The sequence below is a fragment of the Strix uralensis genome, chromosome 4 (assembly GCF_047716275.1).
Source record: "Strix uralensis isolate ZFMK-TIS-50842 chromosome 4, bStrUra1, whole genome shotgun sequence".
NCBI classification, from domain to species: domain Eukaryota; kingdom Metazoa; phylum Chordata; class Aves; order Strigiformes; family Strigidae; genus Strix; species Strix uralensis.
Window position 1 is genome coordinate 35,569,421 of NC_133975.1, and position 144,179 is coordinate 35,713,599.

General features: G+C 38.0%; 1 protein-coding gene across 10 annotated transcripts; it reads left to right on the plus strand.

Moving 5' to 3' along the window:
• Positions 1-2,208: 2,208 nt before the first annotated feature.
• FAT1 (FAT atypical cadherin 1) lies at positions 2,209-117,281 on the plus strand. Of its 10 annotated transcripts, XR_012628685.1 has the most exons (31): positions 2,209-2,794; positions 11,967-15,255; positions 40,904-41,218; positions 61,955-62,016; positions 66,905-67,234; positions 67,768-67,978; positions 70,139-70,207; positions 72,164-72,303; positions 81,031-81,306; positions 81,520-81,730; positions 84,266-88,333; positions 88,983-89,179; positions 90,580-90,733; positions 92,181-92,414; positions 93,723-94,112; positions 95,449-95,663; positions 96,055-96,192; positions 96,496-96,639; positions 98,816-99,013; positions 103,231-104,032; positions 104,932-105,063; positions 105,171-105,334; positions 105,923-106,385; positions 106,893-107,046; positions 107,302-107,412; positions 107,623-108,254; positions 108,506-108,643; positions 109,129-109,182; positions 110,691-110,750; positions 114,646-114,681; positions 115,594-115,779. XR_012628685.1 is itself a non-coding variant. In XM_074866337.1 (30 exons), the coding sequence occupies exons 2-30, from the start codon at positions 11,988-11,990 to the stop codon at positions 116,217-116,219; spliced, it is 13,938 nt and encodes a 4,645-aa protein (XP_074722438.1). In that variant the 5' UTR covers positions 2,211-2,794; positions 11,967-11,987; the 3' UTR covers positions 116,220-117,281. The 10 variants fall into 10 exon arrangements, 9 of the variants coding, with proteins under 9 accessions (XP_074722445.1, XP_074722438.1, XP_074722442.1 ...); XM_074866337.1 differs by lacking the exon at positions 109,129-109,182 and having other exon boundaries at positions 2,211-2,794; positions 115,594-117,281; XM_074866339.1 differs by lacking the exons at positions 2,209-2,794; positions 109,129-109,182 and adding an exon at positions 4,561-4,697 and having other exon boundaries at positions 115,594-117,281.
• The last annotated feature ends 26,898 nt before the right edge of the window (positions 117,282-144,179 follow it).

The following is a 144,179-nucleotide window of genomic DNA, read 5'->3' on the forward strand; positions in this document are numbered from 1 at the left end:
GCTAGTTTCATAAGAACAAGGATATGTTAATAGATGACAGGTAGTACTGATTGTATTTTGCTACAATGGTTATAAGAATTGAAGTTTTTCAGAGCAGTGCATGGTGCCGTAGACACTGAGGTGTGATTTCAAGTATTCTCTTTTGCACGTTTCCTGTAGGTTAGCAAAATGCAACAGAATATATTAATTTTCTTTAGGGTAACATATCAAAAGGATACCCTGGGAAGATTAATCTTTAAATGTGTCAGTCAACAATGATTATAGCAGCTTTATTGACAGTATTTCCAAGAACAAAAATCAAAGAGCAGAGAAAACATGAAGTAAAAATGGAATATTCAGTAACTATCAGAATGACTTTGTCAATATTATTCATGATGTTGGAAACCTGGTTTAGGAGGTAAAACAATATATATCAAGAAGACTTATGAATACACTTGCCTGGACATCTTGGCTCCAACACTTTATCTGAAGTGCTAAGCACCATTACCCACCATTGGAGAGTGACAGCATATCCCTTTATTCTTCATCTAAAGTACTAACCGTCAGCATAGCATGTATATAGCAGGAAATCCAAATCAGAAGCCCCTGTTTTTTGTTATCTTCACCAGATACTTTTGAGAGATGCTCCTGTCACTCTTATAGGAGGTTAGTGCAATTAACCACCACCGCACATCTCCAGGCATTGAGAATTAAAGTTTAGACAAAAGTTTAAACAGTCTGTTGCTCTGGCCTTTGATTACTTAACACAGCAATCATGGCCATAAATCTGAAAGACAGCAAATTTTGTACTCCAAAATGATGAAATATTTGCAACTGTATGGAGTAGAAGTATGGTTTACGTTTGTTTCTAACCCTTAACTATAATGCCTTTAAAGTACTCCCCTTTTAGCTCTCCTCTGGAATGCTACTTTCAGTGCAGCTTATTTTATGAAGATCACTTTGAAGCGGTTTTCACAGAAGGAAAGATCATTTGGCCCAGTGGCACTTGGATAAGGACTTGGTATAATTCCATTTAGGGCCTTCAAAAAGTAACTCTGAGATGCTAAGTAAATCAATCAGCTGCGTCTGTTGTGGAAATCTACAAGGCCAGAGAATTTTGACATTAAACTTTCCAGACAGGTTCATTCAAAGTGATCATTCCCAGGTTGCACTGGCCTGTATTTATACACTGTAGTTTGTATCAGTTCTTCCTGACACAGAATGTACTGCATGCTCACTTGGCTGATAGGTTTTAGTGGTATATCTTATAGGAAATAATGACCCAATGTCTTCAGAAGTCAATTTGACTTCTGGAGGAAGGCCATGACTTTAAGGTCCTTTGGGATAAATGGTGTCATAAAAGAATATTTTACGTTCTGACAATCTCAGAGTGCTTTACAAATTTAATGTTACACTACCTCTCTCAGGTAAATAACTTTTAAAGCAGTTTCTGTAGTTTTCCCAAAATTTTATAAACCCCACCATTCAGGAACTACTCAGGTCTCTGCTTTCAGCTGATCCCTGCCACTTAGCAGTGCCACCTCACCTGGGCTTTGTCAAGGAAGGGTAATTGTTTGGGTGTTACTTTGAATGAGGGAGAACCACGGTATAAAGATGCCTTGCTTGGTTATACTTTACTATTTTTGAGAAGGAGCTGTCATTTTGCTTTTATGGGGGGAATGGGAGGCAGAAAAATTTGCTATACCTTGAAAAATACAGCTTCCCTGAAGAAAAGAAAAAGGGAAGAAAGAAAAAGGAGGAAGAAGAAAAAAAAAAAAAAAAGGAAAAAGATAAAAGATTAAAAAAAAAAAAGAAAGAAAAAAAAGAGAGGAGATGAGAACTATTCTAGTCGTAACGTGGCAGGGGGAAGAGTGGGAGATCCCCGTGCTTAGCCCCCTTGGAGCCACCCGGTTATTACAGCGACTGTCCCCGCTGAGGAGGAGGCGTTCGGCGCTGCCGCGGAGCGCCCGCAGCTGCGCGGGGGGGAAGCGGCGTCCCGCCGAGCCGAGGGCGCTGCGGCGGCGGAGCTAGCGTGGCCCCAAAGCGGCGGCGGCTGCGGAAGGGGGCCGGGGGCGGCGGGGGGGCGCAGGACACAGCGCCGCGCCTAACCTCACCTGCGGGCGGGCGGGCGGGCGAGGCTCCGCGCGGAGCCGCGGCGGCGCTGAGAGGTGCGCGCTGCTGCTGCCGCCGCGCTCCGCTGCAGCGGTGAGGAGAGGGAGGGGTGGTGCTGCCGGGAGCAGGGTCCGGGAGGGACGGACGGAGTGCGAAAGAAGGCAGAGGGAGAGGGAGGGAGGGAAGAAGGGAGGGAGGGAGGGAGGGAGGCGGGGGAAGGAAGGAGGGGGGAAGGAGGGAGGGAGGGAATCGGCGATCCGGCGCAGCTTCCCCACTCTCACTCTCTCCGCTGCTGCAACTCCTCAACTCTGCCCGTTCTTTGCCTGGACATGTCTTAAGAAAGTTGGATCTCTCCCTCCCTTTCGCCTTATTTTTTTTTTCTTTTTTCCTTTTTTTTTTTTTTTTTCCTTCTCCCCCTCCCCGTCTATTTTTCCTTCCCACCCTCGTTCAAGTTTAGAGCAGCGGATGGGTCAGAGCCGACATGCCGCACTGTGGCGATGGGGCCGGGCGCCGCGCTGGCTGCGCGCCGGGGCCGCGCTAAGCGCCGGGGCCGCGGCGGAGTTCCCGCTCTAGAGGTGCGTGGGCACCGGGGCATCGCTCGCTTCTTCTCAAAAGGACAAAAAAGAAAAGGGTGAGGAAGCGTGCGGAGATGAACTGAGCTGGAGCGGACTTTGGGAGAAGAGCGCCGAGTCCAGCTGGTCTGGTGAGTTCTTTGTTTCATGAGTTTATTCGCAGGGTGCTCAGAGGGGTGATTCCCATGAGAGTTGTGGTGCTCTTGTTTGCTGCATTGTTGGAAATACTCAGGTTTTCGCTTCAACACGTAGTTTATAACTAGGTAGTATAGGTATGTTTCTGTATATATATGCGCACACCGGCTTTACCCGAAGCTGTGCGTACCCGGGGCTGAGGCCCCCCCCCGCTATACCGCCACCTTCACGGAGAGCGCGGCACGCAGGTTTCCCGACGCAGCCCCCGCCGCCGGAGCCGGGCTGGGCGCCGCGTGCTGCCGCCTCCGCTCCGCTCCGCGCTGCTCGGCCGAGCCCGCTCGGGCCGCCGTCCCCGCCGCCGCCCGTGCGCTGTGGCGCGGCGCCCCCTGCCCGGCCGTCGCGGAACTGCGCCCCCGCCCCCCCCAGTCCCCGTCCCCGCCGGTGCCCGGGCCGGGGGCTGCCGGGGCGGCCCCGGGAGGGGGCGGGGGCGCGGCGGAGCCTCCCGGCTGCGGGCTGGTGAACCTGGAAGACGGCGCTTTCTGAAGGGGTCGGTTTCTTCTGATCTGCAGCCCCGGGCGCGCCAGGCTTTGGTTACAGAAGGGCCCCCTGCGCAGCTGGCTTTATTTATTTATGTGGCTAATAAAAGACGTGGCGAGGCTAACGCGCGGTAAACGCGCCCCCGCCGGCTTCTGCCGCCCGCGGCCCAGCTCCGCCGTGAGCCCGCTGGGTCGGGATTCCCCAGGCAAACGCTTGATCGTTATTAAGCGTGATCACTTATTAATGAGCGGGGAATCCTCCGAGGACCGTTTGCGACTATTAATCTTTAACGCAGGGCAGGCCGAACAGGCATCCCTTCGGCATGACTCCTGCAGGGCGCTCCCCCGCCTGAGGTAGCCCGTACCCCCTCCCCGAGCCGGGGGACGGCCGTCGCCGCCGTGCTGTCCTCGGCCCCACACACGTTCCCCCCGCCGCTGCTTTCCCCGGCGCCGGGGCACGGCGCTGCTCCTTAAAACCGTGGCGGGGAGCCGCGGCAGCCGTCAGTCGGTTCTGGCCTCCGCTGACAGACCTCCCTCCGCACGGCCGGTGAGCGGCGGATGCCCAGCCCAGCCCAGGGCCCGAGGCTGGGGGCCGTGAGGCCAAGCCCGCCGGAGCGGCCTAGGGGCGGCCGCCCGTCCGCGCCCCCTCCCGCTCGCCGCACGGGGGAACGGGGAGCGGCCGCCGAGGCGCTGCGGTCGCCGCAGGGCGGTCCTCGCTGCCACCGGCGCGAGTGGGGACCGCGGGGCTTGTCCCGGGTACCGGCTGCTCTTCGGACGGCAGAGCGCCCCCATCGAAGACCGCCTGTTCCCGTTGTCTCTGACGGTCCCCTCGCCGTCTCCGTAAAATACTGCTTGGCAGCAGCTTTCTGAAGTTTGAGTAGCCTCTCCGAGGAAGGACTTCGCCACACGCGAAGCCCCCCACGTCCCCGGACCGGCACCCCCCTCCCTGCCGCCCCTCTCCGGCTGGAGCAGGGCGAGCGCCGCGGAGGCGAGGGGTACCCCCCATCCCGGCACCGCTGGCGTCCCCGCGAGCGTCGGGCCACCAGGAGGAACAGCTTGAGCTGTGTTTCGCCCTCCCCGCAGCTCCCCCTCTCCGCGGTTCGTCCTGCCCCGGCGGAGGCGGGCCGGGCCGCGGGGGCCGCTCCCGCGCCCGCGGAGCGCCGCAGAAACGAGTTCCGGAGGGGCGGCCGTCCAGCGCCGCGGAGGAATACGGCGGCGGGGGGCGCCGCGGCCCGAACGGGGCGGAGGGGCACTGGCGAGGCGCGCCGGTAGCCGGAGAAGAAAGGGGGAGCGGCGCGGCGGGCACCATGCGGGGCTGGCCCCGGCCCGTGCCCCCGGCCCATAGGCAGTGAGCCGCGGAGAGGTGAGGAGGGGAGCAACGGGGCCCGGCTGGGATAGCCAGGAGAGTTGGGAGAAGTTTTGGTGGCGGGGAGGGGGCGGTGCGGAACCCCTCGGGAAGTCGTGGCTGTGAGGCGAGGCCGGGAGCGCGCCGAGGCCGCCCGGAGGCGCTGGGCGAGTGGCCGCCTCGTGCTGCGGGGGCCGGTGGGAAGGGGCTGCGGAGCGGCGCCGACCCCCTTTCCCCCGCCCGTCCGCGGCGCCGGGCTCTGGCGCCCCGCTGCACCCCCCTCCCCCCCCCCTTCCATCCCGCGGCGGAGCTCGGAAAGCCGGCAAGGCTTGAGCAGACAGGTCGCTTTTAAGTTGCGTCGAGGTAGAGGGGTGGCGGTGAGCCTTTCCCCTGGAGGCAAGGTGTCTTCGGGAGCGTCTGATGGGCCACTGCGAACTTAATTCTCCGGTAAGCCGGCAGGGGCGGTTCGCGGCGAGCCAAGTACCTTGGGGTGACTTTCTTCCTTTGTTTGCACTTGAACTTCGCGTTCCTCGTTGCGTTCCTCGCCGGATTCCTCCGAAAGATAAAGGGCAGCGCCCGCAAGGACGCGGCGTTCGGCAGCGGCGCTCTGGGAGATCCCGGCAGAACGCGTCAGCCGGCCGCGGCTCCTTTCCTCCCTCTTTACGGCAGTTGAAACAAAACAAAGCTTTGTTTGAAAGGTGTGCTTTTTAATGTCTTGGTGCCAGTAAGTGACGGTGTGTCTTACTGATGATAACATCCCCCCGTGGTAAACTTTTTTTTTTTCGGAAACGCATTAATAAATTAAAAATGCTGCCTTATAACAACAGGTTTTCATACGGTTTAAACTACTTGCATGCAAGTTGTTTCTAGGCAGTTGCATGGGAAATGTTACCTGTATTCTTCTACCACCTATGCTGTCTTTCTGTAAAAGGAAAGAATGCTGTGTGATAGACGTGTATTTCCTATTTACTTGTCTAGCCATGTGGAAATACTCCGCTATTTAGTAAGTAAAATACCTTACTTCAACGCTGAAGACTATTTCATTTTTAAGTTTTTGTTCTCTGAGAAATCCTAAAATCTCACTTCTAAGAGACTGGAAGGCGAGCTTTAGTAGTATTCCCAGTAGTAGGATAGTCTCCTGCTTTTTATAACATAGCACGTGAAAGATCTTTCTGTGGACGAATTATCACTGCTGTCAGTGCAAGTAAGCACTTTAAATGCTCAAAGATTTACATCTTCTATTTTTTTTAAAGTTTAAAACTGAGTTCAAGCTCGGTAAAACTATTTTTGTCCTCACAAGCTTTAAGGTGCCATGTTAAATTTTGATCAACCACTCATTCACAGAGATCGGAGATCTACTTTTCCTTGCACAACTGGTGAGTTCAGTATTAGATACACTAATAAGTAACTGCTATACAGATAAATAGTAAAAATTCTCTGTGTGAAACTTTCTTTCATTCCGGATTCAGAATCTGCGTGCTGTTCGAATACAGCTGCTGCATTTTCCTTTTAACAGCAACGATCTCAAAAGCATAAATCAAAGTATCTCATGAGATTAACTCATGATGTGGAGAATACAAGTATAAAATTTACTGGACTTTAGTCACAAGTTGAAACTGTTATGTTAATCTCTGCGACAATGTACATTTTTTGAATAACTTACCAGCTTTACTAAGTAACATTACCATAGACTTTCATCATGTGTTAATTTTCTGAATACCAAAACAGACAGACACCCTCCCTCCCAGAAAAACAAAAGACATTGTTAAGTTTTTGGTTGGAAACTTAAGCATACTGGAAGAGGTAAATTTTGATTTTTTTTTTTTCCAATCACGCTACATATATATTTGCATTTAAACAATTGAAAGAGTAGGTGTAACTACAATTAGTACAGCCCACAAAGCCACACAGTCTTTCATAGAATTCTGCAATAGGAACCCTGTCATGACAGTTTAGTTACTGCAGTGATAACTTTTTACAGTGCATTTGTGTCAAAAGGCATCAGTTGTGTATGATCAAAATTGACCTTTAAGGTAAATAGGTGATGTTTTGATTGGTGGAGACATTTTAATGTTAATAATGTTACAAATGAAGGAAGCTGGTGCACATATGGGGGGAAGCCCCCACTACATCTGTGATTTCAGTAGACAAACATTGTAGAAACAGCACTAAAGAACCTCTTTTAGTCCTCAGAATGCTCTTTGTGTCCCTAGAGTGGTGTAACAGGCCATACTCACAGAGTCTCTAATAGAGTTCTGCTAATGTAAATGATGTAACTTAGTCTTACAGTAGGTCCTTCTGGGCTGAACTGGCAGATCTTGTATGTAGAAAAAGGATAGCAATACGACTGAGACTCATCGCAGCTTGGGCTGTGTGGTCTGATTTAGGTTATTTTTCTGTGACACTTACTGCTGGGGGAGTAAATCTCGCAGTATGTGCTCCCCGTTGTTACACTATGTAGAAGATAAGCTTGTCTTGTCTGGTTTTTTTGTTGGCTTGCTTGGCATTGAGATTGCCATTTACCAAATTCTGTATTTTTTGCCTAAAACCTTAAAATCTCAAACTATAAACTTTGAAGTCTAGATGCTCTAAACATACTGCTAAGAGAAACAGTCTTTAATATGATGGCTATCTTATTCAAATCATCTTCATTTCTAAGTTACCAATTTGAGGTCCATTGGCTCAAACATTTTAACTGAAGATAGTTCATATTTCAAAGTTGCGTTAGTATTTTTTCCCATATACAAATTATCTTAACAGTATCGATGTGTTAATTATTTTGTTAATGTTGTAACTAAGTAGTAAAACTGTCCTATGTATCCCAGCGCTGGATATGCATCTAAATAAAAATGACTTGGATATGCCTATAAATAAATATTATCCCAATAGTAATTCCAAATAGGAAATCAAAGTTTGTTTGAAAGTAGCTTTTCAGAATGAATACGGTGTGTACTTCTTAAACCTAGGGCTATGATGTTTTGTTAAGCAAACAGTTGCCTTATGTGTTGAAAATGGATGCAGAAAATCCTAAACTGGTCATATTCCAAAAATAATAAAAATTTTAGGAGTTCAAAGTGTAGCCTTTGGCTAAAAATGTTTCTGAAATTCAGTCATTCTGGCTCACTGTAACAAGCCATCAGAGTTTATACCTAACACATTATCACTTTATCTTAACACTTTCATACTTGCCCTTAGTAGTTAACTGTCTTTACAACTGGCATTGTTTAATACTTTAGATATTTATCAAAATTATGTTGATTTTTGGATAATCCTGGATCAACATTTTTTTAGTTTCCGGTATCTCTGTAAATTTACAGAATCACAGAATCATCTAGGTTGGAAAAGACCTAGAAGATCATCCAGTCCAACCATTGACCTAGCACTGACAATTCCCAACTACACCATATCCCCAAGTGCTGTGTCAGCCCGACTCTTAAACACCTCCAGGGATGGGGACTCCACCACCTCCCTGGGCAGCCCATTCCAATGCCTAACAACCCGTTCTGTAAAGAAATGCTTCCTAATATCTAGTCTAAACTTTCCCTGGTGCAACTTGAGGCCATTACCTCTTGTCCTGTCACTTGTTCCTTGGTTAAAGGGACTCATCCCCAGTTCTCTGCAACCTCCTTTCAGGTAGTTGTAGAGGGCGATGAGGTCTCCCCTCAGCCTCCTCTTCTCCAGACTAAACAACCCCAGTTCCCTCAGCCGCTCCTCATACGACATGTGCTCCAGACCCTTCACCAGCTTCGTTGCCCTTCTCTGGACAACAATGTCCTTTTTGTCATGAGGGGCCCAAAACTGAACACAGTAGTTGAGGTGCAGCCTCACCAGTGCCAAGTACAGGGGTAAGATCACTTCCCTGTCCCTGCTGGCCGCGCTATTTCTGATACAAGCCAGGATACCATTGGCCTTCTTGGCCACCTGGGCACACTGCTGGCTCATGTTCAGCCGGCTGTCAGTCAACACCCCCAGGTCCCTCTCTGACTGGCAGCTCTCCAGCCACTCCTCCCCAAGCCTGTAGCGCTGCTGGGGGTGGTTGTGGTTGAAGTGCAGAACCCGGCATTTGGCCTTATTGAAACTCCTACAGTTGGCCTTAGCCCATCGCTCCAGCCTGTCCAGATCTCTCTGCAGAGCCTCCCTACCCTGGAGCAGATCAACACTCTCACCCAGCTGGGTGTCATCTGCAGACTTACTGAGGGTGCACTCGATCTCCTCATCTAGATCATCAATAAAGATGTTAAACAGGAATGGCCCCAAAACCAATCCCTGGGGGACACCACTCGTGACCAGCCGCCAACTGGATTTAACTCTGTTCACCACAACTCTTTGGACCCGGCCATTCAGCCAGTTTTTTACCCAGCAAATCATGTGCTCATCCAAGCCGCGAGCAGCCAATTTTGCTGGGAGAATGCTGTGGGAAATTATGACAAGATGGAAAAAATGTTATGTAGCAAAAATGACCAACTTGTTTTTATCTGACATGGTTAACTGTTCTGTTGAGAGATGCTCTTAAGCTCTTGATTGTGACTCAGCAAACCTTAGATGTTCCTGCTGGGGAATGGCTTCTCTTCCGCATAGTTGGATCATCATGTGTCATAGGCTGCCTGTTGCCAGTTCTCAGTGGACTCCACTTGAAGTTATTACAGAAAAGCAGGAAAAAGTGCTTAAGGTATTATGGCACAGAAAAATATTTACGGTAATAGTAAAACCTACACGTGTATTCACCTTGAATTTTAATGAGGAGTTTGGATATCTTAATACCATCTCATGTAGTGTGCTACACGTTGTGTCTAATGTGCCTGAGATGTGAGGAGCAAATGATAAAAGATACAGGCAGGTACAATGTTTTACTGAATAAATACACCACTTCAGACAGCTTGTTGCCAAGCATACTTATAGGCAGTGAGTTACAGGATGCCATAGCATCAGAGGTGAAGCTGGGTTTTGGATGTCAGAAGAAATTAAAAAAAAAATTAAAAAATCCTAGTGTAACTGAAGAAGAAAAGAGAGAAGGATCTGATCATTAGATAGTTTTTGATAATAGACAGCTTCCAAAATTCCAGCAAGATGAAATAAAAGAACCTGTTTCTGTTGATATCTTAAAAATTATGTAATGATTTCTTAACGTGTCTTGTAGAACAGTCTGATGGCCTTTTAAATTGCTCAGAAATATTGATATCAGTTATTTATTGCAGGGTTTTGGTGGGTGGGTGGTTGTTTTTTTTATAGAAATGTTCATTTACTTGGCAGTGTGTTAGGGAGATGAAGCCTTGGAGACCCAAGTGTCTGTTTATTTCCAGAACAAATCATAGCCTGGAAAGTAGACAGGGGAGGAATTATATTGTTAACCCATTGAAATGGTGGCTGTTCCAACCTCATGCTCATTTGCCCTCTCAACCTTTCCTTCATCTAGTGTTAAGACCTTGTAAGTAGTGGTTTCAGCTAGTGACTTACTTTTAAAAGCTCACACAATTTTTATTTGCTCATTCACTTTTTAGTGTTTGCTGTGGTTATAGCTTTAATCATGTAACTTAATTGCTAGATTCAGAAGACAGATGCACTTTTTTTTTTCTTCCAAAAGGATTCTAGCTAAGTTTTCATTACTCCTCTTCAGTATTCCCTACAGTTTATGTGGATCTGAGTCTTAAATTCTTCTCAAAAATCATTGATTTACTAATGACTGTGACTGAATTAGCTGCTTCTGAGGTTTTGGAGTGAACTGTTGACACAAGCAGATTAATTTGCTCTAATGCTTTCTAGTGGGCAGAGGCAGTCCATGAAATTTCAGCCAGTGCGATCTCACATGTATCAACCTGAGCAGGTTGGAATTAGGGGAGAGAGACATAACTGTAAGAGGAAGATGTGAGTGGAGAAAGGAGACAACATAATGTGATACCTTTTGAGCTGAGATGAACTAGTGTGAGTGTAAGCACTGAGGAGAGGCTGGCAGCCAAAGATAGAGTGAGGACAAACTAAGGCTAAAATGTGGGAGAAAAGGTCAGGAGGAAAGAAGGGTACAGGCAGGAATTGGTATGATTAGGAATTAGTATGAGTTGTATAACAGACTGACCAGGAAAGAAAATGCTGAATGGGAGGTAAGGAAAAAAATATTTAGAATAAGTAGGGAAAGGTAAAAGAAAAGATTGTGTACTACTTAATGAAAGTAATCAAGTCAAAGGTAGATTACTTTCTACTTGCTGGAAATAAATTTTTCCCCCAAGATTTTGTTAAAAGCTTGGGCTTGTTGAGGAAGCAATTCTGAAGCTTTGATTTGTTATCCTGTGAGACTTTGGGGAAGTAAACCCAGATGAAGGTGGTTCCAAAAGTGTTATTCCTGAGGTTTCTGACTTTCTTCCTACTGCAGTCTTGCCTGGATTTAGGCATTGGAAATGATACACTGACTTCTTCAAAAGGGAAGGCCGCTGAGGGTGTGTCTCCATGTCTGTCTTGCTGTTCCAGGCTCTTTACCTGTCATTTCTGGAGTGAAATTTGAGAAACATGTCTTAATAGTTCCTCCAGTTATTTTGATAGATTCCTGTTCTCATAGCTCTTGATGCTAATTTGTTTCAGATCTGTTCTAAGAGGGAAATAAAGCAATATGTCTCATTTTTCATTGGTTTTACAACTTAGTGATGCTTGATAAAAATTATTTTTATGATACGCACTGCTATCCACTACTCTTATGAGGGTACTTAGAGCTGGAGAGAATACACTATATACAGAATTATTCTCTTTATAATTTTTATAATTCTTAAAACAGGTGCTCATAGGATACTTTGAAGGATTCATGGTAATTTCAAGCCAACTCTTGCCGTTTACTTCCACATCACTGTACATCAGCCATTTTACAATCTAAGTGAAATGAGGGAGAAGAATTTTCTATCAGAAGATAATGTCGTATATGAAGTAGAGGACTGGAGTGAATGTTCACTATTCTGGATTAGTTCAGATCTAGTTTGCTTGCTTATAGCAGGCAGCACTGATGTATTTTTTTCTAACATGTTGTTTCATGAAGTTGTTCATTTGAAGTTAGTTCTGTGTCTTCCCCTTGTGTCATGGTAGTAATTCCTACACTTTTGGTCTTGCGGATTCTTGGCATTTTTTAGGCGTTGTAATTTATCTGCTTTTCTACTGCTGTAAATCAGGTTGGAATTTTCTGCAAAAAAGGGTGTAACATAGATGTGTAGCTTCTAGTTTTCTTTCAAGTGTGAATTCTAAACTAAATATCAAGGTAGTTTGAATTATTATATATATGGACAGTTTTAACACATCTCTCTCTTGTTTCAGGGTTTCTTTGTAATTGCTGCCATGGGAAGATACTTGACTATGCTGTTGCTGCTGATGCTGCTGGTGCAGCATTTTGGAAACTGTGAAGGAAATCAAAGGCCACATCATGCTCCACCAATGCAATTTACACAAGTACAGTATAATGCCACTGTGTATGAGAATTCTGCAGCCAAGACTTATGTTGGGCATCCAGTGAAAATGGGCATTTACGTTACAAATCCATTATGGGACCTAAGATACAAAATTATTTCTGGTGACAGTGAGAACTTGTTCAAAGCTGAAGAATATGTTCTTGGAAACTTTTGCTTTCTGAGAATACGGACCAAGGGAGGAAACACAGCTATCCTTAACAGAGAGGTGAAAGACCATTATATGCTGACTGTTAAAGCAGTTGAAAAAAATTCAAACGCTGAAACACGCACGAAGGTGAGGATACAGGTACTGGATACAAATGACTTGCGGCCTTTGTTTTCTCCAACATCTTACAGTGTTTCTTTGCCTGAAAACACAGCAATAAGGACCAGCATTGCAAGGGTTAGTGCAACAGATGCAGATATAGGAACAAATGGAGAGTTCTACTATAGCTTTAAAGAAAGAACGGATGTGTTTGCTATACATCCAACTAGTGGAGTGGTAGTTCTAACTGGTAGACTTGACTACTCAGACACTAAGCGTTATGAGATGGAAATTCTTGCAGTGGACCGTGGGCTGAAGCTGTATGGTAGCAGTGGCATAAGCAGTATGGCAAAACTAACTGTTCATGTAGAGCAAGCAAACGAATATGCCCCTGTTATTACAGCTGTTACATTGACTCCATCAGAATCAGACAAAGATCCAACTTATGCAATTGTAACTGTAGAGGACAGTGATCAGAGTTCAAATGGGGAAATAGCATCATTGAATATTGTTGCAGGTGATCCACTTCAGCAGTTCAAAACAGTGAGGTCTGTTCCAGGAGGTAAAGAATACAAAATAAAAGCCATTGGTCACATCGACTGGGAGAGCCACCCTTTTGGATACAACCTTACCCTTCAAGCTAAAGATAAAGGAAATCCCCCACAGTTTTCTTCTGTAAAAGTTGTTCATGTGACATCACCACAATTTAAGTCTGGCCCTGTCAGATTCGAAAAAGAGATATATAGAGCTGAAATAAGTGAGTTTGCCCCTCCAAACACACCTGTGATAATGGTGAAGGCTCTGCCTAGTTACCCACATTTAAAATACGTATTTAAAAATACACCGGGCAAAGTAAAATTCAATTTAAACACTCACACTGGTCTTATTACCACTTTAGAACCCATAAAAGCACAATATGCATCCCATTTTGAACTTGAAGTTGTGACAAGTGACAGAAGAGCTTCTGCAAAAGTATTAATTAAGGTACTAGGCATGAACAGCAATCCTCCCGAATTTACTCAGACATCCTATAAAGCGTCCTTTGATGAGAATGTGCCAGTAGGTACTAGTATCATGAGAGTAAGTGCAAAAGACCCTGATGAAGGGGAGAATGGTTATGTGACCTATAGCATTGCAAACCTAAATCCTTTGCCATTTGTGATTAACCATTTCACTGGGATTATTAGTACCTCAGAAGACTTGGATTATGAATTGATGCCAAGAGTTTACAATTTAAGGATTCGAGCATCTGATTGGGGTATACCATATCGTCGAGAAGTTGAAGTTCCTGTTACTATTATTTTAAATAACCTGAATGACAATATACCTCTGTTTGAGAAAATCAATTGTGAGGGAACAATTCCCAGAGATCTTGGAGTTGGAGAACAAATAACAACTGTATCTGCTATTGATGCTGATGAGCTCCAGTTGGTGAGATACCAAATTGAATCTGGAAATGAACTGGATTTATTTAGCCTAAATCCAAACTCTGGAGTACTTTCACTCAAACAGTCACTAATAGATGGCCTAGGTGCTAAAATGTCTTTTCACAGTTTGAAAATTACAGCTACAGATGGAGAAAACTTTGCAAAACCATTGTATATCAACATAACTGTAGCTACTAGTCGCAAACCGGTCAACTTGCAATGTGAAGAAACTGGTGTTGCCAAAATGCTCGCAGAGAAACTCTTACAAGCAAACAAATTGCACAGTCGTGCAGAAGTTGAGGATGTTTTCTTTGACACTCATTCTGTGAATCTGCATACACCTCAATTTAGAAGTACTCTCCCCAGTAGCATTGAGATAAGAGAAGACCAACCTGTGGGCTCCAGTGTAATACTTATGAATGCTACTGATCTTGATACTGGCTTCAATGGAAAGTTAGTGTATGTTATTTCCGGAGGTAATGAAGATAGTAGTTTCATTGTTGATATGGAAAGAGGAGTGTTGAAAATTTTATCTCCCCTTGACCGAGAAGTAAAAGATAAATATACTCTAAATATTACTGTCTATGATCTTGGAATACCACAGAAGTCTGCCTGGCACCTTTTAGATATAACAATTCTGGATGCTAATGACAACCCACCAGAGTTCCTGCAAGACAGCTATTTTGTTGAAGTGAGTGAAAACAAAGAGCCAAACAGTGAAATAATTCAGATTGAAGCTACTGATAATGATTTGGGGGCTAATGGAGAAGTGAAATATTCTCTTCTTACAGATACAGACAAGTTCACTATTAATGCTGTGACAGGAGTTGTGAAAGTTGTAGGGGTTCTGGATCGTGAAGAACAGCATGTCTATTTCTTGAAAATAGAGGCTAGGGACCAACCTACTGAAGAACCTCAACTATTTTCAACAGTTATTTTGAAAGTGTCTGTAGAAGATGTTAATGACAATCCTCCTAAGTTTATTCCTTCAAATTATCATGTGAAAATTCGAGAAGATCTTCCTGAGGGAACTATTATTACATGGCTAGAAGCCTACGATCCTGATTTAGGCCAGTCAAGTCAAGTACGATACAGTCTTTTGGACAGTGGAGATGGCACCTTTGATGTTGACAAACTAAGTGGAGCAATACGTATTGTACAAAGACTGGATTATGAAAAGAAACAACTTTATAACTTGACTGTGCGGGCCAAGGACAAAGGAAAGCCCATTTCATTGTCCTCTACGTGTTACGTTGAGGTTGAGATAGTTGATGTGAATGAAAACTTGCACCCTCCACGGTTCTCTATATTTGCAGATAAAGGGTTTATAAAAGAAGATGCCCCTGTTGGCTCCTCAGTAATGACCGTATCTGCTTATGATGAAGATGCAGGACGAGATGGGGAGATTAGATATTCCATCAGAGATGGATCTGGTATAGGAGTTTTTCGAATAGATGAAGAAAAAGGTAAGGTGGCTTTCTGTTATTTTTATATTCTAAATAAAATAATATGCCAGCAAAGAGATAAGAGAAGCAACATTGTCACAGCTGACATAGACATTCTTGTTAGGACAAAAAGACGTGACCAATAACGTGAATAGTTCTGTCTACCACTTCAGTGAAATTACATGTACGCATTTGATAAGTAATCTTCCTCTATTGTCCTCATTTCTATCCAGCCTACCTAAAGCCATTCTTAGATCTTAAAATCTACGCCACCTGGCAAAAATAAGAATGCTATTGATATAAAATGAAGGTCTGCTTCATGTGAACACTGATCTTGTGGACAGTAGGACTGTGAAGCTAAGGCAGCAAACTGCTTTCTGCAGGGATTTTCATGCTTTATAATCTTAAATGACATCTCTGTTGCTTCATTCACTAGAGCTTTGCATGGGTTTGATATTGCTGTACATGCTGGTTTTGGTCTTTCAAACTCGTTATAGGTGCCCATCTATTAGCAAGCAGTGCCTTCTTCATGAAAAGGCTTCTGTCAAAGAAAGCATAGGTGCAGCCTTTAAAAAACCTTGTATGAATGAAGCAAACTGAACTATTGACTTTTTTCATTAATAATGCATAAATTAACGAGCAACTGTGAGAATTATTCCAGTGTCATGTATTCAGAAGAAACATAATTATGGTTTCAGTAAAATTCTGGTGCTGACTTCTGACGTTTTGGTTGGACATCTGTGTAGCTGCCCATCCGTTTATGTCTCTGATGAAGATCGAGCATTGATATTGTGCTGCTGTCTAAGCACCTTAAAATAAATCGGGGAGGAATCTTGTGCAAATTTTGCCAATGGGTTACATGTAGGTAAATTATGACAAATGTGATTGATGTCGTACAGAAAAAAAAACTTATAACTGAGAATAAAAATGGCCATCATATCTGGTTCATCCAGTAGCCATTCTGTGTGTTCTATATGTTTTCCACAATTGGGAATGTGGGTAATATGGATTCACAAAGTCACTTTATTCTTCAAGGTTTAGGTGAACAAACTGTTACTCGCGATATTTTTTCTTCTATAGAAAGTAGATTATTAAATTATGTAGTTTGTGGATAAAAAACCAATACTAGAGCTTGAAATGTAACAGTGCTTCTCTTAGCTTTGCTTTTGACAAATCACGTAGTTAAGATTGTGGAACAGATTTTTCTAAAAATGGAAAAATGAGTACTTCCCATGATGTAGTAGTTTCACTTTTAAGTATGTGTAAGACTCTTCGTGTATCATTATGCCTTTCTTTTAAGATAAGTACATATAAGTTTACTCTGTGTTACAGTACCTTAGAGAAGTGTCTGATTGTCCTACAGAATGATTCTGAGTTTTGCAATTTATTGTCCAAGTGATAGATAGCAGTAATGAGCATGAAAGAGTGACGAAATATTTTTTTGATACCAATATATACACGTGTAGATATTTATTGTATGTGGAAAAGTACGTGTACTTTTCTGACACTACTACTGTGGCAGAGTTAGTTGTCTGCATGTGTTGCCTCCTTACTCTTTTAGCACAAGGCTAGTTTGCTTTACTGAAGAATGGGTGTGAGTTTTGAGTATGTTCCCTTTTATCTGCCAGATTTACCAAGTTGACAGAACTTGTGACACAGCCAGCTTCTATTTAATAATCTTGTCCAGGACAGTGGCTCTGTATTTTCAAGGGTGGGGGAGAGGCAATGTCTATATTCATATCTGATATCTAGTGTTTGCAGTTCTTCAGGGGTGAAAGTAGAGGGATTTGGTGGGGAGGGGGTGATGGTGAAGAGGGCTTGCTAGCTTTTAATCTTAGTGAACAAATTCCATTTAAGACTCTGGTGTAGGGAAGAATGTGTGTATTTGTGTTTGGTAGGTGAGTTTTTTCTGTCAAATGTTGATCTAAAGGAACCAAGGAAAGAACACGGAGTATCTACAATGGAGTATCTTGACAATGTAGTTTAAATTTTGTCTTCACACTTCCCCACCCCAAGAAGCCATTGGAATTGTTACAGAAGGCACTCCTTATACTGCGGTGCCTGAATAATTGTCATATTTTTCAAAATGGACTGACCTTGATACAGGGAGCAAACTGATAATTAGCCAAGAAAGTGTATTAAAGAAATTGTGAAAAAGGATATCTGGCAAGCAACTCAGTAACTTTTTCAGTTTGATAAAGGATTCTTCCGACTTTATCCTTGAGCTACATTTCTCTTTCTGCTGTCTTACAAGTACCATACTACACTTTCAGCTCAAAGATGTATAAAACTGGATTTAGGAAGTTGCTTGGAGTCAATGCTTAACTATTTGGTGTCTAAGAGGAATCAAGGACAACAATCACATTTGCAGAAAGACTAGGTGATTGATGGTGATGGAAGTATCAAATAGCTAGTTCCATACATGGAATTTTTGCTAGCTTATCTTTTCCATGTTAATGGGGTTTTTAATTTTACATTTCAAAAGGTAGGAGATTGTATTAGTGTTTGATATTTGTACCTGTAATTCTGGAATTTTCACAAGAGAGTTTAATATGTCTTTGCCACTAACTCTTGAGTACTTTTTTCTAAGACTTACCGTTGGTTAAGGTCAGCTGGTTTTCATAGGTTCTGTTTTCTGCAGTCCTGTCCAAACCGTTAGAAGTAAATCTCTTTAACAGGAAGCCCTAGTACACCCATACTCCCAAACTCAGGAGTTGCTTTGATTACTTTGTTGCCTAATTGCTTTGATGCTTTTCAAAAAGACACAGAAGAAAGTACATGAGGGGTGAATTTGGTAGTTAGTCATATTTTAGCTTTCGTGTAAGTATTCTTTACCCTGAAAGGGCAATAATGGTCAGGAAAGGAGGAGAGCAAGATAATAGAAGTCTATAAAATTGCAGTAGTTTCTGTACCACCTTCTTCATATCACTGTTTGTTTTTTGCAATGCAAGAAATAGGGCACACACAGTTAACAGCCTAGAAGGAAGTATTTTTCACATGAAGTATAATAAATTCATGAAACTCATTTCCCCAGGAAGTTAGAGATCAAAAGTATGACCCCCCAAAAATAAATGATACTAATGAGATTATTTTGAGGTTCGGCCTCATCCTATCTCCAGCTCATAAATTGTGAACCGGAAGCCAAGTGGGTAAGGAGGGAGATCAGAGATCATCACTCAGGATATAACGATTCAGATCTATAACAGTGCGTTGTGACTGTTACTGTACAGAGATACTAAAATTACATAACAAATGGAGATTCTGGGTGTATTATAACAGTATGAGGGGGAAAAATGTTAAACCAAGATTTCTGTGCAGTGAATTTATACAGCAAAGCAATTTGTTCTTTAGGTATGTGTGTTCAGGAGAAGTTGGAATTTAAGATAGCTTTTTATGCGTGAGCTAGACTGAAGTCTGCAAATGGATATGATCAACTGGCTATATAAATTGCCTACTAAAGCAGCTGTAAAATATTTTCCCAAAGAATTTGATAAGGACTTGAGCAGATTGGGATGTATTAATAATAGAGTGCATTGTGTTGATACAGATCCCAGTGTGCCACAAAAAAACCCCACATACACCATCTAAATCCCATTAACACTGAGCAATAAAAGTGAGATAAATCATGTCAGTACTATGCTGCTACTGTCATTTAGAAAAGCTCTAAGGAATGATAGAAGCAATTGCTGGAGGAGAACCTAATGCAGGAGCTATGTGGGACGAAGGCAATACTGAAACCTCTTCCTTCCTTGTCCCAGTTCTCATCCCAGCAGGCAAGCAGGGAAAAGAAGGTCTTCCTGTTTACTTTTCAGTTGTCAAATATAAGGATAGAGCATTTCCATTAAGTATTTACACTCCTCAAAGTTGAAATGAAAGATGAAAGCTCTAGTATGTAAAAGTGATATTAGAAAGAACTCCCAGTACTTCTTCCAGTTGTATAGGTGAACAGGGCCATTTAGTGTCGCCCACTGGGCTGGATGTGACACTGTCATGGGAGCTCCAGCACATAGTGAGCAACTTTCCGCACTGATTTTCAGCTGTAAAAATTAGAACTGTTACTAGTTTTGCACAGTATCTGGCCTTCTTCAAAGAACTTTTGCCAATCAGACTGTTCCTTTCCTTGAAATATCAGGGCTTCTAGCTTATTACCGAGAGCTGTTTATTATCTTGTTCCAAGGTTGTCATCTTCTGGTTTTGGTTTTCTTTTTAGTGCTCAAAATTCGGATAGCTTAGGGGGAGCCAGTAGACTTTGTGAATGTAGATGCCCTGGGTCATTTAGCCTAAAAAAGGTCTCGTTGCAGTGTTTATAAAAGATGGGAGCCCATCCTGGAAGCTGATATTCAGAAAAGGAAGTTTCAAGAGTCATGAATTCTGTGGTGTGCAGTTGTGTCTAACCAGTTGTGTACTAGAGCGGTTGGATTTGCAGCCCTTGTGCACCCAGATGCAGGGTGTTACACATAGGCTTCATGCAGTAAGATTCCCCTGATGACAGTTTGTTTGAACTATTTTAATAAACCATAGTGAATTTTGCAAACTCACTGTTAGCAGAAACCTTTCAGTTAGTTCAACTTGCAAGGCTACCAGCAGGTGTTTTCTAAACTTCTGCAACTGAGGATATTTCCCAGCACATAACCTAGTTCCAGAATGGTGTTAAGGGTGATGTGGCAGTCTAAACTTCATGCATGATAACCTTATTACTTGTGTTTAATCCAGTAATACAGTTATTTGTTACCAGGAATCTTCCTGTTCTTTCAGTAACCTGAATTTAAGTTACTAGGCCAGGAGTGTTACAGAATAACAGTAATTCTGTTCTAACAATAACAGCAAAGTTTAAGGTGATTAAACTAATTTGCTGACTTAAAAAGAAGTATGACTGTGCTTTATTAGAACAAAGGTCTGTCTAGCCTGATATGCTGTCTCCAGTAGCGTAAGAAAGAATAAGAGCAGGGCAGACACATGATACTTCCTTCTAATACTTTTCCAGTCTCTGATTATTTTCTATCTGGGGAGTTTTTGAGTCAGATGCGGATTTATCTTTCTTGTGTAGTTTTCCCTTGGAACCATGTAATTTTCAAGTGTAACCTTGATACCATGATAAGGAAAGATTATTGGTTTTGGTAAAGAATGGTAAAGGAGCAAGTAAAAAAAAAATTAACAGGGGCATGTGGAAGAAAATTAATTTTATTGCACTATCTCTGTGTGCATAAAATGCCATCAATAAAGCTTAATGGCTATGAGACACTATTTTTAATATTACCAGAACCATTTCTAGCTGGGAAGACAGTAATTCATTAAGGAGGATGAATTGGATTTTAACTACATAAAGCAAAGTACTGAATTATACTCTTAAAAGGTATAGAGCATTGCTAATATGTAATAAGGATGTTAACATTTCTTTGTAGTGTTCTCGTAATTGCATGAATCAAAATGCAGACATGATTAACATTTCTACATAAGGGGTAGTGTCAGGTTCAGTTTCTTCAGTGATTGGTTCAGTTTCTTCAGTGATCTTTGGCTTTTGAGCTTTTTACATCATTCCTTTACTCACTGTTGTTGAGTTTTAATATGAAGACAGGCATTAGCAAAGATTAAATACTATGATCATCAGTGGAGCAGAACGCTTAAGTACATACTGGATAGCTATTAAACTAGCAATGTTGCCTGAAACAGAAGCCAACTGGCCTGCGTCTATCCTAACAACTCTCGTACCTTTAGGCAGGGTGGCTGCACCCGATTGTCTGTTGGGAATGGGATCTGCTGCATTTTTACTCCAAACTGTGCCCCTGTGCTCTTTGGAAGAGTGATAGCTGGCACAGGCTAAAAGCTGTTTAGCAATGTAGAGAATCAAGTTCCAATGCCTGGGAATGTTTTCTGTCTGCTGTTTGTACTGATACAACCATAAACCACTTGAAGGTAGGGGAGGCATTTTTAATGGTAACCGATTAGCATGATTTGGTTTTAAGTTAACTGTAGTTAAGCAGCCTTACAGATATGAGACTTTCTTCACAGCCTTTCAGTCAGTGATTCATGTTGAAGTTGCACCTTCCGTATACTTCAGTTTGTTACCCCTTTTGTATAATTCATGAATATAAACACCAGGCTGTACAAGAACTTAGTTTCCTTCAGTCTGAATTTAAAAAAAAAAAAAAAACAAAAAACAAACAAGAAACAAAAAAACTCCTACTAATTTTCATTTTTCTACTGTATGTATTCCAGACATGCTGCTGTCAAAGCCATATGGTGACTGCTATGTTTATTCCAAGTCCTTGAAGATGTCAGATCACTGAAAACCGTTAACAGAAAAACTGTTGAGCAGATCTTTTTGAAAGAAAGCTGTTAAACACCAAGTTAAAAACTGTAATCAATTAGGTGATGTTGATAGTCGGGAAAGAATATTCCTGGTGGGTTTGATATGATAGGTTATGAGAAGGAGATGCTCTAAGATTTAGTCAGTTTGTTTGCAGAAGTTGTGACAATCATATTTACTGCTTAGCTTCTGTCCACAGATGCAGTCTCATTGGCACATAGGTTCTGGCATTATAATTGCTTATTGTGAATATTTTGATGAGTTAAAAATGAGTAGTACATGGGAAGAAGACCCTCTCCTATGAGGGTCTTCTCATAATGTTTTCTTCTTGAAAAGCACAGTAGTTCTTCCCACTACTTCTGAAGAGAGAGCTGGATTAGGAGATGCTCTATTTCTGTAGAATACTAAGGGGTTACAGCTTTTTGCGCAAGAAATTTTTACCATAGCTAGTTTGGGTACAGACATGAGTGAAACTCAGAGCACAGACTAATCTCCCAGGTATCTTATTCATTAGCTTTTCAGACAAGTTGTTTTCATCCTGCACTGAATTCTGTACTGCCACATTACATTGTACTGAAGTTAATGATTTGCCCATATACCTATAGCAGCTAACTTTCTTCAGTGGCTGAAGTATAAATGTGCTAGAGTAAGGATTTCCAAGGTTTTCTTGATGTGGTTTGTGAAAACAAACAAAAAAATCCCATGCCCTTACTAGGTTCTATAAACTCCAAGTTAGAGTTAAATTCTTAAGCCTGTGAATGTTAATTTAGAAGGTTAATCTTTTAAATGAGGGGCTGCCTCAGCACTTCAGTTAGCAGTTGAGAGCTAAAACCTGATTCTAATATGTATGCTGGAGATTTGAATGAAATCCTAGTCAGCAGAGAGGAGTTTTTTCTTAATCAAAGGATTTATGCAGATTATTCTTGGATTCTGGAATTGACCGGTCAGATGCCACACTGACATCAAGCATAAACTGTTAAACTCATTATTTCTTTGGAATATAATACAAGGGCAAACATCTTCTATTTGTTTGACTAGCATATAATTACAGCTTGTAAAGGAGTTCAAGTGATGCTTTCTGAGTTTGAGGGGCATTTTTTTTGTGTGTGTCAGGATAAAACTATTTTGGTGTTTTGGGGGTTTTTTTGAGAAATGTTGGGAACATATCTGTTCAAGAAATATTAGTTTATCTCTGCTAAATAATAATAAATACAGCTGTTCTTATTCTGGAAACAGGAAGTAGTTTAGGTCAGAGATGCAGAAATAGTCATTCCCTTAGCTTTCTCTGTGAGGAGAGTTTAGTAAAAGTAATGCAGTATTAAAAAAAAAAAAGAGGAGGCAAGTGGAGATTAATTTGATAGTTAACTGCTCTGAAAAGATATTTTAATGCTGATACATGTTCAGTGTTTTTTCTAGTGGCATATTTACTTTGTGCTCTGCCTGGGCGTTCCTTCCCTTTGGTATATAAAAAAAGAAAGACAAGCAGCATAAGAACAACTTGAATTGATGTGACTGGGAGACAAGATCTACCCATTTCAACTCTCCCACCAGCAGTCTTGTGAATCCTCTGCAGAAGAATCCTTACCAAACTTCTCCAGAGCCCACCAGAAGAAAGGTTTTGTTGTGACAATAAATAATGAAGCCACTTACAGTACCATGCCCACCCAAACACAATAACCTGTTTTTTGAAAGCATTTATCCCACATTTTGATGACTTTTCTTCCCTACCAGAATTTTCAGTGATAGTCAAGCATGCAGTATGTGGAACAGAGCTGAAATCCTAGCTTAGTCTACAAGATGGGAGACACAGTTGTGTCTGTGTGGGACACTTAAATTGAGGAGGCATGTTTATGGTTGTTGATTACAGGTATTTTAAAAACGTGTTGTATAGACTGTTTTTAAAATGGGGTATTATCTTATTTCCTGCTTTCTAGTTAATGATACCCGATGGGTTTGAGTGTGTTCAGTATGATGTTGAAAATAAGAGTGAAGTTGACACAGAGGAAGATCTGTGTGGTTTCATTCTGGTTTTATGGCATTTTTCTTTAGTGGCATTAAACCAGACTCAGGCCATTGTGCAAGAAAAAAATAGTTATGTTAAAAAAAATAACTGTGCCTAAATTAGTAATAATTTGAATTTAAAAAACATTTGCTTAAAATTTCATGCAGCTAAGATATATTTTCCACCAATTTGTTACGGTTTTAAAATTAGGCATTTGGCACATAGATTCTCTTTTATGAGACAATACAAAGAGCTGTATGTAACAGCAGCTTACTAAGAATAACTATTGTATCTTTAGATCCCCTTGTAGTAGGAGAAATCTAAAAACTTTTTTTGAAGAAGTATAGACCCAGTTCAGCACAATTTGTGTGTGTTTAAAGAAATAAAGGTAAGAGCCAGAGACCTGCTATCTGTTAGATGGAGTACAAGTCCTAAATTTACTGCTATCCAAAAAAACAATCCAGAAAGCTTTTTCCTAGGAGATAACCAACTTTTGGGGTTGTGTTATTTTGTTTTATTGCCGGTACTGATAGCCTGACTGCCTGACACTTGAATTTAGTCATGTGCATATAAGTACTCAAGTTCAGAAGAGGTTACCTGGTTAACCTGTCAGGGACTATCTGGTCTTGACTACAGTTTGCAGCTTTGCACTCCAGTACTCAGGGTGTGATTATGTTCAGGCTGAGGTCTGGTATGATGGTGCTGCTGGGTTAACCTGTGGGATGATGCTGTTGCAGTCACGGTTCTTTTCAGGTGCATCAAATGTGCTCTAGTTAAGCTGGCATTTAGAGCTAATGTTAAGTTTCAGTTTGGCAGAGGTTAAGGAGGCCTGGGTTTGGACCAAGGTCCTGAGCAGCCTGGAGCTAGCAGATTGCCTTTCTTTCTTAGACTAGAAGGAAACTTTATAATTTGCATTTGTGATGGTAGTAACTGCAAAGTGCTACTAGGTTGTTAATGTAGCTTTTATAATGTGTCTTTGGAAGAAGCTGAATTACTTTTAGACAGACATATTCATCTTGTGTTTTGCTGTTGGCAGGGGGATTCTTCCAAAGTAGTTTGCTAGTTTTCTTAGGTATCCTGCTGAGTAAAACATCACCTTAACTGCCGAATAGAGATCCCATACAAAAACTGGGCTCCCCTCCTCTTCTGCAGGGATGCTGAAAGTAGGGGATTGTTTTGTTTTGAAAGGTGTTGATTGGGTTACAACTTGGTCTGATGAAAACAGAGCTGCCTCAGGGCTGTGTCTCTGTAGGAGATGAACTGAGGCTGATCCACATGCGGTCCCAAAGATTACCTTATAAACAGCAATCAATTCAGGCAGCAGAGTACATATTAATGGCCTATTAACTTGCTTGGGCCTCTCTTTGACTTGAAAAGTACTTGCGAGCAGAGGAATAATAAAAGGGAAGGGTTGCCAAAAGCTATGGAAGGTGCATCTTGCCATATCACTGTTGGTACATCTGTTGAGTTGGGGATTTATTTCCTACAAAGCATCTGCTTAGCTTTTGAAGTACATATTAAGGTCAAAGGAGGGGAGCTTGAAATAATTGCGTAATGTTTATTCTTTTCTTTGAAGATTTTAAACTTTAATCATACAGCGTTTGGACATATTTAACAAAGGACAAACCTACATGAGTATTTGGCAAACTTCCACAACTTATAACATGCAGTAGTTGCAGCTTTAGAACTTGGATTTGAAAGTACTTTGGGCCTTGCTGAAACCTTTGCAGGTCCATTTTGTAATCTGTGTATCATTCTTATTGCATCTGTGACTTGATTACACTGGTCATGAAGGTGATGAAAAATGAATTTTCAGTTCATCAGTCTCCATGTGGCTCAACAAAGGAGAATCTCTAGCATTCCAGTACCATCAAAGAGGGATTTTTGGAAAAACAGAAATGTCCAAAGAATCAAGCAACAGGACTGCAACAGATGATATCTTTATTCAGAAATTAGGTTTCCCCGAACTCCTTGCATCCTTTGCTTCTATTTCATTTTAAATTATCTGTGAACAAGGATAAATCAATACATTCGTGGTTCTTATAAAGAGTTGCATAATTTTGATAGGCATTAGGGTTAAAGAGTAAACTGCTGAGCTAGTGGATATAAATAGTTTTTTCGGCTCAGAGTTCTGTGTCTGTACAGACTTGTCAGTGTGGCATCACCAGTACCAGAACTGTATATCTGCCTGTATGACAGGGAAGGTTACACACAGAAAATTGAGTAGTTGTATTGGTTTATTGCCCAGTCTACTTCTTAGAATAATCCTCACTGACATGGATTGTTTCCAGAATCTGCACATTTCTTACATCAATCATTCTGGGTGCTTATACAAAACGCCATTTTTGTTTTGCTGATGCAAAAAGCCTGAAACCGCCTCTATGCACTAAAAAATGAAAATTCCTGAGTTTGGTTTTGAAGTTGCTGATCATAGTGTGCTTATTCATATTTTGTACAGGATTTAAGGATTAAAAGATTATTATATTAAAAATTCCAAAATGTAAGAAGTATAGTTACAGAACTACACTTCTGATTTTAGTGTTACTGGTAAATGTACATGAGCATTACAGAACTCCAGTCATGGGGGTAAAGAAATGAAGATTCTGATAACATCATGTGACAAAAATTAATACAGAAAGAATGAATAATGCGCTGAAAATGAATACAGACTTCTCATATGTGTTGCCTGTAGTCCCGGTTGTATTTACGCACAGAGGGAGTTTGGTAGTTCAGCTTGAAAGTCTTGCAGTACAAAGAAGCTTATGATGGAATGTATGAATGGAATTATGTATGTGATCTTTAATGCTGGTACCTTGTCTCTTGTATTCCTCCAGAGTTGTGAGGGTGACATGCATAGCTCTTTCATGAGGAGCACATCTCCATTCTACACTTTTTTTTTAATCCCCCCATTCCCCCGCTGAACCTTTGCCTGTAGATTTACCATGACAGGGTATATCCTGTCTCTATGAAAATTAGAGATTGCTGTCTAATGATAAGGGTTTAATCTGCAACGAATCAGACATGTGGAAACTTCTGTCTGTGGAATTTTCTGTTTGATCTGAGAGGAATGCCCTTGCTGTGCCCTTCCTGTAATGAAAGCAAGGTAGAGTGAATCAAAGTGATTCTAGATAAGATTGGAATGTGTGCATTGGTTATGCCTCTATTATATTGGGTGTTGCGATTCTGGTCATATGTATTATTTTACTATCCAAGAGATTAACAGCATAGTTCATGTTTTTAAAAGATACCTCTTTCTTTCTGTTTTAGTTAAAAGTGCTGGGGTTTTTTATTGATTAAATTCCTGAGCTAATTACTTAGGTTTGAACATGGAAAGTCTTGCTCACAAAAACAGATATTGTCAGCAAAATATTGAGCATGCAATGATAATACAACAGGGGGTTTTTGTTACTGTAAATAATTTTATACTATTCACTAAATCTTCTGTCTTAAAGATTTTTTTGCTGTACCATTGTGAGGAATGGCTAACAGTTTCTCTCTGTCTTTATTACACAAACAGTTAATGATTAACAAATGTCCAGTTGCTTGTGCAAGGAATGTTAATTACTTTGTGGAGGGAGGGAAAGATGACTATGCCTTTGCATAAGAAGTTTGGTATCACAGTTCACTTTGAAGGTAGTTTGAATATTACAATACCAATTTTAGCAGATTAATCAAAAAAGGAAAAATTACCTGTGCCTCTGTCTTTGATGTTAGGTTATATGTATGTGCTTCCATACCTGTGCTACTAGCTACTGCAGTAATATTTTGGGTTGCCTGGATTTGTCCAGTCATTTTAGAATAAAAGTGTATGAAGAGATGACAACTTGTGTATTACTTTGTGTATGGATATAGAGAAAATACGGCTTAAAAAAAAAAGTGATAAAATAAAAATCTAAGCAATTCATAGTCCCCACTATTTCACACCATTCCTAATCAGCTTTCTGAACAGGGACTTGTGTGTTAAGTACAGAAGCCCAGAGATCAAGAACTGTGCTTGCAAATATATATTAAAAAAGCTTAGACCTTGCACTTTTCAGCTAGCTTTTTGCTTGCTTAAAAATGTTCATGCTGAATAGTGAAGTTTTATAGTGAAGTTGTGGACTGAGTTGAATCCTTCCAGATGCAGATAAGGTAGGGGAGGAGAGGAGAGTGTGAGAATGTTCAAAAACTGTTAGTGAAAGATGAGTTGTCAAGTTGTCATTGACTCAAGTGACACATCAGTTTTGATGTGCGTTGTTTAATAAGAAGTTAAGGGAGTGATGATTACAGTGAGAACAAGATTACTGCAGATTATGTGGATTAAATTTGGAGTGAATATTGATCCAGCATGTGAAGATAGGAGGAAATGAAGTAAGAAATATATCCATGCTATGTCTGTAATTCCAGGGGTGATCAAAAAATCCTTTGGAAATTGAGCTGTTCAGTCTAGTCAAACACAAGAATGGCCAGCATTTGAGAATATATTGTTGAGAACAGTCATGCACAGATATGGAGATTTGAGAGGGTCACCTGGCACAAACTCCATCTCTAGTCACTGCAGATTCTGTGAATTTCTTAAACAAGATAAAAATCTTCAGTGGTTCAGGACCAAAATGCATTTTGTGCCTAAATGGTCTACTAGTTACCTACAATACTGTAATGTACTTTCATTTACACCGAGTGTGCTAGTGTAGACAGTTGATCACTTTTATCATGGCTCTGTGACAATTAAACTTCTTGTTTGATGCAGTTATTCACATCACTCATTCTCTTTGGTATTGTTACTAAAGGTGCAGTTATTTTCAGCAAAAAATGTTTCTTGGGGAATAATTAAGTATTTCTCATTTACTTTTTTAATTCCAAAGTTCTTTGCCTTCATGACTCTCCTGTCCTGAAGTTTTTACTAAGAAATAAACAAGTTCAGAAACATTTCTTTGTATGGCCTTTTGTTTGTTTTGATGCATATGCAAAGGCAAATAATAATAAAAAAAATAATTGGTATAACAAGTACTGATCAGTGTGGAATCTCCTCTGGATACATGAGTAGAAATAAAGTCTGAATAAATAAATGGATACTTTGTAGGTTAATAAATCTGTCAGAACAAGGATGAAAATGTCTTTTGATGCCACTGGATCCCAGATGTTTTAATCTCATGACTTCGTTGATTGCTTTGTTCTCCTAGCACTCGCATGCCCACAGGTACACCAGCTCTTCTCTGTACACATAAACCTGCTTGGAGCAGTGTTTCTGTTGGCAGTAATTAAGTGCCATGGTATAGTAATGTGAACAGCAGTAATAGCCTGATTTTCAGTATTTCTCAACATGCTACCTGCCTTTTGATAGGTATCAGTATCTCTTCTTGCTCAGATCTGGTCTGGGAACTGTCATTGTTAGCCAGCAGTTTCTGCAACTGAAAATAGTCTGGAGACTGAAAGTTTGAAGCAAAATTGCAGCAGTCCAAAACAAATCAGAATAACGTGCACATGCTAAATGGCAATTTTTTGCATGTGGATGAGTCGTGAGCCAGTGTTGCTATGGAGCACAGCTGTAACTGCTTCTTACTCAAGAGTAGAACTCCTCTGTTGGACTTGTTTGGCCTTCAAAGTTTATTTTTCAGAAGTAATACGAGGTAGGCTGCAATTGTTCAAATTGCAATGAAAAAGGGATTCTGAGAAAAATGCTGTGTATGCAGGAAAAAGATTCTTGGGATACATGGAACAAGTTTATTTAAGATGGTCATTAAACTTGAGATTTACAGACAGAAAGTGAGTATACTTGTTGCAGAACTGTCCAGGTATTTTAATAGTTTGCAGAGGTCTGAACAGCTAGACCCTTCTGGATCAACAAACCAGTTTCTGTACAATTAAATGTGTTTCTCTTGTGCATAATTGGCTTCCCATGCGTCTCATTATTTTCCTTGTAGCCTCTTCTTCTGCCTAAGGGGGACCTAGGTTAATCTGTCAACTCCAGTTAGTTTTGAAATTCCTGGGGCCATTTGCAGAGGAATTTCCCCTTCAGAGGCTCCCCATTTCCCAGTTAAATTATTAGAGTGGTAATATAACCACTCACATTGTCAACAGTTCCTTAGTACTAGGAAGACTGACAGGGATTTTGCAGGGTGAAGCCAGAGTTCTAAAGAGCATTTATTTTTGTGTGTACATAAGAAATTCTTAACAAAGAAGATAGAAATTCATCATTTGCATTTCTTACGCACATGCAAGTACACATACATTCTAAAATTTTGATTAAATACATTTCCTTCTTTGTCTTTGACATTCTAAGTAAACAAACAGTAGACCTGTAGAACCCTTCACTTGTTTCTGAATTACCTACATTTCAGTAGAAATTCTCTGTTGGTCATGAAACTGTAGTATGAGAGCAGGATTTAAAGGTAGCTAAACAGTGTAACAATATTACCCCAAAGTATTTTGCTTAAACATAGTTTTATGATGCTGTGTAATTGTATTTCTTGGGATGTAGAAACGAGTTGTGTCTTTACCTGAAGATGAAAATCTGTCCTGAATAAGGGGATGCATGACTCGGGTAGTAATTGGTGTGAGATCCTGCAAACCTTGCTCACGTAACACAGTAAGAGGAGCTGCTTCTGTGGGTACTGAGAGCTCACATGCTTGGCCCAGAATCTGCTGGCAATTTGTTCTGCTTTCACTAATATTTTATAAATGTGCTGTAATGCTGATATAGTAGTCTGGTCATGTTTTTTCAGCATGCTTTCTCTCAAATCATGAATGACTGCTCATGTTAACAGCAAAGCTTGCTTTACTTGCTCTCTCTTCAAAGAAACTTAGATCGTATGTGGTTGTATTACAATAATTTTTCCTATTGGCGTGGGAGTTAACATTTCATTTCCCTAATGTGTACTCATCAGGGGGTTTTTATGTCTCTCCGTATCGAGCTTTCGCAACATGGTACTGTTCCTCTGTATAGCAATTATATTGCCTGTCCGAAAGCTTGACATACAAGCAGCCTAGCTGACAGAAATAAGCTGGAGCTATTAAAATAACAGTAAATGAGGCTGACAATGGGAGCTGTCTGCCATTGTCCCAAAAGATCTTCTGAACTGGAAGTAATCAGCTGAGTTATAAGGCAGCCCCATCGGGGATCTTCTAATTGCGAAAATTCCCCCTTCCCACCCCCAACTTCCTGAAAGGAAGTTCACAATCTTTGTGGACTTTAGCAGGTTTATTACTTTTAGCGCAGACTAGCTAGTACTGAATCATAATTTCTGGGCATAATCTTTTCTGTGGAAAATTTTAAGAATGTGTTTTCAGTCCTTCTTTTCTTTTATAAATGGTCTAAACACTGTTTTCTCCATTCATTTGATTTGTTTTTGTACAAATGTGCAGAAAGCAGTGTGGCAGGAATTAGAAGTCAAAATGTTACTGAGTCTAATTATTTACTATTCTTCTGCCCTGTGTTTTGTTCTACTTTATGCATTTAACTAAGATGTGCAAAACCTGTTTTCTCAATGTTTTAAAATATAGTTCGTGTTTGATGCAGAGCTTTAACTATGCACATCTTTGTTTCTAGGTCTTCATACTGTCTGTAGATGCTTATTGAAGTAATAGCCACTCTTAACTGTTGAACATTCTGTATTTCTTCAAATCTCTCTGTATCTACCGTGCTTATAACCTGCATGTAGCAGAGATCAATAGTGACCCTTTCTCTCCCTCATCTTGAACACAATTCAAATTACTGCTGTCTGTTCATAGCGCAGAAGTGAAGCATAAACTGTTCTGTGTTTTTAAGTTTTATGTCAAGGTCTGGATTTGACCACATGCTGGGGCTCTCTGGATGCCAAGTTTTGTCCCCAGAGAAGTGTTTTACTATGAATGCATTGGTAATTTCTATGCATTTACAAAAGTGAGTCTGTGAGGTTTGACTGGTCATGATAACGTCTGATTGTTTCACCAACTACTATCTCAGTTGTTCCATTAGTGTCATATGCAGAAATTGTTTAATTTCAAGTACGGTAGGTTATTTAATGGAATTTGGGAGTTTTTGAAAACTTGTATCGGATTTACTTGAGGTATTGGTACAAAATTGGATTTGGCTATATATTTCGTTACATCTAGACAGTTCTGTACAGTTAAATTTGAGATATAAAACAGGTCATCATTTTATTATGATTGAGCTTTTACTTTGTTCAGTTTGGTTCAGTTAAAATCTCAAATCTGTTATGATGACGATGGTTTCTATACTCTGTTGATGGTTCTGTGTGCTCTAGAGACCACATATGCTCTGCAGTAATATCCTTCCCCTTCTACCTCCCAGAACTTGCAATAAGTAGTCCCTGGAAAGAAAGCACGCAGTGGTGGACTTGACGTGTTTGAACATCTTGCAGCTGCACAGTGAAATGGCATTTACCAGTTAAAGAACTTGTGCAAATTCACTAGAGCTCCATCAGCTTGCCGATATTGCTAGTGATAAGTTCCTTGAAACTTTCTAAGCCTTGATTTGTTAAAAAATGAGCAAATTGTCCTTGAAACAGCAACAAGAGTTGCTTTCAATTTAACAATCCCATCTAAGCATTATTTCTTAGCTGGTAGTACACAAGACATAACTTGAAATGTATACAGCTTTCTATTTCAAAGAGCTATAAATAAAATTTCATTCAATTTTCTGAGAATCTCCCTTTATAAATGCTGACAAAGGACTTGTAAATCCAATATGTTTCAGCTTATATGCAGTATTTTTTTCCTAGCTTCTCCTGAGAGAAATTTTTCTGAGTGTTCTCTGAAGCAGAAATTACAGTTTTGAGTTTTTTCATTGCCTTTCTTCAGTATAAGAAGAAATGTTATATATAAAAAAGTGGATTAAGACCACTGTATAGAAACTTACTAAATATCTAAAGAACTAAATATGTAAAATCTGAATGTGACAAGCTATAACTATTGGAAGGAATGTTTATATTGATGACAGATGTTAGATGATATTATCTAAGGACTTTTGGGGTGCCTGTGAAAATCTTAACTCTGTAGCCTGCAAACATAACTTGTTGCAGAATTTTTCAAGGTTGGTTGTGTGTTTGTGGGGTACAGTTAACTAAGATGCATGTAAAAGGTAAAACCACCAAATTATTTTAAAAAATCAGAATGTGTTAATTTAAGATTCAGCTTTATTCAGGCAAAATAGAAGAATTGAGTGGTTGAAAAGAAACAATTAAACTATTTCAAACTAGATTGAATTATTAGTTATGCACATTCATATTCCTCAGACATGTTTGCAAACAAGTAATCTGAATTCTTCACGAGTTATGCAAAATGCAGTACCAATGGTTTGTTGCTAGGTTACGGTCTTTCTAGCTGTGCCTAATTAATGCTTCTGGAGAAGAGGAGAGAGAAGAGCAGCGAACACATCTTGTTCATGAGTGATTCAAAGGCAAGCAATAGTTGCTAAAACTTTCTGCTCTCCTTCAGGGCTGCAACCAAGGATTATTTATATTCTGAAACAGTACAGTTTAGTCTGTGTGAATCTTCAGATGCAAGAAGTCTGATATGTGAGTAGCTTGCGTTGTCAGTGATAAGCTTTAAATTGCTATGGAGTTGAAGAGCAAATCATATTTCTCTGGGTGGCATAAACACGTAATGCTTCCTGTTCAAAGTGCATATGTGATACAAGTAAGGAAGGCCTGCACTTTTCCAGCTCAGTTTATTTATCAAAAATATTATTTCTCTTAAAAGAGAGATTGTATATACTTTTAAAAAGTTCACACTGCCTGCCACAGGTCTTTAGTATTTCAAGAGTTAGAGTGCAGTGCCTCTCTTGGCATTCTGCCCTGTTTATAGAGTGGATGAGCTGACATTTCACTTCTGCAAAAGGAATCTCATTCCATTCCTCTTTAGAAGGAGATTGTTTCAAGGAGTAGCTCACAGGATGGAGATTTTGGTCTTTTCAACTGACATTTTTAAGTGCTGAATAGTTCCTTGTCTCTGTGGTAGGATGTACTCTAAATCCTCAGTGCTTAAAGATAGTTGGTCTGTGTAAAGACTGGTGTGATATTGTGCTGCCTTTGTTTGTTTTGGTTTTACCAAGTGGTTATTACTTGACTGATCAGAAATATTAAATTTTGTTGACATTAACATTGGATGCTATTTTAGAAGAACTGTAGGCTTAAGGCTCAGTTGTCCCTTATACACTGGTGCTTGGTAGAGGTCTGAGTTAGAGTAGCACAGCAGCCTCAGGGAAAGAGAATTTTTTTTCTTGGGAGTTCAACAGGTTTCGTGTTTCAAAACCTTCACTTTATAGAACTCTCTATGGTATGTAGGGTTGTGGCTGTACTTGGCTGCTGCTTCAAGGCATTTCCTAATGTCAGACTACAGTGGTGACCAGAAGTTACAGAAAGAAGTTAACAGAATTGCACATAAATTGGCTAGGTGATTATTATTTTTTAATTGCTCTAAAAGTGAAAAGAATCTGAGCTATGACTCTAGTCCCAATTAGTAACAAAATCACAATTTATACTGAGTACTACAGAGGGGTGTAGTGTTTGTAAATAGGGCACTCCAGTCTGCTGTGGTCTGTTTTATCTTGTACAGGTGGGTGCCATAACTATTAATAAATACGCCTTTTTTTCAAGTCACCTTGCTTTCTCTTACTCTCTGACAGGGAGCATAAAGTGGAGAAAAAAAACCCATGCATAACATACAGGATTGCATTTGCCAACTGTCCTGATTTGACTGTGCCTCTAGAAGTTACTCAAGGAGAAAGGGAGGATGAAAGTGTATGGATGTGTTCCTATCTGAGGCCTCTGGGGACTGCTGAGAAGCAGACAAGCACTGTGTCTTCTCCTATGCCAGATGTTTTTTCCTGTTTTTTTGTGGTTTTTTTTTTTTTTTTGTTGGTTTTGTTTGTTTTTTGTTTTTTGTTTAATCCTGTCAGCTCCACTATAGCCTCTGTGTTTCTACAGCTCGGGAAAATGCTTATCATGTCATGGCAGGTAATAATCTGAGAAAGAGAGGTGTATTGCAGGAAAGGCAAAACCAGAACCTATAACAAGAGACAAATAGGAAGAAGAAGTCTGCCAAGGAAGTCATCTGTGTTCAGTCTGGATAGTGTTGAAGAACTGCACTGTCACTAACTTACACCAAAAAGCAAAGTATGGGTTAGAACAGATGCTATTTTAAATAAGATGACCTGGGCGGAATCAAAAGTTAAATTAAAAGTGGAAAGTACCAGCTTTGTAAAATGTTTGTGTTTTTCTGGCCTATTCTGGCTGTGCAAGTGTGGAGATTTTAGTAACAACCTGAAGAATGTCTGTTCTGAATTGCTCTAACACTAGAAGCCAAAGTATGATGGTATTATACTTAGTAAGATTTTACTTAAAAACCAAAACAACCAAACCACTAATCAACGAGGCTGATGTGACTATTTGTTTTAACAAAAACTAAGCAAAGTTCCACAAAATGTAAAGCAGAATTTTGGTCAGAAAAACTGTAAAATTCTGGGAGTTGGAGTTCTTTGGGTTCTTGTCCACATAAAAAGCTAATTAATAACTTTCTGGAAAATATGTACAGCCTATCTAGAGGTAGCAGAGATTCTAGTAGTAAACTGTAATATGTGCTGAGCATTTCCCCCAATTTTGCTTTTAGTTCAAATGGTTGTGCAGACCTTAGGATAGTTTACACTGCAGTGACTTTTTAGAATTCAAGTTTGTTTGAATTGAATTGAATTCAATTTACTTTGTTTAGAATTCAAGACAAAGTTTCATTCTGTGTTTGGTGTGTTGGCAGACTAGTGCCATTGAGGGACAGCATGCCTCTGTTTTTAACAGGCTTAATCCACTTTTAAAACTTTGATTTGGATTGGTTGTTCACTGAAGGTCATACTTGATCAAAACCTTTGTTCATGCAATTTTTAAAATTGCCTTTTTTTCCCCCAGAGATGGCTTTTAAAGCAGCTGAAGAAGCTTTTTATTTGCTCATCTTATTAGAATTTAGATTAATTAAGTTTGTAATCAGATTTCAAGCATCATGTTCCAGGCCAGAGATTTCTCTTAGTTTGTTTCAAACGTCACTCCCAGGGCAAATTCTGCTAAACTGCATTTTCATGCTTTGCTGAGAAATGATTGCAGGTTTTGATTTCCATTACAGAATCATTAATATTGTTAATGAGAGTTCTTATGGATAATCACGCTTAAGGAGGATCATCCCTGGGAATTGGGAGTATTATAGTTTGAGCATTTGTTAATTAGATAGAATTGGCATTTGTAAGACTGTCAGATTTGAAGTGGATTTATATGTTTATTTTTGTTTTAAAAGTGACTGTGGTTGTAGTGACTTGGGTTGTGGGATTTAAATTTTAATGTTGATTCTTGTCAAGAGTGGGGTTAGCGTTTTGATTTTTCCTCACTTGCTGTATTTATAAGCCAGCCTGTTCCTCCACATTAAATTCTGTCCAAATTCTATTCTGTAGCATTCACTTAAGACTTTTGCCTTCTTTTAAGGAAATTGATAGAGAAGTCCTATTGCATCAAGTGGAAACAATATCTAGTCTAAAATTTCAGACATATGAATACTGTAAAATCAGCTCTGATGTCCTCTTGCAGATGACTGAGAAATGTTTCATCAGAGCCCTTTTGTACTCCCCTCTGGTGGTTAGTGACTGGATATGAATTTCTTTTTATCCTGTCCACCTGAAAGGCTTCAAGATTGCATATCCAGCCAAGTGAAAAATGTTTTTGGAATCCTCACTTCACCGTATTTTTTTGAACAATAATATTTACAAGTCTTTGGAATTACCATACATGCTAAAGATTCTTTAGTGGTGCTCTGTGGAAGATTTCTTCACTTGTCTTGCTACATAAAAAGCAAATGGTTTGTAAAAGTTAAAATTACCAAATTGCCTCAGTGTAGAGAATGGATTGGAAATTTGCTGATTAAAGATTTTCCTGTGAATGGGAGAAGAGTTAGAGCAGAGATGGAGCTTTTACAGCATTGAAGATATAATAGAAGCACTTAAGCTGTATTCCCTAAATGTGCTTTGTACCACTTGAAGAAAAAAAGTGAAAATACTTTCTAGGAGCCAAAATACTCTGTTGAAACTAATGGTACAGATCAACATCTTACTGATGCTTAATGGATCTAGCTGATTGTGAGATTAAAACAAATAAACTCTTACTTAGATTGTTTTATTACTTCTCTTTGATACGTGAGTTACCATCATTTTTCTTCTGCTGTCTTGAGAACCACTAGAACTAGAAGTCAGTGAATTTATGAACTCTGCAAGTGCTGACTTTCAGACAGCATACAGTATTATGCTGCCCTAATATGTAAAATAGGCCACTATAGTCAACGTTTGCAAAAGCAGAAAGTTGGCACAGCAACCAATGACACCTTAAGGACTGGTTCTAGACCTGTGATTTGGTAGGAGACCTATTGTTATCTTTGTTAAAAAAAAAAAAAAAAAAAAAAGTTGTCTTAGTTAAATTTTGCTTTGGGCTTGTGTTTTTTAGTACAATAGACTACTGAAGTTTACATGCATTTGTATTCATTATTGTTGCACAGAAATTGAAGATTAAGCTATTAGTGTTCTCTTAGGCAAAATCAGGAAAGGTTCAGTGTTAAACTTGCAGAAGCAGGAGCAATTTCAGCTAGAGTAATGAAAAAAGGATGGTGTTTTGTAATTACTGATTTAAGGTCAGATTATACACTGATGTTAAAAGCGGGGAAAAAAAACAAGTACTCCATGTAGTTGTGTGCGTTTAGTGTTGATTGTGCTTAGTGACAGAAGTGCTGATCCAAAACCAGAAGAAATTCAGGTTGTGGTAGTCAGAGCTTCATCGAATCAGTATCTGTTCCATCTTATTGTTGGGTAGAAACAACAGGTAGAAAGCTGAGTCATATTAATACACCAGTCATCCCTTCATCCCTTCTCTTGCCATGCCTGCAGCCTTGAGTGATGGTGCCACTCCAGTGTGGTGCCCACTCCTCCACCCCCCTCCGTGTGTGAGGGGGTGAAGGGAAATTTTTGCTCCCTGTCTTCCTGTCCCCTTCTGCATGACTTTTGTACTATAGGAATGTTATTTTGAGTCTTCATTTTTAATATTGTCAAAGTGATCCACTTATGCATGATGACTGTCTTTTCTGTTTTCCAACTTGCTTGTGTACCTGCCTATTCCATCTATTTTAAACTGTAAGAGGGGTACATGGAGGTTATTTTTTAGTACCCTTTATGCCTCTAGGAAATGTTCATTCTAGGAAATGTTCATTCAGGAATTAATCTGTTGATTAGTGTTAGACAATTACATAGACATTTTTGTATATCTCACTGATCATAAAATCGTTTTCCTAGGTGCTTTCTATTTCAGTTTGGAATTATAAATAACATATACAGAAAAAATGTTCACCCAACAATTCAGGATCTGTTGGGTGAGACACATAATAAAAATGGAAAAATAGTGAATGAGATTTCATGTTACTTTGACCAGTGCACGCTTAGAGTGTGACTGACCCTGTAGGAAATCAGAGACATTCTGAAAACCAGAGCTACCCTGTTGGCTAAATGTCTGTGTTACATGACATGTTCAGTGGTCAAATGATCAGACAGATTACAAGCCTTTCATTGAACATTTCTGCAGAAGTCAGTGTTAAGTGTACAGAAATAACATCATATATGCAGATCTAATTTAACATTAACCAAAAAATAAAGTTGCACATGTGTGCTGTGTCGTACTGTTAGTCACTTATCCTTGTAACCTTTTTACATATTTCTTTTTGAGATACTGTTGTTACTGGTTTTTTGGTGTGGTATTATCTTTCCCTTTGTCCCTTGTGAAGTATGTGACTTAAGAGAATGGATACTTTAAGAACTGATAGTCCACAAAAGCAAAATAGGTTCAGTCTTCTTTTTCCTTGAGGTAGGCTTTGATAACTAAGGTGGTAGAATTTGTAAATGCCGGGTGAGCCGATTGTGAGAGGAGAGCTCCATTACCACAAGAGTCTCTTTATGTTTCTTTAAAATCATCCAAGGCTATCTTAAAATTAATCTGCTACTTCTGATGTAGCTACTGTTAAGAAAGCAGGACAGGTGTAAAATGATAATGGTTGCTCAGTTCAGCATGAGCCTGCCCACTGTGTTTTGCACGAATTCCAAGTAACAGAGCGCATTGCTGGAAGCCTTGCTAAAAGGGAATATTAATACAGTCTAGTCTTGTGTTTGGTAGGACATAAAGGCTTTGCAAAATTTTCCAAGGCATACATGGCGTCTACCCAGACTTATGATAAAGTGCTTGCATGCCATATCCATCATTTAGGTTTAGAAGTGAGGCCACAGTAATTAACAAATTTATTTACTCCCAAGCAAGTCTCCTGGCTGAAGTAGGTGCAAAAGGTGTAACATGAGTTACGAAAATAGAATCCAGGTAACTGGTTGCTCATGGCTGTGTATCCATTTTTAAGAGCAATTTTATGTACATTAACAGTCAGAAACTGTGTAGGTAACCACAGCATAAATCCAGTGACTGCCATCAAACAAAATGCTGAGGTGAAGAGACTGGAACTGTCAAATGCCAATATCCTTAAAATTAACATCTTGCGTTAGGTTTTGATGATGTTCCTCTCAAAAAAAAAAGAAAAATTATAAAGCCACCAGTTTGCTTTCAAGAAAACTTTTATAGAATGTATGTAATGCATGTATATTTTCAAATTGCAGTGCTCCTCCTTTTTATCCCAGTTCTGAAGCCTTTGACACTATATAAAACCAGTTTGCACACTGACATCTGGTGGTAGTTCTGAAATGCTGTGTTGCTTGAAATGCTATATATGGGTATTTTGCAGGTCTAAGCATTAGATGCTACCCCCTCCAGCCCTTCTGAAGTGATCTTATTGATATCTTAAAATTTCAAATGACCATCATCAGACCCTTATGCAGCTTCACACAAGGCAAAGAAAGTAATGAATAAATGAGTAATTTCTTAATATTTATCTCACTTTGCTCAGCTGGTATAATGCTTTAAAAAAAGTGTCTGGAGCGTGTGAAGGAAGTGATACTTAAGAGTTAATTCCTTTCCTGAAGAACTCCAGTAAAAGCACAGTGGCATAGTTTTATTGAGGTCTTATCTTACTGATGGTATATAATAGGTTATGTGGAGTAAATGAGCTCAGGAGACGGGCTACATTACGCATAGTCACATCATGTGGCTGTATCCAGAGTCCAAAACTGGCTGTCATGGTGATAGTTTGACTCCTCTCGGCTCCAATCCCGATTAGGACTGGTGTGTGTCACTAGAACAAACAATAAGAGCCATGACAAAGCCCATCAAGATTTCCACAGAAATGTTTTCAAGAGCTTGCTCTGTCCCTCACCCTGACACGTATCAGGTTCATTTTAAGTTCTATTTAGAAAACGTCTCAAATCAGACAACCCGTAAGAGCGATTGGATCAGGAAAATGAAAGTGCAAAGTTTTACTGTACCATGGCTCTGTGAATCCGTTTAATATTCATCCCCCATCATGTAGGTTGCACCACATCACGTACCCTTTTGACACATGCATATTATGACTGTACCTGTAGAGTAAGCTGCTTATAAAAATAGATCTGTATTTCCTTCACAGTGGATAAAAACTTGAGTCCCTCATTCTTTATTTAGTTCTGGCTCAGACAAGCTTCTGTAGACTCAGCAGACAGATTTTGATTAAGTTTGTGAATTGTGTAGCTGTTCCTTAAATGGTAATCCATTTTATGTGTGTAAAATTGAGCTAAGCGCTGCTTTCCACTGCCCGAGTAATGGCAGCTGTGGGTTGGTCTTAATGCTACAAAGGTTAGCCTCAGGTATAACTTTTGTTTTCTTTTCTGTGAAATTTGTGTGTCAACCCAAATAAGCACATTAAGAAAATTCAGTTAAATAATTCATTTGGGCACATAGATAAGAATATTTCACATTTAAGTAGCTGCTCATTAATATGCATAATGGTAAACAGTTCAAGAGTTTGGCATCTAAATCAGATAGTTTAATATGGTATAAAATTCACTATAATCAGTGATGAGTAAAGAGGGTCATTCAAGTCCCCAAAGGCTGTGAATTACTCTTTATATTTAATCTTTTAGGCAAAATAGCTTTTATGAATAGTGCTAATTGAGCTGATAAATCTCAAAGGATGTTGGAAAGGAAAGTAAGTAATATATTGTTTTAATATCTGTAATGCATAATTGCTGAAAACTGTTGCAGTAATATTATTTTTTGTGGCTTTAGGTTAGTCTCAATATGTTTGTCTGGGTATATTAACAGAGACTATAGAGTCAATGTCAGTTATTTCGAACTTTTATTCATTTTTATGTATTTAAGCTTGTTGCTTACTCTATTTTTTCACAGTTCTGCATGTTTATTGAGCATTTTCTATTTATCTTTTTTCCTATTAAATAGGTATTATTGAGACTGCAGATCGACTGGATCGTGAGACTACTTCACATTACTGGTTAACTGTTTACGCAACTGACCAAGGTGTTGTGCCCTTATCATCTTTCATTGAAATCTACATAGAAGTTGGGGATGTTAATGATAATGCTCCTCAGACCACAGAACCGGTTTATTACCCAGAGGTCATGGAAAACTCACCTAAAGATGTATCCGTCATTCAGATTGAGGCATTTGATCCAGATTCTAGCTCAAGTGAAAAATTAACCTACAAGATTACAAGTGGAAATCCACAGGGATTCTTTTCAATAAACCCCAAAACTGGTAAGTACAATACAGTGTTTTATTTTACATATGAGTGAATTGACATATTTGCATAAATACATAAACCAGGCAAAATCAAGATCTTTGGTTTAACATTGTAACCATGTAGTTAGAGTTAAGCTGGTATCTTGGGCTATGTCAATATTAGTAAGTTACACAAACAAGTAGAAGAGGATTTGAGAGTGAAGGAGTTGGTTCAAAGTACTTGACATCCACATCATGCACGTTTTGGGAAGGTTTACTTCAGAGTAACCCCATTCTAGAGTGGTCAATGCCCATTTGCTTTCGTAGTGCAGTAAGTATACAGTAAAAATACATATTTTAGCTTAGTTTAATCCAAGCTGGTTTTAGCAGTCTCAGTCTTCCAATTTTCATGCATAGGTTTTTTTTGTCAGATACTTTTTTTTCTGGGTAGTGTTAGTCTAAGCAGTGCAAGCCATTTTATTAACTGCAAACTTGCTTGTCCTGCAGGAAAAAGGGACTATCTTTGCAAGCAGCTGTTGCTTTTGTAAGAAATACAAAATCTAAAAGATAATTTGCAGGTTATGTGGTTGACATGTAATGAAAAGAAAGAGCCTGAGTTCAGTGGTTGTTTGGAAAGCTTCAGAAAAAGCATACTGAGGTTTTAACAGGAAAATACAAATACAAGAAACAAGTGACCTTTTAGTAACTGTAAATTGCAAATACTGAAATGGGTGTAGGGCAGAGAGATGGGAAACAAATAAAATATTTAAAGCTACACAGTGATTTTGAAAACAATGTGAAGGTTGCCTAACATCCCTTGCTTCTGAATGAATGTAGAGAAAATAGTACATATACTGGATGTTTTTTCCACAGATCTTTCCTAATGATAAAGAAGGGTTTGGTTTTAATTAAATAATACTTTGCTGGGCTGGGCGCAGCTTAGCTTTTCATGTGTTGCATTTAGTTACTATTTCACAGTACAGATTACAGGAGATGCTTCTGATTCACTCAGACATAAATTTCTTCTCATAATCCAGAGATTTTTAGACTAGAGGTGCTGTAGAGGTGTAGAGAGTGACTTTAATCTGTAACAAACCCAGTAAGTAGAAGGGAGTAATAGAAGCTTTATTCATTTAGCTCTTGCTCGTTTGTGGAGGGAATTTCAGGGGATAAAGGAGCAAAAATTGGCTGAAAAGTGTTTTGAAGGCTGGGGTTGACACTATGGCCTTCATTCTGTTTCATAGTTGTTTCAGCTCAGGGTATGAAAGACTTGCATGCTGTTATCAGCTGTAACTGCTGTGTCAGCAAAGCTCTGAGTGCAAACACAGGTATGTTATTTGGGTTATTTCTGACAATAACTTCTTTGTCAGCATGTGCTGCATCTGCTTGTGAAGACATTGCCAAGAGGGACGTATGAAATAGCTGTAGCAACAGAAGATCTTTAGCATAGTTATAGCCTGTATCTAAATACTATATTTACAGAAGCTTTGGTTTTAGAACAAAGGCAACCTAAGAAGTAAAACAAGAATAATTCAACCACAGAGTCTTTTAAAGTGAATGCAGAAACTCTGTGCATGTGTGTGTGCTTTGCTTCTGTTTGTCTTTCTCTGCTTACACATGATGCAAAAGGAAAAATATTCTGCTCTTCTATCTACTTCCTCACCCTTTCTGGTTTTGAAAAGTACTGTTTGCCTGGCACTTTGATATTTCTTGTCATTTCAATCAGTGCTATTGATAAAAATGGGAGTAAAATTGCCTGTGAGTTGGGTAGAAAGAATTGAGTGACTGCAGTGCTCAAATTACAAGTGAATATAAACTCTATGTTCATTTCATCTTTACTGTGTAATTGGCCAACTATTTTTGGTTGCTGTTTCCTTATTTTTTCTGTACCTCATTTTCTCTTTTTTCCGGTCCTTTCCAACTCCTCTCTGCCTTCTGTGTCATTATGCAGCATTTTCTAAACTTTATTTTAAAAAAGACGCTTGCATGCCTCCCTTACCTAAGTTTTGAGATGAAGAAACATCTTTATTTCTATTTAATGGATAGAAAATGTAGGGCAGCAGGAGGTTGTGACTTGTCTTTAGACAGTTTGTAGTTTTCTATGTCAATAGTTTACTGCCGATCTCATTTATGTGAGAAAAGGAGCTTGAGGGAGCTCAACATACTAGATGGTGAAGTGATACGGAACACTTAATAGAAAGCTAATAAAAATTTTCTGTGAAGAGAGTTTCTTACCTGCCTTTATTGTAGCATGCATACTGTAGAAGCAAACAATGAGTCCAGATTCCTCAACTTTGTGTTAAAGGGGGGGAAAAAAAAATGGAAATAATTATATTTCAGAATACAAACACTGAGAAGAAAAGAATTTCCGTCTGATTTACATTCAGCAGCAGAAATATTTTCTAAATATAGTTAAAATCACAGGAATATGTAGACTTACTGATGTCTATTACTGTTAAAATAGTAATGCTAAATAGCCATAATAAACATAGAGAGGAGGGGAGGAGAAGGGGTGGGCAGAGGAGAAGAGAAGGGAAAATTCTTTGACTGGTTTCTGTTGTGTTCCTGGAGTGCCCTCACGTAACTTCAGTGGATATTAAATAGCTAGTTCATGTATATTGTCTTCCTATTATATAGGGCACTGGATTTCATGCAGCCTGATGGGCTGTCTTGTTTCTCCTATACGTGTTCAGTTTGAAACTGTCAGTCTGCAGTAGACACTAAGTTAGTGATCAAGATGAGTTTTGACTGAGGTTACTAGGTTCATGACTTCTAAGTCTCTCTTCTGTCTATTAGAAATCAAATATGTTTAACTTGAATAGATCTTATTTGGGGTGAAAACGCTTTCACTAGGATTGGGATGTTAAGGAGTTGAAAAATCAATTTAAAAGGCACTAGTTATTATTGTAGTTACAACACAGTGTATTTTATCTCCCTCAATTAAAATAGGGCTCAGCTGAAGAGTACATTTGACTAGAATTAGTGAGATCAAATCCTGTCTCGTTTGCTTATGCAGGTATGTTACCCTTGTTGGACCTTGTGAGGCTATCGAACTGTGAGGTATTTGTCAGAGAAACCTTCAGAGGGTCCTAGGTTTACCTTCCAGCCAAAGGGGAGATAGGGCTGAGACATGAATAGGGTTTTTAACTGTATCCCATTGTAACACTGAAAGTGACATAGCAAGAGTTAAGTGTTTGTTACTTTGGGCTGCTGTGCAGCCCCAAAGGCGATTTGAGGACTGTAATGGCATTCAGTCCGAGTTTAGGAAAGGCTAGTGTCGGGATTCTTAAAATATGTGGTGACTTAAAAATACGTTTCAGCTGATAATATGTTATTGTCTTCTCTTAAGGTCAAGGATCCATCTTTTTCTGTCTCTTTATAGATTTTAACACTATGGTTATCATGGTCCATGGCTAGAACTCCCACACATAATAGAAATACCGATTATAAATAGCAATAACCTACATGTAACCTATGTCAAGTAAAGTACTGCTTTCTGTTCTCTGGGAGTAGCTAATTCATTTCTGTAATTTCACAGACTCCAAACTAAGATGTCAGTGTCTTTGTGGAATAATCCTGAATTTTTAGATGGTGAAACCGACTGACATGGACCTATGTAGGATATAATTCATCTCTCACAGAAAGGAGAGATTTTTTTGTGATAAGAACTATTGATTGACTGATCTGTTTCTCAGAAGTGCTACTAGCTGAAGTAGTATCTGTGTGCTTCTTACAGTGATCAGTTTCTGAGTATCCCCTTCATTGACACTTAAAACCATCTTATTTTAAATAATTATAAAATACAGCTTAGTCAGAGAAACATTGCTAAGTTTTTTTTCTTTGCATGCAGAAATGCTTTCAGTTTTTGGAGCAGGATATATAACAGAGTACATCACAGGATATTTTGTAATCTTTTCAGATATACCTGGTCTTTCATTAAAGGAAACGAAATATCATTTTCCTTAGTTTTGAAGTTTCCATGTAATGAAAAACACCTGCTGTACCGTCCAGGTGGGATAAAAATAGTTATCATAGTATTATTTGCAGGAAAGAATTAGAGCAAAGACTAATTATACAACTTTCATGCTCAACCTGAACACAACTGTAAACACATATGTAAGTTATTGTAACTACTTTATATCTGCTTAACTTCTTGAAAATAGCTTGTGATTAAATACAGAAGTAATTGACAAAACAGTAGAGTTCCAAGGCATTTTAATACGTTTAAATGGAAGGAGTGGAGTTGGTAGAATTTGATAGCTATTCAGAACACAGGTCCTGGGTTAATCTCACCATTTAACCCTAGAGCTATTGCACTGAGAATCAGAAAATATTTGCTCTTTTAGCAACGCTCATGTAAAGCAAAGGATTATATAACAGTAAACAAGTTCTGGGTTTTGTGCTTTGGAGCTTGCAATGTACAATGTTTTTTCTCGGATGTATAGTAGAAAGTAGTTTAGTAATATCTCACTATTTCTTGTGGGTGCAGTTTATTTGCTTGTGAGTTATTTGGATATTTTTCTTTTTAGATTTTGTAATTACCTTGTAACAAGGTCAGAGACTTTGAAACTTAATTATCAAAGTACTTGTAGTTGCTAGTTTCCTAGCATTTGGATGCATTTGGATATGTTTTGGCTGCGAAAGCAATGAAATGGACAAAAAATGGATGCTTTAGGGAACAAGTAGTGAGGTGTTTCACTTAAAAGTCAGTAATTCAACTCCAATCTAGTTGTAGGACTGGAAAGTTTTACATATCACTGATGTAAACTCTGTGGTAGTATTTACAAAATACAATCGAATATTTTATTGTTTGAGTTAAATTACTGAATATTTTTATTTTACATGAACACAATCATATTGAGTGGACAAATTTATATTATTTTCCATCTTTGATTCTTTGATATTATAATACCTTAATTAGCTTTATTGCTTTTGAGTAGGAATGTCGGAAGCATGACAATTGATAGTAAGATTACAGTAATTCTTAGAGACAGTGGAACAGGTACTTAGTAAGCCATCTACTAATAATAGCTGATAATACCATTGTATATGTGTACATTTATGAGCTGTTTATGAATTATGATTATATAATTTCTAATCTATATTGGATTAACCATTTAGAAATGGATCTGTTAGTGCCAATTCAAGAGAGAGTTGTGTTCATTTTACTAAGAGCTTTCAATCAAAACAAATAATTTCTTTCTGTCTGAGACAGGAGAGTGGGACATGCATTAAATACAGGGTTTTTGTTGTACCCAGTAAGAATTGTAAGGGTAGTATGCAAACTATCTCCCCAATTTAAAATGTGTACTTACAGCTCCCCAGAGTGACATTGTCAACAAAATTCTTCTTCTATCATTGTTTCCTATGTTTTGTAATTTTTATGTTTTTATTCTTTAAATTATGGGATTGCAAACTTAAAGTGAAATGAAAAGAAAGGTGTTCACCTTTAACTCATCAACAGTAATGGCTCAACAAGTCATATGTAAAATGTGGAAATTTAAGAGCTAAGGAGAACATCCTTAATTGCAGCAGAACTAGAGCCATTAGGCTGTAAACAAAAGGAGCTCACTGAATTCCCCTAGGCTCTGTATCAGTTTCCATGTGGATGGAATAGTTTTGCCATGCCACGATTTTACCATATGGCTGCTATTCAGTGATACAGCCTTTGTATAATTAATATCTCAACGATTGCTGAGTTAATATGCCTGAAAGAAGCTTATACTACCTTGTAAGCAGCAGTATGCACATTAGAATGGCAAAAACTGCATTTGCATAGTGAAATGAGTTCCAGTTCTCCTTAGTATTACTGAGCAAGAAACTGGACTCCTAACCAGGTATCCATATAGGGGGAGGGAAGACCATTGTACTTTTTTTATTACCTTGTGCGTGTTATTCAGGCAAGAAATAATTTTTGATCTTTTTGCCAAATTGCTATGCTTATTTCCACTCCCCCAGGACTTCTGTTACATTTATTGTACTGACTAGATTTGGCTTGGGGAGAGAATTAGGGCTAGGTAGCAAGGAACACTTTCTCCAGAAACCATATCTTACTTAAGAAATTTAAAACAATAATAGCAAATGAGGCAGGGAGTTACTTGACATTGCTCCATATAACAGTTTTGAGTCAGATTTGCAGAAATGCTGATAGCAAAGCTATAGCTTTCTATGCCTTTAATGCAACTTGATATGAAAATGATGCATACTTCCAAAAACTAGACTTGGGTTCATAACCTGGACAGGAGAATGACAAAATTAATTTTGAGTGTTAATTTCCTTGTACTTCAGTTTTGCAGGTGTAAAATAGGAATAATTGCCCAATTTAACTGGGAGTGTTGTGAAGATACATTCATTCATATTTATGAAGCACTTGGGTATTATCATGAGAATGACACAGACATTCCTTTGAGGAAATTAGTAATCCTGTGGTGTAAGAGTTAGGCTGTTTAGATAAGGCCTTTCTTACATACGTAATTCCAGCAGAAGCATTGAGTAATTACCAATTTCAGAACATACTGTATCCTGTGCTCCCCATGAGGCCTGAGTCTGTGCATCTTAATGCACACATGCAAGACAGTCCAGTTAAGATGATGTGTCAGTCTTGAGTCTGGAATTTCCTAGTTTGAGTGACTAAATCTGAAGAAAAGCATTTGTCTAGGATTTAATATTATGTGACGTAACTTTTGCTCTTACTTCCTTTTTTCTGTGCTCTTTTTTACTATCTCAAGTTTTTGAAAGCAGTTACGCTAAATTGATCCTGTGGCAATTTAGGATTGTGGCAGTTTTTGTTTCATAAATTATACCACACCTCAAAAAATGCATTGCAAAGTTAACATCAACCTTCAAATTAAGTGCTGATTTAAAGAGATCTTTATATATGCAATCCCAAAATACAATGCTATTTTATTATAAAAAGTTTGTTCTATCGAACAGCAGGATTTAAATTTTGGTAACACTGAGTCTGCGGCTTTTACTGTCTGTCTGTTAGTCTCTAGTAATCATTAGAGCTTTAAGTTATAAAATGCTAATAGCTCATGGTCAAATCATCTGCTTCACATGATTTTATCATTTTACACTGTTTGTAACCTTTAAAGTAGGGTCTTTGTGTGTGTATGCGTGTCTGATTTGGAGACTGACTGCAGTGAAATAGGAAATGGGTACAACTGCAAACAACTTCCATGGGTTTCCGATAACACTGGAGAATTACTTAGTGAGGAAATGAAGGGCCAGTGACCGCACAGTAGTATTGGCTTCATTGTAACAAAAGAAATCTTTGTTGTTTAACTACTTGTGGGTTTTAATCCCAGTTGACCTAATATTTTAGAACTTGAATAAAACCAGTTATACTACATTGCACACTAATGTGATTTAAAGTCAAATAAAGACCCAAACACTGAAATTGTTCTTGTTACTTCTGTAGCTGGCAAACAATGCCAGGCTCAACTATTCTTCATTCATGTCACACAGCTCCAAGCATATGTAGCAGCCTCCATGTGCCCAACTGTTTACCTGTCACATGCAGAGAAATAAAGTGTTTGATTACACTGTCTCTAGAACAGATTATTTTTTTCTTTGCCTTTAGTGAAAATATGATCAGAATTAGCCCAAATGTTTGTTAAACCCCTGCAATCAGAGAGGGTTACATGAGTAGACAAAACTTTGTATGGACATACGTTTGGAAAGAGAGTTTAGTTCTGCAAAAAGCTACTTTTACTTTCCTTATAAATACTGTTTAAACCACTTGAAGTGCTATTAGACTAGTGGTTTTCAACCTGGTCTTTTCTGGAACCGGGAAAACAAGTTTATATCTGAAATGCCTAATAACATCTTCACTTCCACTCACTCTACATTTAGGGATTTAGCACTTGAAAAGATAAAAAATTTGCTATAATATCGGCAACTATTTAAAAAAATATTTGCAAGCATTTATGTAGAGATCACTTCTTTTAAATTTTAGGTTGTGGTGTTGGGGTCTTTTTTAAAATTTATTTTATTTATTCTCTTACATCTCTTTGGAAAAAGAAAAATGGTAGGAGCTGGGAAAATAAATGGGAAGCACAGCAGTCCGTCCCTTCTCCTGTTTCTGTCCCTGCCACTACATAAAAACTCGAGGTCATACTCTGCGTGATCTATGTTGTAAGGCAGGAGTTTAAAAGAAAGTGAGATTTTCTTTAATTTTGTCCATATTCTGATGCAGAAATGGTGATGAAGACAGACTCCCTCTACATCATATGTTCTTTTGAGCTGGAATATATAATGTGCAAAATTACAGTTCTAGCCAGGGAAGAGATGGTGGTCAGATACTGTTGTGAGCCACTTGCATAATACCACCTTTACACAGGCTTTCAAAGATACCAGTCTTTCCTTGATAGGCTCTCTGAGTAGTGTAACTTAATGGAGTTTGTGTATATAACAACACTATAACATTATTATTGATTATTTTCCTGTTAAGAGAAGATTGCTCAGAATTAGTGCCCTGATTCACATCTAAGTGGGCTTGATTTTTGAGTGATGAAAATAAAAGATCAATCCCAGGAAAAATACAGTTTTACATGAAGTAATACATTTTTTTCTATCTGAAAGGTGGAGTCACAGTCAAAGGCTAACTAGGAGTCAGCTGTAAAATTCTTCTTCAGCTTTTCTGAGAGCTGAGACAAGACCTTTGGCAGCAGATTGTGATCATCTCTGTCATGAGTGTTGCATGGAGTTCTTTACATATGGTTCAGTTACAAAAGCAGTTCCCTTTAAATTGGTAGATAAAAGGCTGCTGTGCATTCCAGACTTGTTCTAGTAGTATTCTGTCTTGTAAATGTAGGAAATAACATGCAATTAAAACAAAAGGAACCAAAAAAAAAAAAAGGCAACATTGTATAAACCTCGAAATTCTTACTTAGAAACTACTATTTTAGGGTTTAGGTGTATAGGGAGTTAGGGGACCTCAAAAGAAAGCTTGTACCGGTGTTGGAAATATCCTGATATTCTTAGTGTCATTTGAACAACTTTCTCTGTACTTTTGTAAACAAATGTTTCATCCATAATCTATTATTAACATAAAAGGATACAAGGTAGTAAGGACAGTTGTATAGAACAGAGTTATACTATTGCCTCAACTTTCCTTTCATATGAAAGATTTAAATGAGTAGCAGAAGAAAATTCCAAAATGGTTATTTGTAAGATTAAGGCTGCCAGAACTCTGAAATGTCTCAAAGTGCTAATCTGTACCTTGTTTATCCATACACAGAGAATACTAGAATAAGACAGTTCTTTAAAAAACAAAAAAATTATTTTTTATTCATAGTGTTATATCATACGATGTTTTTTCTGGCAAGCTGCTCTTCTCCAGGATGAAAACTTTTACATCCCATTTTAGTGCTGTGATGAATGTTGAAAAAACCTCTGCCAAATCACATTTTTAATTTATCTTTTTCTAGTCTTTCAAAAACTTTCTGTATTTCAACAATAGAAATATAGTGCTGTTTGTTGGCTTTTTAAGGAGATGCATTCTTGAACTTGTCTACGTTTTCAGATGTAGAAGACTGTATTTTCAAATTGGATTGCCAGTTCTGAAGTTGACAAAGCAAGACCAACCATCTCTTGCAACTGATGAGCTTTCTCAAGGAAATAAATCCTCATTATTTGAATTAATAAAAAACAAACACTGACAAACCATATAGACACACACACACACACACACACACACAAAACCCAGTGATGAACATTTGGAAGGTGAATTTTCCCCTTCAGTAACCCGTATCTTCAAAATTTGGAGGGAATGGATTTTGTCCGTAATAGTTAGCTAGTTTCATATCCATTCTCTATAAATTAGTTAAGTATTATTTTTCACATTTTTATATTTTAAAATGTAATGTTGGTTAAATAAAACTTTGTAACTTTCTCAGATGAGTTTGTCTTTCATGAATTAATAATTTTATCTAGATTAAAATGAACGTTTTTAATATTAAGCTGTATTTTGTGTGGCTGCTTACTCCCCTGTTTTGAGGTTTTTTTGGTGGCATCAATTACTGGTATGGTGGTGTCATAGAATTATGAGCTACATCTAAGTGTGAAAGACTTCTGTCTTGTGCTGGTGGTATGTTACGACCTGTATACATTTAGGTCCAGTGGGTGGTCTCATTTGTCTTTGTGTAGATGGAGTCTTAGATGTGCTGAGATAACTGGGATCAAAACCCTCCCTTTATGTTTTGTTTCCAAGGTTGTTATAATAAGAGAGAAATTTAAAAGCTAGTACTTCAGTTTTCTGGTGTCCTGTAGAGTTATTTGGAAACTGTTTGCCCAGAAGATACTTCCTTATTATAACACGCTAAATACTAAAAAACTTTAATTAGACATTGTAATTTCTTATTTCACTTAGAACATATAACTGTAATTTATCAAAAACTTTTAAACAGCTGTTCTCATACTTTGCCAAAAAAAAATTCAAGTAGTATCAAACTTTCTACTCTTCCCCCCTAATATGTTTTCCTGTTTGTAGGCTTTTACAAAATGCCAAAATGAGTTCAATAATTTCTCATGTTACTTACAGTCATTCTCAGCCAATGCTGTTATTAGTTATGTACTGTAATTGCAACCAAAACAGTTTTGGGACTAAAGAAGAGTCTTAGTAAAAAGTTGAATTGCATAAGAGCAATTGTGACATCAAGACATTAGCCAACATGGAAACCTGCTCTGATATTTCTCTTTGAAATCATGTATACTTAACTGACTAATAACTTTTTAAATCTCTGTTTTAAAGTTTGGGTTGTTTGTGTAGCAAGGTGTAGTTGCAGTACACACAGACTTTTACTTTATGGTTGTTGCTATTTAACTATAACTACAAATCTGCTTGTTGATGTATACTTTCAGTTAACTCAATGCAAAAAGTTAAAAATTAAATTTTCTTAAGCTACCTTGCATTTCAGAGACAATATTTACCAACCGTAAATAGCTTTACCAGCAGAGTAAATTCCAAAGACTATATATGTTCTTTCTTTGTGAATTTGTCAATCTTCCTTAATCCATGTGTGTGTTGCAACAGTTTTATGGGAGATTGTGAAGTTGTAAAACTTCTGTGTCAGAGGAAGTGACCTCAAAACTAACTTCAGTCTTTTAATAATTGGTCTTAAATAGTTCTCTCAACTGATCATGATTTTTTAAAAACATATTAACAACTCTGTGCTGGCTACTATATTGCCAATATTATCTTTGTTCAGGGGGAAAAAAAACCCCAAACACACACAAGTTTGGAAAGGGGTGTAGGGTTTCTTTCTTTGATCAAACACTATAAATGCAGTAAGATTATGTCTGGTTTGAAAAGATCTTTCAAGATGATGTGAGATTTTATGGCAATAATTCTGTACTTAATTATTAAAGATGGTATGTCTCAAAATGAGATAATAAAGGCGAGTGAAGATCAGGTTACTTAAAGAGTTAATTACTGAAGGCATTTGAGCTTTGAATTGGTGTGGCTTTAGTGTACCAGATGGTGCTGAAGGCAAGAGTATTTTTGCAAGGTAAGCAAAGAGATAACAGAAATTTATAGTGTTCTTTTGATAGTAAGATCAAAGTTCATTCTACATGAAGTTTATCATCACTTACTAGTTTCCTTTCAATAATCATACTTCGGGTTTGTTCTGTTACTTTCCATTCAAAATTATTTTAGCTATTTTTTTATTAAGTATTTTTTTGTGTGTGACTTCATCTTGACTTACAGTTCTGGTTTTTATCTTATGTATGAGAGAAACAAACTACCAAAAGAATGTGATTGACAATGAAACTGGACACATCCTAAATGCTTTCAAGCCCTTAGAATGCAGGATGTTAGACTTGGGTTTATTTTTCTAGTATAGCTGTTTGGGTGTGTGTGATTATATATTTCTTTTCATTATTCCCCCAATAGTTCAACTAGTAAAAGGATTACTGCAGAAGCGGTTATACCACTGTCTCAGTAAATCCAGACTGAAAATAATGTACTCTGTGAGTGACTAATTAGAGTATGCAAAACTACATGGTTTACTTTTGTAGGATACGTTTGAGCAGTTTTCTATAATTATATATTCACTAAACACGGATTTTATACTTAATCTGAAATCTAGTTGAAATTGAAGCACTACAATGCTTATTGAATTGGAAGAGTTAGTTTATGTAAAGTGTTTTTTCCTCCTTATACCATACGTTAATAATCTTTGGTGGATTGCTTGTCTTTGCTCCCTGTTTGCAATCACTAAAATGATTAATGAGTACTCTGATCAGCAAATTCCACATCTTTGTATCTGGATGCTGTTAAAATAGTTCAAGGAAGTGACTCTTAACTTCAGATGTGCACCTTGCACTTATACTTTGTAGTAGTCAGATTGAGTAGTTAAATTGCCTGGTTACTGATTAATGTGGTAACAGCCATAGGACTAACTAACTAACTTTTTGACCCTATATACAAAGCTTACAGTCTGTCTTGGCAACAAGTAACAAACACAAAACCACTGATATTACTGTACTTCAATAAATGTCCAATGTGCTGACGCGAGCACGCCTCTATGGACTAGGCTAGTTATCCCTTATTTGATGCAGTCCTGACTTGGCTAGGCCTGAGATCTCAACTATTACTTTACTTTTGTGGAGTACCATTCAAAGGGCAAGACATTTATTCAGCTGGGATAAACGTGCCAGAAATGTTTTTTGTGGATGAAATTCAACAGCATATTCAGCATCATCTGAAACAGGAATAAGGAAGTGCCTAAATAAAAAGTGATCTGAAGAGCAAACAGAATGTGTAGTTCTATAAAGCATTTTAGACCTTTCAGTCTGGAGTTTACCTAGGTGCCTGTACACTGTGGGAATGTCCTGCTGGCTTTTGCCTGAACTGCTGCAGGTGGGAGTTGAAGGGGAAAGGCTCCAAAGCTGTGAAAGACTGCACTTAGTTGAGTGCAATCATGCCTATACTTAACAGAAAGGGAATACTGATTTCCTACTACAGTAGGTCTCACTTTTAATTTTTCTAAGCCTATTCATAGGGTAATGTAACTCATTTTTTGTAAAATACCCTGATCAGAAAGTTCATACATGAAGTGGAAAACTACTCCCTTTAGCCCCCAAAGTGGATTTAAACTGCTTAGAAAGGTCTGCTAAGCCACAGGCTGTAAGCTGTGCTAGGCAGACGTGATCTTTGTTCAACCTAAACAACTGTATAGCAAAAAAAGGTAAGATTCATGAGGCCAGAGAGAGCAAGCACACAACAACGTAACTGTTATGGATAGAGTACTCAGCTAAGAGAGTGGAAAGAAGAACCTGGGCTCTCGATTTATCTTGGAAAGTGATATCATTTTTACAGTCTTTATTGTAAGAACATAAATGATTGCTTTTGAATGTTTTATTTGAGCAGAAGAAGCATTTGCAGCCATTTAATGGGCTTGTAAATGATAATGCTAGTTTCTTTTGGGACTATATGTTTACAATCATATTTTCAGCACTTGAAAATTACTAGTGCCAATTCTGTTGCTGGTTTTATTAAGAGCTATTAAGGTGCTTGGGACAAGAAAGTTTAGCAATGAAAAGCAAGTTGAATTGCTAAGGAGCTATCTTTAGGACTATGTAAACCAAAGGTGTTCAGTTCCTTTATGATATGCTTTCTCTGGTATGATAGCTGGTTAGGACTATGATCTTGTTTATTTTTTAACTCAGCAGCCTGCCTTCATGGTGATATATTAAAATGGCACACTGTCTAGCTTACAATCATCATCTATACATGACTGGTAAGACATGGAGTTTATATTTTGTCAGCTGCAAAGCTGAAATCTGTTCTTAAATCCCTCTGCTATTACTTTTCATTGACCTGTTTTTAGTAATCTCTTTGTTTACTTTGTTTGTGAAGTCTTGTCTTGGCTTACATAGAAAACAAGATTTGACAACAGTCTTGCCAAAAAGTTTATCTGAACATCTTTAGACAGGAAATGTGGGCCTTTTCTGATGATCACTGATTGTAAAGTTAGGTGTAGATCATAGTTAACTTGAAATCAGTTGAAAGAAAGAAGACTGAAAATTATTGTGTTTATCAGTCATCTTGTCTGTATTTCAGAAAGTGTTGAGATATTGGAAGCAGTTTAAAACGATGACATAAGAGATCTTCCTGATAGTGAGACTTGACGGTCACTGTATTATCAGAGATGTCTAAGACATGACCTGAGCACACTAAGTACTTTCATGAGGAGAAGACTGCTGATTCCAGTGGACTACTTAGTCTGTCAGACAAAAGGAAGATACATTCCTCTGTCTAGAAGGAAGAGCTGTTTTGAATGGGATATAATACACTATTTCGTAAATGAGGGTGATTAGTAGGAAATCCTGCCTTGAGGTGCAACAGCATCTTTATCACTTGAAGAGACATAATTGGTCTTCAACTTACAGAATGTGTGCTGTAATTTGCCCAGTGCTTTAGGGCTGTATTATGCAGTAGTCAAACTAGATTATCATTACAGCCACATGTGAATTTAAAATCCATACTTCCTTCAACTCTTATACTGATTTATATATTAAGACTTTGTAAAGAAAATACCAAGATAATTGTTTTTAGCATTCATTAGTAATTTGTCATTTTTGAGGTCAAAGTGGGGGAGCAAGTGCTTAAATCATAATACATTATAAAGATCTAAAGCTTTAAACTGATTGAGTTGCGCTAATGCAGTCCAGAGAAACCATTTCTACTGACTGCTCATGGTTTGTGTTCAACATGGAAGACAAAAATCTCATCAACAAAATGTGACCTCATAGAATCATCATAGAAATGTAGAATGGATTGGGTTGGAAAGGATCTTAGAGATGATATAGTTTGAACCCCCCTGCCATGGGCAGGGACACCTTCCACTAGTCCAGGTTGCTCAAAGCCCTGTCCAACCTGGCCTTGAACACTTCCAGGGAGGGGGCAGCCACAGCTTCTCTGGGCAACCGGTGCCAGTGCCTCACCACCTTCACAGTAAAGAATTTCTTCTTTATATCTAATCTAAATCTACCCACTTGCAGTTTAAAACAGGTACTCCTTGTCCTATCACTATACTGTCTGATAAGAGTCCCTCCCTGTCTTTCCTGTAGGCCCCCTTTAAGTACTGGAAGGCCGCTCTAAGGTCTCCCCAGAGCCTTCTCTTCTCTGGGCTGAACAACCCCAACTCTCTCAGCCTGTCCTCATAAGGGAGGTGCTCCAGCCCCCTGATCATCTTTGTGGCCCTCTTCTGGACTTGCTTCAGCAGGTCCATGTCCTTCTTATGTTGGGGGTCCCAGAGCTGAACACAGTACTCCAGGTGGGGTCTCACGAGAGTGGAGTAGAGGGGGAGAATCCCCTCCCTTGGCCTGCTGGCCGCACTTCTCTTGATGCAGCCCAGGATACAGTTGGCTTTCTGGGCTGCAAGCGTACATTGCTGGCTCATGTCCAGCTTTTCATCCACTAATACCCCCAAGTCCTTCTCTGCAGGGCTGCTCTCATCGCCCAGTCTCTTTTTGTGCTTGGGATTGCCTCGACTCATGTGCAGGACCTTGCATTTGGCCCTGTTAGACTTTGTGAGGTTCTCACAGGCCCACCTCTCAAGCCTGTCCAGGTCCCTCTGGATGACATCCCTTCCCTCCAGCATGTTGACTGCACCACACAGCTTGGTGTCATCAGCACCCTCAGCAAGTTTGCACTCAATCCCACTGTCCATGTCACCAACAAAGATGTTAAACAGCACCGGTCCCAGCACCAGCCCCCGAGGAACACCACTGGTCACCCTCCTCCACTTGGATTTCGAGCCATTGACTGCGACTTATATTTAATTCCAGTGTCTTGTATCATGTGAAGTTGGTAATAAAAAGTTGTAGCTGCTTTATATATTTCCTTAAACCTTCAGTGTCAATGCATTCAAAGATCAGAGAAACTGTATTTCATTTCATACACTACAATTCAAGTAGTGTTTATACTACATTCAAATCAAGCCTGTCTGTTCAAACTCATTGGAGGCAGCTTAGTAGACTTGGCATCTGCTTTATTCTTCTGGATCGTGGTGGGTTAGTCCTGGCTGACAGCCAAGCTCCCATCCAGTTCCAGAACTTTCATCATCTCAAGCTGAATGTGCAGTTGGAAACTCTGTTGCGAAAGCACATATGCATGTGTTTGTAGGTATGCCTGTAGTAGGGAATTCATGATGTATACACAGCAAGACAGAAATTCTGAGCCTTCCCTCCCCCCTTGGAAAGACCACTTTTTCTGATGCTATTTCGTTCATCATTGAGATCATCCATGCTATAAAGATAGCATGGAATTAATATTAACATTCTTAACGCAGTGCCCACCTAATGTTCTATGTATTTTTAAAGAGATTGCTATTTCAGCATTCAATGACAGTTGTTGTTGAAGTGCTATTTTTCAGATACAGAGGTAACGTGATGTAACTGGGTGCTGAGATGAAAGCTTATATGGGATAAAATAAATACCTGCTAATGGAAGCTTCCTTGTGCTATTTTCTGTTCCAAATCTATCAGGTTTATTTATATTTCTATAATTGAATGCTGTACTTGCATTTTTGTCTGTTTAATACTGTTCAAAATAGAAATATGAAGTAAATTTCATTTGAATACAGTTGTAACTGTTTTGATTTTTCAGTAGACCTCAGATAGACAGCAGATATCCCCAGAATGTAAACTCAAAGGAGGAAGGAAGGGAGAATACAATTGTATTTGTTACCTGGGTTTTTTGTTTTGTTTTTGTTATGGATGTTTACATTTAGTTTCAGTTCATTGTAGTACCTCTCTAGCTAGTGAGGCAGCACAGCTGTGGTTTATCCAAAGTCTCTCTAAATTATTATGCTGCTGTTATGAAAATGTTTCTGATAAGGTGAGATTTGAAACATTACTGAATAGAAGAATTACACCAATTCACTAGAAATACCATTTGCTCATCATTATCTTAGAAATGTTTGTTACAAACTCATGTTTTCCTGAGGATGCTTGACCCATCTTGCCAGTGTGCATTGATTTCCAGGTGGAATAATAGTCAGTGTTGTGAATTACTGAAGCTCACTGTTCCTGTTGGGTTTGTGTATGTGAGGGTGGGGGTGTGATAAGAGGAGGCAGAAGGAAAACAGGAAAATATGACTGCAAAACGATGCTCTGTGAGTAATTTTTGCTTCAAAAATGAATGCTTTGTCACAGTGATGTTTCTCACACATGCTGTCATTTCTCTCATTCAGCAGCGAACAGGTTCTCCCCACCTCATAATAAGGATTTCAAAACTGATTATGTTACAGACATCTTCAGAGATAATTGAAATCATATTTTACTTTGCACTTCTGTGGGAAAGTGGTGCATGCAAAGGTGTGGTTATTCATTTATTTGTGTAGAGGGAGGAGCACAGCAAGGAGATCTCCATACTGTTACAGAAAAGAGAGGAAGCTCAATCTAAAAAGTTTGAAAATTTTTCAGTAGAAGGAGCAGAGTGGGGGCTTTTGTTGCAGGGAGCTAACTTATATTAGGTCCAAAGATTCCCCCCAACCCTCTTCATGGGCATTCCCAAAAGCCACACTGTATAGGAACACTCAACCTTATTATCACGGCCTTAATTCAAAAGAGCTCTCGAACAACAACAGATGAAATCTGTTGCTGGAGCATTAAGCATTTTATAATATAGAAAAACTTTGGGAAAAAAAAAAAAAAAGAAAAACTTAGTGATTGCCATAATCAACTTTTTTTCAGTCTTAAACTGTACTGAAACACTTCACTGAAGCTAAATTTTCACTTAGGAAAGTGGCTAGCAGTAAAGAGTTAAATAAAAAGAATGTCATGCATGTGTATGTGATTCTAAATCCAGAAGTGTTACATTTCCTTTGTTGGCATTCGTTTCTGCTGAATATACAGGATATATATGGTGAAGACTAAACCCTTCTGTTATTGGTCTGAAGTGTTTAAACAGAAGTGTGGCATGCTTGGTTGAAAAGACTGGAAGTTTTAACAGATCAAAGCATATATATTTTGTTCTTACTGGATATTTTTGTACTTACCCATTTGAGTTGTATTGACCAGCTTAATTAACAGAAGTTATATCTGGAATTAGACTTTCTTTAACAAACTGTAGTATGTAGAACAGTTGTACATGTAGAATTCTGTCTGGAGTGCTTGCAGCAAAAGCATTTGTGCTTTTTTCCCCCAAAGTATTAGTTGGCATTTAGTGATGGCTCCAGTCTTAATGGCTCTCGATGAGGGAAAAAGTGGATAGGAAACTGTTGAAAGGTGCCATCTTTCTGCTCTCATGTGTTAGAAATTCTCTACTTGCTGCTGCTGTGAGAGATGGAATCTAATATTGTCAAAGGGTGTAGACTGAATATTGAATACTCAGAGAAATGCAATTTCTTCTGGAATTACTTTATTCTTCCTGTGCTTTTTGAGATACTCTCCATTCTCAACCAATCTATTCAACAGCTGACTCCTTCAGTTACTATGCTGAAATTTACCCTTTTCCCTTGCAACTGTGGTGAGTCTCAGGGGATTAATGCTTCAAGGGAGGGCTTGTGCTGGCTTTCTCCAGAGGTACTCAATAGAAAGAGTTATTTAGGAGAGCTTGTGTTTCATGAAGTCACCTGCAAGTCCCTTTGCTCGAGGGAATCATCGGCTCTGCCATTTGTTCACTTCCAATTAACAGTTCTATGCTGTTCCCCATAGAGCCTGTGAAAAGAAAAGGTGTGGCTTGGCCAGCCTCAGCCAGGAAATTAGGAGAAAGCTTTGTTTAGAGTATGTGACAATAAATATTTTCAGTTGTCATTGTTCACAGCTCTGTAATCTCTATGGGAAGGTACTACCTCAAGGAAGTTAATACAGAGTTGTGACATCTTTTTTTTCCCATCTTCCCCCCCACCCCCCTTCCTAAATTCACAGTATTAATGCAACATTTTTTCCTTTTTTTCTAATTGTCATTCCCATGTTCTTTTTGTAATTAAGGGAAATTACTTCGTAATACCAAAAGACGTAGCCCTGCAATAGCATACATATCTTCTGTGTGCTGTAAAAACATAAAAAGATAAAGTAGAAGATGGTGATAGATCTTTATGACTAGAATAGTAGGTATATAATGGATTTGATACAATGGTAAGCCAGATTGGTGGAAACACAACAGCAGATGTGACCATAGTTGAAACAGCCATTATTCGCACTCTTTGTTTTCTGAAGAATAGTTGTTTGAACATTTGACAGGTGTAATTTTGCCTTATATAGGTTTTGTTCATATTATTTAGTATAGGCTGTCTATTTTGTTGGTATACATAGAGTACAACTGTATTTTGACAGGAGCATTGAGTAGCTATGCACTGGTGGTATACAATTCAATTTCTATTGGCCTTTCTCTTTTAAGTAAAATTGAAATCTTTGTTGGTTTTCTTACTTACATGCTCTGTTTTTTGTCAGCTGTGAGACAAAATTGAAGGCTTTTTTATTGTAGCAGATCAACCTTGAAAACTTTATAAATGGATTTTAATTTTGCTTATGAAGGCTCTTATTAATAAAAAGCTTGCACTATAGTTAGAAAAAGGAATAAGAAGTATGCGGCCTGTGTTTTGATCTTTATTTTGTCCTTAATATGGTAATTGCTTCCCTGTTTTTCAGTATGACAATTAAGGATCAAGGGTGGCAGTGTTTTCCTGTCATTGTAAAAAGCTGGGATAGTTGGGGAAAGGTCTCATGGCATTGCAGCGTCTTCTGTATCTAGCATATGCTGGATTCCTGCTGCAGAGAATATGGGATGCTTTGGCCAATAGTGGTTTAATTTGGGCAAATTTGAATCTTGGTGTTTGCTCTATGAAAAGCCAAGTTGGGTCTAGCAGGATTTACTAACACAGGCTCAATTCCATGTGACAAAGTGATGGTATTTGTGGGGCCAGCTTGTACCTGCAAACAGGTTATTGGCTTATGTGTAGCAAAGAAACTGAGTTATCTTTTGTGTCTACATACATGGCACAGTTAACCCACACCATAGCAAGCCATTCAACTATAATAGAGAGTTGACTGAGTTTGCTTTTCGTGAAACTAAATAGTTAAAATTTTGAACCTACTGTTAGGGAGAATTAATTCAAATAAGATCCTTTCACTGTCTTTTTGTCACCTCTTACTCTTTGACTTTCTTCATTTAAAGTAAAACTCACCGTGTCTTTCTAATCTTGCATTAAAAGATGTATCAAACTCTTACAATAAAATCTAACATCATGCATCAAAAACTTGGACTCATTCTCTGCTATTGCCAACAGTAGCTGTTTGACTCCTTGCCGTTGCCAAATCAAGCTAACACACACAGATTGCTCTGGTTTCTACCATTAATGCATCTCTTCAGGTCATCCTTTTTCTGTTGTTATCATTAAAAATACAAATAAATGTTTCTCCCAAAGAGAATAGTAATTATTCAAATAATGTGTGTAAGCACCCTTTGAATAAGACATATGATGAATACCCTCTGAAAACAAGACTTCATGAGAGAGAATTACTTACATTACTCCTGTCAGAAGCATGACATGCACAGATGTGTTAGAAAATTGCACTGTGTCTGTCGGTAAGGGCTACAACAGCTTAGCTTTCAGATTGCAAAGAATATTTTTGTGGCCCTTAAGGTTTGGAAATCCTTCACCCCTTCCCTTAATGAAAGCATAAATTCTGCAAAAATAGAAGAAACCCCCTAAGAAGAAATTGAGATTATGTTTATCAGTTACTACTGGTTTAACCTAAACTTCATTCAGATTATTTTCTTGAAGGATCTGATTAATTATTCTTTTATGTTTACAGGTCTAATTACAACCACATCTAGAAAACTAGATCGAGAGCAGCAGGGGGAGCACATACTGGAGGTAAATAATTTCTTTAGTTCTCTGAAAACAGTGACTATAAGTTCATTGCTCTTTCACAGAAAGTTAAGTTTACCATACTTGATTACTATATTTAGAATTTACAGAACTGGATTTCAGAAGTAATTTGCTTTCTATGTTCATTACATTGCAACGCAGAAAACCGCTTATCTTATAAAAACAGTGTGTTGAGACTTTTTTGTAAGAAAAGAGTTAAGATACAGATACAAGACAATTTTTTGGTTTTATATCTGTAAACTAAGGTTTTCTTTCAGTACAAAGGCACAGTTGTTAAAAGAAAAAGTGTGGTTCTTCTTTTTATCTTCCTCTGTAATTATTGGAATAGCTATTTCAGCCTGATTTTTGCTGAAAAAGTCGTCCAGAATCTTTTTTTAGCATTGAGAATGCAAACAGATTGTGAGTAGACCTTTTTTCTGCATAACATACTTACCAATCACATAACTAGATGATTTGCAAAATATGCATTGTATAGTGAGAGTCTAAAACCATTAAATTTGTGCTTAATTCTTTTATTTAGCTACATTTAATTGATTGCCTGGAATTTATGTAATAGCTATTCTCATTCTCTGTCAAACAACATGAAAGAAAAACATGTAGACGAATGTGAGTCAGAGTTTCACAATGTTGTTATGCAGTATGACAGCATTGTACATCACCTGCAATGAAGACAATATTCACAGTGATACTTACATACTAAGATTTATCTGGAACCTTTATTGTGCCTTTCCTCCTGAATGATAGATAAAAGACTGCAATGTGAGTTGGCAAAACTAACATTAGAGCTAGAGAAGTAAGCCTGGACTTACTCAAAACTTGTGAAATCTGTAGAAAGGTTTTCTATAGGAATACAAGGACTGCATAGATGTGGAGGTGAATGTATTCCTTGATAGCACAGACTATCCTTTTGCAGAACTCCAGTGTACATGCAGTCTTCCTGGCCCTTTTCTATCCCTTTGGTGCATTACAAGCTGGATCAATGCAGCTGTTGGACCAAATTTTATCATTATTTTCATTTCTGTATCATCTTTGGAAAGACCTCTTTGCACCTGAGTAGCAGAAGGGTGGAATTTCCTCTGCAGCGTGTTTCTAATAGTAGTAGTAGCAAAGTTCTTTAAGTGGCAAATCTGATTTAGTACTAGACATGTTATTCCTGTAAATTATAAAGTCATTATATTATTCTCTTTTTAAATTACATCCTTAAAATCTGCTTGTGTCAATTTCCCAAAGCACTTCATGTCAGTTATTTCTTGACCACTGCTATGTATATTGGTTGTAAAATTGGTATCTCATGACTTTTACTCCTAGTCATATTGTGCTGGCTTTTGTAGTAGATCTGTACAGTAAATCAAATGAACTGTGGATCGTTCTTTGACCCTGAAGCCACCTGGCACAGTATGTCTTTGACTGCTTATACCTTATCCTTGGAAGGGGGTGGCCATGTCCAAGTTGCCTGTTGAGAATGGTGCCTGAGATGTGTGAATTCTCAGGCTGCAGCTAGGCAATGTGTGGGAGTGTGCTGCTTGTTCTGGGCCAAAACTTATGCCAGAGATCCCACTAGCAGTATAATGTTATGGGCAGTTGTCTGCTAGCAATCATGCCTGTTAGTTTAACCTTAAGTTATAACAAGACATCATGTACAGAACTCAGGGGTTTTTTTTAAGGTCACAGTATCACACAATGGTACATAAATTCTCCTGATTTCAGCATTCTCTATAAAGGTAGAAGATTAAGCTGATTGCTCTTTAGTTTGGAATATTGGTTATTGCCTGATGGTATAATTTATAATTATTCAGTCTTCCTTCATTTTGAACTCCAGATGGTTGTTAAAGTTTTAAATAAAAGTCTGTGAAGTATCCAGTGGAAGAACTCTTTAACTACAGTGATACTGACAGACATCATGGCCCAAAGTAGCAGTTTTCCCATTTGTTCGTTTTATGTTTACAACTTGGAAAATAGATTGGAAAGAAACACAGAAATGCACAGAGTGGTGGGCAATATCATGAGCCAAGTGCTGAGCATCTGGCTAATTAATTGCGCATTGAAATGTTGACCAGATGGGTTGGTGGGTTTATTCCTTGTTTGCTGTTAAATTTGATCCTTGACTGCACTCCTGCTTACATAATAGTAATTAGTATGTCCCATTCTTTTATTCCCAACTTGTAACTATTTCCTGAGTGCCAATTGGCACTTTTTTAATGCAATTATTTTAGGTTATCTTCATGTTATTCTCTCATCTCTTAGTATTCTGTTTGTTATGTCAGTAATGCCTTCAAACTAATGTTGCGTTCAAATCAAACTAGATTTTCCTCAAATTTGCCTTTTTTTTTTTCTGCTTGGCTCAGGGCAATGCTAATTTTATGTTAACGGCCAAGTTACTCTGTACCCCTGGGAATTTCCTCTTTTGGGATGTGTTTTGGTTTTGGTTTGTTTTTTTTTTTTTTCAAACTGAGAGACATGGTGGTGTTCCATTACAAGTACTAAAGGGAACAGATATTCATATATGTGAAAATTCTACCATATGTTGGAGATGAACGTGAATATTTGCATTTCATGTTGCATTGCATGTGTTTTGTTGTGGTTAATCACTTTACTCGTACTTTTTCACTTCCTTCATTCTTGCAAGTTATACCACATTTCATTTATATTTCCATATTCTTCTTCCTAAAAAAATATGAGAAAGGGCAAGAAAAAGCATATCTGATCATGTACTCATTCATGTCAATGTAAATTCATTTTTTCATCAGAGATTCAGTTCTAGTCTGCCATTAGTATTCATTTCATTATTTTGTATCCAAGTTATCCTTGAATCCTTAGTTTTTCCATAGTCACATTTTTCAGGGCATCCTAAGAACCAGTGAAGGAATTAACCACCCACGTTCTTGACAAAAAACACTTGTTCTCCCCAAATTGGGGTGGGCTTGTTGAAACTGGAATATCCTATATCAGTGGTGCATAGGGTTTGCTTGGGTTAGGGGGGGGTGGATTTTTTTTTTTAACACCCTCTGCAGCACTGTTCTTGGGATTGTAGAATCATTTAGGTTGGAAAATACCTTTAAGAGTCTAACCGTATATCTCTCCTATAATATTTTGCCAGTGATACTGTAGTGACTGACTTCTATACGGAGCTTCCTCCCAGCAAAGACTTGAATCTTCCTCACAAACTCAAAACCAAAATGAAACTGCACCATGTTACACATTTCCCATAGAATTTGTTGGAAACACTGGGTGTTTTATTTTTTTTTTTTTTTTAACTTTTATTTTATTTTGCATTCCTCTATGGCTTTCACAAGTATCCGGTAGAATTAGATGACCATACCTCAGTTTATCAGTTTCCTCTAGTTACAGCAGAGGTGGCATAGATGACCCTCAGACATTCCTGTGTGTTTCTGTGTAATAAGAAAGGTAAATTAAGTCAAGGAAGATGATTTTAAGGGAGGGAAAAAAAAAAGAGTGGGAAAAAGAAAATGAAGGGGAGACCATAGAAGGGCTGAGGGATAGTGCTGTACCAGGTGATAAAATTGCTCTTAAAATGAGAGACACAAGGATTAAAATTTTACAGCTAAAACCAAAACCAACCCAACAGCAAAGAGAAAGTAAGGAAAACAACATGAGGGATTGACCAAAAAAAAAAAGTCTTTACCCATCATTATTCCTTGTGTCTTTAATCCCAATTTTTTGGAAAATATCCCCTTCAGAAGCTGAGATTTAGCTAAGCTGCTAGAGGTCAGGTAATACTGTTATCAGTGGAGAATTTGTATTTGTTTTAAATGCTACATGTAATAGGAGCTAAACTCTCCCCGGAAAATGCCTGGCATCTATCTGAACCCATTAGCTTTTACATGGATGGCAAAGTGCAGCCTGAAAGTGATTGGTCTGATTCTGTAACTCTTCTACTAACTGAGCTCATGCAGGAAGCAGGAACAGAAACCCCCTATCTTCTTCTTTGAAATAGATGCTAAAGTAATTTCCATATGCTCTTATTTAACCCCTTATTAACCAATAATTAACCAATAAGGGGTTAAATAAGATTTAAGGTAAGATTCCTATAAATGAACTAAGTTTTTTCCATCAGTTTGATCCTTTTCCCATAGACAAAGATTATTTTCTCTGTTTTCTGACTTCAAATTAACATAACTCTTTTCATTATATTTTTGTTCACTACCCATACCAATAACATCAGATCAGTCCTAAAATTAATATTGTAGAAGATTTCATACTCATTTCATGGCTTTTTAGTAGAAATTCTGACTATTGCTGTAAGAGCAGACTTGGTTTCATTTCCCACTTCATTTAGTCCATGGAAATAGATTGTTGTGTGTCTTCCTTAAAAAGCACTTTTTTAAAGTTTCTTTCAAACAAGATAATGATTTTATGTCTTAAAATATAGGGGATTTTTAGTGCATAGGCCTGGCAAATTCTGAAACTTATATTCCTATGAATTGCATCTTTTGAGGTGTAAAATCAAATTATTAAATAGAAAAGTTGCAAGGAAACACTAGGCTGAAAGTATAGTAAGATATTATTAGAGTGAAGCTGTTATCAGAGATAATATACTTGTGTGCTGTTCCAGTAGTGAAGTGAATATTTCAGTTACAATTCTGCAGAATAGTAAAATAGATTTAATATATATCTGTTGACTCCTACATGCCATACATCAAGTGTCAAAATATTAAGATGATAGCTGAATAAACTTTTGTAGTGCCTTTTGTAAATATTCACCAAATAGCTTTACACAATGGTCTTTAACTGAAGTGTAGGGAATTACTTTACAGTTGTAAGGCAGTTGTAGGAAAATCTGATTTAAAAAGTGCGTTGTTGGAAGGACTGTGTTTGAATTGAGTGCTAACCATATCCTTTTTAATAAAAACAGGTAACAGTAACAGACAACGGTATTCCTGCAAAATCAACAATTGCACGAGTGATTGTGAAGGTCTTAGATGAGAATGACAATAAGCCTCAGTTCTTGCAAAAGTTCTACAAAATCCGACTTCCAGAGCGTGGTAAGCCAGAACGAGAGAGAACTGCTAGGAGAGAGCCCATCTATCGAGTTATTGCTGCAGATAAAGATGAAGGCCCCAATGCAGAGATCTCTTACAGCATCGAAGATGGTGATGAACATGGCAAATTCTTTATTGAACCAAAAACTGGAGTGGTTTCATCAAAGAAATTTTCTGCAGCAAGGGACTACGATATCCTTTCAGTGAGTCAAAATCTTGTATGTCATGAATACGTGAAGTGTTCTTTTATCATCACTTCTTATTCAGTAGCTGACAGATGAGTGATTGCGGTATCTGGGAGAAGAAAGCTTCAACAAATCCAGAAGTATTGTTTTGTGGATTTGTTTGGTTTGGGTTGTTTGTTTGGGTTTTTTTCCAGGATGATTTGAAATGTTTGTATTGAGAAAGTGAATCAAAAAGCTGCTGTTCTTTTCCAGAACTTGACAGATAATGAAAATGATAAGGGAACATAAACAATCAGTTTGACTCTCTTTCAGGAAGAAAGCAAAATAAAAGTGAATTTATAGTAACAGTTTGTGCTGCTTTCAGGTGCTGCATACTTTTTCTCCATTTGCTACCCAGATAATGAAGGGCAAGTGGTACTTTGAGAGACACTTAACCTTTTTGGATATATCTCACACAAGCAAACACGCTTGGAGCTTATTACTACTTTTCCATTTATGTGGCATAATGATTTATGTGATCCTGTAGCCTAAAAGATGTGTCTATTTCACAGATTAAAGCTGTAGATAATGGTCGTCCACAAAAATCATCAACTACACGGCTTCACATAGAATGGATTCCAAAGCCTCTCCCATCCACAGAGCCCATTTATTTTGAGGAAGCGTTTTTTTCTTTTACGGTGATGGAAAGTGACCCAGTTGCTCACATGATTGGTGTAATAGCTGTTGAACCTCTTGGAACACCACTTTGGTTTGACATAACGGGTAAGGATGCCTTAAGGGCTTTTATTATTAGAAACAAATGCATGGAGTCTGAGATACTGGAGGGCTCATTGCAGCTAATTGCTCTTCTAAAGAATGCAAGGTTTTGATGTCCTTCGGCTGTAGATGTGTATTTTTTCCCTTTTTTCAATATAAATCAGAATGACATAAATTTTTATCAGTGCCACTATATATCAAAGATTAAAATTACATTGCAAAATATCTGATGTGTTGCAGTTTTGGAAATGACTTGTGAATATTGTGTCAGTAAAATTAAAACTAATCAAATCAATCTCATAGACTGTAGGATAGGGAAAGAAAGAAAATACCAGTTTTCTGCAAATCAGGATAGTACACCCAGATTATACTGTTCACATTGATTTCTGGTTCTCTGGGCTGCTTCTACGTTTGCTGTTCCTTGATTCAATACTAAAAGAAAAGCTTTCAATGTTCCTAACCCCAGTAAACTTCTTCCTGTACATATTCTTACTACTATATCATACCTTAGCCTCTACCATTGAAAGGGGAATTCTAATCAGTAATACTATACATTGATGCTGCAGTGACAAAATGAATAGTACTTTTTAATTTTGCACTTACTCACTAGACCTCTGAGCACCAAGAATACAGAGTGTTCACTGTATAGCCGACTAAGAACAAGTTTTGTCATGTGTTACATGCTTTAGAATCAAGGAGAATAGCACAGCCTGTTTCAGGAGAGGTACCTTGTTAGTGAACTGTTTTCTGGTCTTAAGGATAGCCCTATCAGATCAGGATTTTTCCACCACATTCACAAGACAGAGGATGATCTTTTTCACCTTGATTGCTACTGAAAATTATAGCCATGATTTTGGTGTTGTTAGGGAGAGCATTTTTTGAATTATTTATTTACAAAATAATTATTTTAAGGGTCTGTTTTGCTGGTGTGTATTTCCTAAGGGATGCTGAGAACAGCAACAGTTAAAAACAAAGTTTGTAAAACTGATGCATATAGCAGGAATATATAAATGCCAAATACTTGAGGGTGTTCTCAGAAAACTTCCAAGCACATGAGAATAGACACAACTACTCCCTAAATGCATGCTTCATGCATGAACAACCTGTGGTATTGATAATCATTGCTAATGTATTAAATATTTACATAGAATTTTTCAACAGTTCTTTCTGATGTATTCTGGGAAAAAAAAAAAAATTAGTTCCTGTCCAAATAGATCATAGTTGAATAAAAGGTGTTTGCATTTAGACAAACTGAGGGGTTAGAGATCTGTACAACTGTGTAGAGGGAGTAAAGAGTTGAAGATGCCTTCTTGCTTTCTCATAGTGGCAAAGCTCTCTGCATTAGAGGTATTTTGGAACTGAGGCTGCTCTTCTACTCTTCTCCCAAACATACACACACATAGACATGGGAGTAGAAAAGCAGAAAATATAAAAATAAGTGAGCAGGAGAGAGAAGAAGGTTCCATGTGCTGCAATTCAAACAGGGTTATCTGATCAACAGCAAATAGAAACATCTATAGACCAAAAAGAGTCCGTTAAAGGAAAGGTTAAGAAAGAGATATTGTCAGAAAAAGCTGAGTGGTTCATTGAGGTGAAAGAGAGTAGATAGAAGAGGCTGCAGAGGTCTTGAGCGTTTCCACAGAGTACAGCAGTGGCGTTTCCTGGGGCCTTTTATTAGCAAAATTTGTTAATTAGATTGAGGATGTACTTTTCTATTGTTCTTTTTAGTTTGCTTCAACTGCTGTGCACTCTGAACAGTGTGTTCATCTGAATAGAGTTCTGATGATAGTATTATTTTGATTTGCTCCTTCGAAGCATGCAGCACAGTTTGGGCACTTACAGAATTTTTATTGTGTGCTTAACACAGAAAATAGATGATCTTTTCCTGCTGTTTTTAGAAAAACTTATACAGAAAACTCCAAGGGGAAAGAACAGAACTTGTCCCTGCACTGTAAAATAAATCATTTTATTTTGACTGTTTTCTTAGTAAAAGTGTTTTGGAAAGTTTGATATGTGATTATGTTGTGAAGTTATGGGCTATTCTTACAGGTGGTCACTTTACTGCCCTCTTTTACTGTTTCTAATAGCATGAATTAATTTGATTGACAGCTTTCCTTTGTGTTCTGTGCTTGCTTTCCATGCTTTCTTTCTTTTTGGCTGAGCCAGGAGACAAGCTTGCTAGTGAAGTATTTTACATCTTTCAGATGGCTTGTGACCTGAACTGTACAGCAGAAGGTATCTGCTGAGATCACATAATTTATTACCAGATTATGAGATCTGAAATGAAAGCGTACATTTATAAAATATTTATTTTATTAACCCTTCGGAAATCAAAGTGCTCACAGTTGCATTTGTGACAGGTTCGTTTTTGTTTCGTTTTGTCATCATTACATTTATACAGCATCAATTCAGAGCATCCAGTTTTGACCTTTGCCAAAACTGTTGCTGTTACACTTTCAGTGTACCAGATGCAGATGTTTGGGTTGAGTTCTGCTTCAGCGGATTACCAGATATCACCACTACTACAGAAGTTAGTCAGACCCTTTGTGATTTCCCTGATAAGGAAGAAACAAATTTGCTTAGAGAGCTTGTCCTTGTATCAGGGAAACTTTATGAGCAGATTCATACCCATTCACCCTACTCTTCCCTTAAAATGGAGATGACTTCATTGAGACATCAGAGCCATCTGAGAAAATGCTATCACATGCCAGCTATAAAAGAAAAGCTAGAGACTCACTTTCTGAAGCTGACTTCTTGCACAAAGCCCATTAAAAAGATTTCATGTACCCCTGTAAAAAAAAACCCAAAACTGCTGCCTTTCATGCTGTCCAATTTATATCCATTCCTGTGATTCAGAAACTGCTGCTGGGCCAGCAAGAGGAGTTGGCTTTCAGTTAAAGTAGAAAAATTACATTGTCTTTGTCATTATCAAATATCTTAAATCCAGTGAAGCAGAATCCAGCCCATCTTTCCTAAACTGATATGTCTGTCATGCAGTGGAACCTTCTAAAAGTGAAATCCTTTTTACATGTGAATGGGAGCCCATTTCAGTATTTACTGTTCTTCCTTGCATTAAGTATAAATTTGCAACCTTTGGAACTTCACTCTCTCACTTCTAGACTTGACTTTCATAAAAGGCATTTAGTGACTTACAAAACATAACTAGTAAACACTGTTTAAAAAAAAAAAAAGACACTCAGATGATATCTGAATGCTATCCTTCTAAAATATAATTAGAAAAACACATGCACATAATTAGGCAAAATTGGTTTGCTGTATCTAGCACTGACTTGACCAAAATAAAAATTGATTCCTCCATTTTAGGCAATTTATTGAGAGGTCTAAAGCATTTCTAGTTAAATGGCACTATTTATCATTGCTAACAATATTTGGACTTAATGGACGCTATTCTCATAACAGTCTGCTCAGGGTGGCATGATGATGATCAATTAAATGTTTAAACGATTAAGTGTAGCTATTGATCTACACAGTTATTTAACTATATTGCAAAGGGTAATTTGAAAGTTTCACAAGGGAAGTTAAGATAATTTGCTTCAGAAAAGGAGCTTGGCCATATTTAAACTTTGGGCATTTAAACATTTAGCACTCATCTGAGTCCTGCTTATCTCAGTAGGAGTTGGATAATGAGTTCTTTAGATACTCAGCATTGAGATGACAATCCTTTGGAGGTACTGTAGCTTTTTCAACCTTACCTATCATCATATAAGAGTATAGTAATTTGTACCCTGAGCCAAAGGACACAAATTTGACTGTATGTCTGATTTGGGATTTTCATTTATTTTGAGACAAAGTATGTTTTTCACTAATTAGCCTGACAGTCCACACAAAATAAACTATCACATTTCACCTAGTAATTCTGTTTCCTGCTATTTGGAATCTTTAAATTCTGGTTAAAAAAAAGGTAGAGAATCTTGCTAAGAATCTACCTGCTAACTTTCCATGAGCCAGACAAATCAGCTTTGTCTGAAACTAATCAGTTTTAAATAGCTGTAAGTAGCAGCATATCACATTACCAAAAAAAAAAAGTTTTAAAATAAAGGCATATATAAGTATATGTGTATATAGTTCCACCTTCATTAAGCATCTGATGACAGAACATGATCATACTTGAAAACAATGAAACAGTGCTGTGTTTTATGAACTTCTCCCTCTCGCAATTTCCTGAACAAGGTGGCAACTATGACAGTCGATTTGATGTGGACAAGGGCACTGGAACTATCATTGTCGCTAGACCTCTTGATGCAGAACAGAAATCAAATTACAACTTGACAGTAGAGGCAACAGATGGAACCAGATCTATCAGCACTCAGGTAATGGACTTTCTAATGAAGCGCTTACGGAGAAAGGAATCTGTCGCTGGGGGATGGGAGAGTGTTGCGTTTTCTTCTTACCATTTTTTTTCATCCTGGACAATGAATATGGTTCATATAAGTTAGGGACTCTTGTCTAAGTGGATTCTGATATTTGTAGAGCCATGTTGTGTGGTGGTCCAAGTGGAAGGTTGTGTGTTACTATGTTGTAGTCTGAATCAGCAGCTTTTAAGTTCTGTCATGTTGCTACATTAGCTGAGTAAATGAAAACAGAAACTAAGCCTTTCCATGCATGATTTACTCACAAGAAAAGGATTAATACTTCTTCTCCGAATTACCCCTCTTTATCCAGCTCCCCCCAAATCACCAAATAATATGATTACTTCACTTGAAATTTAATAGATGACCATTGTAAGGTTGATTGGTGCCCCACCCCACCCTTCCCTGCCAAGATCTGTAGATGACAAATTGTACAATGTCCAAGTACCATCTTATGAAACTGAGCTCCTTCTGTGTGGTGTACATATAGAAACAAGGTTTAGATGGTAACATCTCTGTGTATCTTCCTGAATACTTTCTTTTAGCTTCAGTGGAGGTAGAGATTGCCAAGCACGCTCCAAAAAGCAGCAATCTCAGACAAAACAATTTTTTTCAAATTAACTCTCTACTAAGGCTCTATGGTGGTGGCAGTTCTTTGCAGTTGGACTAAGTTCACTTCAAGGCAGAAGCCTTTTGTGACTCTACTGGAAATAACTCATAGTAAAGTAGGTTATGATGTATATCCCTCCTGTTTTTCCCATCTAGTTCCTTTCCCCAGCCCAGAACATGGATATATTTGGAAGTAAGGTTTAGCTGAGGTTGCTGTGAATGAATCCATGAGCATAGAGGAGCTCCACTTTTCTTCCAAATAGAAAGGAAAGGATTTATTTACTGATATAAGACTGTTGAATTGGGACAGTGATGTGTCTGGGTTACCTACCCTTATCATAGACCTACCCTTCAGGAGATCAAAGAACAATAGGTGGGTTGCTGCAGTCTTTTCCGTACATGGAAATCTGCATTATGAACACAATTTCTTGTTCAACTTCTGTGCAGTATATATGTTTTTTTGTTAGCTTTTCTGATGTGATATGTTGTCTTCCTCCTTTTGGCCAGAGGGAAAGATGTTTCTTGTTAATATTTAGGATTTAAAACAGAATCTTTATTAAGCTGACTGCATGTTTGGAGGCTTGATAGGTCAAATAGACTGAATTTGATAGTAGAACATTGCAAGGTTAGCAGTTTCCTTTGAGAGCTGCCTTTGCCTTTAATGGTGACAATTGTGAGTAATATTCTAGACCATGAATCTCCAAACACAACATGTCCCCCAGTCAGAACTTGCTGCTATCATAGTTGTGGTGCCACTGCTTCTGATAATTTATTGCCTAGTTGTAGTAAAACTATTGAGCAGATCAATTTTTACTGATTACAGAATGCTGGATAGAAGGCATAAATTAGTTTGAAAAAAAAAATTAGCAGAAACGAAAATCCAGCTAGAAGAGCATTCCTTTTGCCAGGAAAGTCAGAAAGACAGCAAGAGGTTTTCCACACACCCTTCCCTCCCCACTCCCCAAAATACAGTCAAAAATGCCACCATGCAGAGTGTGTTAGGGTAGCCTGGGGACTAGTAAAGGCTGAATATGTGGTCTTGATGACTGCAGATATTCTATCCAGTGCTGCTCCTTATATAGCTGAACTTATGCAGACATCCTGAGGTGTCACAGTTGAACCATAATCTGCTTTGTCTTCTGGAACAACCAAGAATTGGAAGGTCACAAAAAAGTACTTTAACCCTCACCCCTTCTCTTCCTCTGGGCTATGTGATTCATTTAGTTCTTCTCGGGAGTGCACAGCGTACCTTTTGTCCAATTTCTTTAAATTAATTTGTTGTTTTAGATTTTGTAAAGCTGAGTGAACATTATAAACATTTGCCACAGCAGTCTTCTGCAGAAGAATTGGAGTAGTAGTCTCAAATTTATCATCTCTTATTTCTGTGATTGCTTTTCGTATAGTTTTCTTTCGTGTCTTTCCTTTCTCAGCTAGAGTTGGCAGGGGCAGAAGTTGTGGTTTCTGTTACAAGAGAGTACAAAGACTTCCTTTGCATTGTCTTCCTTTTTCCCCTGCTTGTGGGATAAGCAGAAGTTACGCTGTTGCTGTCTGAGTCTCACATTACTGTGGTATATAGATTGAGGAGCATGGATTAGTTCAAACTCTGCAGCTGTTGGTGCATGAACAGACTCCTGATTTTAACTGATTCTCTTATCTCCCTTCTAACTCCTGGCCCACCCAAACACACTGATGTGTTAAGACAGCCCTCAGGACTATCGCTAAGAAGATGCATTTCAGATGAGGCTTAATTTCAGGGGAATTAAAAATGTTGATATGAAATCAAAGTTGAAGGTGTGATTTATGGCTGCCAGTGTGTAAATTCCATTACTCACTGCTGCAATAATGGTGATTAAAGTTTGAGTGTTTATGTGGTGTCTTCTAAGAGCTGGTAAACAGTTAAAATGGAGTGACAGGTCAAAGAAATTCTGAATACTGAGTGCGTAAATTAGGAACAACAATATGCCATACACAGCTTTTAGCTTACAAAGTAATTGCTGTAAATATTGGACATACAGTAAACAGACCTTGATTTACAGCAGGTTAACTAATTTTACATTTAATTTGAAAGAGGAAAGGACATTTTCAAGACATTGGGGAGGGGGACAAGAAACTAAAATCTTATTGCATAAAAGCAGTGTATTGAATCTCACTTTAAACTAGAAGGCATTTGCTGGCCTCAGGCCATTAACATCTGTAGAGCATTTGACTCTTTCAGGACTTGAATTAAATAGCTTTTTTGAAAAATACAACAGCAGTAGGCGTGGAGGCTATTAGAATTTTGCATGCATCTAAATGCCAAAGGCATGATGCAAAACAAGGACAAACAAATTCCAGGCCTACAGTAGTGGTGTTTGACAGATGATGTTAGAGATGACTAGTGTCACACTGGGAAGAAATACTATTAAAAAAACAAATCAATGTACTTAGATTTTTGCTTTATAATGTTTTGGCCTGAAATAGAAAAGGTTAGTCACAAGCTGTAAGTAGCTATATATGAACTATTGAGTTGCTTTTTGGGGGAAAACAAAAAGAAAAAAAAATCCTGTTTCTAACTATAGTCACTTTGTGTCTATCAGTTTTTTTCACTGGAAGTAATACTTAAGGTGGTTTAAAGCTAATTGCAGCATTTTTCTTATTGCTGTGCTATTGCAGAATATTTAATCTTGCTTTATGCAAAATTTATATGGATATTATGCTTTGGGAATGAAGGACACAATATTCTTCATAAATTAAATGTGCATTTCTCTTGTGATCACCACACTGCTCCACAGAGATGTTTTAGAACTGGAATGCAGTTGTATTATCACTGGATAATGCAACTTTTTGTTTATGAAAATGATTAGAAACATGTCAATGTAACTAGAATGTAATTATGAATGGAGAGAGAAGGAGATTTTAAGCTCCACATAGAATCGGCAAATGAAAAACTAGATTAACAAAATCCAAAAGAACATCATGTTTAAATACTGCGCCACTGAGAAAACATACTCAGTGCATGTATCTCTTCTTTAATTTACTAGTAATCAATGCATTCCTATGCAAATTTAGGTTTCACCTGTCAAATAATTCATAGATTTCAAGTCCTTCCCCTAAATAATCCTGGGCTGCTTTTTTCTCTGTCTGTATAACCAGGTTGCATTGCTCTCAGTGAGATCTGTGAGTAGAGGGCAGCTATGCAACACAGCCCTTGCATAGCCTTGGAAAATGAGTCAAGTTTCTTTAGTTCCAGACCATTTTGTTTCAGAGATCACATTATGGTCTGTTAATGTCAAACTTTTCTATAGTGTGCCTCTTTAATATGTGACTTCCTTCTTAAGAGATAATATTATAAGATTAAAATGAAATACAGTCATTGAGAAATGCTCAACAGCTGTTTTTATTGTATTATGCATGTTACTTTAGAATAACACAAACTCTTAATGTATTTTGTTCTCAGGTGTACAAACATATATTTCTGTGTGGGTCTTTAAAATTGCACTCAAAATTACTACTTTGGGTGCCTTTCATTTAATTTGAAGGCCTTAACACTTTACATGAAAATTTAGTCCTCCTACATTTAAAAGGAAATTACACATCTAGCACCCATCACTTAGCATCAAATCCCTGTCTTGAAAGTAGGGCTTCCTTAATACATTTATTTAATAGTTTAGATTGGAAGGAGCCCCTGCAGTTCACCTAGTTAAAACTCCTGCTTAAAGTAGAGCAAACTGCGAAGTTGGATCAAGTTGTTCAGGGACTTGTCAGGTTCTAAGTGCCTGGGATGACAAGGCATGACACCTCTTCCTTGGACATGCTTTTATGTCAGTGTTTAACAGTGCTCTTTGAAAACAATTTTTTCTTTAGTCTAATTGTAATTTCCCTTATTGGAGCTTGTGAGTGTTGCCTCTTTTCACTGTGCATCTCTGAGAAGAGTCTGCCTGTGTCTTTCCTGCAGCCCTCTGTTGACACAGTGGATTGAGAGTTTTTAGATCCCTGTTGGTTTTAACGGCCCTTCACTGGGTTCGTGTCAGTTTGTAAAGATCCTCTCTTGGACTGCAGGGCCCAAAACTGTAGTGGATCTACAGTCCTACCAGTGAGTGTCAAATGGAGGGGAGTAATTCCTTTCCCACTACCTGCTGCTCCCCTTATTAAAGCAGCCCAGCATGCAGTTAGCCAAGTTGCCAAAAGGGTGCCCACTGATTCACGTTATGCTTGTCCACCAGAATCTGCGGAGGGGCGTAACAACAGCAGTGAATGAGAAATGAATCCTAAAATATGTAGATAAAACACCTTTCACTTGTGTCTAAGATTTTAAGTACATTTAAAATGATTGCACTATTAGATCAAATTGTGTATTTGTAGTTGTGTTTACTGCATGCCTGACCAAGTAATTTGACAAGTAATGGAATACCTGAGCAAGCCGCTTGTAGTGTCATTATGTTTATTCCTTATGCTTAGTTATTATGTTTATTCTTTAGCAATATTAATAATTTATATTTAATAGTGCTGTACATTTTGAGGAGCTGTCTCCTTGCCTACTTAGCCCAACAGTACTTTTTTGGAGGACGTCTCCCTACGTGTTCAGCCGTAAGGTCATTTTAACTGATTCACTAGGTAATACCAGAGGAAGTTGATGCTAAGTCCTTCTGAGGCATGATCAACAGATCACTTCTCAGTTAAGCTGATTCGCTGGCTATGTGGTTAGTCTTACAGGCACCAATGTTGGTTTCACAGTCACTACATTCCGGGCATTTAACTTAGTACTTTGCACATTCTTTTTTTTTTTTTTTGTGGTGCTCCATTCTAGAAATGCTGTTTTCCTATATTCATTTTGTGTAGTACCAGCAGCACAGGTGGCCATGTCTTCCACTCCGAAGATTCATCTAACACAGTTGCTCTGGAGTTGCATTGCCCCTTGCCTCTAATTTTGACCTAAGTTTCTGTATTTCCTCATTTGGGAGAGAAAAAGACATGAACTTAAATAGTAATTTTGATTTAAATTAGTCAAATTTGACACTCTTATCTTTTCACTTACTGTTTTTCTGGATCTGAACTTAATAATCTCAAGGTGGAATTGAATAAAAAAATTGTTGACGTGTTCATTTTGAAAGCATAGTATCCATTAATTGAGTGTTGTATATGGTTGTTTAAGTGTTTTTACTAAAGTGCTATGTAAGTGACTGTATTGGACCCTTCTGTATTTATTCTTCGAAGATACATTAAAATGTATTTTATTTATACAGAATTTAAAAAGAAACCAACAACTGTACTTCTGTTACTTTATTACATCCTCTCTAATCATGACAATCTAAAAAAAATTCATATTTAAAGTTGTATTCTTTTCATTCTTGCTGTTCATTTTCCAGTTGAATTTGTTAGTGAATGCATTTAAAACCTTGACCTAATATGTATCCTGGGTCACCTACTATTAATTTTTCTCCCCACCGAAAAAGTTTATTCCAACTCTGTTTCCATTCTTTAATCAGTTTCTAATCCATGACAAAAACAAACTCCTTAGTTTCCTTAGCAACATCTTGAAGGGGATTTTATCAGCATTCCAAATGATTAGTTTATTTCCTATTTCTTCCATTTGCTGGGAAATCTAATAAATTGTGGGAGGCAGTATTTTCCTCTGCAGTGATGGTTTGTATTTATCCTAATAGACTGTTTCAAACACTGAAAAACTACAGATGTTTATGAATATTTTCCTAAATGTACTATATATTGGATTATGGCTCAGTGACCTGCCATGCCGAGGACTACATCTACTAAAAAAATTAAAGGCGCGTGTGTGTGGCTGTGGGCAGTAGTGTGTGCACGCATATACACATGTGCCCCCCTCCCCACCCTGACTGGCAGTCTGGGGGTGGAGCTCTGTATTATTAACAGCATGTATTACATTAGGAGGATTACCGTGGTTTTGGTTTGGAGGTTTCTTTGTGTGGTGTTTTTTGGTTTGTGTTTTTTTTCCCTGCAGTCCAGCAGAACCTGCGGGTGGCTCCCACTTGTCTTGGTAATTTGTTTCCGTTTAGCAGCTTATTGCAGCACCACTGCTTTGCCAGTGTCATTTTTATTTTGTTTTGTGCTGTGTCATGCTCCCTATTGTTCTTGGTGAATAAAACTGAGGCAAAATTGTAATCTGGGATGGGCTTTCCTCCTCCTTAATTGCTCTTTATATTTCATGGTGGTCTTGCTTACCCACAGGTTGTTTCACGGTTTCAAATACACTTAAAACCCTTTTTATTCCTTACCTGGCTTTCTGGTCAATGTCTGGCTTCTGACTCTTGAGATTCCACATTTGCCATCTTCAACTCTGTTCCTATATTCCCTTTTATATGCTTGTTTGTTTTTATTATCCAGGTGAAATTCTCAGTGAAAATAGTCTTCCTGGTGACAGTTACTTCAGCTACTAGAGTGGGCAATACCCAAGTTTTTGGGAGGACTTTCCTGTGTTGTAATACAAAGTTTACGCCAAGAGTTCCACACCCAGTTCTTTGTGTTCCCACATTCTTACTTTCATTAATCAGTCTGCCCCGTGATGTCTCCAGTGTTGGTGCAGGACTTCATTACTTAGATGCAAAAGTCTTTCTGTTGTTACTTAGAATAAAATCCTTCTAGCGGTCTCCTAAACTCTTGGTAACATTTGTAGAGTATATCCAAGGTCTGCCTTTGTCGCTCTGGAAGTTTTCAGCCTGTACTTAAATTTGCCATTAGGAAGAACTCATTGTATTGAAGTTAGGTAGTAGTTACAACCTGGGATAATGTACCTGCATCTGAAATAAATATTTTAGGAATAGGTATGACTCCTGTTGATACACTTAACATCTGTTTTTCCTTGGTACAAGTTTTAATGCAAGATGCTAGTTTTGCAAGGTTGAAGTTAAGGATGTTTTCTCTTCCTATAGTGAGATGTATGGCATTTCCTTATTTACCACCAACAGGATTCATCTCATCTAGCTTCTCCTGCATGCAGTTTGGTACCTTGTCTAAATTCTATCTCTAGCCTCCACCAGGTATTAATGGAAAGCAGTAAGTATCTTCAAAGAGCAATTTGATATCATAAGTATTTCATAATCATAAGTATTACGATATCATAAGTACTTATTTTAAACACCTGTGGATGGCACTTAACTAATTTGTACAAAGCAGCTAACTTTTGGGTGGCTAAAAGCATGGCTGTACATGCAACACATGAAGAACTTGAATTTAGCCATGTGTTCCTGGAGCTTTGTTGTCCACCTGCCACCTCCTCTGCATTACTGTTACTTGTGTGATGTTACTACTGTTGAAGGAACAGGATGATGGCTGAGTGTCTTACCCTTTTTGTACAGGAGTTTGATGCTGTGAAAGGCAAGTGGATGTGCAGGGATCTTGTGTGGTTCCAGTGAACGTTGTTATTCAGCCAGAGAGCATTGCGTGCATAGCACATAGGTGAACCTAGCTGAACTTCTGTAGGAGAATGCAATTTGAGGCATTGATGTTAATATAACTGCAATTTCAGAGAACTTGTGCTGGTGAGCAGTTACCTATGCTGACATTGTGCTACATTGCTGAAGAAGAGCAAACAAAACCTGTGGTTCTTAGAAATAATATACTGGGAATTCCACCACTTTTCCATTCTTGCCTAGGCTTGGAAATGTGAGGAGATGAAAGATGACTGTTTCCACGTGAGGGCAGAGAGGAGTACAGTGCAACTGCTGCCTTGGAAAACATTGCTTAAAATTCCAAATTTGCACAAATAAAAAGGATTTTTAGCCACCCTGGGATCCATATTGAGAATTTTAAATTTTTTTTAATTCCAAAATTACTAAGGAATTCGTTTTCATCTTGGTCTACACAAAACTCATTCCCTTTAAGATATCTTACCTACAGCATTTTTGATCGTATAGATTTCTGGTTTGACTTTGGGGAAGGTTAGGCAGATTTGGGTTTAGTGAGATTCTTTTTCCCTACACCTCTTAGATCTCTCCCCCTCCCTGAAGAAAAAGCTGTCTTATGTATGCGTATTATGGTCTGATCTTTAATGAAATATCCTCTTTTTAATCTCTGTTTCATATCATATATCATCAATGCTTTCCCCTTCCCATTGTATCATTTTAGGTGTACATCAAAGTTATAGACACAAATAATCACAGGCCTCAGTTCTCTGCTTCAAAATATGAAGTCGTTATACCTGAAGACACCATACCAGAGACAGAAATTCTGCAAGTCAGTGCCACAGACAGAGATGAGAAGAATAAACTGATTTATACAATGCAGGGCAGCACTGATCCCATCAGTCTTAAAAAATTTCGCCTGGACCCTGGAACTGGCTCTCTTTATACTTCAGAAAAACTGGATCATGAGTCCATGAACCAGCATATTCTCACAGTAATGGTAAATAAACACAAAGTTTCTTCTGTAGACAATAACAAACAGATTTTTTTTAAATGTCTTTTTAATTTGTCCCTTTAATTCAAACGTTTATTTCTATGTTTACTTTGTATGCAGTCTTTGTGACTGGTACAGATTGAACCTTGAATTATTACTAATATTTGATGAACTACTGAAAACCAGTGCTAATTACTAGTAATGTGCTGACTGTTTCAGGTTCGAGATCAAGATGTTCCTGTAAAGCGCAACTATGCTAGAATCATCATTAATGTTAGTGACACAAATGATCATGCTCCATGGTTCACCAGCTCTTCCTATGAAGGACGGGTGTATGAGTCAGCAGCTGTTGGATCAGCAGTACTCCAGGTTACAGCATTAGATAAGGACAAAGGAAAAAACGCAGAAATCATGTACTCTATTGAATCAGGTATATTGACTTCCTTAGATCTTCAGTTTATTTTGACACCATGCTTGCTGACACTTTGTTTCAACTGTAGACGTGAAAAAAATAGCTATGAAAAAGGACGCAGTACAGGTGTATGTGTTGTATTCTGTGAAATGTCTTTAAGATACAGCCTCGGAGCTTTTAAAAGAAAACTACAATGGCAAATATTCATCTCCCTCCCTTAGCTATATGTTATCCTTTAGATATATTTGGAACATAGGAGTAGCAGAAGAAAAAGCTACCTTTAAACCCTTAAGAGGGGCGTGTTCTTGAAATTACAGAAGCATAAAATTCAGATCTAAAGAAAGCATTCTTTTTTGGTAATGTAAGTGATATTTTGTGACATCAGCAAAGCAAGGATTTGATGAAAAGAGTAAGAGCCTGAGAGAAATGCTTTCGCGTTTAGCACAATGTGAAAGCAAGGAGCTCAGAAATGACTTACAAATATCCATATACTTAACCGCTAAATATGTGTTTTTAAGTTAAACTTTCTGATAAATGTAGCAAAGAAGGGGTTGCTTTACATGGTTCCGTGTGGCTGATTTTAGATAGTGGGACTGCTATTCTAGCTCAATAAAATATGTAAGAAATTCTTTAATAGCTGGTCAACTTGGCATTAAGGCACCTTTCAGATTGCAGGCCAGAGAAGAGCATTAGCTGCTGCTGCTTATTTTTAACATCACGAGTATCTTTCTGAACTTGCCTATAACAATGTAGTTCAAATTATGGCAATTTTGAATAATATGAAAACAGGATGACATTGACTGAGTTCACTTACCAGAAGGAAGTGAGTTTTAGTTCAGTCCATTAAATCTAAATATAAGCCTGCCATTACCAAGGTCCTGAACTGTTTAGGCACTATAACTGGAAAAAGAAAGTTATTTAAATTTCATTACCTCTGTACAGTACTATTTTCAAGGTAGAAAGTAAATTAAAATAAAAATCCCAGTAACAAGCATAAGATATTGTATATCAAAGAGAACAGTAGTTAGTTATTCAGTTACTGTTGCATGCAAGGTGATATGCGCAGATGCTTTTTTAATTTGACATAAGTTGCTTTGTAAAGCATAGGAATTGTTTACTATAAATATTTTCTTTTTCTTCCACCATAGTGTTTTTTTGATATAAAAACATACTTTAACACTGTATTAAAACAAAGCTGTGGTTATGATAAGCTGAAGAGGGAGAATACATTTAAGTGTCTCATAAATTGCTTAAAATACATGTTTGTCTTCTGTTATTTGTAGAAATACACCCTTTTTACTAAGCAGGACACTAATGCCCATGAAACCTTTTCTCTTGCCTTTGCTATTTCAGTAGTGCTTGTTTTACAAATTCCAGAGCATGGCAAGAAAAAAATATGTGTGCATGCTGTCTAGAATGAAGTTACACCCTGTTCTCTTCGTTTCTTCTAGCTTTTTGTGGAGTAAATGTAAGACTTTCTTAGGTTTGTTTTACAGAACTGATCTACTGGGAGGTTAAAGCATTATAATTGATGTTCTAAGCATATGGAAGGAACATTCCTTAAATGTTTGTAATGGCTGCTTAGATTTGTAATGGGATATTCTAAGAATGCCACTGTGTTTAGAGCCTCCACTAAAAAAAAAAAAACCCAAGCAAAAAAAACCACAACCCCCCCCCTTGCCTACTTGTGTGCATAACTCAGAAGTTCTTAATGAATTTTTTCTGTGCTGACAACATGACTTTAGTAATGTAATTTTTTAAAGAAGTAAAATCTTAAATCTTACTATATTTTAGTACGTGAACTGAATATTGTATGCTGTGCAGTTCAGTTTTATGTTTGAAAATACAAAGAAAACAAGTGTTTATCAAATGGCAGCTGGTAATCCTCAGCAGATAGGGTTTGTTTTTTTTCCTAATACTATCACAGGGAATAACTTGCCTGTGTATTAATAGGAGGTTAGAAGAGAGAGAACTATTGGTCCAATTCAGAAAGATTAATTTTGAGGCAGTGATTTAAACAATACTTGCATAAGCAATTAAGATTCACAAGTGTGAATTCATTAAAGCACTTCTCTTTTTCAAAGCCGTCTAGTTAGTTTAGATCATAAAATGTAACTTGTATTCCACTAATGTTAACTTCTAAATATAATTTTCTTTCAGCTTCAGTAATTTTAAGTTGGCTTAAAAATGAACTCAATGACAAAGTTAATTTGGAGAAAATACATAAGTTATAATGTTGAAACTTGCAAAATACTTGTTATCTTTTAAAGTTTTTTTAACGGAAAATGAAACAAATTTTTTGCATTTATTTTAAAGGTTTGGATGGCTTTGCTAACTATGTTTTATGCAATGTTTCCACAAGTAAACATAGAATTAGTGCTGACTTTTGATTACAGAAAACTTTCCAGAGAGGCTAACAAACGTTTGTTGCTCAAAACTCAGAAACTTTAATATTCTCTGTGTTCTCGTTATGTGATCTCTTTTAGAATATAGCTAAATCATCCTTTTATGTTCTGTATACCTCTTTCTTAATTACTTTCTTTTTCTTCACAGGGAATATTGGAAACTCTTTCTTTATAGATCCCATTTTGGGTATGATTAAAATTGCAAAGGAATTAGATCGTAGTAACCAGGAAGAATACAACCTGATGGTAAAAGCTACAGACAAAGGAGATCCTCCAATGAGTGAAGTGACGTCTGTGCATATATTTGTTACAGTTTCTGATAACGCCTCACCAAAATTCACAGCCAAAGAATATTCTACAGAAATCAGTGAAAGTGCCAGCATTGGCAGTTTTGTTGGAATGGTTACAGCATACAGTCAGTCTTCCGTAGTTTATGAAATAAAAGATGGTAATATAGGTGATGCCTTTGCTATCAACCCAAACTCTGGTGTCATTGTTTCTCAGAAGATACTTGATTTTGAAACTTTGCCTATTTACACTCTAACTGTGCAAGGAACAAACATGGCTGGCTTGTCCACTAATGCAACAGTTTTGGTACATCTTCGGGATGAGAATGACAATGCACCAATTTTTATGCAGGCTGAATATACAGGACTCATCAGTGAATCAGCTTCAATTAACAGTGTGGTTCTGACTGACAAGAATATCCCATTAGTAATTCGAGCTACAGATGCTGATAAAGAATCTAATGCTTTGCTTGTTTATCAAATTGTTGAACCATCTGTCCGCAAGTATTTTGCCATTGATTCTAGCACTGGTGCCATTCGGACAATAATGAGTCTAGACTATGAGGAGACAAATATTTTCCACTTTTCTGTGCAAGTCCATGATATGGGGATACCACATCTGTATGCAGAATATGCAGCTAATGTTACTATTTATGTAATTGACATCAATGATTGTCCTCCTGTGTTTTCAAGAGAGTTGTACGAGACATCCATTTTGGTTCCAACCTATAAAGGCGTGAAAGTCATCAGCGTAAATGCCACTGATGCTGATTCAGGCATTTTTTCACAATTAATTTATTCCATTATCGAAGGCAACATTGGAGAAAAATTTTCAATAAACCCTAAGACTGGAGATATAACAGTACAAAATACAACTCAGTTAAGAAGCAGATATGAATTAACAGTGAGAGCATCTGATGGCAGATTTGCAAGCACTGCATCTGTAAAAATTAACGTGAAAGAAAGCAAAGCAAGCCAGCTGAAGTTCACACAGAGTTCTTACTCTGCAACAGTGCAGGAGAATTCCACAGAGGCAAAAACAATAGCTGTTGTTACTGCCATAGGGAACCAAATAAATGAGCCTTTGTTTTACCATATTCTAAATCCAGACAGCAGATTTAAAATAAGTCCAACTTCAGGAGTCCTTTCAACAACGGGAATACCATTTGATCGTGAACAGCAAGAATCTTTTGATGTGGTCATAGAAGTGACAGAGGAATATAAACCATCAGTTGTTGCACACATTGTAGTTAAAGTCACAGTGGAAGATGTAAATGATAATGCTCCATTTTTTGTCAATCTTCCATATTATGCTGTTGTTAAAGTAGACTCTGAAGTAGGCCATGTTATTCGACGTGTCACTGCAGTAGATAAAGATTCAGGCAGAAATGGAGAGGTGCATTACTATCTCAAAGAACATCATGAACATTTCCAAATTGATCCCACTGGTGAAATCTCACTGAAGAAAAAGTTTGAACCAGACACACTAAATACGGAGTATCTGGTCACAGTAGTGGCAAAAGATGGAGGAGACCCTGCTTTTTCTGCTGAAGTTATAGTCCCAATTACAGTTATGAGTAAAGCTATGCCAGTTTTCGAAAAGCCTTTCTACAGTGCAGAGATACCAGAAAGCATTCAGCTCCATAGTCCTGTGGTACATGTACAGGCAAACAGCCCAGAAGGACTTAAGGTATTTTACAGCATTACAGATGGAGATCCTTTCAATCAGTTCACTATCAACTTCAACACTGGAGTTATAAATGTTGTTGCCCCTCTTGACTTTGAGTCTCATCCAGCCTACAAGCTGAGTATTCGAGCAACAGACTCCCTGACTGGGGCACATGCTGATGTGTTTGTAGACATAATAGTGGAAGACATCAATGATAATCCTCCTGTGTTTACAGAGCAGTCTTACACTGCAACCCTTTCTGAGGCATCTGTCATCGGAACATCTGTTGTACAAGTGAGCGCTACAGACGCTGATTCTGGAACAAACAGGGGGATTTCCTATCACTTCGTTGAGGATAATAGTGGAAGTCATGACTACTTCCACATAGATAGCAGCACTGGACTCATTCTTACAGCAAGAACTTTGGACTATGAACAAATTAAACAACACAAGTTACTGATAAAGGCCATAGATGGTGGCATGTTGCCCTTGAGCAGTGATACTGTTGTAACTGTTGATGTAACTGATCTCAATGATAACCCCCCTCTTTTTAACCAATTGCTTTATGAAGCTAAAATTAGTGAACTGGCTCCCCGAGGGCATTTTGTGACATGTGTACAAGCCTCAGATGCAGATAATTCAGATGTTGACAGGCTGGAGTACTCCATTCTGACAGGCAATGACCAAAAGAATTTTGTAATTAATAGTAAAACTGGCATTATCACCATCTCAAACCTACGCAGACAGACACTGAAGTCACATTATAATCTTAACGTGTCTGTTTCTGATGGGGTCTTCAGAAGCTCAGCCCAAGTCCATATTACTGTCACCAGTGCCAATATGCACAGTCCTGTTTTCAGCCAGAATGAATATGAGGTTGAACTAGCCGAAAATGCTCCATTGCATACTTTGGTGACTGAAGTTAAAGCAACAGATGAAGATTCTGGTACATATGGCCACATCACTTACCACATTATGAATGACTTTGCCAAAGACAGATTTTATACTAATGAGAGAGGGCAGATATTTACCTCTGAAAAGCTTGACCGCGAAACACAAGCAGAAAAAGTAATTGCCATTAGTTTAATGGCCAAAGATTCAGGAGGAAAAGTCGCTTTCTGTACTGTTAATGTAATACTTACAGATGACAATGATAACGTTCCTCAATTCCGAGCAACAGAGTATAAAGTAAATATTGGATCTGATGTTCCACGGGGTACTTCTGTCATTAAAGTCTGGGCATCTGATGCTGATGAGGGTACAAATGCAGACATCACATATGCTATTGAAGCAGAGTCTGAAAATGTTAAAGAGAATTTAGAAATCGATTCATTGTCTGGTATAATTACTACAAAAGAAAGCTTAATTGGTTTAGAAAATGAGTTTCTGACCTTCTTTGTTAGAGCAGTGGATGGTGGATCCCCCCAAAAAGAGTCAGTTGTTCCTGTCTATGCTAGAATACTCCCACCAGAAGTGCTTCTTCCAAAATTTTCAGAGCCATTTTATTCTTACACAGTTTCTGAGGACATTCCAATTGGGACTGAGATAGATGTTATCAAAGCAGAGCATAATCAGACTTTAGTATATAGTCTGATTAAAGGGAACACTACTGAAAGCAATAGAGATGATTTTTTTGTGATTGACCGACAAACTGGAGAGTTGAAACTTCAGAAGAATCTTGATCATGAAACGACTAAATGGTACCAGTTCTCAGTTCAAGCACAATATGGAAATGAAGATTATAATGTTGTTTCCTCAGTAGAGGTAAGCATTCAGGTAAAAGATGCAAATGATAACAAACCACTTCTGGAGTCCAATCCATATGAAGCATTCATTGTAGAAAACATGCCAGCTGGAACAAGAGTCATCCAAGTTAAAGGAACTGACTTAGATTCAGGACTCAATGGGCAGGTTACATACAGCTTGGATCCTTCTCAAGAACTAGACATTATAGAGTCTTTTGCCATAAACATGGAAACTGGCTGGATTACCACTCTCAAAGAACTCGATCATGAGAAACGAGACAAATACAAAATCACAGTGGTTGCATCTGATCGGGGTGAAAAAATTCAACTGTCTTCTATGGCTGTGGTTGAAGTTACTGTTACAGATGTGAATGACAATCCTCCACGTTTTACTGCAGAGATATATAAAGGAACAGTCAGTGAGGATGACCCTCCTGGTGGGGTAATTGCCATCTTGAGTACAACTGATGCTGATACAGAAGAAGCCAACAGACAAGTCTTTTATTACATTACAGGTAAATCTTTTTGAGTGATGTCAGAATAATCATTTGAGTGGTCCTGGAATGATGTGAGATGTAACTTAATTTTTCAAATTATTGAAATGTATTTGAAACCATAGAGCTGCCAAGAAGAACTGTGTGTGCCTTAATATGAATATTAAAAACTTCAGGGGAAAAAAAATGAGTCTTAGAAAACAGGTCTTTGGCTTTCGTTTCATGTGTGCCCTGCTTAAAATGCTTTCCTATGTTTGTTGTTTACTTATATATCAAATTTTATTTTAAAAATAGACTTGGCACTTAAATTATTGATGGAGTTAAACAGTGAATGAAAGGCATTTCACAAAATCATAGACTATTAATTTCTAATGGAGTATTTTATTGTTGTTGTTGTTTAGCATATGTGTTGATATAATGTTACCTGTAATGCTACATGAATTTCTACATAGATTTGTATAGATTCTGTTGGCTGCAGTTAAATTTATTGTATGAGCATCTACTGACTACTTCTACCCGGAAAAATAAGCTATTTCCCTATAAAGCTACAGAGAGTGTCTGCTTATTTGCATTTACATTTTTTTTCTCTATAGCTATAACTTAATGTTGATAGAGTAATAGTAGCAATCTCTCTCTTGTCTTTAATTAAATGTTTCTTTTCGTATTTCAGGAGGCGATCCCTTGGGACAGTTTGCTATTGAAAATATACAGAATGAATGGAAGGTCTATGTCAAAAAGCCTCTGGACAGGGAAGAAAAGGATAATTACCTTCTAAATATTACAGCTACTGATGGGACCTTTGCAACTAAAGCTGTGGTGGAGGTTAAAGTCCTTGATGCTAATGATAATAGCCCTGTTTGCGAAAAGGTAGGCACGGTCTTGTATCTTTTGTGGCCAGCTGCTTCCATATATAAAATCTAAGTTTTCTCTGAAATTGCTTCTCAGGAGACTGACAAATATGTATTCCTTTTATGCTAGTAACAGAAATTTGGACTATTAAGATAGAATGCTGTCAAAGAAAAGTTTATTTCATGGACAGGTTTCTTAAATAAAAATCCAAAGACAATTCATTGATGTAATTTTAACACTCGATGAGTATTTGAAAGAGTATAAGGAGAATTGTAGTACATTTCTCCTGTGTTAATGTATACTTTTCCAAAAGGAATTGTTTTAAGCTGCAACCATGATAGTTTGTGTATATGCTCTATTTTCTGAAGGAAGCAAAGTCTCAAAGAAGGGTGTATACCATCACTTAGTTGATGTATTTGTGCAAATCCCATGGTAAAGGAGTTGAAAAGACTGGAATATTATACTGCAGTTGCACTCAACAGCACCAAAAATCTGTAATCCATAAACGTTTCTTGTTAAAAAGCTATCTACCTTACCAGATTTGATAGTCTGCAAAAATGGACATGAAAAATAAAGAATGGGGAAAAAAACCAGAAAAGGTGGGCCCTGCAAGACATATAATTGCCTTACAAGAAAGCCCTGGGTTTTCTTAGTCAGCGCTTTTTTTTTTTTTTAAACTTTAGCACATTTGGACTTTTCATAGCCATCTTGTTGAACACAGATTTGATATTACGAGGTAGAAATCTTCTCTTGTTCTGGGAAGGGTCAAGTATACAGTGAGCATTTGATTCTTTTTCTTAGTTGATGTTTATGTTGGTTACTTCTATATAAATGATTACAGTTATATACGGACTGGTAAATCAGTGTTTTTAGCTTTTTTCCTTTGTTGATATTGGTGTTACAAGGTTCAGTCCTTCTGATTTAATGCACATCCCTGACATGGATGAACTCGATAAGTGTGCTTAGTGCCTATAAATTCTGGATGGAGGGGTTTTTTTTTATTTAAACTGAAAGCTTTTATTTCATGCTATTACAAAAAAAGAACAGGTATCAATTTCTTCTAGATTGAGACCTAGAAAAGATGATTTATCAAAAGAGGAAAAAAAAATTACCAAAAAATTCTAACTCCTACTTTGGGAGTGCACTTAATTATCAGTTTATCAGTTACAGGTGTTTATAGAGTTCTTAGCTATGCAGTGATACTCAAGAGTCTTTATAGTTGCACTGTTACTTACCTTTCTGAATTATGTAATAAATGTGAGGTATTAATTTCACTTTCAGGTATTTCATCCTCTTGTTTGCTTATGTTACCAAACAGGATATGATCTCATCTGTCATTCCTTCTTCCCCTCCCTTTACTTTGTATGTCTACTTACTTCATATGTTTCATCTTTCAATGTAACTTTAAAATCTTGTAGGCTTTATACACTGATTCTGTTCCTGAGGATGCCCTTCCTGGCAAACTGATAATGCAGGTATCTGCTACAGATGCAGATATTCGTTCCAATGCAGAAATTACTTACACACTGCATGGTACAGGAGCGGACAAATTCAGACTCACTCCAGACACAGGTAATAATACTATACACTATACAAAATTCGTGTCATCACCTCATTTTATAATATGTTTTACTATTACATTGACATACATAAATGTCAGTACTTCAAGCTTTCCATTAAGGGTTAGTTTATTATATAACTGTTTAAAATGTGAGTTTCTACTACACAAATGCTAATAATATATTGAACAGAAGTCAGGGAAGAAGCAAGTATTTTAATACGTGAGGAAGTAAAGAGTACATAGGGTAATTGCCCGAAAGCCCAAAACTTCCATGGTGAAGTGACTGGAGTAAAACTGTGCTATAAATTTTGTAATTTTTATATTAATTGTAGTAGTAGCAATAATGGAATAAACTGAAAATATCTTAATTCAGATTCTCTTTGCCATCATTTGGTTTGGCATATTAAACAGGATGAGGTTAGATGGAGCATCAAATTTCCTTTCCATAGTAAACACAAAAAGTACTTCCAGTGTTACTGGAAGCATTACATAAATGAGATTAACTTTTAACTTGCCTGACTTTGGTTTTCATGGCATTCATGTCTTCTGGATTATAATATAGGTCAAAGCTAATGCCGGAATCCTGTACTCTGCAAGCTGCAGTAGACAGGCAGTAGGAAGGGAGTAGTAAACAGTACAGAAAAATTTAAATAAGATAAATACAAAGATATATTGGAAATATGGAGAAGGATACTAGAATACTTCAGTGGCAAAATAAATGAGAGGGATCTTACATCATGGGGTTTTTTTTTTACTTTGAATGTCACCTGTGTGCTGTGCTAGCATGTTGTTACATAAATTCAGAATTGGTGGGGCTAGAATACTCAATATTTCAGAATACTTTTTTTAATTGGTTAAAAGGAGACAATGGCTACAGTTTGTGTCTGTCATCGTGTTTTCTGTCACATTGGAAAGGAAGTATGTGTTAGACTGCTAGAGATTTGTCTGTAGCAGCAAGTTATATTTGATAGTGTGAATAGCTCTGTTTATTCATTGAATGTTAGAGGAGGAGAGTTAGCTCAATAGCTGCGGAAGGAACACAAAATAGCACAGGAAAGCCATACATGGATTTTACCTTGAATTTTATTAAAGCCAGAATATTTTAATTTTCTTTACACAAAACCACATGGATTTGTGCATGTATACACATTCTCTCTCTTTCTGCACCGTCAGGTAGTTTTACTTTAGCTAATTTCTGTTTCAGAGGCATTTGAAACAAAGGCAGAGGATTTTAGTATTTAATCTTTTAAAGCTGAAAAGGCAGGCCACTGACATGCTTTGCCCAAAGTGGAGTTCATTAGTCCAGTACAGCTGTTGACTTAGCTACTGACGAAATTAACATCAAAAAGAAAATTGTTGTTTAGTTTTTCTGAGTACAGAGATTTTTAAAGGAAAACATGTTAGGGATACTTAAATCTGGCAACTAGCATCAACTTATGTATGTTATTCTGTTTATAGGTGAACTGAAAACATTAATGCCACTTGATCGTGAGCAGCAAGCGGTTTATTATCTTCTAGTGAAAGCCACAGATGGAGGAGGAAGATTCTGCCAAGCTAATATTATTCTGACTCTGGAAGACGTGAATGATAATGCCCCAGAGTTTACAGCTGACCCTTACTCTATTACAGTATTTGAAAACACAGAGCCTAAAACCCTTTTGACAAGAGTGCAGGCAACAGATGCAGATGCAGGTATGCATTCTTTGAGCAATACTTTTGTCATGGTCTCAAAGTTACAATAATGTTTATTTAGTCTAATCCTGAGAGGTGTAAGTCTTTCAGTAGAACCGACAGGTGTTCAATACCACTCAGGATTAGACTCCTGAAAGATATATTTAGGTCTACTAAATCATGTAACACCTGAATTCCGTGTGTGAGTAGCTTGGAAGACATCCCTTTTGTGTCTGCACAAAAGAAGACATCTCTTGTGTGTCTGTAAAAAAGAAGAGGTGGGAGAGGAATAAAATGTAGGATATTTGTGGTGTGATAAGCTATTAATGTTATGAAGAGTTGGGTCTGTCCTTTCACTCCCGGTGTAAGTAAAAGGAATATCAAGCCATGTCTGTTCATGCAAATGTGCATTCATAGATTTTATTGAATATGCACTTCTCAGGCTAGCCATCAATGATCATACCGTAAAGAGAACCCTGGTCAATTGTAGCTTTCTGTATATGCTTCCCTGTTAAGATTTTTGCTGTCTCTTTATCTTCACTGTTTAGTTACAACTATTTAAGTGAACATGAACTGAAAGTGATATTAGAAAGAGTTTGTTCTTAGGCTTTGTTGTAAAGGATGCAACAGCATAAAGCCTTTTTAAAGGTGCATGATTTCCATATATCATCAGTTTATTATTCAAATAGTATTAATTAATGGTTGCCTCAGTCTCGTGAAACAACCAGCCTGCTTTGTGCTATGATAAAGCTGCATTGCTGAATTGGAAGGTGACAGGTGTTTTCACACTTCACTTAGTCTTTGAGGCTCAGGAGGAGCAAAATATTTGGCCCAAAACCTTATGGGTTTTTTGTTTGTTTGTTTTATACAGAAAGGTTGCCAGAAATTATGTTCCTGTTAATTTTGGGATATGGTTCTTAAATAAACTTTCTGGTATTGAGTTGATGCAGCCTAACTCTCCCATATCTTCCTATGTTATTTGTAAGCCTGCTAAGCAGATGCTGCTGTTCTAAAGTTATAATTAGATTTATATTACTATTCGTTTCTTGTTAGCTAGTACTGTGACTGAAGCAGAACCATGCTTCATGGTTTTTGTGTGGCAGAAAATAAGTGCAGTGAAGTGTTAGCTTAATTTTTTTTAAAATCAGATTACATCTTTTTGGAAATCATTCTGCCCCTCACAAGAGCCTTTAACTCTTGCTGAAATTTACTTTAACATGAATGATAATATTTAGCATGCATGTTTTATTTCTATAGCTATCAGATCTGTTATTATGTTGGTATATTTTAATGGCTGCTTCACACTCTGCAATTGTTTCCAAAATGCAGGGATGAACCGTAAAATCCATTATTCACTGGTGAACACCGCAGACGGCCAGTTCTCTATTGATGAATTCTCTGGAATCATTCGTTTGGAGAAGCCTTTGGATCGGGAATTACAAGCTGTGTACACTCTAACTTTGAAGGCTACAGATGAAGGTTTACCTAGAAGACTGTCTTCAACAAGTAGTCTTATAGTTTCTGTTTTGGATATAAATGATAATCCACCTGTGTTTGAGCATAGGGAGTATAGTGCCAGTGTATCAGAGGACATTTTGGTTGGAACTGAAGTTCTCCAGATCTATGCTGCAAGCAGGGACATTGAAGCCAATGCTGAAATCACATACTCAATAGTCAGTGGAAATGAACATGGAAAATTCAGCATCGATTCAACAACAGGTAACAGACTACCACTGTGAATATACTTTAGGCTAACCAAGCACAGTGCCATACTGTGTTCTTCAGTAATTCAACCAAACAGGTTATGTATAAGCTCTGTGCATCATCCAGGCTGTAAAGCCAGCGCTACCTCTGTTCACCCATTTTGCCAGCATGCTTACTAGAGGAGTGCAGTAGAATGTAGAACAGGAACTTGATTTGTTGTTGCTATTTATTGTTATTTGGGTTAGATTCATTTAACTGGCAAGAGTAAGGATTTCCTAGCTGGAGTATTCCCCACCCTGGGTGCAGAGGAGGTGGAAAGATATAGATCCAAAATGACAGAAGCATAATAGTCTTTTCACAAAAGCCATATAATTAGAATGAGTGGCCAGACTTGGTAAAAGAAAGATCAGAAATTAAACTGATTGGGAAAACTAGCCATTGGGCCACAAAGACATTAATCCTAGAGCAGTTTGATATGGCATTAAAGAGAGGTTGGAATATTCTGTTTAATCATATATCCAGCATGACACTGGAGATGTTAGGCTTGTATGTTAGTCAGATTTAGGAAGCCTTTGGGTTCTGTGGAGAATTCTTCCCTATTAATGACAATTCTTTGTTAAAAATCAATATACACCTCAATTCTAGTTTTGTTTGCTTATATAGTTCTTTTTCTAAGAAAGAGTCAATATCTGATAAAGTTTGGGTTTTTTTAAATCAAGATTTCTACCTAAAAGTTAATAGTAGTTAATTATAGCAGTGCAATTGAAATTATAATTCTTCCAACTGCTCTTTTCAGTGTAGATGCTGGTAATATGGTATAGAAGTACTTTGCCAGTTTAACTTTTTCACATATTTGAAAGGAGGAAAAAGGTTCCAAGAAAACTCTCTTCCAGCAGCAAATCAGTGTGTATGTTAGGGATTGCAGTATCTTAACTAGTCAGACACTTCTCATACTACTTATGCATACTCCATGCCTGACATTAATGCTGGTTACAAGGAAGTTCAAGTTAAAGGTCACGTCATATTTTTGGTTAATTTTAGTTGAAAATTAAGAAAAAGACATTTTATAAATACATTTTTTATTTTTCTTCACTTTTTTCATTACAAAATGTAAGCCAGGTGATTTTAAACTGTGAGTTTTTTGTGGTAATTGCAGGAACTTCTCACCTTTTTACTTTTATGTGTAAAGCCTGATCATTTAACTGTGTAGCTCTAGCTTTGGCTAGCTCTAGCTCCAGATTTGTCAATCCCTGAAGAAGCTGAGTATTTGTCAGACCAAAATTAAAAGTTGCAATATGTAATACTACATAATAGCAGAATATGTATGAGTTTTTTTTTTTTCCTTCCCTAGGAGCCATTTTTATCATTGAGAGCTTGGATTATGAAAGTTCTCATGAGTACTACTTGACAGTGGAAGCCACAGATGGAGGCACGCCTTCATTAAGTGATGTTGTAACAGTGAATATTAATGTAACAGATATCAATGACAATACTCCAGTGTTTAGCCAAGACACTTACACTGCAGTAATCAGTGAAGATACTATGCTTGAACAATCAGTCATTACAGTACGTATTGTTGTTTTTTTTCCTTTGAAATACTCTGTCATGACAAATCATGCTTTCACTCTTGAAGGAATATTGATTTGAAGATGGACATAAATAGATAAATTTGCCACTGAGTGAATTGAAAATTTATTTTGAAAAAGTTTCAGAACCAGAGACTTGAGATGCTGTGGGAAAGTAGATATCTTGTGATATATTTATGTTCTCCTCATGAGAACATGACTTAATTTTCAGGAAATTAAGTGATATTGGTATGTTCTATTCAAATGACATTTCTCCTGAGGACTGTGAAATGTGTTAGACCAAAACAGCTGTGCTCATCTTCAGGATGAGTTTATCTGAAAGGTGATAGTCTGTTGCGACCTGTTTTAAGTGAGACTGTAATGCCCCTTAGGTTATGGCAGATGATGCTGATGGACCTTCAAACAACCGCATTCACTACGCAATTATAGATGGCAATCAGGGAAATCCTTTTACAATTGACCCTACCAGGGGTGAAATAAAAGTGACTAAACTTCTAGACAGAGAGAAGGTAAGTTTTTGACGTTTCTTGAGCAGTTGGGATTAATTTAGCTACGCATAATTGTGACCACCAATTTTTTTATTATATTTGTAAATTACCATTTTGTATTCCACAATTAATATAGCCATAATAAAGTGAAAGCATGTATTTATGTCAGTGTTTTTTGTGGGTGGGGAGGAAGGGAAAGGATTAAATATATGAAGGCAAGCTTTACTGGGAGTTTGCACTAAAATATTTCTTCCTAAAAACAAAAGCTGAGTTAGTTACTTTTTGCTCCTTAGTGAATGTCTGAAAATTTTTATTGTTTCTTAGATTTCAGGATATACCTTGACAGTTCAAGCTTCAGATAACGGAAACCCACCTAGACTTAACACAACCACCGTTAATATTGATGTTTCTGATGTAAATGACAATCCTCCAGTGTTCTCAAAAGGAAACTATAGTGTTATCATCCAGGTAAATACAGATAGTGAAGTAGTCATATTAGTAACATTATTGAGTATTAATTTGTGACTTGAAAAATTCTGCAAGATATGATGAACGTAATGTTTCAATTTTATTTTTCTATATTTTTAATTATTTAAGGTTGTGAGTGAAACTGCTTACCTGAGTAAGTGTTCAGGGTTAACAAAATTCATATTGTGCTTTCTATTTAGAAACTTGTATTGCAAGTTGAGCGTGTTCTTTTTTCATGTGCTTTGTGTGTGTATGTGTATATATATTATACATTGCGTTTACGTTTATAACATTCTTAGCATCATATAGGTAGGTTAAAAGATACAATAATTTTGCTGTTTTCTTTTTAATCTTAGAGTTACTGCTTAGAAAAAGATACTTAGGAACTATTACTGTGAAGCAAGTGTTACATACTGTGGCACATAGGTCAAGGCTTAATTCCTGTTGGCCTCCTCTGGGATCAGAAGCAGTTAAAACAGCAGTAATATTTCATACTGCTACATACCAATCCTTTAACTAATTTTGAACATTAGGACGGTAGTAGTGGGCCAGATTCTCAAATGGCTGGCATGTACTTGCCTGATTCAGAAAACTCTCTAGTAAAGCAAAGATAGCAGAGGCAGCATCTGTACTTCTCGTCTTCCTGAATCCAATAGAAAATAAATGGAAGGAACAAAGGAATTGCATTAAGACCTTTAAACTAGTAATGTAAATGAGCTCAATCCCTTGGCTTCTTTTACTGTTGCTGGTGCCTGGCCTTGTACAATAGTTAAGTGGGGATCAGGGAATGTTATCTGGTGCCTGTGCCATCCTAACATACCATTCTATTTGAGGCCATGTACATGGTTTGTAAAGGCAGCTTTCTGAAAGAGGAAAAATGATTCATCTCAACCCAACATACAGAGTATGCAAGTTAAGATGTCCCGGATCTTACTTTTGTTTGTTTAAAACAACAGGTTTGTATGTTTGTGCTGTCAAAGGTATTTTGCTTTCCCCAATTACAATCTTTCTTGAAGTGAATGTTAATTAATGTATCCCATAAAACTGTAGACTCTATAACCAATGTCTGTAATGTTTTCCTGCTCAATTAAAAAGGAAAACCTTGTGTTTTAGAGTTCATTCATATCAACCTGTCCCTGTATGAGGATAGCAGAGAAAAAGCTGGAGGAGTTGGCCAAGAATGCTGGTGTGCATTTTGTGATGTATTGGAGATGGACATATTTGGACACAGTTGGAAATGTGCTTAGCTATTATGAAAATTAAATTACTTTAGGTATCCAAATGTAAATATTTGTATTTTTAAAATATGGTCCCTCAGCTGTTCAGCTGCAGTATCTGATAATTAACTTGACTTACTCTCAAGAACAAAAAGTACGCTTGTTATATAGGAGTTTTTGCAACCGTGAAAGGATAGCATTTTTTTATTGTTGTACTTCACAATAATGCTTCTACTTTTTTTTGGTGTATATATATATGTATAGACTCTGGTGTATATATATATGTATATTTTTTTTGGTGTATATATATATGTATAAACTCTGGTCAATACAGTATAGCACGAGTATTCTGGGAGAGGGTGTTACGAGTGTTAGGTAAGGTTGTGTGTGTGTATCAGATACATGATAGACCAAAGTGTCTGAAGTGTCTGTGAAACCTTAGGCATCCACATGATGCAAACTTGAAGGTATTTTATGATGCAAATTTTAAAACCTCGATTTCATATTTTAACTGGACTGTGGCTGTAGTGGACACAGCTGAAGTCAGAACACTAATTAGGGACATACGGGGTCAGATGGAGGAGTGTGTTTTTTCTAGTCCTCCCAACAAAGGAATTGGATTATTCTTAACAAGTGTTTTAGCTAAATTTGAAATCTTTTATGACTTGGTAATTAATCTTAATTCAGACTGGAGTGGAAAATGTAAAGTTTCGAGGCTGAGCTACTTTTAAAAAATAGAAGACAAAGTTGAAAAATGTACTGCCTTTCTCCTTTTACTGTCTTCATTATTATTCTGAGGTAGTATTTTTCCTTAAACAATATTGTCATTCTGATTTCTCTTATTAACTGGTTTGACAGTAATTTGATATTTATTTTTTTTCTGTTGTGAAAAAGAAATCAGCGTCAAGCTACATCCTCAATTATAGTAAAACCAATGTAATTGTATTATACATTTATAGGAAAATAAGCCTATTGGATTTAGTGTGCTACAGCTAGTGGTGACAGACAAGGATTCTTCTCACAATGGCCCTCCTTTTCTCTTCACCATCCTGAGTGGAAATGAAGAGAACACTTTTCAGATTAACCAGCAGGGAGTACTGACAACAACTTCTGCACTGAATCGCAAAGTGAGGGATCACTATTTACTTCATGTTAAGGTAGGATGCACTACTCTGGCTGTTTTGCGTTATTAGTATTTAGTTAACTTTTCCCATTCATGCCCGGTCTACCACTTGCCTTCAAGATCCTGACATGCCAAGTTGTCATTTGAGGCATGTCCCTTGAGGTAAAATCTTCAGAGACAAAGGTTTAAATGAAAATCTATGCAGCTGTAATGGTAAGCTTAATTACACTCACAGTTAAGGGTAAGGTGTAAGTGAAATGCTGAGTGGTCTTGATAAGTCCTTTGCCTTTCATGTGGAGTGCTGGAAAAGCCAGCAGGGGACCAGGTCCCTTGAGCCACCAACCATTGGCTGCAGACTTCCTCTTGCCACTGTTACTTTGACCCTGGAAGCTGTGAGCTGGACTACACTGACATGATCGAAACAGGAATATTGAAAATGGCATATCATGCCAGTACTGAAATATTTTCGTATAGTGCCACACTCTTTCTCCAATGGCAATTGAAAACATCTTTCTTTAAGTTTGGAAAATCAGGGCAGTGCACCTTTGTCATAGCATTGAAACTTGCAGTGCGGTACTTAGAGATCTCAGAATCTTGCCGTGGAAAATATGACATAAAACTCAGAAATGACACTGAAATGTTATATGCCTACATTTTCCGTTGGTGTGCAAAAACACCAGACCATGTCCAAAAATCCAGGTTACATTAACATAGCTAAGTTCTCTAAAATACTTTTTTGTAACCTAATGTAAAAAAAGTTAAAACCAATTTTTTTAATCTTATCCAGTCCTTTTTAATTCAGTTATAAGTTAAACAACTGTGAACAGGGGACTTTAAATTGGTAGGCTAAAAATAGCAGGCCTTAATTCTTAAACTTCATTTTCAGATTCATGTTTTCAGAAAAGTGCTTACCTTTATTTTTACATGAGGAATTGTTTTCAATCTCCAAAGTACTATCATACATAATATTGCAGACAATTACTGAGTTTGTACTGCACTTGCAGTTTTAGAGCAGTACTGTCTGCATCAGTGTATACTGAATTGTGTCCACGTTCGGATAATAATTGTGACGTATTTACCCAAAGTCTGTCTGTCTTCTTTGGGGAAGGAAAACAAATTGCCACTGGTACTGTCGTTTGCTGGTTGAGTCACTAAAACATGTTATCAGGAGCCATCAGCATGAGAACCAGCATAGATAAAGGTTCCATTTCAATGTAGTTTGGTTTAAGGTTTAAGAATTGAGATTAAAAAGGAGGTGGGGAGATAAAGCATTCCTCTGTTAGCAATTTTTTTCTCAGTAAGTGAACTGCTAATTAGTGGTAGGACAGATTAGCCTTCCAGGCACCTAAGCAACGTCTCTGTTGGCCTTCCTAGGCTGCACAAGTCTGAAACAGACGTAGAGGCGGGCTTTGTCGTACTTGCCCAATAATCTTTCCAAGTTCTATATGGATTCTCCAAAGTCATGTTTTTGTTTAGGGAAGAATAACCAGCAACGTTTTTCCTGTATGTGCAATCAGTTTAATACAAGATTCATGTGTTTTATATTTTCTCTAAGCAGTAACTAATGTATATTTATTTTGCTTCTGAAACATTCCTGTGAATGCATGTACAGGCAATTATGTCTGTTCTATGTAGTCTGTTACACTGTCACATTTCATGATTTAGCTGCACCTTCGGCCCTTCCTAATGTGACTGCCTATTCTTCAGTATGAGGCACCTATCTAACACCTTCCTCTGGTGGAATCGTGCAATTCTTTCATTTCCAAGCCAATTCCTAGACTGTGGGATGCTTTTAAACAGCCCATCAGTACTTCAGCTGTCTTCTCTTCAGCACAGCACTTGAAAAGTGCCTTTTTTCTAGGGAATGAATAAGGACTATTTTAATGGCATCCAGCAGCTATACCAAGTGTCTTAAAACAAATGTACTCATTTAGAACAAAGGCTTCTTAGAGATTGTAAATCATTAAAGCAGACTATACTAATGTGCATTTTTTGTGTGCTCAGAATCTCAGTATTTTGGACTTGTCTAATCCCTTGATTTACAAGTTCCTTGCCTGGATTCTTTAAATATGTCACTGTCTTTTAATTGCCATTTATTATCTTATACTATGATAGCTGTTTTTAAGTAGACACAGTGCTATAATTTGCTATAATCTTCTCTTTAGTGAGTCACTATACATGAGTATGAAGGCATCTAAAACTAAAACTAGCATTTCCATATCACAAGTCTTCAGTTCCAGTGATAAACACAAAAATAGATACATGACTTCTGTGGAAAAATATTCTTTACCTGTTCATTTAAAATAAAGATTTTTTCAAAGGCTGTAGAGAGGCATCTTCTCAAGTTTACACTATCTTTAATTTTTGCACTTTCATCTTGCAGCTCACAAGTTAATGGCTATGTATGATCTCCTGATACTAATTTTCGTTTTTTAACTGACCTTCACTGGTGTGCTTTTCAATATTGACAGCTTTCACCTTAGTTGCTTTCTGAATGGATTGCTGAGGCAGAGGTGGTCTTATGTTACAGGCATACTTATATTGGAAAAAAAAAGACAACAAAAATTCCCCACCGAAAACCCACAAACAACCTCTCTCATACACACCCACTCCCACCAGAAAAACTTTACTTAACATGAGCCTTTCTTTTACTTTACTTCTGTGATTTTAATAGAAATAAGGATTTTTTTTTTTCCCCAACAGCCACCTACATGTGCATACCACTCACATTTGCTTTCCCACTCTCCAAAGGAAATAGATTATCCATTAACGAATGTCTCACAGCATTAGTGTGTGAAATCTTCAACTATGAGTCATACAGTCCTTTGTGCCACACTCTGAAGCCTTTAGTTTAAAACCACAGCAGATTTTTAAATATCTGCACTATTGAAAAAACATTTCTCCTGGGGCTCTTCTTTCCTACTGGCTGTCCATTTGTTATAATTTTGCTTGCCTGTTTGTTTTAAGCCCTTTCTTGTTTCCCTTGGGCATTTCTCCTGTAGCTAAACTGCCTGCCTTGTCTTGTTTCCAGGCAGAAATCTAGGCAAAACAAAACTTTGCCAGCTTCAGCTCTCTGGTTATTTATGTTTGGGTAACTAGAGGGCAAGTTTCTAGCCATGCCTGTCTTTTGGAGTTAACGTATGAAGACATGTAGTTCTGAGGCATGCATTACCTTTTAAAAATGGTACAATTATGTGCACATCCACAGACAATCTTGTGCCTGGAGTTTTTCCTCTTTTGCTTAAATTTGTATGAAAAATCAAAAGCAGCTTTTCTGCATAGATCTTCAAAGTGTACCAACTATCTGTAGTCATTGTAAAATTGTTGTAAAATCTGTTGAACAATGCAGTATATCTTCTCCCTTCTGAGCCCTGCGTATCTCTGTCCCTTCACATCTCTCCAGTTCTTCTTTGCCCATTTCTTTAGTCTCACTTTCAGTAACTGGGAAAGAGCTCTGGGAAAAAGGTAGATAAGAAAGAAGAACTGGGAATTAGAAAGAAAGTGAACCAAAAGGAGTGCTCTTTTCTCACTTCTTTACTCTTTTTATGTCCCCTCTTCACAGAACAGCCGTGTATGCTTTTGTCAAAAAGGAGTGGAGGACGGGGGACGTGATTTTTAAAAAGGCTTTAGAATTGAATTAGGCTGATTTTGTAAAAGATAATCACTTTAATTGTCTGAAGCAAATAGCACTACAGGTGTTTTTTTTTTTTTTCCTCTCCACCATCAGAAATCATGAGAGACGACATAATTATAACTTCTACATGTATTGTTTTTCTTTTGAAGTTCTGTTTGGCATACTGCATTTAGATTGTCTTCAAGACCACCTCCTAATAACTGTGGTGAAGCATGCTGTAAATTTCTAGTGCATGACTCATTTCAAGTTTGTATTGTGTTTCCATGCTTGAAATAAAAAAGCTTCAAGCACCATCTGCTGTCTGAAATCAGCTACTGTGCATTTCCTCTGTATTTGCTAGAAGTGTTAATAGCTTCCTGGCATTTCCAGTTATTAAGGGCACTTTTCATCTTGGAAGAAGTGAAAACATGTTTGTGTGTGCCTGCTTTTATATAAGCTTTCTAAATTTTCAATACTAACTTTTATGTCAGGACCTGTGTTATATTTTCATAAAGCATTTTCCCGTAGGAACTTTTTTGTAGAAAAATAAAATTCTACTGTATACAGTAGATATACAAATATCTGCAGTAGAATTTGAGATAAAGCAAAAATCTAACTCTATCCTCATCTTCCTTTAGGTGGCAGATAATGGAAAACCACCGTTGTCATCTTTGACTTACATTGATATTAGAGTTATTGAGGAAAGCATTTATTCACCAGCAATTCTGCCTCTAGAAATCTTTATCACAGCCTTTGGGGAAGAATATTCGGGTGGTGTCATTGGAAAAATTCATGCAACTGATCAAGATGTTTATGATACTTTGACATACAGTCTGGACCCCAAAATGGAATCCTTGTTCTCCGTTTCTAGTACTGGTGGCAAACTAATAGCACATAAAAGGTTAGATGTAGGACAGTACCTCCTAAACGTCACTGTTACAGATGGAAAATTTACAACTGCAGCTGATATTACTGTACACATAAGACAAATCACACAAGATTTACTAAATCACAGCATTGCAATACGCTTTGCAAACCTTGCCCCCGAAGAATTCATCGGTGATTACTGGCGCAATTTCCAGAGAGCTTTAAGAAACATCTTGGGCGTGAGGAGAAATGACATCCAGATTGTTAGTTTGCAGCCTTCTGATCCTCCTTCAAATCTTGATGTCCTCCTGAATATTGAAAAGTCTGGTAGCTCTCACCACCCAATGAGAATTTTGCTCCACAAGATAAACTCTTCTGTGCCTGACCTAGAGGAGATTTTAGGTGTCCGGATAATTGATGTTTTCCACAAGCTTTGTGCAGGCCTAGATTGTCCTTTGAAATTTTGTGAAGAAAAAGTAACAGTGGATGAGAACATCATGTCAACCCACAGCACAGCCAGGTTGAGTTTTGTCACTCCCCGTCATCACAGAACAGCAGTTTGTCTTTGTAAAGGTAAGAAAAGCGGTAAGGAAAACAGTATCCTTGAAAAGATTGTTATGGTTTGGAACTGCCATAATCCACAGGGGAAATTTTACATTATGGGTCAAGATTAAGAATGTCCTGTAATCCTCACTGCAACATTTGCCTAATCTTATTTAAAGTAAGGAGTAATTTTTTCTTGTCTCATTACCTCATTTTAAGAGTTTACATGATATAAGCTTATGGAAGGTGATTTTATTTTTTTATAGCTACACCTTCATTTTCCATTTTATGTCTTGTATGTACAAAGGTAAGTTCTTGCAAAGTACCTGAATACTTTCTGATTTCTCCTTAGAGAGGAATAGCCCACAGAACTTCCAAACTTGGCTGGGAATGACAGGGTGAACTGGGAAATGAATATTCATTAAGATACATATAAGTATACAGATCTATAACAGAAGATTAATTTGTCTTTAGCTATGAGGAAAAGAACATTGTTTTTTAAAATCATGGCTTAACATTGCTGGGTGAGCTTGCACATTTTAAGTAAATATTTAAAGCCTGTTCCTTTTGTGTCTCAAATACAGACATACTCTTCTGCTCTCCCCAACCCACACTGTTCGTGTTTAATATCTATATGTTGTTTTTTATGGTGTATGATAGTAATGATAAACCTTAAACCACAACACCAGTTTCCAAATTTTACCAGTTGAATTGTTTGAGTAATCAAGATAAGTATGAACATCAGCCACTATACATGCATTTGTCTAGTCTGTGTTTGTGCCAGTTACATCTCATAACTGTTACTTTGCTCCCTTGTCAGATAGTTAGGAATATCATTTGGGTTCCTTTCAGCTGCTGTCCTTAAGTGTCCCTTTTCACAAAATACCATTACCACCAACAGAAGAGAAATAATGTATTTCATTTTACAGAAGGGAAGTGCCCCCTGGTGAATAGCGTGTGTGAAGGAAACCCATGCCCTGAAGGTACTGAATGTTTAGGAGACTCAAAGGAAGGAAAATATACCTGTGTTTGCCAAGACAGCAAAATTGGACAGTGTCCTGGTAAGAAATTACCTCTAAAAATCTCTGTGGAAAACCATATTACTTTCCAAATATAAATTTGATTCCAGTCCTGTGTTAACACATTTTACGCTTTTTGTATTCTTAAGCATCAGCTGGCTCTGCTGTGACATTTACTGGGAGCAGCTATGTGAAATACCGTCTCATGGAAAATGAGAACAAAGAGGAAATGAAGCTGACAATGAGACTTAGAACTTACTCTGCTCATGCAGTTGTTATGTATGCTCGAGGAACAGACTACAGTATCTTAGAGGTATATTAAAATCTCCTAGTGTATATCTCCTCCTCTTTTCTTCTTACCATCTTCTTACTATTTTTTGTGCCAAATTAAAAGATTGAATCATAACATCTCTGTAGAATTGTTATAATTGAGAATTGTCTTCAAGGTAGAGTGTGTTATAAAGCCAGGTGACAAACTTGTCCAGAATTTTTTTAATTTGTAAAAGGAATTTATTTTCTTTAATGTTTTAAAATTAAAACAAACAAAAAAAAAACCCCACTGAATTATCTATTTTAAATAATAAATTTAATTTTATTTGTTTATAATACTCATTAAGTCCATACAGAAAGTCACTTAAAGCACAAGAATGAAAGGTCTTGAAGTATTGTAATCTTTTGGTGATGATCTGTGACTTCTTTACTAGAGGAAAAAATTTACAAAGTGTACACTTTAATTAAAAGAACATATAGAATGAATCACAATCACTGTGTTATTAACCTGCCTTTTATGAACGCGACCATCATCCTGTCTCTTCAGCAAACATAAACTTTTATGGGCATTGATATTTTATACTCTTTAAGTGTGCACACCATTTGTTGATGTTGTGACTTTCCTCTGTAGATTCACCATGGAAGGCTGCAATATAAATTTGATTGTGGCAGTGGACCTGGGATTGTCTCCGTTCAGAGCATTCAGATTAATGATGGCCAGTGGCATTCAGTTTCTCTTGAAGTGGATGGAAATTACGCACGACTTGTTCTGGATAGGGTGCATACTGCGTCTGGTACTGCTCCTGGTACACTTAGGACACTAAACCTAGATAATCATGTGTTTTTTGGTGGTCATATTCGGCAGCAAGGTGCGAGACATGGTAGAAGTCCTCAAGTTAGCAATGGTTTTAGAGGCTGTATGGATTCTGTTGTACTTAATGGACAAGAGCTGCCCCTAAACAGTAAGCCACGAAATTATCCACACATGGAAGAATCTGTAGATGTGACTCCTGGATGCTTACTGACTACCACAGAAGGTTGTTCAAGCAGCCCATGTCAGAATGGAGGCATCTGTAATGCACTGTCCAATGGAGGTAAGCTGTGCTATGTTCTTCTGCTGTTACTTTTCAAAACTACTTTCCCACTTCCCTGCCTTGAAGGACAAAAAAACTTTGTGAATAATTCTTGCTTTCCCATAGAGTTGTAGAAGGCTGGTTGTTCAGCAGGTAGGAAGGCTGTGTCTGCCTGTGTGCTAGACTGAATTCCTTGGGGTGTGAAGTAGAAAAAGTCCATCAGACAAAGTGGGGATTTAATCTTCAGTGTCAACACCCAAGGTCCATTCTCTTGGCTGCCTACTTCAGAGTCTTCCTTTAAAAATTCTGAAATCAGTGTGACAAGTTTGAGTTTTGTCAGAGAAATGGGAGTTATCTTTCAATCAAATTCAAGAACTTTACTGTTAGACTTGCCTTCATCTTTCGATAAAAGTACCTCTATTTCTTCCCATCCTCTCTCTCTTCAAACAGGTAGGTGGACAGGGAGGATTTTACCTTAAATCCAGTAAAGCCATGTGTGTCTTTCTGAAAGGCTGTATTTGATTTCAGGTTACTACTGCAAGTGTGCACCTTTGTTTATGGGAACTCACTGCGATGTAAGTGTCAACCCATGTGCTTCCAACCCCTGCCTTTATGGTGGTACTTGCATCCCAGTCAGTGATGATTTTATCTGCCAGTGCCGAGGACAGTACACGGGCCAAAGGTATGTTTGTATGGTTTATTGTACCAATTAACCCTTTAGAGAATAGGCTATAAATGTAACACACTTTCAGTTTTCTTTTTTACCTGTTTCCTACTTAAAGCTTGGACTTTGAAACGTGCTGGATTTAGCTGAAGTTAATGCCAGCCCCTATGTTACAGCTGTGAATCCCACACTATGTACTTGCTTGTAGCAAGGTAGTGGTTCATTCATGCTTTGTTTTTTTCAATCCCCCTGGGGTTTTTTTTGCCTTTGCAGATGCCAGCTGGGTCCATATTGCAAAGACAATCCTTGTAAAAACAGTGGCAAGTGTATTGACAGTTTGGATGGACCTGTTTGCGAGTGTGAAGCAGGCTTTCGTGGAGAAAGGTAGGTAGTGTTTCACATACATTGAGATTTTAACAATATTACTTAACAGTTCAAACTGGTTGAAATCTGGAGTGTTGATAAAAACAGCAAATTGCCTGCTAGTGTACAGTACTGTATATTCAATACACCTAGAATTGTTGAGAACAAGGAGACTACAACAAAGACTACTGATGTAAACTAACGATCATTTCTCTGCTCTGTTTCTGGTAGGTGCCTGACTGATGTGGATGAATGCGTAGAAAACCCATGTCTTAATGGCGCCCTTTGTGAGAATACTTACGGTTCATATCACTGCAACTGTAGCCGTGGATTTGGAGGAAAACACTGCACAGACATTGTTCTTAACAAATATGTTTCAACATCTTGGAACATTAGCTTAGCTGAAGTGATTGGGATTATTGTTTTCATCGCAGGAATATTCCTGTTAGTTGTGATTTTTGTTGTTTGCCGCAAAGTGACTAGTAGAAAGAAGAAGCACCAGCCAGAACCTGAAGACAAGCAACTGGGAGCTACAACAGCTTTCTTGCAAAGGCCTTATTTTGATGCAAAATTGAATAAGAACATCTATTCTGACATCCCACCACAGGTTCCTGTTCGTCCCATTTCATACACTCCAAGCATTCCAAGTGACTCCAGGAACAATCTTGACAGGAATTCTTTTGAGGGGTCTGCTATCCCCGAGCACCCAGAGTTTAGTACTTTTAACCCAGATTCTGTACATGGTCACCGGAAAGCTGTAGCTGTTTGCAGTGTAGCACCAAATTTACCGCCTCCACCTCCCTCCAACTCTCCTTCAGACAGTGATTCAATACAGAAGCCCAGCTGGGATTTTGACTATGACAGTAAGAAATGTTCTTATTTTGTTACTTTTCTGTTAAAGGTGTGTGCTGGTACAACTTTAATATGAGTGCAAAGTCTCTGTCTATGCCTGTGAGGGTACAAACGGCATTATGACTTTGCTGGGGTTTGAGTCTGATCAGACTTCATGCTCTATTATAAAGTTTTGTAAAAATGTGTAGATCTCAGCCTCAAATTTTATTGACTTTTTAATCTAGAATCTATTAATTGTCCCACTTGAAACTTTTTCTTTCAGCTAAAGTAGTAGATCTTGATCCCTGCCTTTCGAAAAAGCCTCTGGATGAAAAGAACTCCCATCCTTATAGTGCTAGAGAAAGCATGTCTGAGGTCCAGTCTCTCAGCTCCTTCCAGTCTGAATCATGTGATGACAATGGTATGTAAAATATAATCATTCTTTACTGCTGCTTACATTCATTTGTTCTGTCTTTGCATCTATATCTCTTAGTATCAATAGGATATACATATATCAAATATATATTAAATAATAGCTTATTTAATATATATCTGTACTTATGTTAATACCCAGGTATGTTGATTTTTTTAAGTATTGTGCCTATCTTAAACCTCATGTTAATTACCTTACAATTATATATTATCATTCTGCTGTTAGAATATTAATAGTGAAAATGCAGCACAAGGTGTTCAGAGCCCTGTGTTTAAAAGCTGTTAAAAGCGTGTTCAAATTTGAGACATTCCTCTAGGTAATCATGAGTTATCACTTAATACAAGAATACTGTGAATTTAAAAAATGGCCTCGGCACAAATATAACTTTCGCTTTGACATTGAGCTCTCAGTAAAAAGCTTTCTGGTGTTACAGTTTCATTTGTTTCCTTCTCTTTTTCTTGCTGCGACCTCAGCTCCCATATGGATCAGATCAGTTCTGAGTGAGAGCAGAGTTTAAGGGACTGCTTGTAAGTTTGATTACTTTAGTAATGAAGGAAGCTGCACAAACAGGAATTTTGTTATAGTAGAACAGTATATTTGGCTTTCACCATGATTAAAAGAATTCATAAAAAAATTCATACCTTGAAAAAAGCCAATATAAAAATATTTATATTTTGATCACAACTCCAGTCCATCAGCATTCCTATTTGTGGGGATTATTATTAATTGGAAGTCTTTTACTTTTCCATTGTGATGACAGATGCTTTTACAGTTCATATGAATGCATCTATGTATTCAGAAACATTTCAGACTGATTGGACAAAGCCACAGTTATCTCATAACTTATTTCACTAAGTTAAGGTGTTTTGACTATTCCAATTTCTGCTTTTGTCTCTGTATGGTTAAAAGAATTTGAAATTCCTTTAGTTTAGGAATAAAGAACATTCTGCTTCTCAACGAAGTAGAGTGATTTGTTCTTAACAGCATGAAAAGAAACATCTTTGTTAATGATTGGTGAAAGTAAAATGGTATGCTTACAGTACTCATCGTTTTATCAGTAGATCTGATACCAACTTTCAACTTTTTTCCTGTGGTATTCAGTGTTGTGTGGTACATGTTGCTCTCCCCTCCTCTCCATCCCATGTATTTCATATATTCTTACTCACATTTCTTGTTGTGTATTGATTACTCATCAATACATCATTTTAAGAAAAATAGCTGTAGCATCATAGATATTGTTCCTTCCTTCCTTTTTGATAGATTCTGAATTTATTAGTTTGAAATTTAATCCCTGAGCCATGCAAACAAATGATATGTGATTACCTCATCCTACCCTGTAAATTCTTCTCCCTTCCAAAAGTGTCTTGGGAAAGGGAAGACATAAAAAATACATTCATTTTGATTGGTTTTAAATAAGAATGTCACAACCTGAATTTTTTATTCCTACCGTGATACCACTGTTTGCACACAACTTAAGCAGGTCAGCAACAGAAGCTTTCAGTAGTGGGTTGTTTTTTTTTTTTTAATTCTAGCATTTTAGTTCATTTCAGTGAAATTTTTTTCCCCTGGTCTTCCATTGAGGGGGGGGAAAAATGTAGTTTGCAGTCTAAAAGGTGAAGCCTAATGCAGTACTTATTGCACAGAATTCACAATTCACTCAACACAATCCTTTAGAAAAGCCTAGTTCATTGCTATATCTGGATGAAGTATTATGTAAATGGTATGTTCAGGCAATACTTCAGAAATTGTAACACAACTAAAGCAGCTTTGTGCTTGTGCAGAATTTGCTTCAGGAGTAGTTACAAGTACTTTTCCATGTTTATCAAGAATAACATTCAGGTTTAAAGATGTATTTTATGTAATATATGCAACTGCTTTCTAAATAGAGAGTAAATGTATATGTACACCAATAATCTTGCTCTATAAAATAGTAATTAACTACAATCTTACAGTGTTTTTTGTATATCTGTATGCTGTTTAAAGTGATACTAACTATAGGTTTGTTTTAATTTGCTCCTTTTATACCTTTTACAAGCTTCCGTAGTGACTGTAATACACCTTGTCAATGCTGTTGTTGACTCGGTGGAAAAAGAAGGTATATACATGTTTTCATATTTATTTACTGCTTTGGCAGAATAATGCACGTTTGCTTCTAGTAATGTAGCCCTAGCAGATGGGAGTTACAAAATACTATTTACTTGGACTTTCTGATAAGTTTTAGTAAAGAATGTATTTATTGTCTATAAGATAGATAGATAGATATATAGTATATGTTCATATATTCATGTGTATGCTGTAGCTGTCCTGTGGACAGGTTTCAAAATGTGTTTTCTTGGAAAAAAAAAGTATTGGCATAAAAAGATCTTGGTGCTTACTCTCTTCTGAAAATATTCACACTAAAGCTCCCAGCAGAATTGAGACAGCATCAAAGACAATTACATAACTACTGTGGATTAAAAAGAAGCAGCCTCATCTTCCTTTTCTTCTCCCACCCACATCTGTTGACACCTTGTCCAGCTGAGCAGGATGGGAATGGCCTGATACCAGTACTCACTTCCCTGGCCTTCAGATCAATCTGCCTCTAGCAGAAAAAACTGATTTCTGGTATGCAGTTGAGTTATATAGGCATACACATCCCTATCAGTTTAAGTGGGTGGTGTAGTATGTATTTGGAAGTTAAAAAGAGGCAAAGTAGACATTTTCATGGTATTTTATTTCTTTCCTGCTAACATTTAAGAACTGACCACTCTGGAAAACACAAACTCTTTACAAAATAATAATAGTAATAAAGGTGCTAGTGAGTCTACAAGAATGCTAACTATTGTTTTGACTTAAAAATTCTTCAAGTTCCAGTAATATGCAAGTATTTCAATCCATGACCATGAGTCTGTAGAGGTTACTTCTGAAATAACATCCACAGTGTATGTTTCCTATTTCTTAATACAGACTAGGAAACCTTATTTTTTATTAAGTCTTACTTAAAATAAAGCCATTTTAAGAACATAAGATTAATTATAGTAGCTAAAGATTCTCTTAGGTTTGTTATTTGAAGTATATCCTGTCTAATGTATGCAGACACATAAAAAAGTAGACAAATGCAAAGATTCTAATTACATGAGAGTATTTCATTAATGTGTACCTATAGACCATAGTCCTCAGTGCTAAAAAATTGTGATGCACAGTACTTATGAAAGGGAGTATTATAAGTGTAGAAGAGGGAAGATCTACCAGGGGAAACATTTAATACCTTATTCAGATTTTCTCTGAGATTTTATTTGGTAGAAACTAAAACTGATGGATGTAGTTCTCAAGTCAAAGGTGAAAGTATTGTTTCGTGGTTTAGTATCACTGTAAGATAAATATAAATATTTTATACATTGCAGAATGTTCATAGATTACAGATGTCATGTTCAGCTACTTCTTAACACTTGGAAATTTGACTCTTAATAAGCATTCCTTCTTTAAAAACATCTTAGGTAAAGAGTTTTTCTTTTGAGCACCCTCAGGAGGGTGTCAGTTCAAGCAGCAGAGAGATACTTGCACAAGCCTTCAGTATTATCAAGTTCTGGGTCAAATTCCTTTAGTCTCCCCAAGTGGTTCTGTCCAATAGGTATCCTGGAAGCATGAACTGTAGCTAGTCTCATCCTAGGACAGCTGTAGGCCCATGTTCTCTGCACTGCTCCTCAGGGAAGGTTGTAGCTCTGTAAATCAACGATGCTCAGTGCAAGAGGAAATACAGCTCCAGTCTAGCAGATTGTCACCTAGAAAGGTGGGCACATGAGGTTCTAGTTTGTGTTTCTGTATTTCATGTTAAAGGGTCCTTGCCTCAGAAGAGGAGCACAGGACCAATATCTCCCCATTCCTTGGTAAAAGTGCTCTAAATCATAAGGCTACAGTCTGCCTATTGGCTTTAGTTTTGCACCCAGTTTCCCTAGGAGAATGAAGAATGTCATCTTCTAAGTAGACCAGTGGTAAGAACCTTCTCCTTGAGATGAGGCCAGAGATGTTATAAGAGTCATTATAACGTTATAACAGCATTCTCCTGGCGAAACTGGCTGCTCGTGGCTTGGATGGGCACACGCTTTGCTGGGTAAAAAACTGGCTGGATGGCCGGGCCCAAAGAGTGGTGGTGAATGGAGTTAAATCCAGTTGGCGGCCGGTCACGAGTGGTGTCCCCCAGGGCTCAGTTTTGGGGCCACTCCTGTTTAACATCTTTATTGATGATCTAGACGAGGAGATCGAATGCACCCTCAGTAAATTTGCAGATGACACCAAGTTGGGTGGGAGTGTTGATCTGCTCGAGGGTAGGGAGGCTCTGCAGAGAGACCTGGACAGGCTGGAGCGATGGGCTAAGGCCAACTGTAGGAGTTTCAATAAGGCCAAATGCCGGGTGCTGCACTTCGGCCACAACAACCCCCAGCAGCGCTACAGGCTTGGGGAGGAGTGGCTGGAGAGCTGCCAGTCAGAGAGGGACCTGGGGGTGTTGATTGACAGCCGGCTGAACATGAGCCAACAGTGTGCCCAGGTGGCCAAGAAGGCCAATGGTATCCTGGATTGCAACAGAAATATCGTGGCCAGCAGGGACAGGGAAGTGATCTTACCCCTGTACTCGGCACTGGTGAGGCTGCACCTCGATTCCTGTGTTCAGTTTTGGGCCCCTCACTACAAAAAGGACATTGAGTTACTCGAGCGTGTCCAGAGAAGGGCAACGAAGCTGGTGAAGGGTCTGGAGCACATGTCGTACGAGGAGCGGCTGAGGGAACTGGGGTTGTTTAGTCTGGAGAAGAGGAGGCTGAGGGGAGACCTCATCGCCCTCTACAGCTACCTGAAAGGAGGTTGCAGAGAACTGGGGATGAGTCCCTTTAACCAAGGAACAAGTGACAGGACAAGAGGTAATGGCCTCAAGTTGCACCAGGGAAAGTTTAGACTAGATATTAGGAAGCATTTCTTTACAGAACGGGTTGTTAGGCGTTGGAATGGGCTGCCCAGGGAGGTGGTGGAGTCCCCATCCCTGGAGGTGTTTAAGAGTAGAGTCGACATAGCGCTGAGGGATATGGTGTAGTTGGGAACTGTCAGTGTTAGGTCAATGGTTGGACTGGATGATCTTCTAGGTCTTTTCCAACCTAGACGATTCTGTGATTCTGTGAGTCTCAAATGTCAGACTGGAAATGTGGACAGTATTTTTCTTGTCTGGGCTAGGCAAGATTAAAAACAAACAAACAAAACCCCAACAAAACCCAAACACACAAAAAAACCCCAAAAACCAAAGGACCACCATACCACCCCCTGCCACCCTCACCCAGGAGTCAAACTTTGTCCCTCTAGTCTTCCAACAATAGATAAAAGTATCAATTCTTAGGAGAAGGTTCTGGTGTTAGGATAGGCATTGCCCATCCTTACAGACCTGAATAGGGAATATAGGTTCCTGAAGAGAGAAGGGTTTAAAATTTGACAGATAATGCAGGACAGTTCTCTGCTGAGTGGGAGTTGCTGGGATTGCTGTACAAAGGGAGGCAGGTCTCCCAGTGCACAGTTTATGAAAGCTAGATACTAAAGGGAGAGTTCCCATCTTTGCATGAGATACTTGAAAGCGTAAGTGCTAACAGATGCAGCCCTGTATTGAAAAACAAGGGGGGATACAAGGAAAGAAAAAAAAATCAGACCAGGTCTTGTTACCCTTTTTAGCAGAAGTCCTAAATCTACTGGTAGGAGGATTTCAGCAAACTACAGACTGCAGATTTTGCCACTACACAGCCATGTCCCAGGTGGGCTGTACATTAACTCAGTAGCTATTCTACAGTTCAAGTCTAACAAAGAAGGAGCCCAGGAGAGAAAAAAAAAAAAAAAAGCCAACTTTAGTACTTCTAAGTATCCTGGACAAAGGCAGCATGAATATCATAGTGACAGTCATTGTTTATCTTCACATTGGTTCTACTATTTGATTCCTAACTATAGCTGTTTTCTCCTTTTTCTTATTCTGCCACCTAAAGAATCTTTTGCTGTTCCTGACCTCAGCAATTCAAGAGGTGACTTCTGCATGCAGTTCATTGATGTTCACCAAAATACTTTAATATTTGGTTTTAACACAGACTTACTATCAGTTGCTTGCTGTGCATTTGTCTGCAGTGATCACTCTTTACTAGATTTGCACCTTATTGCAGTTCTGTATTATTTTCCTTTCTGGTGTTGAGATGAGAAAAGCAATTATTTTTTAATGAGATTAGGCTTACATCTAGTTTCCAGCAGACAAATACAAATGTATTCCAGTGGAGTTTGCGAGAAAGGATCAAGTTCGGTCATTTATGCATGATTAAGCTTGATTTTCCTGTTTTGTTCCTGTATTTGAATGTGGAATGTCTTTACTAATAGTCAAATATTTTTATCAGAGGTGTGGCAGAGCTAACAGCATTTTGTGAAATTAACTTTACAATTCAGTTAAGGGGTAAAGTTGCTTTAAATGATCTGGATACTTTACCAATTAGAAATTGATGTAAGAAAAGCATGGTTTATATATGCTAGATATTTTCTTAAGGAAAACAGGCAACTGTTATCACCCTAACTGTAATTACTCAACAACAATTAAGAATTTAGCTGCAGCAGGAAGGCTGTTGGTTCTTTGCTATCCAGTGAACAATTCTATACTATTATGTATTGAGACAGCACATTCCATAGGTGACCTACAGCTCTTCCCATACTAGGTGAGATGTCTGAGAAAATGTAAAAGTTTAAGTGTGAATGATGCAGTATCTAATGCATGGCATAATGTAAAGTTGTGTTGAATGTCTTTTGTGGATCCGGGGCAGACTGCTGTCTAACAATTAGTGTCCTAATCAGAGCAAGTGCATTGTCTTAATACATGTGTTGACTTCTCAGTTCAGACTGACTTGAAGACAAGATACTAATACTACTTCTTAAAAAAAAAAAAATTAACTTTTCAGGTTACCACTGGGATACATCTGACTGGATGCCAAGTGTTCAGTTGCCAGGTATCCAAGAGTATCCAAATTATGAAGTGGTTGAGGAGTCAGCTCCCCTCTACACGGATCCAAACGCCATCGATACGGACTATTACCCTGGCGGTTATGACATAGAAAGTGATTTTCCACCTCCACCTGATGACTTCCCTGCACCTGATGAGCTTCCACCATTACCACCAGAATACAGTGACCAGTTTGAGTCAATACAGCCACCCAGAGACATGCCAGCCGTAGGTAGCTTGGGTTCTTCTACAAGAAGCAGGCAGAGATTTAACCTGAATCAGTACCTTCCCCATCACTATCCTGCAGACATGTCAGAACCTCAGTCCACAACCAGTGGTGTCAGCGGCAGTTACAGAGAACCTTACGCTCCTTACACATTAGGGTACAATAGAGACTTTGAAGCACCCACTGTAGACAACATGTCCATGTCTGTATATGCTTCCACAGCTTCATGCTCCGATGTGTCAGCATGCTGTGAAATGGAGTCTGAAGTCATGATGAGTGACTATGAGAGTGGAGACGATGGCCATTTTGAAGATGTGAAAATTCCTCCACTTGATTCCCAGCAACATACAGAAGTCTGACACACTCAACAAAAGTGCCTGGACTCTAACAAACTTTATCAGTTCTAGAACAACTTCCAAGAGCTTTTTTATTTTTTGTTTCCCCAGCCACGGTGAATGCTTTTGTTTCAGTGAGCTACTGGCATGGCAGTTCATTTCACTAAATCAGCCTACTTCCATTTCCTGACCTACTGTAATTGGACAATTCCAAGATTTCCATTGGCTGTGCCATTTCTGAACATCCTTTTTGTACTTACATTGTCTATGTTAAAAAAAATCACATACCACTTCTCCATGTTAGCATGATGCATATATTTATATAGTTGTAATGCAATTAATTTTCTCCTACTTTTTGTAAATTTTATGTACAGTTTTGATTTTAATAGTTTTAACTAGATTTTGTAGATATTTTGTGAATTTGTTTTCCACTGAAACTAGTGGTGTTAGTGTGCCATTAAAAACTAGCACCCTGACTTATAATCAGGGCATCACTGTATGTATTCCCCCCCAGATCTAAAGTTTGACATTTCATTATAGAAAAATTCAACATATTTACACAATTCCAATTGTACATAGGTTAGGTCTGATATTTTTCTGGGTCAGCTACATGGAAATGTCTTAAATGGGTTGCTGTATTTTAGAACTGTAAACATTTTTTCCCTTCTTGGAAAGTGTGTTGGGGACCCTCTACATACCAGTTTAGAACCAAAACCACCATGACACAGTTTTTATAGTGTCTGTATATTTGTGATCCAATGGTCTTGTAAAGGTTTTTACTGAAGATTACCATTAGCCAGTCTTTCTTACTGACAATAAATTATTAATAAAATACTTTAGCTTTGCTCTGTGTATCTCTATTATATAATATACAATTGACAAAGCATTCAGTGCAGCATTTTTAAGTCTGTGTATGTTTTGTACTGTATTAAGTTTCTTGCTCCAAGCAACACATTTTCCTCTCCTCAGACATCAAACTGCAGCTATGTTAGAGATGCTCACTAGATGGCAGTGTGTGTCTACTTAATGGTGTTTTTAAAAGTAATCGGGCCAGTATGAATAAAGATTGATGGGTATCAACCTTCAGTAGCCTTCTCGGTAGTTTGCATTTTTCTTTAAAACATGTAATATCAGCTATGTAAATTACTGAGTATTTTTTCTGAAGTCCCAAAAATATATACAGAAAAATACCCAAGTTCTTTAAAGCAGTTTCTTCCTGTCTTAATCACCTAAATAGTTATTTTCATGAATAGTTGTCCCTTGATTGTGCACTTGCATGCTGAAATTTGTGCAAAATTCTGAGTTTGATATAAATACATTGGGGGTTTATGCAATAATATTTCAATTGCAGTTTCTTTCATTAAGTTCACACTAGAAGTTTACCTTGAAGAAGTTAAGACAGGATATAGTTTGCCTGTATATTACCCAGCTGCTTTTCTGATTAGAAAAAAAAAAGCCTCTAACAAAGTTCTCTAGCATAAATAAGCTCAAGGAATAAGATAACTGTCTTCTGCTTGTTAAGAGACACTTTTTAAGTTCAAAACATATTTCCTAGTACATGAGTGAGTTTTTAATATAGCCTGGAATCCTTTCAGCTCCACCTCCTGTCTCAAAATTCTGTATAGCCTGGAAGAGCACAATTATTAGATTCTCTCAGGTATGAGACCTAAGCCTAGGCCTTCCACCATCTGGGGGAATAGGGTAGTGGATTTATGTTTGGAGTGCTCTTTATGCACAGAATGTAACAACTCCCAGCCTGGCACCTGTATAATGGAAACAGATGGGTTACAGGATAGAGCCAAGAGCCAGGCACAGACATTCCCCAGTGTTAACTTCCCCTATACAGGTAAGAATCTCATGACATATGTAAAAGGCTAAAATCAGTGGGTTTAAAAGCCACTTTTCAGCTGTAAGCTGCAATATTCAGTCTGATAAATAAGAAGTGTACAAAGAGGTCTCTGTTAATAGATTTAAAGAAGCTTATAGAACTATGAGTAAGGGTATGATGCACTCTATAGTAGTTACGATCATTGCTTAAGGTCCATCTTGAGCTATGAAGGTTAAACTGAGTGGCAGTTCTGCTCAAGATTTCTTAATACCTGTTTCTCAGAAGTCAGCAAGAGGAAGACACTGCACAGACTTGCATCATTTCTCATTTGATAAGGACTCCCAGTAAAGAAGAAGGCCTGCCCTATAAATGCATTTTAAGTTATTCATTTACAGCAGAAAGGTCTGAAAACATTTTTAAAATTGAGAGGTGTAAAGGACAGGAATTTCAACACAAGTATACTTTTATTCATAGTACTGTGAACTGGAGGCTAATGTAGAACATCATGCTGAAAAGGAACAATGTCTTATTACTTTGCAAAGGGACTCCAAGTCAGCTTAAGAAAATCTTATGTTGAAAGTATCAGAATATCCGCCCCCCGCCTTTCTCTTCCCAAGAACTGTGCTGCTAGACAATATGCAATACCCAGGTTACATTTCACAGCAGAAGACAAAGGGGGCATCACAGCCATCATTTGGGGAAATAACAGTTCCAACTCCACAACAGCTTTGCAGTTGGGAGTAAACCAAGACCATGACATTTTTAATACAATTAAAACACGGATACAACAAAGCATTGCTGTTTGAGTCAACAGTAGTCCAAGACATTCAGAAGCATTGGCCAGATGATTTGATGAGTGAAGCATTTTAAAAAAGGGAGTTTCAGTGAAGTCATACCTTCAAGTCCTCATAGCTACTGTTAGTATGTTTCACCAAACTCCTTATCCAGATTTTTAAGTGGCTAAAAATAAATACAAATTTCATCTCTCAGCCTTTGAGTAGTTGGCATATCTGTACTATAAGGTCTTAAAGTCAGAACAGTTGAGGTTGAAAGGCATCTCTTGACTGTCTCCAAGAATGGAGACTAAAACCTCCCTGGGCAACCTATTTCAGTGTTCATCAGGCCTCACAGTAAGAGTTTTATGTTCAGGTGTAGTTTCATGTGTTTCAATTTGTGCCCATTGGTTCTTGTCCTGCTACAGGGCACCACTGAGAAGAGCCTGTCTCCTGCCATCTTTACACATTCACATCAGGTATTTATAAACACTAAGTTCCCCATGGAGCCGCCTTTCCAGACTGAACAGTCTCAATTCTCTCAGCCTCTCATATGAAAGAGGCTTCAGTCCCTTAACCATCTTACCGGCCCTTTGCTGGACTCTACTTAACTCCCTGTCTGTCTTGTACAGGAGAATGTGGAAGTGATTTTTTTCTATTTTAAAATACTTATGAGCTAGTAGAATTTAAAGTTTTATTGAGCAGATTCAAGTCAATCTCATTGCTGTTCTGTCCTATCTACATTTTATTTGAAGTGTATGAAGTGTCATTTTTGCCTTGGAGCAGAGAAACTGTAATTCTACCTGATTAATAGTATTTGAGGTAGAAACAACAACAGACAATATTATAAAACTTCTGTCAATATTTAACACTCACACCTGGTCAGAGGACTCCAGGATAGAGGCATACACTTACAAGAAGGAACATGACCAGCAGTTACCAGGTTTCAGCCCCTTCTCCAAGGATATTTACTGAGATTGTTTTTCCACTCTTCCCTGCTCTATCCATTGCCTCCATGAAACAAGTACTGTCCCAAGCAACCAAGTCTAAGGAGAGTTCCTGCACTGCTGAAGGGATACAAATCTGAATCCACTCAAGCAAAAGAAGTTAATAAATCAGTCTCTAACTGCAAGACAGAAGGCATAAGATCCACCCTTTTATTGTAGTAGAGGGGGAAGAAGGAATGAACCACCTCCACCTTAAATCTATCTGTAGAAGATAGTTGAAGGGATTAGCTCATGCTGTCAGGGGTCATGGCTGACACCTCTCTGCAGACAGAGACTAGCGCTGAATAGGTGCAGTTCACCCATGCAAAGCCTAGGATGACTCCTGACTTTGTATTCACAGGCTGTCCAGATCACAGCTCTGTACACTAAACAGTAGCTGCTGACACACCAAGGTACCCAAAGCCTCCACACAAGGAGTCTACGCACTTCACATCAAAGCTCTGCACACACTCCACGCATAAGTCAGTCAAGAAGTCAGTGCCTCAGTTTCTTTTCATGGCTCCTGCCAATTTTTAGCATTCAATGGCTTTCAAGCCCACACAAGCTTTTGTAAAAATACTTAAAAAAAAATTTAAAAAAAAAAAATTAAAAAAATTAAAAAAAAAAAAATGAAGTTCCCATTAAACCAAGCACACTGAAGCAGACAAATTTTGGCAGCATTATTCATTCTTCCACAGCTGGAATGGGGGAGAAAAATCAGAGCAGCACAGCACAATATTTCTGTTGCAAAGCAGGAAAATGAGCTCTTCCCTTTGATCTTAGAGACAAAAGTTCAAGAGAAAGTTTATTAGAATTATTTTCCCCTCAAGTAAGGTAAATAACTTTCTGAACTTGCTGATATTCAAAAGCTTACTGATTACTAATGCCCAAAATGCATTGCTAGATCTGATCCATGGAAGCATTCCAATCATAACACAAATTTAAAACTTCACATACAAAAAAGTTAGGCATTTGCAGCAGTCACACGGGAGTTAAGTCTATCAGGAAGAACATGACGTTATGACCATAGCATAAGAGCAAACAGTTTCATTTAGAGTTATCAAAGCTGAGCCTTTCTAAACTTTTTACTGCAGATGATAATTTTGCAGTTTTATTTTCTTGTATGTTTGGAGTAGAAAACTCAGTGTGAGAAGAATCACTGAGAAGCCCAATTACGTGAATGAGTCATACTATCAATAAACCAAACAGTACCAATTTGAAAACATGCTAAGCAGAATTAATCGCTTTCAGAGCTTGCACTTATGATTGAAGAAATACATAGGGAAAGACTGTGCTGCTGCATCTAAAAGATTGTTTTCTAATTTCATGCCTTTTTCTAGAGAATTTGAAGCACTGGCAGCAATTTATAGCATAAAAGTTCAAATGCCTCCTGTTTAAACAATTAATACTTTACAATGGCCATATAGATAATAGGAACTTCTGCTTTGAGTTTCACTGTAAGAAAAAGGACATCAAATCACAGAGAAAAAGGTTAAAAATATAATTAGCCTAATAACTGAAGCTTGATTGTATGTATTGAGCTTTTTTTGTTTTAAAGCCACTGTTCTGTCCTACTGAAATTTCACAGAACTTGCCTCCAAAAACTCAATGTAGTTGGCCAGAAACACCTAGAAAGTGGGAGAACAAAGCTTACTTTGCCTGAGTTAGATGACACACTTAAAGTGTTTAAACTCACATCTTTTACTGATAACCTACCTCGAGAGCTCCTGCTGAAGAAGCCAGAAAACCGTCTAAACTGGTGTGGAGCGGCTTCTAGGCTGCTCAGTGCAATTTCCCCTCCCTGGGCCACATGCCAACCCAAGATGGATTGGGAAAGGCAGTGGACCAGAGTGATAAGGCACCCCCTTAGCTCACCTGGCTCCTGCCTCCCCTACCGCCTGGGAACGGTAATGACAATCAAACACCTCCTGACAGCCCAGTACATCTGTACCTGGGTCCTGGCCCAAATGGGGCGATACCAGAACTTCAAGATCTGGCAAGCTCTGTGCCTGTGCAACAGGTGGAAAGTACCAGAGTATTTGATCATCTAAGTTGGTCTGAAATGGAAAAGTACCTGACAAAAGTCAATTATCTCAGACCCTATAAACAGCAACCCTAAGCAAGATCCTTTGAGCTCTCCTGGATCACAGCAGGCTGTGACCAGCATCTTCCCTGAGTTGGGATGCCTCTCAGGCAGACTCCTCAAGGTTTAAAGACCATCTGTCAACAAAGCCGACCAAGTGCCAGGACTAAGTCAGGCTCAATTATTGCCCATTGAGGAATGCTGATATCTTGTGAGTATTTACTCTAAACTGGAGAAGAGGGAAATTTTAACTACAGACTAGCTTCTTCCACCCACCTCTCTACCTATGTATATGTTTGAATACGCATATTTGCCTTCACAAGTTTGGGTTTCTACATATTTCACTAGATACAAATATTTCTGTATATGTTGTGTTTATACATATGTACATGTATATACTTTGATTTAGGGTACCTTGTAGTTAGTTAGTGTGAATCTTGTCATTCTCAAATCTGTAATCAAGTCACTGTTTTAATTAAAACACATTCTACTGAATCACCTTGTTAATCTTTAAATTGATTAGTCATTAAGGGCGGCTAAAATTCAACCTTTTGATCCACCTCACATCATTAATAAATCTCAAATTGCTGCTAAATCATAACCATGTCAAATTTCATCTGCAACACCTGGGCAACAGGAAAAGATAAAGACAAAAGATGCACTTTGTGTCCCAAGAAAAAAGAACAACAAAACAAAGGTGACAGGGAAAAAAAAAAAACACCCAACCACCAACAACAACACAACCACACACACCCAACCTACAACAAAAACTTATCAGATCAGAGCCAGGCAGGCACAGAAGCAAAGTGTGAGGAATTTTGAAAATCAGAGAAGACCACTACTGAAAGTAGAGAACAGCTGAGGCAGAGAGATTTTGCTTTAAATCCAAGAAAGTATATCCTAATAAGTTTCAAAGTCTTTTAGTAGGCCATGTCTTAAGTATTTTAGACACTTAAATTTGTAGCCTAGAGGCTTCCTCTGATTTAGTGTGGGCTAATTCTTGCTCAGTGTGCAAGCTTTTCCGAAAGCTAGATGTGAACCTGTGTTACTCAAAGTCCCATCTTACTTAGGAGATAGCAAACCTTTCTGGGCTGCCCTTGATAGCCTTCCTAAAAGGAAATTCTTTTCCTTCTTAACAGGGCTACTAGAATCCATATGTATCACTGTATCACTGCCATGACTTTCCTATTGGCCACCCTAAAAATCCCACAATCAGTATTTCAACATTATGAGGAAGTGAGGCAGGCTCAAGATTAAGCCGCCTCAGTCTCATAGGGACAGCAGTTCATTTCCCCTCCACTTCCTCAGTTCTAGTTGAGGTTAATACATGCTGTTGCCAAACCCCTACTAAACAATCTACAGCCACTTTGCAGATCAGCAAAAATCCCTCTCCTCTTAACCCCACAGCACAAGGACACAGGAGTGAGGGCTGAATTTATATTCCCAGAAGGCGATGGTATTCACACTTACTGTTAAAGCAAGTGGAGAAAAGGTCTCACATTAAGGGGCTGACATTCAGCTCAGACTGTACCTGGATTCAGGTATTTCTGAGTCACCCCTCAAACAAGGAAAACGTACAATTATGCTGTACTTTAAATGCCAGAGATTATTTCCCTATATCTGGAGTGAAGGATGTTATTTTAAGCACCCCCTGATATTTAGGTTTTTCTTTCCTTTTGGCTATAACTAGTCAATTTCCTTGGGAAAAGGCAGAAGTATCTTCCCACATATTCATATTCAATTTAACCACTCTGCCAGAAACTTGTTTAAATCAATCCATTCTAGGACCCTATGCAGAAAGGAATGGTCATCAGTTAAAAAACTCTTGGTTATACAACTTGGCTAATCTCTCACAACAGGGTTAGAGTCTTAAGGAAAGCTTGTAACAAACAAGTTTTATCTCTCTTTCTATAGAGTTAGTAAAAAAGGATGCTCTAAGTAGAGGGTGTATTAAACAGTTGAGTCCAGGGACTAGTGTACAAGGTTGAAAACATCTAATTTCTATACTGTGCTTAAGTAGGCTTTGCCATTAAAAGAATAGCTAGACACATCAGCATCCATTACTAGCCAAACACCTACAGATTCTCAAAGATGATGAGAAAATTTAAGAAGGAAACCTCTTGTGAACAGAACATTTCAGAGTAATTCACAATTAATATCTTAATTGCTCCATGTTTCCAATGTAGTGTTCATTTATCACAAGGTTAACCTTGCCTCAAGATAGGTAGGGTACCTATCCTCTCCAATTCCCATTTGTGTTGGTATTTCAAGCACACTCGCATGATGTACCACATCTTTCAACCTCAGCCCTATCAGTGACTCCTTCACTGCACAAAACATACCATGAACCCCTAAGAGCAAAAGCAGCTTCTGAACTTGTCCTTTTTAGTACACAGTACTCAATGAGTGATAATACTGTTGAAGACATAGTATTTAACAGAGTTTAATTTTAAAACTTTGTAGGAGCATCAAATGCCAAAACTTCTTACTGCCATGATCAAAAACATCTGAACACCACAAAAGTGAGGAAGCTTAAGGAGAGCTAAGAGGCAATTCTTAGCATGGACCACAAATTGTACAAAGATGTCATATCAGGGAGCTTGTACCATTTATCTCAACAAGACTTGAAAGACAAAAAAGAGACTGGCATGGTACAAGAGTAAAGCAAGAAAGGCTATGAACTGCAGGAGGTTGAAGTTGTACAAAAGTGAGGAAAATAAGAAGGAACAAACTCTGACAAGTACAGTGCAGAGTAAGATGATCCAGAAATGTTTAAGGAACAATCTTCAGACAAAAAATAAAGTTTATTTTAAGACACATTAAAAGCAGAAAGTCCTACCAGAGAATCTATAACTATAAAGCTAATGGAAGGTCAAGATGTAACAGGAACCTTGGGAAATTCAAGGCTAAACAGAGGTTTTTCCCACTGCATCTATGCCCACTGTGGGAAAAGTTGAGATGTTTCACTTCTTTCCAATACCTTAATATGAAAATCACACAATAAAAGGATATTAATAAGAATAAATAGTATCAAAGACAATAAGGCACTAATATAACACTCCTAAAGCACTTAAGGATCAGAGGCCCATGTTATCTGGGGCACAGCCAACTAAAACTGCCTCAGGACCAGAAGACTGGCCACTGACAATGACAGGATACAGAGGAAAATGAGCTGTGTACCAGCCTCCCATGGATGTAGTATTTAAGAAAGAATGCAAATACTAATAGCAGAAGCAGCAGCAAACAGGTAAATTGAGATTGTCAAACCGGACAATCTGATCCACTGCTTGCAAAATGAGAACTGAATCAAATCAGAGCGACAGTCTGGGCATTTGCAAATTCTCTGTATAATCCTTTCATGTTTTCTTTGTTCAGAAGAAGAGACAGACATAAGAACACCTTCCAACACAACCGTTATCAGAAATGTTCATCCAAACAGCTCAGTCTTAACTAACATAAACGCAGATCTCATATGGGCACTGTGACGTTAGGAGTGTAGTCAACAGCAGGGGACAAAAGCTGCACATTTCTGCTTTCATTCAGATAGTTATGGAACAGGGACAGAAATTCAGGTTCAGGTAAAAATATTAGGTTAGAATTATTACCCAAAGATAATCAGATTACTATTTCCTGAAAAACAGATTTACACAGCAGCCAGCACCAACTTTGAAAGTGAAAAATGGAAAAAAAAAAAAACAGTCCTTTACCTAAAGCAGAGTTTCTACCAAGGTTTCTCCCAAAAAGGACAATTGAAGCAGTTTGGAGCACTGAGTAAAGGTGCAGAGGAGTTGTATTAGTGCCTTCTCCTGTTTTTTGTGAATTATTTCAGTCCCATTCCTTCACTCTTCCATTAAATAAAAGAAACAAGATGTTTTTTTCAAGATGAACTAAAGGTTCACTTGACCCAAGGGTCTTTTGGAGTTGGGTTTTTCTGGTGTTCATTTCAACAAGCTTTCAGGACGCTGTACTGAATGAAGTTTTCAGTTTGGTGTCAGAATCATGAAGAAGTTAGTTTTATTGCCCTTCTTTCTGAAATTGCTTTTCATCTCTGTTACTATTTGGCAATACTGTCAGCTATGTCCTACAATGAAACTCCTTCTACACTTTTCTAAGGCAGCATAACACTGAAGAAATGTTATTTCGTCCACTAGAAACAAAACTTTGTAGATATCACTGCTACAGGATACACTACTGTTCTTGTAGTTTTGTCAACATTTTCAGTTTCAAATCTTAAGAGATAATGTCATGGACAGCAAAGTATTAGTTGTAATTTGAAACCTCTGTTACTACTTGAGGTATTAGCTCTAATCATCCCTTCTTCAGCTAACTTCACATATCAATCATTACAAAGGCCAGGTAAAGATGATATCAAACTCTACAGCCTGAAGTTAGTAATGCAACGTGTCAAAGTATATAGACTATAAGACTGCATAAAATAACTGAATTATGGTTGTTTTCCCTTCCAAGGAACACCATACGTTAAAGGAAGAGTTTGCTTCCTCCTAATATTCCTTCTAAGCACTTGAAATACTTCCTATACAGTAGAAATGAATCCAAACTCAGTGAAGTGTCTTTTCATTGGGATTTACAAAGCCAAACGTACATTCTATTCAACTAATAACAGCTATTATGTTAGATACACTTATGACGTGACAAGATTTTATCCACCAGTATTTTTATATTTCAGCTCCACATTCATTCAAAGGAATGATGTGAGAAATCCAGATCAGCACCCAACAGCAACAGAGGACAATGCAACAGTACTGACACCACAGGTTTGGAAAACACTGGCAGCCGTAATACTGGCACTCAAGCCCAAAGACCTTCCTATCTTTTCAAATACTAGTTCTTTCATGATCTATTGCTGGTTCTTCCTCCTGAGAATTTCAGAAGCATCTCATGCTGCTCAAAACATACAGGTACATTCACAGTGTGTGGAGAAATATTTATGATGCTTGGCAAGATGGAACATTTCTCCAATATCATCTTCCTTTGGTAAGTTAGACCTCACCACTACAAAGCACCCCTCCTTCAAAGTACACTACTGGACCAGTAAAACAAACAACAAAAAAAACAACAGGAATTTTGGAGATTTTTCAAGGGTTCAATTCTAGTTGCAGCACTTACCGTGCACACTCCTAGAGGGGCCAGTGCCCCAAATCAGCACTCACTGCTGGCCAGTCACTTCCTTCCCAACCATTTCTCCTTATGAGACTGGATAATACCTCTGCTCACATTTTTCCCCTCTAAAAGTCCAGTTCTACCTTCCATTTAACCACCTCATTTCCCTAGCTCTACCTCTAGGCTCTTTTCCAGAGTACACCCCAGCAGGAACTCAGCATGTGGGGAAAAAGCCAGTGGTCTGGCATTGTTGCCAGACAGATTTCTGGGATTCCCTCTATCATTATTTCTTTCTTTCCTTCTGCTGTTCACACTGACTAATGTTGCTGCCCCTAACACAGCTGTAGACTTTGCTGGTACCAAGCAGAGTCATCTCCCAGATTTCATACCTCCTTCAGCAGCAGCTCAGGAGACCATTTAACCAATGCTGCTTATATGGAAGCCCTGAATGCCAAAAGCTGTTCTTGCAATCACAAGGGGCTGCTGTTAACTGTTATAATCAAGACAAGAGGGTTTGGAAAGCACTGCATACATACATCAAGAAAAATTCATAAGATCAGAGCAGTGAAACTGAGTGTTCAGAAATGCAGTAGCAGCTCCTGAGCTATAAGACTTACAGATTTTTTCCAGGTGAGAGGTGCTTTTTTTGGCAGAGGATTTGGATTACTGCTACTGCTATCAGGGAACAAAAATCAGTGTACCACTATCATGCTGCTTATTAAGAAGCCACAGAATGACAAGTAACACTTGAACTGACCTTTGGATAGTGCAGATGACATGCCAGCCTGAATTAGTGAAACTGGATATTATACAGCAAGATTGTCATGGTTGCCTGGTACACAAATTAGCAAGAAAAACTCTTCCCTGGGGAAAACAAACACATAAAGACTTAAAACAAAAGTAATGTGAGAGCTGCAGTCACAGCCAAAACACAGCATCTGACACTGAATGACACTGGACAGATGAAAGACACCCAAGGGACCACTGTGTTTCAGATCTTAGGATGACATCAGACTGCACAGCTGAGAGCTCATCACCCAGCACTGCATATATCTGGTCTGACACACCTAGAGCAATACTACCTTTATGATTATTTATATTACCAAAGCAGCATGACAGTAAGGGAGCTACAGTCTGAAGCTGATTCAAATATTCTCTGAAGCATCTAAAAAGCATTTATTCCTAGCTAGAATTAAAATATAAATGGATTTCAAGATGACTGCAATTTCTCCTTCAACTTGTGATCACACCACCAGACTGGTTCCTTGTGTTTAAAGTATCACTTCAAAGATGTCTCTGCTATTCTGTTTTTACTATTGACTTCAGAACTGGTCCAGCCGAGTTGTAACCCTCTCCAGCTGAAGGAGCTGCACCCAGCCTTTTGGTCTACATGTCATGTTGTGCTCAGTGTTGCTTGGGCAAAAGAAATACCCAACACACTACTCATGAGAGCTAGAATTACAGAACATTGTTCTCTTTGAACTTCAGTGCATGTTGCTGTTCACGTACCAATAAAATGCTGGTGCAGGTGTGAAGAAAGATCCCTCCCCTTCCATTTTAGAGAATCAGGCATCAGTAAGGATGAAACAGTGACCACCCTATTCCTCTGAGGTAACAAGGATTTAAACAGAAAAGCAAATTAATAAAGGCTTGTCATAAAATTGCCACACACGGTCCTGACTGCTGCACACACCAATTGGAGGTGGTCATTAGAAGGAACAGTAGCCAGTCCAGATACCACTTCATTAAATAATATCAAAAACATTATGATGTATCTTCTCCAGGACAGTAGTAAGACCAACAGGAGCAAGTCACAGTGAGACCTGAACTGATACCCATTCCTTCATCATGCTTACACACATCTACTTCTCCACCTCCCTTTCAGAAAACTGAATTAGAAAATACAGATATTTTACCGCTTGGTCAGCCTGGCCTCTCATGCTGCTGTGTAGCTGCTGGCTCACCTCCCTTCTTCAGGTCAGCCTCCAAAGCAGCTCAGGTCCTTGCAGGAGTCCCACTTCCTACACAACTCCAGCAAGACAAGCAGCCCTTTTGCAGCTCTCCTCTGCTGGAGGAGTCACCCCCAGCAAACCTTCTCCCCTCTGCCTCTTTCCAAATGAAGGTTGCCAACCTTCCCCACGCCTTAATCCTACCCAACCCTCAGGTGCAGCCCAGGGCACTGAGGACACCCACTCTTATTAACCACTTCATACCAACATGAAGTGTTTAATGCAAAGCTTCACGGAAGTAAGTTTTCATCAGGGATCTGAAGAAAGTCCACACGACTGGGGGTGGTGGGGAAGGCAAACAGGATTTCATAGTTTTCCAATTACAAAGGTTTAAAAAGGAAGAAGTAATAGGCATTTTACCATTCAGATTGCGCACAAGCAGCTCAGAAGCAACTGTAAGCTAAAAGTGTAGTCCTCTGCTTTATTAGTCATCTAAACAGAAGTTTATGTCAGATTGGGACAGAGTAATTCACTTCCAAACATATGTGCTGCAGTTTGCCTAAAGCCTCTATGTTTCCTTCATCTGTGATCCCACTGTTCAAATCCCCACCCTGGCTAATCTCCAGGTTGAACACATCCTTCTTGACGTTGTGTATTTGGAGTCTTCACAGAAAAATAAGCAGCACCACATTATCCTTGAGGATTCATCCTTTTCCCTCCAGTAAATCCCCTTGCTAGGCTCATCTAGCTTGTTAAAGAAATTCTCTTCCTATATTTACTTCAGATGAACTTAGGTCAACAACAACAACATTTTTCAGTGTACACATTTTGTTTGTTTAGAGTTCCCTTTCTTAAATTGTTCACCTTTGTCCTTGTTTACTTATCACATATATACCAACTTTTAGAATCAGGTTGAAAGTTCACCATTTTCCAGTTCTGTCAGCCAGCAAATAAACCTTGGAAATCTTAACATCAACTCTTGTGACCAATTCAGCTTCCAAAAGCTACAGTTCATTGGTTTTAACAACACATTTTCTTTCACACCAGATACATTGTACAGTTCCACATGACACCAAATGCATAACAGTTTTCCTAAAATAGCAATCTAGTAGTTGTAAACAACATAGTATTTTTATAGTATGTGCTCTGAAGTGGTTGCTTCATTTAGAAGACAAAATATTACATAAAATATTTCGGGGGGCTTTTTCCTCCATGTAAGTATATATTTTCTTCTGTATTATGCCATTTCTTTGGTCCAGAATAGCTTCTTCATCTATTTCTGGTTTTAAACATGCTGCATTTCTTAGTGAGATGTGAAAGGTACCTCAGAGTTTCATTAGCAATTACAGCAAAGAGCTAATACTCTGTACCATCATGAAGAAAATCCGTTTACTGTATTGTAATAGCACCCTTAAGGGTGCACAGAGAATATATACTTGGAGAGAGAGAAAGTTACCTTGAAAAGCAAATACCAAGGTGAGCTGGAAGAAAGGCAACAGTAATAAAAGACAGTCCACTAAGAAGAAAGTTAAATCAGTAAAGACAGAAAAATGGGGCAATATTTCTAGAGGACCAACTCTTGATAACATGTAGTTGCAAGGAACAACTACATCAAGTAGGAAAAAAAGATCCTTTTCTTAAACTTTCGACTATTATGCAACTTCTTTACAGTTACATTGTGCCCAACAGGCTTCATCTATAAGAAAGGATACAGAGCTATGCTAGGAGAGCATCTTGAGACAGTCTCACAAGCTATATGGATGCGACATTTTCAGGGACACCTCAAAGCCACCAAGAATATCCTGTAACTGACAAAAAAATAAGAGACAGCTCTGGATGCAGCCAGAAGATGCGATTAAGAGCACGCAGGACCTCCTGCCACCAAACGTGCTCAATGCACTACACTAGAGTACCATGGTCAGTCCCTGACAGCACAACTGGCTCTGCTGCCCTTCCCCTTGCCTCTCACTGCTAAATCCAACTCCCCACCTCTCCGCTGCCTTGTGGTTGCAAGGCCTTCAGCATCGCAATAAACCAAACCAAGGAGTTCGTGTGAGACAGCAGTTGAACTTACCAACAAAAAGCAAGTACTCCATTTCCCAAGCCAGTTTGCTACTTACCTGCAGAGGGATAGAAAGCACCAAAAAAACCAAGAGTGTTGAGAGCAAAAAGTGAATTTACATTTTTCCTTATGAAGAACATCGTCTTTGTGGTACTCTCTAAACCAGTGAGGCATTGCTATCATCCTGTAACCCACAAAGATTTTGGAAGTGTTTTCCTACCTTTCATAGGTTATCTGGTCAGAAAAGATGCATTTTCTTATTCACCCTACATCTACCTTATTTCAAGCACTCCTTCCTCCTAACTTGTAACTAATAAGAGGTCTTTGTCACATTCTTCTACTGTGGAAGAAGGTATCCTCTTCCTCCTTGAACATAACATCTGCAAATCATTGGTTGCTTCACCATAGTCAAATCTGACTTTACCTGCACTCTCTTTGCAAGCTAATAGATGCCTGTCCTGTGACATGAGGTTCTATTAATGCAGAAACTTAACTATAGTAAGATATTAGGGCACTCTAGATAAAGAGCCTGGATGCCTCCCACAGACTTCATTCCCTCCAGCACAGGCACATCTATCCGCACCTTTTCCTTCCTCACCAGACCCCTTGCACTACTACTGCTGTCTGCTTAGCCCATCTTTTTTAGACATGTAGATCCCCCACCTGGGCAGCAGTTACAGTAGTGTCATTGGCCCCACAGGATTCAGGTGTGTATTTGCTGCATTTGACACTTCTCAGAGGAACACCTGACCTGGATACCCTTCCCTCCTAAGTCTCATTACCACTCTGCTACCTTGACATTAACAACTCTCATTGCAAATTCACATTGTCTTACATCTGCTCTGCAGAGAGCTACAAATTCTGTAAGGTATCAGAAGGAACTCTGTGTTTTACAAGATAAATTAAATGGTACAATTTTATAAATATTTATGATTTTTTTTTTTCTGAGAGCTAATTATGTGGCAAGTGTATTCACCAGAGGACAAAACCTTATTTCCTTGATAATAGGATTGAAAAAATAAGATGATACAAGTTATTTGTCTTTATGTACTCTTATAACTACAAGCTGCCATTCATAAATGTTAAAACTGCATTTGTTCTGCAAACAGACTGAAAATAAAAGTGTAGTGGTATAGTCCATTTAATAATATACCTATGACCTCCAAGTATTCGTGTCAATGGGTATCCTATAACAGCATACACCACAAAAAGCTATTTAAGAGAAGCATACAAACAAGCTTTCCAACAGAAACAGTGTTTTTTCTAGTACATGTCACAATAAAGTTAAGGCTCCATTTAAAGATTATTCTCAAGTGTTCTGTTGTGCATATTGAACTAAACTTTAATGTTCATCTGGTGTACTTTAAAATTTCCTCCAGAGTCCTGGAGGAAAATACAAGGCTAATAACATACAGGGTAATAAAAGATGGAAAATGTCTGTCTCATCAATTAAATATATATTTATACTAGGTTCATCTCCTTGATTTTGCCATCTACTTGAGTTTAAGCAGCTTGATTCATCCACTTCCCCCCAGGACTTAAGAAATGTCTAAATACTATAGCTGTCCAGTTAGATCCATACATGTCCCTGGTATTTAAACTCTCTCACACAGCATAGGATTTTCTGTTCCAACTCAGCTACCTACCTCTTTGTTTTTTAGTTCTGAGGGTGCAAGAGAAGCTTCAGGAGAGGATTGCAAGATGCACATTCCCAGTGTGTCCACATTCCATACATCTACATTCCATTTGAAAAATCCTTCATTCCAGTCAAAACCAGGACATAACTAGTCTACTGAGGAAAATCTATAACAAGGCTCTCACACTGGTAACAAAGTTTTATTCCTATATAGCCACAAATCTCCACACAGAAGATTAACTATTAACTGTATCATTACTTCACTTGCTATTAGCAAAAGCAACAGGATAGGTGTTAGGGATAACATGGCAGAAAAGGCAAAAAGATCAAAGAGGACATAACACCGATCCCTGGCTTATCCCTCTTCTTCTACCTCACTGCACTTCTTCCCTTGCAATACTGACATCAGTACAACTGGTCTCCTGATGGAGCTGTGTCAGGCTCTTCAAGACCTCTTCTGCCCAAGCAGCTCCTACCCCTTGCAGCATGACAGGAATTACACATTTCTGAGAGCAGATCTGTCTCCTTTCCCCTCTAGTATAGGTCCTCCCAACAGCCATGTCCACAGAAAAGTCACCTTAAATTCCAGTCCCCTAATTCATCTTACTTTGGTTTTTTTGTGCCTGCTTTTATTGAGCATAGCTTTATGTGTGTACGTAGAGCTCATTCAAACACATCAAAAACATACACCAGTGAGCAAGTGTGGGAATACAACAGAAGATTGGTAAGGAGGATTGTAAACACGCTCAAGTGACTTGCAGCTGGGGTGCCAAAAAACACATATATCACACTAATTGTTGCTTAGCTGTGTGTGCTTGATGCGTATAACGTCTGTGTTTAAACAGAGGCCTGTGAGAGACTCAGAGGCACCCTATCAAACACCCTTCAGATTCCTGCTCTGCTGTGGGAAAGATCAAAGCCCAATGGAAAAGTATGCCTGCAAAATGCCCAACATATACTGAAAGCAGCAGGTTTGAGGTCTTTTTCCTTCTCCACCTCTTTCTGGCTAGCAAGGGCCGAGCTCTGTGGTGCCTGCATCCCTGCTTACTTGCCTCTGCCTGGGTGCTGCCGCAGAGGTCCTCTGGGTCATGAGGTAACAAGAATAAATTTCCTCTCTGCATTTCATCCATGGTTTTGTGGTTGTTCCTGTGTCCTGCCTGTGCCAACTCACACAGCAAGTCTGAAGATGCTGCAGTAATCAGAAATGAGTAAAACAGAAAAGGAAGAAAGAGCTGATCTTGTCCAGACAGTGACAAAGAAGTTTTTGTGAAGTTATTGAGCACTGCTTTTTCCATACTCATTTGAAAACAGTATTTGTCTCTCAAAAGAAAATTACTATATGTCAAAGTATTTCAAATGGAAAGAGAAGACATGATAAAGAGACAGGGCACATGTGAGAAGAAAGCTTTTCCAGGTTTTTCAACCTGTCACTCCAGACAGACTCCAGACAAGCAGAAAAGATCTTAAAAAGAGAACTTATCTCTCTTGGGCTACTTGTCCTGTCGATCACCTCCATACAGTGAAATGAGAAGACTCAAACAAAACTGCCAGACACTGGCAGCCACATTTTCCACAGGAACAGACCTTCCCCAGAAGCACAACAAGCAAAGCATCTGGAAATACACATCCTCTGCTTTCACCCAAGATTTCACTTACCTCTTAAAAGCAAAACATGCACTGCTCAAAATCTTGACACTGAACTCAGATGTCCTTTACCTAGAACGGGGACACTAAATTTTGCTTCAGTGTGGGCTCTGAGCCACCTATCATATCAAGGATATGGTTGTGGAGTTCAGGGTCTCACAGAACCCCCATGCAATCCTACAGCAACCCTAGGAGCCCCATAAACACAATTTTCCCCATTACCAAGGGAAGGTGCCCAGCTTTACACTGACCTGGCAGCGGAGGGTCTCAGGATTGTCTCTGCCTTGACCTGAGCTGGTTGTATCTTGGTTTAACAGCTGTGCAGTGGTCAGTGACTTGCCTGATCCATCCTGGCTTGAGAGCCAGGAATACCCTATGTGGTAAAGGCCCAACAGCCCCAGCAGACTCCAAGACCCAGAAGGAAGTAATTCCCTATATCCCATGTCAAACTTTTCCTCAAGACAATGAACTTAAAACAAAAGATAATTTGCTTTGACACCCCCAACTTCTCTACTTCAGTTACTGATGCCATCAACTGTAGGACACAGAGGGTCATCGAAAGGAGAACACACCATCAGAGAAGAGGATCTGATATTAGTAAGTTATCTAGCATAACAGTTATCATTAATGACACCTCTCTGACTTAACGTAGTCTGAGTTCCCCATTATTCTGTTAATGCTATTATTACTGAATTAATAATATCTTTGGCATATTTTGACTAGATTATTAAGATTTTGATCGGGAGAGCAATAAACTCTTGACTCCATGTATATGCAACGTTCCCTTTTTTCCCATAATAAGATTTAGAGTCTAATATCCAAAATGTGTTTTCAAATCTCATTTACTATTCTTTATACACTATATTACACTCAGTATACTGCACTCACTTCTCACCTCCAATGTCACACTCGAAGATACTGTGCATTTATGTTGCTGGATCTCCAAAAGAACAGTTCTGAAGCCATGGCTGCCCTTTGAGGATTATACAGAAAAAAAAAAAAACAAAAAAAAACACATGCATCACCCTTGAAAAGGGTCTCCATAACAATATTTTCAAGAAGCTGAGAAGGGAAAGGAAGGAAAGGAAGTGTGAACAGTTTACAGTTCTGGAAGTAAAGAGCAATAGAGTAGTAACCAAAAAGAGTGAGTAAATTCACCTGTTGTAGAGGAAAAATGGGTAAATCCTGAAATAAGGGGATATATTTAAGAAAAAAGGAAAAGAAAATATATCAGTCTTTTCAAGCCAAATTAAATTACCATGAGAACATCAATGACAAAAAGCAGATGAGGACAGGAGAAAAAAAAAAAGTAGGAAAAAAACCCAGAAATCAGAGTACATGTAATAGGATGAAGAGCAGAAGAATAGGTTCAGAAGTCAGTGACAGAAAGCAAGATAGCATATGCATGATGGGATGAAATGTACTCTAAGACAGACAGAACAGGAAAAATAGCAGCAGGTGCCACCCTTTGCTTTGAAAAATTAGTCCCCATATTGTTTAATCCATTTCTAGCTCACAGAGTAAGAATTTCAGCCTGCACAATCTCTCTTCTTCTCACCTCCCTTCCCACAATAACTCTTCTTACCCCAGTGTCCAAACATCAGGCTCCACACCCTGCTCTGCATAACCCTGGGGCTCCCTTCTGCTTGATAGTCTACGTATACATCCAAAACTTGGTTGCACGTTGTATTATTTTTACTTAAATTCAGAGTGGAATTTTGCGAAAACAAACATACACAAAACAATAAAAATCTCTTCCTCCCCCTGGCCTTCTGTATGACCCATTGCAGACAGTATGTTATGTATTCCTTATTTTTTTTCAACAGACTGGAAATACGTATTATCATCTTCATTATAAGTTTTGATTCCGCTACACTGAAGTTCACCTTGCGCTTCAGCGACAACATATTTTCTGGGCTGCTGCCTTCAACTTGTCTCTGAAATAAGCCAATTGTGCAACTAAAGCACATGATGCATGCTCATTAAAGGCAGTGACACATATACACCTGGCACGATCATGCAAATACAGGTTAATCTGAACAACATCACACAAAGAAGAGATCTTACAGCTGGTGACTCAATGAGAAAAACTGACTTTTTTTTGAAGTGTGGAATTTTATCAACAAGTATTAGAACATACCTAACACTGGAAAAAGATACTCATGGCATCCCAAGGCAGTCCTCTGAATCTAGGTTGTCTCTCCTATGCACATAGAAACTGGACTGGACTCATCAAGGGAGATATAGCAAGTTTGCCCTGACTCTTCTCTCAAGTTTTCCATTTGCTCTTTCTATGGAAAGTGGGAATGCACCTTACATTTAATGATTGCAAAAGCCATATGGGGAAGAAGGTGGTGGAGGAAAGTCTCTGCTCTCTCTCTTATAAGCCACCCCCAGTTCTGTCATTTAGTGATCAACTCCATCAGATTTACTTGAATTTTTTGTGCAGACTCCACTAGATTGGAAACAGAGGTTATACTTACCCCAGGCTTCCAGATTCAAGAATATTTAAATGAGAACAATGTTCTCATTTCTTCTACTACTGTCCACGGTTTTATCTGTCTATAAGTAAAAGCATAAAAATGGGAGGCACATCTGGAAATTATTCTAGTAATCACTGAAAGGGTGACAGCAAAATTTGGAAAGGAATTTTCATTTGAACAAATCATATTATAGATGATGAAAACCACTGAAGTAAGAATAAATACTGTGACATCAACTGCATTTAATTTTCTGCTACTCTCAGTATACCTGTAATCATACAAAAGGCACACATGAACTAAATAAGGGTAATCATAATTGTGCCAAGGATTTTATGAGTCACTTATTCAAATTACAACTCTATTTCCACTGTTTCTTTGTCTTCCTGCTTACAAATTTCTAAATACCACAAGATCTGGCAGTCCCTACACTAACGTAGCTCAGTGCTACACAGCAAACTTTCTTAGTGATTCCTAAGGCATTAGTAGCACTGACAAAAGGATTATTAACAGTGCGTAAGATAAATGCACAGTGAACTAAGCCTGACAGTTATTTTATTTAGACGCCACAGAGCTACACCAAATCAAGGCATATTAATAAATAATAGAAAAGTCTCAGCCCCTAACTTAGTGAATGTTGTTGTAACTTAGCAAGAAAATACATGTAAAAATACATACCTTCAATTGGTAATAACTTATTTCAGCAGATGAATCGATAAGAGAAAAAAGAGCATCTTTTTGCTAACTATGGATCTCCTCTCTACACTGACAGTTACTTTTCTCTATACTGACAGTTACAGTTAATTATAACAGATTACATTTTTTTGTTCATCTTCTTATCTGGGATACTTTGTGACAGCCAAAACTCATCATAAAGTGCATGCTGATCCCAAGTGATACCACTGAGACCAGGGCCTGAATGACCAAGCTTGAAAAGAATCAAAGCAAGAGATACAAAAAAATAACTCATCTTGTATGCTAGGAGAGCAGGTTCTTCGTCAGTAACAAATCTGTATGTCAGGCACAATGACAGATACATTTCTGTATGGTAGATCAACCTGTCAATCCATTTTCTCATATAAGAAAAAACCCACAGAACCTGAAACCTGTCAGACAAAAATAGAAAGGCTGGTTAGTAGCACTGAAAGTAGTTCATAGAGATTACATATAAATATGCATGAAAATACCATGAAAGCCTTTAAAATTGTGATTCAAACAAAATAACCTTTCTCAAACTGCTGTCAGGAAAAAAAACCCATCAAAATAAAAACACAACAATCACCAAACCTTGTATTGGCAAGTGTTTTAACATTTATTTTATTTAGTTTTGTTTTATTCAACAACCAGTTTTTTACCTTCTCTATTTTGGTTAATTTTCTCAAGAAACATAATCAAAAAAGGTAATTTAATTGACAAAAGCTAGCCAATAATACTAAGTACATTTTGCCAAAAAAAGGTAGCATGCTCAAATTATTCCACATCATTTGACGAGTGAAAAATTTTGGCTTTTGCTTCCAGATGACTTCTTATCCCATAAAAATCACCAGAGTTCTTTAGTTATAATGAAATAGCTGTATATACAATTGTCTCAATTAAAACATTTTAAGAAGTATTATGTCTGAAATTATTAGTCAGATAGTTGCTCAAAGATTATTTTAAGTGGATTCACAAGTAAATTGCTAGGTCACTAGAGCTATAGAAGAAAATCTCTCTATAGACCAATTAAAAATAGTAATAAGTCTACCAGTCACATAGGCTAGCTGTAACCTTGAGTTACACTCAAACACAGAAGAGTGAGCCATTTCCCACCTCCATTATTTTCTCATTGTGTCAGCTGAATTTGCTACAAAACGCTAATAAAAGAGGTTTTTTTCTTTGAACATTGCTTTGATCCATTAACTAGATGAGAAGCACTAGTTTATGTAAAACACTGAACACTTATTAAATAACTCAGAATAAAGGAAAAATAAGTCTTTTCAGAGGATGATATGTTTATATGACGTCACAGCTACTGGAGTTTACAATAAGCTTCAGTGTTTAATAGCACTGAAGCGTTATTATGCATTTGCTCCTTTTGTTTGATGCTACATTATTAAAAAATTACATAATGTAACTTCAGAAATCTCCTTTCTTGTTAACAACTCTCTGGTTTCCTCATCTCTTACACAAATAACAAACACAACATCCAACCACTGGTATTTACGTCTTACAATGTAGTGCTACAGACCAACTCCTCACATATAAATAAGGGGATATCACAGGAATCAGTCATAATATGGGTCATCCATTTTCACCAATTAAATTACAAATTTGTCAAAAAAAAAAAAAAACAAAGGATTTGTGTACCTAAGAAATCACAATGATATAAATATAGCTAAAAATCTGATATGAAATTCTAAAGCAAAAGAGCTTCTCTGAAACCAATCACACCAGCTTCAGAACTAATTTGGGTAAACTCCACTAAGTCAATGCACATAGCACACGGTATCATAGCCACAGCATTTATTCAATGTCCCAGACCACATAAAAAGTATATGACAACTTTATATGATGTTTTACTATTTTTTAGATATCGCAATAAGCCTAAAAGCAACACACCCCTTCATAAAGGAGATGAAAGTTGTAAAGATCTTATCAATGGCAGAAAGTTTCAACTTTAGAGAACAACATACCTTCAGCAGACCTTGTAGCAAATTACTACTGAAATGAATCAGTCCTATCAACAAAGTAAGTGTAGATATAATCAACATAATTGAAATTGATGGTACTAAAAATTGCTGGCTAGCCTATAACTTTAACTAGCACAGATAACTTCTGAACACAATCTCTGCATTTTCATATTTAGGTTATTGCTGCAGAATTTTGCATAGCTGAAGTCCAAGAAGGTAAAGCTTAGGTATGATGAAACTGATAACACAAAGCTGATCAAATGCTTCATCCGGTATATACTCCCCATACAAACTACTGTAACAATTCTTGAGCCCCCAAGTCACATCAGCTTCCTCAAAAAGATGATAAATATCAAGTACAAAACCCCTCTTTGATTAGCTCGATCAGCTAAAAAGCAATAAATTACACTTGAATGTAACCTAATAAAGTTGCTAATACACACTACAACTACACAGGAAACAAGGACACCTCTGACACCTTCGTTTGGTGGCTTTATAGATGTTAGGAACCTGCATACAGATGCAAAACTCATTTGTGACTGATTTACCCTAATAAGCAATCCAGGTGGGCCTCCTTAACTTCAGCTAACAGGCTGGTTGTAAAACCTCTTAACAGAATGGGGTAGAAAGAATGACAGGCTTTTGAAGATGGGAAGCTTTAAAATGATCTGACATCAATCAGTTCAAAGTGCTTGCTGGGTAATCATGTTAGTGATACTGATGAATTAGCGAGGAAAATCTCTGTCAGGTTCGCTCACTTTCAACACATGGTACCAGAAGTAGAATAAACATTAGAAAATGGTGCCAGTGGAAGAAAAGTGTAATCAAAAGCCCCAACAAAATTGAAATTTGTGGGGAAGGTGAAGACCACTAGAGACAGATATTTATTTGCAGGTCCTTGTTACTACTTCGACTGGAGCTGCTAAGGGTTGACTAAGATTCTGCATCTGTAGCAAATTCTTCTAGGGCAGAAAACAGAGCATTTTATGGACTCATCTTCCAAAGTGCACTGACCAGAAGTTTGCTCTAGAAGTTTGGCTTCTATGGGATCGACTCATTTTCCGAGTATGAGAAATCCAGACAAATTTGCTGACAAATGTCTGCTTACATAAGATCAAAGTGCAGGACTTTCCCTTTACATGATTATATCATAACTGTACCACAGGTTTCATTCCTGCCATCATCATCTTAAATAATCTGAATGCATTAGCTTTACTTGCCCCTCTAAGAATACTGAGGAGGCTCAAAACATGTCAGTGAAGGGTGTTCATATGGCCTTACATATCAGATTAAGTTCTGACACTAGACAAAGTGGCAGCAGTACAAATATTTTAGAAATACAAGAACGCAGAGGTCATGACAATCTTCTCAGACTCTGTAGTTCAGCAGACTTTCCTGATGCTGCTGTGGTTTGATAATACTCAAAACCAATACAATTCATATATCAGGAACTGTTGCTGAAAAAAAAATCACAACTTTGATGCAGTTGCTTTCTCAGAATTGTTACTCAACTGTTTATGCTTGAGGGTGCATCTGTGACTTCACAGGCAATGACAAGGGACTTCTTACATACCTGTCAAGTGGGTTTCTATTTCTAAAATAATTTCCACCTAATGCATCTCTCTCACACCTGGATCCTCCATCCAGGCAAAATGTTCTCTATTTATCTTGTCCTTTTGCTTCTGTTATTTCTCTTTTTTTTTTTTTTTTATTCTAACTGTAGCATGGCTTTTATACTTAGACATTTCTAAGTGTACAGTTGTGCAAAGCTTAATTTAAAAAAAGCAGAAGTGCTGCCACAGAAAATGGGCTTACTGCAAGTTAACCAAATCAATCAAACCACAATTAATCAAATGCTGAATTATGAAAGAGTATTAGGTTTGAGGAAGAATATCATTTTAAAAAAATATAATTGCTCAATTTGGGTTTAATTATTCCTAGCATTTCCATATTGCCATTCTTAATGACTTCAACTTTCCACCGTTGCTGTTTCCATCTCCTCAGCCAATGCAGGTGATAAAGATCTGTAAATTTCATGTTACATATGCAGACAAGATCATTTGCTCCCCACTATTTGTGGCACAATGTGCACACTGTGTATGTAGCACGTAGTAGACTAACCATTTTCTGAAGGCTTGTTTTTCTGAAGTCAGTGGCTTCTACAGGAACACAACCAGCCTGGGACTGGAACTTTGGAATTTAGAAGAAAATCCAAATTTGCTGGTTTGCACATCATCTAATTTAAAAAAAAAAAAAAAAAAAATCCACTAGCAATGTTGAATTGAAATCAGTGCAAAACTTGATCCTTTGGGCACTAAACACCTCAAGAAAATAGAATGATTTCTGCTACTATCAGTTCAGTAAGTGTTTTCTTACAGGTCCTCCAGTTTAACGGAGTACATCAGAGTTAAGAGAGAATGTCTTTCTGGATTGGTCACCTTCTTTTTTCTTGGTTAATTTGGAATTAACTTCCAAAGATAAATATATCTCTCTTGCTATAGATACAGAAAGAAAAAGGTATCTTTCCAAATGTGAGAAAATTTGGAGTGAAAACCTACAAAAATGGAATTGCATTACAAAGAAAATGAGGATTGCCTTAAAGTCAATCAAATTCCAACAGTTTGTATTTAAAGTATGTCAGAGCAAGCAAAGTGAAATGAGTCTGGCAACAAGAGTACACTAGTGCAAACTTCAGAATCTTAGTTTTAAAGCCCAGATTTGTTATTCACATATTCTGAACACTTGACAGAGACAAAAGAAGTGGGTTGTAAAGTAAATTGCCCAAAGATTATGTGAGATTTTAATCTAAATGTTTCTTCTGTGTGATAACAGTATGCGACAAATAAGCTGCATGAGTGATGTGCAACTGCTATATTTGAGAAAACCTCGTACCTTGCTAAAACAAAAAAATGTTTAATATGTGCTGTGAAAACCAAAAATTGTTAAGAAAATATCTGTTAACAATTTGTTTATGTGTATCCCCCAAACTTAAGTAATTCCTTAAGTATTTTTATAACTTTGACTTGAGGTTTTCCACAGAGGGTGAAAGAACTGTTCATGCGTATTTTCAAGAGCTCTGAAACAATTTTATAGCTGTAAAAAGAATCATTCCACCACATCAGATTATTAAGTATTGTATCACAGGTTGAGTAACAAATATTATACATTCTTATGTTAAACAGAACAGTTTATAAGAACTTAGCCTGGAAGCCTTGTGCATATAAGTAATTATACTCATGTGAATAGTATCTAGCATTTTCATGATTAGAGACTAACTGGGTAATTTTTTTTTTTTTTTTTTTTGATAAACTAGTGAGGATAAATAAGTAAATGGTAACCATCACAACTTTCAAGAGACAAAAATTTTCAGATTACTTTTGACACTTTCATTATCATTCATGTCGTCTTTGCCAGCAGTTTTCATTTGCACATTGCCACTTTTTTCATTTTGTTTTAGAATGCAAAACAGTTTCAGTGAAACCAGAAATATTTTTTCAAGGATTAACCGTGGATTAAGGATGTGAAATTTCTAAGACAATACATTTAAATGGTATACCCCTAGTGACTGTGTACTGTGAGTGGTTTTTATTAACTGATTGATCACCAGATTTTTTTATCTTTTACCATCTTCTCATTTTTCTTCATCTTTTCTGTACAGACATTAGAGGTTGTTTGTTGGAAGAGGGGACTAATTATCACGAAACAGCATCCTCTGAAGAAGTAGAGATCACAAGTTAATAAATACCTCTGTCATATCAGCCCAGGCTGAGGATTTAAGTATGGAAGTGAAATGGAAAAACTGTAAGTGCAGAAATTACATTTCAGGGTGAGACTGGTTCAAAACTGAAGAGAACTTCTGTGGCTAAGCATGAGGATTGGGGCAAAGGTGGGCAAACAAACTGAAGTATTTCTTTACAGAATGGGTAGTCAGGCGTTGGAATGGGCTGCCCAGGGAGGTGGTGGAGTCCCCATCCCTGGAGGTGTTCAAGAGGTGGGTTGACATAGCACTGAGGGATATGGTGTAGTTGGGAACTGTCAGTGCTAGGTTAACAGTTGGACTAGGTGATCTTCAAGGTCCCTTCCAACCTAGACAATTCTGTGATTTCTTAGCAAGAGTGTGTGGAGGAAGATAACATAAATACTAACTAAAGCTGCAAGATGTTACCTGTTAGATAAGCGCACACCCACAACATATCTTGCCATGAGGATGCACAAACCAGCAGATCCAATGAATACAATCAGCCCTGAATAGGATGCACAAGGAATCACAAGAAGCAGTTCATGTTACCTGGAACAGGCTGGGCCAAGTCTGACAGAGTGATGTAGTGCTGGCCACTGACTTCATTAAGATCTTACGGTCTCCCATCACCACTCCAGCTTTTTTTTGAACAAGCACAGGAAATGAGACAGTCTCTTCTTAAATGTCCAGAATAATATTAACTACCTCAATATAACCATCATCACACTCGGTATCCTGACTGGAAGTTTCAGAAAAGATGCCAAGCGCTTTCTGTGAAGGGAGAATTGCCCTCTGATGCGTCATTGTCTCTGAAGTATACATTCAGATACAACAGTAATAGAGACAGCATTACTATGTCCTGGATGTATGGCATCTTTCCACATATAAAAAACATTTCTCAGAGCTGTCTCTTTGAAGAGCACTTGAAAAAAGTGGTTTTTGATTACTGAACAATACTAAGCGTGGTTGAATCCTTTCTAAAGGACCTCTGATGTGTTACTTGTTTAGTTATTT

What these genes read in the sequence shown, in the direction of transcription:
- FAT1 (XM_074866337.1), top strand. Translation starts at nt 11,988, where the DNA reads ATGGGAAGATACTTGACTATGCTGTTGCTGCTGATGCTGCTGGTGCAG. An exon ending in TTCAATAAACCCCAAAACTG is followed by an intron (nt 41,219 to 61,954) that starts GTAAGTACAATA and finishes TTATGTTTACAG; the next exon opens with GTCTAATTACAACCACATCT. An exon ending in ACTATAGTGTTATCATCCAG is followed by an intron (nt 96,640 to 98,815) that starts GTAAATACAGAT and finishes ATACATTTATAG; the next exon opens with GAAAATAAGCCTATTGGATT.